Source organism: Heloderma suspectum, chromosome 5, assembly GCF_057233095.1.
Source record: "Heloderma suspectum isolate Gila_16-S chromosome 5, 16-S_ref, whole genome shotgun sequence".
NCBI lineage: Eukaryota > Metazoa > Chordata > Lepidosauria > Squamata > Helodermatidae > Heloderma > Heloderma suspectum.
The window spans coordinates 223,252,683-223,396,861 of record NC_139462.1 but is presented as its reverse complement, the minus strand read 5'-3'; the positions used below and the strand labels follow the sequence as shown (position 1 = coordinate 223,396,861).

The following is a 144,179-nucleotide window of genomic DNA, read 5'->3' as shown; positions in this document are numbered from 1 at the left end:
TCTTTGAAGTTTCTTTGTTCAAGAATAGCCACTACCCCTCTGGAAATTATTTCTTTGCAAAAACTAGTATCGCACATTCCTTCAAGGAAATCAAAGCAACCAACAATAAAATAGCTCAAACACTCAAAACAGTGTAGTGGGTTAGAGAGCAGCCCTTCTCAACCTGCTTCCTTCCAGATGTGCTGGACTTCAGCTCCAATCATCCCCAGCCAGCATAATGCACATCATAATCTAGAGGGCACCAGGTTGATGCAGGCTGTATTAGAATGCATGTCAAAATATTTCTGTAAATATTAGATAAGTGAAGGTGGGTAGTCAAACGACACCTGGAATTATAGGCAAGCATGGTCTGGGAGAACAAAATGAAGCAGGACATAGGCTGATAGAATTTGTCAAGACAACTCACTGTGCATAACAAACACTCTCTTCCAACAACCTAAGAGATGACTTTATACATGGACTTCACCAGACGGTCGACACCGAAATCAGATTGACTACATCCTTTGTAGCCAAAGGTGGCAGACATCTATGCAGTCAGTAAAAACAAGACCTAGGGTTGATTTTAGTTCAGATCACAAACTTCTTATTGCACAATTTAGAATCAGACTAAAGAGAATAGGGAAGACCCACAGATCAGTTAGATATGAGCTCACTAATATTCCTAATGAATATGCAGTGGAGGTGAAGAATAGATTTAAGGGACTAGATTTAGTAGATAGGGTCCTGGAAGAACTACGGACAGAAGTTCGCAACATTGTTCAGGAGGTGGCAACAAAAAACGTCCCAGAGAAAAAGAAAACCAAGAAGGCAAGGTGGCTGTCTGCTGAGACACTGGAAGCAGCCCAAGAAAGAAGGAAAGCAAAAGGCACCAGTGAAAGGGGGAGATATGCCCAATTAAATGCAAAATTCCAGAGGTTAGCCAGAAGAGATCAGGAATTATTGTTAAACAAGCAATGCGCGGCGGAAGTGGAAGAAGATAATAGAATAGGAAGGACAAGAGACCTCTTCCAGAAAATTAGAAACATCAGAGGTAAATTCCAGGCAAAAATGGGTATGATCAAAATCAAAGATGGCAAGGACCTAACAGAAGCAGAAGAGATCAAGGAAAGGTGGCAAGAATATACGGAAGATTTGTATAGGAAGGATAATAATATCGGGGATAGATTTGACGGTGTGGTCAGTGAGCTAGAGCCAGACATCCTGAAGAGTGTGGTTGAATGGGCCTTAAGAAGCATTGCTAATAACAAGGCAGCAGAAGATGACGGTATCCCAGCTGAACTGTTTAAAATCTTGCAAGATGATGCTGTCAAGGTGATGCATGCCATATGCCAGCAAATTTGGAAAACACAAGAATGGCCAACAGATTGGAAAAAATCAACTTATATCCCCATACCAAAAAAGGGAAGCACCAAATAATATTCAAACTATCCAACAGTGGCACTTATTTCACATGCCAGTAAGGTAATGCTCAAGATCTTGCAAGGTAGACCCCAGCAATTCATGGAACAAGAATTGCCAGATGTACAAGCTGGGTTTAGAAAAGGCAGAGGAACTAGAGACCAAATTAACAATAACCACTGGATAATGGAGAAAGCCAGGGAGTTTCAGAAAAACATCTATTTCTGTTTTATTGACTATTCTAACGCCTTTGACTGTGTGGATCATAACAAACTGTGGCAAGTTCTTGGTGGTATGGGGATACCAAGTCATCTTGTCTGCCTCCTGAGGAATCTGTTTAACGACCAAGTAGCAACGGTAAGAACAGACCATGGAACAACGGACTGGTTTAAGATTGGGAAAGGAGTACGGCAGGGTTGTATACTCTCACCCTACCTATTCAACCTGTACGTAGAACACTTCATGCGACGTGCTGGGCTTGATGAAGCCAAGGCTGGAGTTAAAATCGCTGGAAGAAACATTAACAATCTCAGATATGCAGATGATACCACTTTGATGGCTGAAAGCGAGGAGGAGCTGAGGAACTTGATGATGAAGGTGAAAGAAGAAAGTGCAAAAGCTGGGTTGCAGTTAAACCTCAAAAAAACCAAGATTATGGCAACCAGCTTGATTGAGAACTGGCAAATAGAGGGAGAAAACGTGGAGGCAGTGACAGACTTTGTCTTTCTAGGCGCAAAGATTACTGCAGATGCTGACGGCAGCCAGGAAATCAGAAGACGTTTACTTCTTGGGAGGACAGCAATGACAAATCTTGATAAAATAGTGAAGAGCAGAGACATCACACTGACAACAAAGGTCCACATAGTTCAAGGAATGGTATTCCCCGTAGTAACCTATGGCTGCGAGAGCTGGACCATAAGGAAGGCTGAGCGAAGGAAGATAGATGCTTTTGAACTGTGGTGCTGGAGGAAAATTCTGAGAGTGCCTTGGACTGCAAGAAGATCAAACCAGTCCATCCTCCAGGAAATAAAGCCAGACTGCTCACTTGAGGGAATGATATTCAAGGCAAAACTGAAGTACTTTGGCCGCATCATGAGAAGACAGGATACCCTGGAGAAGATGCTGATGCTAGGGAAAGTGGAAGGCAAAAGGAAGAGGGGCCAACCAAGGGCAAGGTGGATGGATGATATTCTGGAGGTGACGGACTCGACCTTGGGGGAGCTGGGGGTGTTGACGGCCGACAGGAAGCTCTGGTGTAGGCTGGTCCATGAAGTCACGAAGAGTCGGAAGCGACTGACCGAATAAACAACAACAAACATTTGAGCCTCACTGATAGCCTTGGAGGGCTGAGAAAATTGTTGGGGTGCTTCCACAGTAGAAAGCTAAAATTTGGTGCCCACCTAATTTCCGGCACACTGAGCATTACAAATGTATTGTGATGTGTGTGAATGGGACTAAGGGTCAAATATTGTTGGGTGAAGTGAAATTTATAATCTGTCCTGGCTCCATGTTTCTGAGGGCCCATAGGCAATACCCCCTCGATGAGTCTGCTTTCTCACCACCATTGTCTCCAGGTGTTCTTGCTTTTTGTCCTCTTCCGCATCATGGCTGCCACTTGCTTGCTTGACAGGCAGAAAGCCAGGGAGAAAGCAGGCCGCGGCATCTCCTGCTCCTCCTTGTCATCCCCACCATTGTCTGGGCCCAGGTGAGAGGCAAGTGAACAAGCAGGTTGCAACGGTGAAAAGGAGGAGCAATTCCAGGGGGCTCTTGTCAGTGGGCCCCTGCTGGGGTGTGGGCTCTTGGCAGGTGCCCAATCATGCCTACCCTTGATGCTGGCCCTGTTTCAAATGACAGCCACGGCTCTAGTACATGGATTGTGAAGTGTTTGCACAAACATAACTGAGGACTCTACTTAATCCAAGCAAGTACATTTCTATTTTACTGACATTCCCATACCTGCTTCATGACAGGTTTGCGCATTCTAGCTCAGACCTAGGCCTGAATTGCCTTAATTTGTGCCTTAACTGGAAGATGTGCTAACAGCAGGCATTTCTGATGTGCATCTCAGATCTCCTTTAAGGATTTCTCCTCCGGTTTTCTCTGCCTGCCCAGGGGGGCCCGGGCTTTGCCAGCTGCATTTGTTATCTGTCACCATTTGTCAAGTTTACAGGGTTCAAGAGAAACAGGAGAGGCTGAGATGGTGATAAGGTGAAGGACCCCAGGGGAAAGTGTGTGAAAGGATTCTCACCTTGTCTGGCGCGTTGTGTTTTCTCAGGTTTCTGAAGAGATGGAATATTCTCACTTGAACATTTAGTGCTTCTGCCAGAGCTGTTCTGCAAAGTGTTCTCTTCTTGGGACAAAAGTTGCAACTTGCCCACAGGTACTGAGGAATTAAATCCCTCTGAGTTGCATTATAAGAAACTTTCCTCCCCTCAACATTGATATTTTAATTTATAGAGTCATAACATGTTCGATCCGTAAGGTTCCTTGGAGGTCATCTAGTCCACCCGCTGCTCAATGTAGGATCTCTGACGCAGGAGGCAACTACAGCATCCCTGACAGATGGCTGTCCAACAGGTACAGCACAATACTTTTCCAAGTCATAGAATCATAGAATAGTAGGGTTGGAAGGGGCCTACAAGACCATCCCCCTGCTCAATGCAGGAATCCAAGTCATCTCAATCCACATGTTGTTGTTCAGTCGTTCAGTCGTGTCCGACTCTTCGTGACCCCATGGACCACAGCACGCCAGGCCTTCCTGTCCTGCGCTCTCTCCCGGAGCGTGCTCAAGTTCATATTCATTGCATCGGTGATGCTATCTAGCCATCTCATCCTCTGTCGTCCCCTTCTCCTTTTGCCTTCAGTCTTTCCCAGCATCAGGGTCTTTTCCAGGGAGTTTTCTCTTCGCATTAGGTGGCCAAAATATTGGAGCTTCAGCTTCAGTATCTGTCCTTCCAATGAGCACTCAGGGTTGATTTCCTTTAGGATGGATTTGACCTCCTTGCAGTCCAGGGGACTCGTAAGAGTCTTCTCTAGCACCACAGTCCAAAAGCATCAATTCTTCAGCGCTCAGCCTTCCTTATAGTCCAGCTCTCACAGCCATACATTACTACTGGGAAAACCATAGCTTTGATTAGATGGACCTTTGTCTGCAAGGTGATGTCTCTGCTTCTTACTATGCTGTCTAGGTTTGCCATAGCTTTCCTCCCAAGGAGCAAGCGTCTTTTAATTTCATGGCTGCAGTCACCGTCTGCAGTGATCTTGGAGCCCAAGAAAGTAAAATCTGTCACTGCTTCCATTTCTTCCCCTTCAATATGCCAGGAAGTGATGGGGCCAGATGCCATGATCTTCGTTTTTTTAATGTTGAGTTTCAAACCAGCTTTTGCACTCTCCTCTTTCACCATCAACAAGAGGCTCTTTAGATCCTCTTCACTTTCTGCCATTAGGGTGGCATCATCTGCATATTGGAGGTTGTTGATAATTCTCCCGGCAATCTTAATTCCGACCTACGATTCATCCAACCCGGCGTTTCTCATGATGTACTCTGCATATAAGTTAAATAAGCAGGGTGACAATATACAGCCTTGTCGTACTCCTTTCCCAATTTTGAACCACTCGGTTGTTCCATGTCTGGTTCTTACTGTTGCTTCTTGACCCTCGTACAGGTTTCTCAGGAGACAGGTAAGGTGGTCTGGTACTCCCATCACTTTAAGAATTTGCCACAGTTTGTTGTGATCCACACAATCAAAGGCTTTAGCATAGTCAATGAAGCAGAAATAGACGTTTTTCTGGAATTCTCTTGCTTTCTCCATGATCCAGCGAACATTGGCGATTTGATCTCTAGTTCCTCTGCCTCTTCGAAACCCAGCTTGTACTTCCGGTAGTTCTCGGTTCGCATACTGCTGAAGCCTAGCTTGTAGGATTTTGAGCATCACCTTGCTGGCATGTGAAATGAGCGCAATGGTGCAGTAGTTTGAACACTCTTTGGCGTTGCCCTTCTTTGGAATTGGAATATAAACTGACCTTTTCCAGTCTTGCGGCCATTGTTGAGTGTTCCAAATTTGTTGGCATATTGAATGCAGCACTTTAACAGCATCATCTTTTAGGATTTTAAGTAGCTCAGCTGGAATACTGTCATCTCCGCTAGCTTTGTTGTTACTAATGCTTCCTAAGGCCCACTTGACTTCACTCTCGAGGATGTCCAGCTCAAGTTCAGTGACCGCACTATCATGGCTATCAGGGACATTAAGATCTTTCCTGTATAGTTCTTCTGTGTATTCTTGCCACCTCTTCTTAATCTCATCTGCTTCTGTTATGTCCCTGCCTTCTTTGTCCTTTATCATGCCCATCTTTGCACAAAATGTTCCCTTGAGATCTCCAATTTTCTTGAAGAGATCTCTAGTCTTTCCCATTCTGTTGTTTTCCTCGATTTCTTTGTATTGTTCATTTAAGAAGGCCTTCTTGTCTCTCCTTGCTATTCTCTGGAACTCTGCATTCAGTTGGATATATCTTCCCCTTTCTCCCTTGCTTTTCGCTTCCCTTCTTTCCTCAGCTACTTGTAAAGCCTTATCAGACAGCCACTTGGCTTTCTTGCATTTCTTTTTCTTGGGGATGGATTTCGTTGCTGCCTCCTGAACAATGTTACGGACCTCTGTCCATAGTTCCTCAGGCACTCTGTCTATCAGGTCTAATCCCTGAAATCTATTCCTCACCTCCACTGTATATTCAGAAGGGATATGATTTAGGTCATACCTGAATGGTTTAGTGGTTTTCCCTACGTTCTTCAATTTAAGCTGAAATTTTGCATCAAGAAGCTCATGATCTGATCCACAGTCAGCTCCAGGTCTTGTTTTTACTGACTGTATAGAGCTTCTCCACCTTTGACTGCAAAGGACATAATCAATCTGATTTCAATATTGACCATCTGGTGATGTCCAAGTGTAGAGTTGCCTCTTGTGCTGTTGGAAAAGAGTGTTTGCTATGATCAGCGTGTTCTCTTGGCAAAACTCTATTAGCTTTTGTCCTGCTTCATTTTGTACACCAAGGCCATGCTTGCCTGTTATCCCGGGGATTTCTTGACTTCCTACTTTAGCATTCCAATCCCCTATGATGAAGAGTACATCTTTTTTTGGTGTTAGTTCTAGAAGGTGTTGTAGGTCTTCATAGAACCGATCAACCTCAGCTTCTTCGGCCTCAGTGGTTGGGGCATAGACTTGAATTACTGTGATGTTGAATGGTTTGCCTTGGATTCGTACTGAGATCATTCTATCGTTTTTGAGATTGTACCCCAGTACTGATTTTCCCACCCTTTTGTTGACTATGAGTGCTACTCCATTTCTTCTAAGGGATTCTTGCCCACAGTAGTAGATATGATGGTCACCTGAATTAAATTCGCTCATGCCTGTCCATTTTAGTTTGCTGATTCCCAAGATGTCGATGTTCAATCTTGCCATCTCATGTTTGACCACCTCCAGCTTACCTTGATTCATTGGTCTGACATTCCAGGTTCCTAAACAATATTGTTCTTTACAGCATTGGATTTTCTTTTCACCACCAGACACATCCACAGCTGAGTGTCCTTTCGGCTTTGGCCCAGCCGCTTCACTCTTTCTGGCGCTACTTGGAAATACTCTCTGCTCTTCCCCATTAGTATATTGGACACCTCCCGACCTGAGGGTCTCATCTTCCGGCGTCATATCTTTTAGCCTTGTGATACGTTCCATGGGGTTTTCTTAGCAAGAATACTGGAGTGGGTTGCCATTTCCTTCTCCAGTGGACCACAGTTTGTCAGAACTCTCTGCCATGACCTGTTCATCTTGGGTGGCCCTGCACGGCATAGCTTATGGCTTCACTGAGTTATGCAAGCCCCTTCGCCACAACAAGGCAGTGATCCATGAAGGGGCAATCCACATGGGAATTCTATATAGTAGGGGTGGGGAACCTCTTTCAACCCAAGGGCCAAATTCAATTTCAGGGACGTTCTTGGGGACCGCATTCCAGTGGTGCGGGGGGCAGGCAAAGGCAAAAGGGCCAAAATACCAAAAATACTGGAATATTTTAACTTAAAGCTCTGACTTCCAGTAACTAAGCTTTCGGAGGGGCATTTCAAACTTTTAGATTGCAGAGGTGGGGAGATGTACAAAAGCTGGAAAATCACCAAATGATCAGAGATCAGGAGAAAGGGGTGTGGACAATCATGGGGAACCCCGGATGGCTGGATTTGGCCCACAGGCCTGCGGTCACCCACCACCCCTGCATGCAGTTTTTGACCCAATGGCTTAGCTTTAAATACTCTAATAGCTAGAGGAGTACTACAACCACCTTGGATATAACAGAAGCAGCAACTGCCAATGTGTCGCAATTCAAGAGCGTATTTATGTTGTAAGCTCCATTTAGAATTACATTGAACATTAAGTCCTAAATACTTAAAGGGCTTCTTCACCTGGAACTTTTATCCTGCTGTTGAGATTGCTCACTCACGGAGGTTTGTGGGCCCTTCAGAGGACGTCGTCAACCTCCAAGGCATCTCCCGCACTAAATGGCCTTTATTCCGTTTTTAAATAGATCGAAGATAATGAGATATTAAATTACCCCGCTTGTGTTACACTTGAGTTCCCTCCATGAAAAAGGAAGAGCCACAAGAAGAGGAGCGAGATCTATGAAACATATGGAAGGGGGAGAAGGAGAGGGAAAGGGGATGGGGGAAAGGAAACACATGTAAAGGGAGCCCGTTGTGATCCTGCATTTAAAACGGAAGCAGAAAGCCCCATTTTAAATGCGGGATTTTAGGCTGCTGTAGAGATGCTCCAGTTCTTCAACCAATTCTAACGGATAATGCAAGACTTCACAGTTGCAAAGCACTTTCAAAAGGTTATGGCGCTTCACATGCACTATCTAGTTGTGACCCGAAGATGATCAGGGGAATGGAAACAAAGCCCTATGTGAAGAGACTTAGAGAACTGAGCATGTTTAGCCTTGAGAAGACTGAGGGGAGATATGATAGCACTCTTCAAGTACTGGAAAGGTTGTCACAGAGAGGAAGGCCAGGATCTCTTCTCCATCATCCCAGAGTGCAGGACACGGAATAATGGGCTCAAGTTAGAGGAAGCCAGATTCTGGCTGAACATCAGGAAAAACTTCCTGACTGTTAGAGCAGTACGACAACGGAACCAGTCATGGAACCATGGCCATTAGAGGCAGCATCATGGTTCCACAAAGTGGCAAGAAGTACCCATCCAGGGGGAAGGAGCCAAGAGGACAAGGTGATGAAGAGGGTGGGGCTAGATCCATGAAAGCGGAAGAAAAGGGGGCAAACATCACCATCATCAGGAAAAACTTCCTGAGTCTTAGAGCAGTACGACAATGGAACCAATTACCTAGGGAGGTAGTGGGCTCTCCCACACAGGAGGTATCCAAGATGAGGCTGGACAGCCATCTGTCGGGGATGCTTTGACTTGGATTCCTGCACTTAACAGGGGGGTGGACTCGATGCTCTTATAGCCTCTTCCAACCCTACTATTCTATTATTCTATGACCCTTACACCAACCCTGTAAGATAGGGCAACATTATTCACTCCCACAGTGCAGATGGCGGGGACTAAGGCAAAGAGAGAGAGAGAGAGGCTTGCCTAAGACCACCTAAGGAGTTTATGGCAGAGGCAAGATTCAAACCAGGGAGTTTGTGATCTGCACCAGCTCTGCCTTTTAGCCACTAGGGCTATACCAGCTCCATAATTTCATGATTGCCACATGGTCTCTGAATGTAGGACAACAGCCTCAGGGCTAAACTTGATGCTACATTCAATGCATAACACATGAAGCGGATCCTAACTTTTTTTTGCATGGGCCCCCAATCCAGATTAGGACTACTGTGCATGGATAGTGGGTGTTAAATCTTCCCAACCAACAGCTCCCCCCCCCCAAATTCGCACACACACACACACACACACACACACAGGCTAAAGAAAGAAAGGGGGAAAAAAAACTCTGTTGGCATCATATATTTGGGCTCAGACTTGATTAACAATGTGGACTGAAGTGTTAAGTCAAAGGCATCATGCAAGAGGGAGGGTTTTAGCGGAGAAGGAAAAGTGGCGGTGACACCACATTGGTGCATATCTTGGGGAGAGAGTTCCAGGAATAAGGGGCAGCAATTGCAGGCCAGGAAACAATACTGTGGACTCAATCTAGATTGGGGTGGCATCACCCCAAAAGTAGATAAACGAGGGCACAGATTTGGATGTCATACTTTATAGGTCTAGATACAAATTTAGAAAGAATTACTATGATTTAAATAGAAATACAATACATCCCACTACAGTGAGGAAGAGTGGGCCCCGGTGTGCCTGCTCAGTCTTGTTGTCCAGGTGCTAACCATGGATGGGCGATCTCAAGGCCCCCGCTTCCCCTTCTACATGTTGAAGCCCAAATGACATAGTAAGTTGAAGCTCCACATATGATGCTCCTGATAAGGGATGGGCGAATCTTTCCTTTCGCTTTCTTCCACCTTTTTTAACTTTCAAGTTCTCCCGAGTATGAAGAACTTTGCAAATGTTTGTTTGTTTGTTTATCTCTTTCTATACTGCCCAATAGCTGAAGCTGTCTGGGTGGTTCACAAACATTATGAAACATAAACAACAACATAAAACAATATCAAACATGAAAGCTTAAAACTATATATAAAAGTACAACCAGAATAAAAACTAGCAGCAATGCAATCTGGCAAACTCTGATCAAAACCAAACTCAGATTAAGTTCTCATCCATCCCTAGTACTCCCCATGTCATTTTATTTTTGGAAAAGCAGCCCTGATGGCCCAATGATTTGGATCACGGGCATTTGGAACGGGGGTGGTAATGTTTTCTCCCTCTACTGCAGACCTGATTGAAATCACCCACCCTCACACTGATAATGGCAAGAGAGAGCTCCAATTCTTTTAAGCCTGTGGGTTTTTCCTACCATGGCTAACAGCAAATTGGGGTGGGTGGGGGGCTTGATCTAGATCAGGGCTGTGGTGCAGGGAGGAAAGGGGCTCCTCCACAGCCCTGATCCAAATCGTCCCTCATGGCTGCCTGTAAGTAGCCACAAGCAGGGTGTGAAACCAGTACTCCTCTTCCCCAATAGTCCTCTTCCCCATTCAGTTCCATATGCCCATTATGCCTGATGGCACTTAAGAGAATTCCCCACCCCCCAAATTTATCTGATCCCCTTCTAAAGCCATCTAAGTTCAGGCCATCGCTATGTAGTTCTTGTGCCAGCAGACTTCGTAAAGCTATTCTGCATTGTCTTTTTGCCTGCCCTGAATCTACAGCGAATCCATGTCCTTGCATGACCCCAGGTTTTAGTAGTATGGGGAGAAGAATCTTCTTTCCATCCCCTTTCTCCACACCATGCACAATTGTATAAACCTGTATCATGTCCCATTGCCCCCTTGGTCATTATCCCTTTCTAAACTAAAACATGCTTTAGCCTTTCCTTATAGGAAAAGTGCTCCAATAAGATGCCCGGATGGTGTTGGCTGCCCTTTTCTGCACCTTTCCTAGCCTTTTTTTTCAAGACACCACTATCATGTGTGGCAGTGGCCATGGGAAATCTGGCCCTCCAAGGTTCCCCAGGGGCCACGCCCTCTTCTCTAGCCCCACCCCCTTTCTCCCAACCACTGATTGTCTGGTGGTTTCCCGTCTTTTGCACAGATTTCCCCCATTCTAAAAGCTTGAAATTCGAACTGTGCACAAACGGCCTTTTGAAATTCTCCACCTTACTTGTGGGCAGAGAAATCTGAGAGACTATTTCACTGAATTTCTCCAGGGGCAGGAGAAATTCTCAACCGTTTCTCCCAGCGAGGGCTCCCCATTGGCAGGGCTTGTAGCACAGCGGCTTTCTTTTTTCCTAAGGGGTCTGGGGGTTTTCATGCTGCAACAGCATCAGCTGTCTTGGCAGGCCAGCCCCCAATTTGCATCCACCGCAATGCAGGCAGGGGCAGCATTGTGTCCAGCTCCAGGGATGAGGCGGAGCTAGTGCTCTGCCAAAACCTGTCCTCCTCCAATTTCCTGAAATTTTTCTCCCCCTATGAAAGAGGCTTCCCTTGTGCTGCCTCATTCAAGATGCTGTATAATGTATTTTTGTGGTGGTTTTGAGCTTACCTCATTACAGCCAGCCTCCCAGGCTGCCTGCACATCCTGATCTGAAAAAGCCCTGTGGAAAGAATTACCTCATGGCACCTTAAACTGGGCTTTAATTGAAGTGTGGGAAGCTGAGGAGGCTACAGGTGGCCAGAGAGATGACTATATGATGAAAAACAGGACATCTGCACTCACTCCTCACCCACCTCCGAAGTAAGGTAAGCCCAAGAAGCCCAAATCCAACCCATGAGAAATTCTCCGAAATGTCTTCACCATTGCATTTCTTTTCGGAAGCCATTTCTCTTCTATCAAATTGAATGAGAATGGTCGAAAAAAATGTGGGAGAAATTTTCGGCACAGCACTACTTGAAATGTCTCTGAAGGCCTAGTTATGGGCAGTAAGAGCTTTAAGCTAAAATACGCTGACATTTTTAGTATTTTGGCCTTGCCCCCTTTTGCCCTCCGCCCCGCCCACTGAGGGAATGTGGTCCTGAGGGCGCCTCCAAAATTGAATTCAGACCTCAAGCCAAGGGAGGTTCGACCACCCTTGGACTGGGCCTTTGTAGCCATATCGTTGCCCAAGACAGCAAAACGTGAATCCAAATTCTTCTGCGGAATTCTCCCTGCTCCTTTCGGGTTTGTCCTTCTTGTTCCCATTCCTCACTGTGGTTGGATTTGGAAGATCTGCCTGTGTTAAATTGAGCAGAGCTACATTTCATCCCCTGATAACTGCACTGATCAGTGCTGGGCTTGTCCAGGAATTAGCGGAGGAGGCCGTGAAAATAAGGCTGCCCGAAAATGTGGGAGTTCTGGTTGAGTTTTGTTCTGGTATGAGTGTGACACTCGCTTGGTATGCACATAAATCAGGAGACTTTGGAGCCAGGAAAGCTTTCCAGATCCCACAGTAGAAAGCCAAGGATGCTTGCCAAAAGAGGTCTCCCCACCCCCAGCTTCCTTTTCCTGTCCCACTGAAGAAAGTCCAGCTTCTCCCTCAGAAAAGGCCAACCAAACCAAGCTTTTGCTTTCTGGTGATATTGCAAGTTGGCGATCCATTCCTAAGACTAGGGGTGGGGGATATATGGCTTTCCAGATGCTGCTGCACTTCAGCTCCCATCAGCCCCAGCCAGAATAGCCAGTGGTGCAGGATGATGGGAGTTGCAGTCCAGCAACATCTGGAGGGGCACAAGTTGCCCACCCCTGCCTGAACCCCTGCCTGATTTCACACAGCACACTAACCCAAACTCAGCAGTTGAGTGTGGGTTGTTGTTGAACTGTGGGTTAGTGTGTTGTCTGAAACCAGGATATTTTCTGCAGGCTGGCTTGTTAATCATGCAGTGCAGCTTATTTTTCTCAAACAAGCCACCTTGAGAACCCATGGTTTGTTGTAGGGTGATTCAGGGTGGTTAACAAGCCATACTGCATGGTTAACAAGCCACCCTGCAGAAAACATCCTGGGTTCAAACAACATGCTAACCCACGGTTCAACAAATAACTCATGGTTCAACAAGAACCCACACTCAACCACTGAGTGTGGGTTAGCATGTTGTGTGAACAGCCCCCATGTGTACTCTGTATTGAGAAAGAGATGATAGATGGATAGATGGAATGTATATGTGTACTCAGGGATAGGCAACCTGGTACTCTCCAGATGTTTTGGACTACAAATCCCATAATTCCTAACCATTAGCCATGCTGGTTGGGGCGTTTGGGAATTGTAGTGCAAAACATCTGGAGGGCACAAGGTTGCTTATCTCTGGGATATATTTCTGTGGACAGATACATAACATGTGCATGTATTCTGTGCCCAGGACAGCTTTATACATTAAGAGCAGAATCCTATGTATATTGAGACAGAAAAACATCCAGCAACTCCCAGCATTCCCCAGTCAGTCATGTTGAGAGTTTTTCTGTCTAAGCATGCATAGGATTGCACCCTAAATCAAGTGCATTTACATCCATATCATCCTAAGTATGTCATTTTGTCGCCACATCATTCAAGCACATGGAAATTCATACTAGATGCCCAGTTCAACAGCCTGAGAATCCCAGCTTTCATTATTTTGAAAAGAGCAACTTTCTAGTCCTTAACAGTGCCAAGATTAGTCCTTCCCTATTTTTAAGGTTTTTCTTTTTAAAAAAGAAAAAGGTGGATCCAAAAACAGACAGACACAGAAAACAGAGAAAAGAGAGAGAGAGAGAGAGAGAGAGAGAGAGAGAGAGATGGACATGTAAGGATGCAAAAGTAAACGTGGGTTCTGTTCTCCAGGTTGAGGTGAAAGATGGGTCTCAGGTTAGGAAATGGTACTAGTAAGAGGCAGCAACGTTTGTCTAGAGACCCAATAACTTCTTCAACTGGTCAGCTGTCTCCTTCCTTGCTTCTATACTGGATGACCCACTCATGCTGGTCATATAGCAGGGACGGTGTCAACACCTTCCATCAGTCAGAGAAGGAACAGCTGCAGAGAACCTATTTCACCCTTCCCTGCCAGAAAGGACACCTATAAGAACTTTTGAAACTAAGAGAACTAGTGCCCGAGTTTTGCTTTCTCTTCCCCCCCCCCCAATCTCTTTTCCTCTTGTGTTGTGTCTTTTAGATTGTAAGCCTAAGGGCAGGGACTGTCTTAATACTGATCTTTGTAAGCCACTTTGGGATCCTTTTTCTGGCTGAAGAGTGGGTTTAAAAATGCTGTAGGTAACCAAGTAAGTAAATAAATGCCTTGCTTCCTTAAGCAGCTGCCAGGGTCCTGGCAGGACCCACTGCTGATGCCTGCCCTCATCCCCCTCCCCATTTTTTTCTGGACTAGTATTCTGAGTAGCACCAAGCAGCTGGATCTTCTAGTCACCCTTTCCATTTCCCACAATGCCCCTGACCAAGAGCATTTCTACACCAGCCTAAAATCCTGCATTTAAAATGGGGCTTTCTGCTTCTGTTTAAATGCAGGATCACAACAGACTCCCGTTACACGCTCTTCCTTCCCCACGCCCCTTTCCTCCCCTTTTTGAGTCTTTGATATGTTTCATTACACAGCCACTAGATGGCGCTGTGGTCTGGCTCCTCCTGTGGATTTTCCTCTTTTCGGGAAGGAACTCAAGCAGAACTCAAGCGCTGTAATTTGATAGCTCATTATCTCCCATCTTTTAAAAAATGGAATAAAGGTCATTCAGTGCGGGAGGCGCCCTGGAGGTTGATGACGTCATCTACAGGACCTGCAAACTTTTGCGAGTAACCTATCTCAATAGCAGGACAAAAGCTCCATGTGGAAAAGCCCGTAGTGTTGTTCTGGGGTATTGTGGTAAATTCAGTGGAGGCTGGTGGCTCCAATATCAGTGGGATGGTGAGCCCACTCCGGATTTCAGTCAGAACCAGTCAGAACTCTAAAGGAGCTATCCAAGGTGCACTTTAGAGTTCTGACTGTTCTGACTGAAACCCAGAGTGGATCCACCAACCCCCTGACATCAGAGCCACCAGCCTCCACTGGGTAAATTAAAAGGGTAGCTAAACCCAGGCACCCATCACTGCTTAGAGTACTGCTGCTACAGCCAGATAACCCCACCAGGACCCACTGCCAAAGAAGGGGCCCTGCCCAGAGAACACTTTGCTCCCAGGGCCCCCTCAAACCTAGAGCCAGCCATGTCAAATGGAGCTGTGTATCCAGGGCCTGTGTCAAAGGTAGGCATGGTTGGGCACCTGCCAAGAGCCCACATCCTAGCAGGGGCCCACTGACAAAAGCCTCCTGGGGTTGCTCCTCCTCTTCTCCACTGCAACCTGCTTGTTTGTTCACCTGCCTCTCGCCCCGGCCCACACAATGGCGGTGGTGAGAAGGAGGAGCAGGACATGCCACGGCCTCTTTGTTCCCTGGCTGTCTGCCTGTCCAGCAAGCAAGTGGCAGCAATGATGGGAAAGAGGATGATGAGCAAAAGCAGCTGGGGACAGTGGTGGTGAGAAGGTAGAGTCATTGAGAGAGGGGCCCATTGAGGGCGTCTTGCCCAAAGGCCCTCAAAAACCTGGAGCTGGCACTGTTTCCCCAGAGGCACTGGTCACCTTCCATCTTTCCACCTTTGCTCTCCTCTCTGGGAAGGCTGCATGTGTGAGGGGTGTTGAAGCAGTGGCCATGTTAGGGCAGTGCCATTGTGGGTGTCAGGAATGAATCTGAGCCTGTGGAGATGTCTCACCGCTCAGAGTCAGAAGGGGAACAGCCAGAACAGGGGGAGGCACCCTGTCTGGTGAGCCCAGATACGGCAAGACTTTCTTCCCAAGACCTTGACACACAGATGGCCCAGCCTGAATGCCCCTCCCCTTTCCTCCACCATGAGAACCCAGGTTTCGGAGGAGGGCACGGGGTGTGACTTGAAGGATGATAGGGTCCATCGCAGAGCAAAGCGGGAAAAGTCAGGGGCAGGGCTCAGACACCCCGCCAGGTTTGGCACTCATGGAAGCCAACGTAGGAGGGAGCCACCCTAAGGGAGGAACATCCCTGCGAAGCAAGTCCGGCCGAGAAGTTCTTCTTGCCCAGACTGCTGGCAACTTCTCTAACTCCCACTTCGTCTCCTCTATTGATATTCATAGATGTGTGGATTGGCTGTTTTATTGCAGTCTGAAAGCTTCTTAGAATCTGCATTCGTGAGGAAGCAAGTCGTTAACTAATAAAGTAGTGTAGCCCGAAGCCTTGTTTCCTGGAGTGTGTTGACTGTGAAGGGAGAGGACGAAGGAACGTGACAGCGGGAGTCAATCGAAGCAGAGCCAGTGTCAAAGCTCTTTCAGCCCTAGGGCCAAATTCAAATGTCAAAGAAGCTCCTGGGGGCCACATAACAGTAGTGGGCAGAGCCAAAGGCAAAGGGGTGGAGCCAAAATATAAGAAGATACCAGTGTATTTTAGCTTAAGCCTCTTACTGTCAGTAACTAGGGGTGTACGAAACACTTACCTGGTTCCGCTGGGGCCATCCGTGGGGGGGGGGGAAGCGCTCCATCGCCCCCCCCCCCGGAATCCTCCCTGGCTGGCTCCGCTCCGCGGCGACTCCGCAGAGCTGCCAGCTGGGGCTGCCTGCAGCTGGACCTCCATCTGCTGCTGGGCTGCGGCTTGCAAATGGTGGCCACCGTAGCGGCTGCCATTTGCGTCCCTGCCATAGCAGGCTACGTACATATTTATGTAGCCTATCATGGCAAAAGGCAGGGATGGCTGTTACGCCATTTGCATCCCTGCCTTTCGCCATGATAGGCTATGTAAATATATACATAGGCTATCATGGCTACCACAGGGACACAAATGGCGGCTGCTACACCATTTGCGTCCCTGTGTTAGCCGTGATAGGCTATGTATATATTTATGTAGCCTATCATGGCAAAAGACAGGGATGCAAATGGTGTCCCTGCGTTAGCTGTGATAGGCTACGTAGATACTTACATAGCCTATCACGGCTTGGCAGGGACGCAAATGGCGGCTGGCGTAGCGGCCGCCATTGGAGGCCGCAGCCCGGCAGTGGCCAGAAGACAACCCGGAGCTGCCGCCGGAGCTGCCGCCGCTGCCAGATAGGCTCCATCCCGGGGAGATTCTGCGGGGTGGCAGGGGGGAGATTGCCCTGTTCCACCACAGACTCCGGGTGGTGGAAAACTTCTAAAGAATCTGGCCTCACTGGAGTCTGTGGCGGAATTCTCCAACATCCCTATCAGTAACTCTGTCATCAGAGAGGCACTTTGTGCTTTTAGAATGAGGAAACCACCAAATGATTGGTAATCGGGGGGAAAGGGCTGGGGGCAAGGGGAAGGTGTGTGGCCTTCCGTGGAACCCCAGAGGGCCAAATTGGGATTCCGGGGAGGGAGGAGATTTGACTCACAAGCCTGAACTTCAACACCCCTGCCATACAATGATTCATATGTGCTTTTACCGAGCATCAGATCAAAAGACTTTTCCTGGCACATCCCTGATAAAGCTGTTGAGTTTCTACAGTCCCACGAACAGTCAGTTGCTTGTGGGGTGACAGGCAAGGATGCAGCCTCAATTAAGCAAGCCGAGCAGGCACGGGAATATCACACCAGGTAGCAGCAGCTTCTCTGGTTTCCTGGGAAGCAGCCAGCATCTCCAAGACAAAAGCTAGGCCGACACGTGTCAGTCACATTACATCCATTCACCTTTCCATGAGGAAGTGGAAACCTCAGCTGACACAATGCAAGGGGGTTGAGGGAGCTGGCAGGAAAATAGGGCAGGCTTTGTGACATAATGTAGGGCGAGCAGAACTAGGATGCCTCTTGCAAGAGCCTGGGCAGAATCTGTAGGAAAGGAGATCCAACTGCTGGGTTTAGGTGGGGGAGGAGAGAGAAAAGAGACAATCTGACCCAAAAAGAGCTGAAAGGGTTAGGAGGCTGAGGAAGACATGTAGGTGAGAGACAGGCCAAGATGTGGATGACCTACATTTCCAACCCATGGCTCCTTTGCCATAATGGTTTGTTAGTCTTGAGTGATAAAAGATACTGTCAGGGTTGAGCTGTGGTTGTGGGCAGGAGAAGGAGCCCTGGAACCAGCCAGTAGTCAGGACTGAAAGACAAACCAGGAGGCAGGATGAGAAAGTAAGCCAAGAATCAGGACCAAAGAACAACCAAGAATATGAGAACATCCCTAGAGCTCAGGAAGCCCTTGTTGTTCAAGTCAGGCTCCGCTGAAACAGGAAGGCCTTTTATACTCCTTCCTGTCTAGGAGTGTCCAATGGCAGCTTGGGTGGGCAGAGTCAGTTGAGAATTTGCCACCTGCAGTTCAGTGGTTCAACTCATGGGGCAGCTGCACACTGAGATTCTCTCATTGAGAATCTGCCACCTGCAGTTCAGTGGTTTACCACACAGGGCAGCCGCACACAGTTTCAGCTCACAGGGATTAGAGGTGTACATTTATTTGGGGACAAATGGAAAATGAAGCTAAGGGGGCCCAGCCAGATGACTTTCCTTTCCATATCATCCAATGGACATGTTGATTTCTAACAAGGTGAATTCTGGGAAGTACTAGTTCCCCTCTACTCAGCACTGGTTAGGCCTCATCTGGAGTACTGTGTCCAGTTCTGGGCACCACACTTTAAGAAGGATGCAGACAAGCTGGAGAGGGTTCAAAGGAGGGCAACAAAGATGATCAGGGGACTGGAAACAAAGCCCTATGAAGAGAGACTGAAAGAACTGGGCATGTTTAGCCTTGAGAAGAGAAGACTGAGGGGAGATATGATAGCACTCTTCAAGTACTTGAAAGGTTGTCACAGAGAAGAAGGCCAGGATCTCTTCTTGATCATCCCAGAGTGCAGGACACGGAATAATGGGCTCAAGTTACAGGAAGCCAGATTCCGGCTGAACATCAGGAAAAACTTCCTGAGTGTCAGAGCAATACGGCAATGGAACCAATTACCTGGGGAGGTGGTGGGCTCTCCCACACTGGAGACCTTTAAGACGAGGCTGGACAGCCATTTGTCAGGGATGCTCTGACTTGGATTCCTGCATTGAGCAGGGGGTTGGACTCGATGGCCTTGTAGGCCCCTTCCAACCCTACTATTCTATGATTCTATTCTATGATTCTATGCATCGTGTGACTTTTGCATGACATTTTCAGTGGGGAAATCTTTCTGAAGTTACACACACCAAGTGGTAAAAGGAAAGATTTACCAACTCTTGCAAGCAAATCGAAAGCTAATGTTTTCCAGTTCCTGGTAGACATCAACCCTTGCCACACGGGGGCATGTGGGGAAGAAGAAAAAAGCTCAATGTTGGAGAAGCAACGGGTAGAAAAGCCACATCGTGGTGACTTTACCATGTTATAATTAATGGGAAACTCGAGGACAAAAAAGAGGAAGCCAAATTACATGCAGTGAGTCATTACTAGAAAACCCCAACAATTCCAAGTTCCAGCATTTCACTGCCGCTTCTGTAATTTTGCCCTCACCAACAGCACCAGGGTAATCCCCTGGAAAAGGCTAAAAGCAGGGCTAGAAGATTACCCATATGAAGTGCATGGTAAACAGGGTAGAGCCAAAACGACTCTTCATTTTCCAAGACCATTTTACACAGCCTTAAAAGTGCACACTTTGGGGGACAATTGCCTTCCAGCCCCCAAATAGAATGCAAAAATGCTATCATGTTTACATTGCCCCCTCTTGGGTGCTCAATGTCTCTACCTCTTTATTGCCTCCATTAGTCTTCAATGATGTTGTCACTTAACCAGATGTAGTCATGTGATCCCACTCACCATATGATTGTTGATTAGCTGGGATCATTTATGTGACTAGTGAATGATCCCAGAGCATTGGATAAGACAGAGGGAGCTGCCCTATACAAGGTCAGACTATCTAGTGGAAAAACTTGTTTGTCAAAGACCACGTTCCCATGTGGGTAATCTGCCTGGGGCTGCATGCTGGCGGTAGGTGGGGCTGAAGCCAGTGGTGGGTGGGGCCACTCCCTTTTCTCTGTCTCTTTCTGCCACCGCCTTCTCTCTCTGTTTCTCTCTCTCCTTCTCTCTCTCTCCGGGGCAATCTGCATTACAACTTTAAACTGGTTTCAAACCGGTTTATCTAAAGGGATCATGCAGTTTCATGAGGGTACTGAGAATTCTTTGCCCTGCCCCCTGCCCAAGTGGCACCTCTTCCTAGAGCTACAATTCCCAGAATTCCTGTATTTGGTAGCCGTAATCGCTAAAAACAGGTTTGAAAACAGTTTAAAGTTGTAATGTAGATTGCGCCCAACTCTCTCTCTGTAACACCCCTCGTCTCTTTCTGACACCCCTTTCTCTCTTCCTTTTCTTCCCCACCCAGCATGCTGGTGGGGGATGGACAGATCACTCTGACCAGAGGTATGAAATGATTGCTTGAAGAGGGCTTTTGAAATGAGTCCAAGGGCAGCATGCATCTCTGGGGCTGCATGTTGCCCATGCCGGATCTAACCCATCAGAGTAGAGAGACAGCACCTCCCCAGGTTTTCAGGCAGTCATCTTTCACATCACCTGCTACCTGATTGTTTTAACTGGGAACTGAATACAAAGCATGTTGCATGCACTCTTCCACCAAGCAAGGATCCAATGGCCACCATGGGTGAGCGGACAGCGGAGTCAACTCATGCATGTGCCTCTCCCTACAGAGCATGGAAGAGGAAGGAGCATAACCAGGGAGGAAAATGTCCCCAAAGCCACAGCATTTAGCAGAAACAGCGCACCAAGCAAGATAGAGAAAGGTGACTATTCGCACAATCAAACTGTGGTTTCAGGAAATACTTTCTAGCTTTCTGCTTGCTGTTTTCAGCCCCAAAATCTAAAGTGGAGAATATTTGCTGCAGCCCTAATAAACAATGGCATTATTTCCTCCACTGGAATGCGTGGTTTAAAATGCACCATGGCCAGGCATTCCGGGGTGTTAGAACTCTTGTACAGGATGTGATTCTGACAGCAGAGTTTCATCATTGGATTTTGAACCCAACTGGATATAGCTGCAAAGGGGACCAGTTCTCGGCCCGTCTCCTTTCAACACTCTCTCCCAGTGGTGAAAAGACCGTCCCTTATCTCTCGATCAGTTACATCTGGACAAGAGCAGGCGGGTGCTTCATCTCATTTGAAAGCTTAAGCAAACAGCCTATCTCCCTAGTGAGGCAATGCTAAGTTGATTTTTCCAGTTACTCAACTGCTCCCACTGTGTGTATAATGCGCTGAACTTTGAAACAAATGCCCCTTTCTGCCAAGGCAGCAATTTGTGTCAAGAAAATCCAAGATGCGTCGGAGAACACAGTGATATTAGCTGACACAGTGCAGGCTTAACACACTCTAGTTTTTGCACACTGAGGCCTGGCGCTGCCAACTGATGCATTCCGGAGCCAAGAGCAAACCACTGGGGCCACATCTGTGCTACTACAGGTGAATGTAGACCCTGTGTTGAAGTGTTGATTCCTACGGTATACAGTGGAGTCCATTCAAAGTAGGAACATTTTGTGATGGGTCCATTGCCATACACACCGGAGGATTTCCCTAGTTCTGTAATTTTGCCACAATTTGCACAGCCATTCTTTTGGCATTATCAATCATGCACAATTTAGGGCTCCGGATCTTTCACTGAATATGTTCGTTTCTACTCTCAGGCCCAACGCATCATGTTTTTTTCATTCTCAAGATCCCAGAAGTGCTTATTCTGTGCACTGCGCCATTGGCTTTGGAGTCTTAATGCCCCATAAATATTGTGCTGTTCCTGCGCATGCATATTTCATTCATCCATTTATTCATAGAATTCGTAACATGCCTTTCACTTTGTATGGTCTCAAGGCACTTTATAATAGAAAATACCATTAAAAAAAGTAAAAACTCAAAAATAAAACAGCAACCAGTAGATAAAAAACAGGAACTAAAACCCATTAGAGTATTACCAATACCATTAAGGGAGCAATCCTATGGCTGCTAGTCAGTGGCTAGACAGCCATAGGATATGTGGGTTTCCAGGAACCGACCTTGGAGCCCGTGCTCTGAGGTCGGTTCCCAGAGAACTGACCTTCCCCCGCTTCTGTGGCCCTGTGCTCCATGCTCAGAAGAGGAGCACGGAGTGGCCAAAATGGGGCGTTCTAGGGGGCATTCCAGGGCTGGGAAGGCAGAAATGCTGCTACGACACATCCTATGTGTTGTCCAGCAGCCTCCTCCCCCTTTCCGTCTTCCCGTGGCTAGACAGCCAAAATTGGCTGTCTAGCTGCAAATGCAGGGCAGGAGAAGTGCGTGTCAGATTCCCTTGGCCCCCTCCTTCCTCATGCACATACACAAGAAGAGAGGCTTCAGTCTCAGGCCTTTAATTCACTATCAGTCAGGTTCATTACAGATGCAAATCCTCAAAGACTGTCAGGCTACAAAGGAATACAGTTGCTTCATACATTTACGAATGGCTACAGGGGATCCAAATGGGAGCTATGACCTTGCCAGCAGTTTGAAACAAGAACTTGCTGGCTAGAATAACTTAGGGAGGGATGCCCCTCCCTTTCAGCGATGCTTCCCTACATCGACCCTCACACACCGCCAACTGGGTTGACTGTCTGACTCCGCCTCTAACTTTTCCTTTTCACTCTGCACCGCAGTCTAGCATCCCTCAGGTCACACCTCAGGTCCCTCAGGTCACACCTCGCACTCTCCTCCTCCTCGTCCTGGGTTCTCATGGAGGAGGGAAAGTGGGGGACTTCAGGCCCAGCCATCTCTGTGTTAGTATCCTGAGAAGCACGCCTATCCATATCTGAATTTGCTCGGGAAGATGCCTCCCCTGGTTCTGGCAGTTCCCCTTCTGAGTCTGAACTGCTAACTATCCCCATATGCTCAGAATCAATCTTAACAGCGCGGAGGGAATGATCCCCTCCATGGTTCTCCTGCCCTGCATTGGATAGGATAGGTTGCCTCCAAGTTCGGAGGCAGACACCTATCCCCATAAGATTGCGCCCTAAAGGTATGAGAGAACTGAAAGGGACCTGACATGTTGCCAGGTGAACATGCCTAGGAATACAGTTCCAGAATTTGGCAGCCATCTAGAAAAGGCACTCTCTCTGCTCATCACTCACTTAGGGGTACCTGTGGAATCCCTTCCATAGGAGATCTTAAAATTGGCGGGCATCTTCATGCAGGACAAGACAATCCATATCCTGCTCTCCGTTGTACCTGATGCTGTGGGATTTCCTGAGATGACAAGAGATAGTTGGAGATGAAAGGGTTAAAGTCTGAATTGCATAGTGACCTCACAAGAAAGTGTCATGCTCGCAGATGCCAGTGTGGCGACAATGAAAACCTTTGGCCAGGTTAAAAAGTGGGGGGGAGTTGTCAATAACCGAATCTCGGAATGGCAACTAGGGATGTCAGAGAATTCCGCCACAGACCCCAATGAGGCCGGAATCCAAGAATCTGGCCCCATTGGAGTCCATGGCGGAACAGAGCACTCACCTCCGTGCCCCTCCAGAATCTGTCCAGGTTGGCTCCTCCGCACAGTGATCCCGCGGAGCCGGCCACTGACTCCGCATCACTGGCGATATGGCCAGCCGCCATTGCCATGCCATATCGCTGTGCTCAGTCCAGACGCAAATGGTGTAGTGGGCGCCATTTGTGGCCATAAAGCTGTTAGATTAGCCTGTTTGTAGTCCCTGTTTTTTCACGCGATAGGCTATGCAAATATATATGTAGATATTTGCGTAGCCTATCACGTGAAAACAGGGATGCAAATGGCGTAGTGGATGCTCTGCAGGATCACTGCAGAGCGGAGCCAGCCTGGACAGATTCCTGGGGGAGGGACAGATCACCTCCCCCCCCCCCACAGACCGCCCCAACCAGAATGGGGTAAGTGATCCGCTCATCCCTAATGGCAACTCGAATTTTGGGAGGAGCATCCAGGAGTTCTGAAGCGGCAACTTTCAACCCAAAGTTCCTGTTTTTCTACCAAAATTTCTGCAGCCATTCTACCTCAGTCTCACTGCCTTTCTTATTCTGTATGACCAGTATGATGTGGGTTTATATGGCTCTTGCTTCTCCAGCTGGGAGATAATTTTGTTTCTGTTTTTTAGAGAATTGACCAACATTTGCAAATTTTCCTTGTATTTGAGATGCATAATGACACCCCATCTCCCAGTTTTGCTTCTGTTTATAAACAGCACTTTCAGTGAGTTTTTTTAGAGCAGAGAAAATGGGGTATTATTTCTCAAAGCAAAAGAAAACACTGTTTCCACTTGTGTATTTGCACTATTCCACTATGACATAGTGCCACCTAGAGGTTATGTAGCAAAAAGCAGGAAAGCAAATGATCTTCATGTAGTGCTTGGATCTCAATTCTGCGACGGAACTAAAAGTAGGTGCAGTGGATTAACAGCCTCATATAGAAAAGCCCTAAGTGCCTCCAAACTACTAATGTTATTGTTGACATCTTTGTTAATTCCAAAGAAACTTGGAAAGTCCCCAACTTCTTCTTAAGCATCCTGTCTCTTTACCCAGTAATTGGCAACTTGTCTAAGAAAGGTATGGATAACTGGCCTGCTTTTGTTGAAACCTGTGTATAATTCCTAGTAAGTTCTATTTTCATATATATGCATTTCATATCTATTTATTGCTATGGATATATATATATAAGTTTGTGTATATATTAAAAATGAACTCAAAGAAAAAGAAAAAATATTTTTAAAAAAAGTCTTGGGCTGGCCATGCAAGGTGGGAAAGCCTTACATCACACACACACACACGCACACGCACACACGCACACACACACTGTGCTGCAGGCCTGGTTCTGCTCCCCCCGCCCCCAATGGCTGTTTAATTAAGCATGGAAGTTAATTGATCGCATGTACATCTAGCTTGGCCCGTGCACATTTGACCTGCTGGGCATTTTTTGCTGGCTCCTCCGGACTCACTGCACCTGATTACGCAGCAATTTCCCCTCCGGACAGCTTTGGATTTTCTACCCATATATGTCCATTTCCCCCTCTCCCTGCCTTCACGGCTGAGTTTCTTGGCAGGGTTCATCCAGAGAATTGGCACCTGTTGATGTTGCCTAGGCCAGGGTATCTTTGCGCTGCCAACAGCGGGACACACTCTTTCCCCTGCGTCATGGTGTCAGAAGCGAGAAACGTCAGCGCCTGTGTGATTCTGACTGACTCCACAGAGTGTGGCTGGCCACTTGCAGTCTGACACTCCCACAGCTCAGTCGCTAACACTTTCCGGTGGTGACAGTTGCCAACAGGAGCCTTCCAGCTGCCCCTTCCCTCTCTCCCAGTGCCTTTTCCTTCTAAGAACAAATTCCTGAGAAGTGGAGAGGAACATGGATTTCAGACGACCTCCCTGCTCCTTGGCAGCCAGGAATTACCACTAGGCCTGCTGCCCCCCTCTGCTCTGATTAAAGACTTTTTACTCAATTGATCCCAAGCTTATTAATGGATGGATGAATAACATTTGCATCTTTTTCCGAACCTTCAAAATATAAGGAGAAATTGGATGACTTAGGAAAGAAGAGACAGGTGCATAAACCACAGCTACTGCTGACTGGTAGAAAGAAAGGTTGCCTTTTAATATTTTCTTTTTCATCTTTTATTACAGCAACACACCGGAACCAAAAATAGCCTCAGAATCAAAACATATATGCTCCAGACCAGGCGTGGAGAACCTCAGCCTCGGGGGCCAAATCTGGCCCGCTGGGGTACCTTCCCAGCTTTGTTCAGCCCCCCCCCCCTTCTTAACGGTTGAATTGTGTCTCCTAAGATTTTACTGGCAATAAGAATTTGAAGCTAAAATGTGCTGGTATGTTTTGTAGTTTTGGCCTCACCCCCTAAAAACGTGGCCCCTGAAAGCTTCAATTCCCAAATGCATTGGGGGTTGGGGAGTTTTAATGGAGCTACCAGGAAAGAGTGGACAGTAGAGTGGGAATCACAGCTGTGCACTTGAGATGCTGGGAACCTGGAGCCGGCTTGCCTTCCTCTGCCTCAACTTCCTGTGCAAGGTCAAGTTGGTTATTCTTAGTGCTGCCACCCGACAGAAACCAAAACAAGTAACAGAGCCCTCTCACAATGAACTTCATCGCAACCCATTTCCATTGAAATCATTTCTAGAGAAGTTGGGAGGGCGGGGCACCCTCAGGGCCACTTAGGACACAGTCCTATGCGTGTTTAGACAGAAAAGAAGTCCTGCAACTCCCAGCATTCCCCAGCCAGCCATGCTGGGAGTTGTGGGACTTTCTCCTGTCTAAACATGCAAAGGATTGCGCCCTTAATGGCCTCTCACTCCACTGGAGGTGGTGCTTCACGGCCCAGCCTTTCTAAGAGGGCAGGATGTATTAGCTGGCTTCTTGTTGTTCTTTGGTTTTCTGTGTTTACCTGTCCTCTCGTCACTTCCTGGTTGGATTTCTTTGCTTTTTCTCTCTTTTTTACTTCTCCCTACATTTTGAGATCTCCCCCACTCCTGCTCGTTCCTCTTTCCTTTGCTTCCCTTTCCTCTCCAGGGGTTGGATCCAGATTTATGCTGGATCAGCTATGCTGATGAAAATCGGCTTCCCCATCCCTCCTCCCCACAGCACCCCCTCCAACCCCCTGAAAATACTATACAGAAAGTCAGAAGGAGCCTGCTTGATGGGGTGAACAGTAGTTGGGGGGGAATCCCCCAAAATCAGGCACCAGGAACTTCCGCAATGGAGCCCTACCTCCCATGGAAGGTGCAGATGTTTTAGCCTAGGGCTGGTAGGAGTTGGAATCCAAAAACAACTGAGGATGTTCAAGTGGTTGGGGAAGTCTGCTCTAGCCACTACACCACACTGCTCTCTTCAATGCCAGTGAATGAGCCAGTGACCTGCTCCTTGTAAAGCACAACACACTAGGGTATAAGCCCTCCTCTGTCTCAACTTTAGGTAGGAACCCTACAGGGTGAGACAAGTGCATGTGGGAGCAGATTGGCTATATGGGACCCCAAAGAGACGCAAGGTAGCTAGCTCAGCAGAGGTATTATTTCTCCAGTAGCCTGTTCCTTCACCGCAAGTGGGCCACTCACTGGTTGCCTAGTTTTCCCCGGCTGGTTCCAGGGGGATTTGTCTCTTTTAATTTAAAAATTAAAATTTTAATTTATTTGCAACACAACAATACCAAAAATAACCAAAAAGTCAAAAAAAGGGGGGGATTCATATCATAAAATATATCGATACATAGTAATCATTAACATCCTTTGGGGTTGGATTAGTCTCTTTTAATGGCACGTGCCAACAGTTCACTGTATTGCAGGATTCCCCAACATCCTGCAGTCCAGATGTGTTGGACTACAACTCCCGGCCTTGCTGGCTGAGGAATGCTGGGAGTTGCAGTCTAACACATCTGGAAGATGCCAAGCTGAGGAACTCTTCTATATGATTATGATTATGAGATTCATATAATGCTTCCATATTTTTAAAAAAACCTCTAAACAGTTTACAAGAAAATTAAACACATTAAAATGCATCATGATGTGTATTAAAATACAATTAAAATAAATACTAAAACATGTATATACAATATTAATAAAAACATTAAAAGCAATTTAAAACCACTACAACACATAATTACAAAAAAACTTGAGCACTGAAGTGGGGTATATGTATGTATTTTTGGTTAAAATGTGGGTCGGATTTTATTATCCCCTTGTTTGTTCAACATAATCGATCTGATGTTTTAAGTTCTGGACTGGCAGTTTGCTGAAAGGTTTATGCTAGTATTTTCTACTGTTAGGTCATTTTATGTATCGTTGTCTTTTGATATTTTATTTGATGCTGTTGTATTCTATATGTTAGCCACTTTGGGCTTCTTTTTGGAGGGTAAAGGGGGATACAAATAAATGGTGAGGCTGATGATGGTTCAGCTGGGCTACAGAGATCCCATGGCAATGCTTCAGTTCCTAAGCCAGTGCTAGAATCTGGAGGACAAGCAGGGTCAGCCCTGGTTAGTGCTTGGATGGGAGACCGCCTGGGAATCAGGCTTCCTGCACTGAGCAGGGGGCTGGACTCGATGGTCTTGTAGGCCCCTTCCAACCCTATGGTTCTATGTCTATGTCTGTGATGTCTCTCTCTCTCTCTTCAGGGTTCACATTTGTCTTTCTGTGTAGGGTCATACCCTTCCCTCTCATGCCATGCTGATTCTTGACTTGTGCAGGGCAGGGGTAGGCTGAAAATAGATCTCCAGATGTTTGGGGGCTTTTCTTTTAGATTTAGAGTACGTTTAAAAGGAGCTAGACCACCTTATAATAACCAATCAGCAAACTTACAACATAATTGTTGCCGGGTATGGTATTAGGTATAATAACTGGCATTTCATTTTCATTTCATTTCATTTCTATACCGCCCAATAGCCAAAGCTCTCTGGGCGGTTCACACAAACCCTGCTGCCGCTCACACATAAAACTGGCAACCAAATTTAGCGTTGTCGAGCACGCTCTGCGGGTGCAGGTAAAAGAGCTCGTCGAGCGTGGGGGGCACCCAGCGTGTGGTGTGGAACAGAGACTCACCGACCTGCCAGCCGGGGATGTCCTTCATGATCTTGGCCTCCTCGTCGAGATTTTGACGCAAGATGCGTAGCATCCTGCGGTCATCCTCAGCCATCAGAAGGGGAAAGATGGCCACTCGCGTCTCCAGGTCCTCGATGTTCAGGCGCTGCCTCTCTCGGTTCCATGTCACAAGGGAATAATAGCCATAGACGAGGGTCCCAATTCCAATGGTGAACAGGCTATAGCCCGAGAGCCCCCGCCGGGGCAAGTTCCTCTTGTAGTCAATGGGCCCGTACCCGCCCGGCAGCGGCATGTCCTGCTTCACCTTCCCGGCTCCGGCCACCATCTTGGGAGCGGGCAGCTCGCTCTATACCCGGCATAGGACTAAAGGTATAAAAGGAGGTTTCACCTTATGGGAGAGGCCCTGCCTTCTATCCTGACCCTAAGCGAACTTCTTCTTGGAGGCAGAGGGGACAGAGCCTCTGTCAACAGATTGGTTGTAAGTCTATTTTTCTGTTTCTGTATTCAGTATAAAAGGTGTGTGTGCATGTTACTTTTTCCTAATAAAAGCATTCTATTCTATTTTAAACCACTGTCGGGGTGTGTGGAAGTCAGTGTATCTCAGTAAAGGTGGCCACAATAACACTTCCTTTTTCCCCATAGGGATGAATGACAACCTTTCACTTCTATGGGAAAAAGGAGAAGGGAACCAATGAAATGGGGTGTCTAAACCTGTCACCCACTTTTGGAAAGCCCAACCATTAAGAACTAAGCACATTCCTATCTATCTTGGACCATAGGGGTTCATCAATCTGGGGCAGAAATCTGCATCAATACCAGGGCTTTCTCCATCTGGGTTTCATCGCAGGATTAGATTGGGCTCCTTTACACAGTTGTTTCTATCTGGTTCTATTCCTTACCCTTTCACAGGGTGGCTACTTTTCCAGAAAAAGCCATTACACGCACTGGGGGCATCGAGAAATTTCCTCCCTGGTTCCTCCCCTTTCCCTCCCCTCACAGATTACTGGTGGTTAGGTTGTGATTGACACGCAATGTGGGTGGACAGCAACCTCCACCAAAACTGCCCGAACCCCACCCCTGCAGGCACCAGTTTCTCAGCGAACTGCTAGCATGCCGGCACACCGGCCACTCTGTGTTGTGGAGTAAGTAACCCAGTTGCAGAGCAAAAGTTGGTACATTGCATTTAGTCATGGCATGGTGGCAAGCTAACATGGCAGCAAGCCAGCAGGTCAGTATACTGACAAGCCCACCACCCTGACATCACTGCCATCATCATCATGACCGCGCACCAACAACCCCAAAGAAAGCTGGTTTTTCACGCTATGGGGGAAGTACACCGGCAGGCCATGGCACTCCTGTTACGCAGGCTGAAAGAAGACTGCATTTTTTCCATTTGGGGATGACACGGGATAGACAGGGGGAAATGGCGGGAAAATCACTGCAGGGTTATGGCATTGTGTAATGGACCCACAACTGTCTGTGAGTGGCCAGTCATGAATGTGCAATAAGTTGCAGATGTACAGATGCCCCCAGTCAACCTTCCTTGCTAGGCAGGGCTGCCACATTTCCAGTGGGTCAGATCCAGCAATACTTCTCCTTGATCGGGCCTATATGTGTGAAACGGAGCAACAGCACACTTGCAAAACCTCTGATGTCCCCAGACATGCATGTGGGGTCAGGCTGTAATGTTTAAATAAGGGCTGTGCATGTAAAATCCATTGCGTGTGAATCCATCTCATGTGGCCAATTTCCTGGATAAGATCTGATCATCAGTGGAGTAATCTGGGTTTATGGGCATTGGTTTTCAGCCTTTCAGTCCCTCATGGACATCTGGGGATGTTAGAAGCAGAATAGATGCACCAGGTGAGCGGTGAGGACAGGTGAACCTGCTGTGCCTCCAGTGTTCCCAGATGTATGGGAGGGGGGATAATATTAAAATCGTGTGCTCCCCTAAACAAACATGGGCAGGATCATGGAGCGGTCCGGTCCCCCCTGACCCAATAGGCCCCTCCAAAATGAAATGGGCTTGCTTGATGAATTATATCACTTTGTCTAGATATAAGGTCCTTTTCAGCAGGGTTGCACATTTGCTCTCTTGCTCTCCCCTTAAAAACCGTATGAGGCGTTAGGTTGTTTCCGTTTTCAAAATATTGCTGCAGTCATTTAGAAACCACAAGGGTTTCACTCTTGAGAGCAGCTGGTGAACCAGGGATTTGTCAAAGCAACTGAAACAGACACCCGGATGCAGCTGTAAGTGCTACCACAACTAACTTCACCTGCAATGCGTTCACCTGTACCACACACACATACTAACACCAGAAAAACCGGAAGATGGGGGAAGATGATTGACTAAGAAAAATGTGGAGGTATGGATGTTAAGATCCATGTGGGGCGGGGGGGGGGAGGCGGAGGAATCAGTTAAAGGTAAGAACTGCTAGGAAACAAGTTGAAAATTCTGGTACACAATATGGTTGGAATATCGATGGCAGGATATCACCAAAAAAGAGTGCAAGCTCAGAGTTTATTTGTCCTTACAATTTTAGAGCAGTTGGTAGGCATAATAACACAGATCACTTGGCCTACAGAGCAAATGTGACAGCTCTGCATCTATCAGGGAGGCTTCCATGCAAATAGGGTTCACAAGAGGGGGTAGGATGGTGCCTAGCAGCCAGGTGGAGTCAAATAACTTTCCTTTTAGCCTGAGTTTCTTGGGTATAAAAAGACTAGCACGTTCACTATGTTCTGTAGTAGTGGTAGTGGTGGTTTCATTCTCTTAGAAGCCTGGCCTGATTTGCTGTGCTGTGTTATACTTCTGGCTGCTTGGCCAGTGGAATATCTGTCTATGACTTAAGTTTGCCAAGCCCTTTACTTTTTGGTGGGATTCAGTCTGCTTTATTCAGCCACTTCTGTGAACAGAAATTGGGGCCAGAACTGCTTCCCTCTATAGTAGGCAATGTGACCTGATGCATATTGATCTAGCAACACGGCTCCATGATTGTCTAGTATGTAGGTCACTTGGACAACAGCATTTCAAAACTAGGGCTTAGACTGTTTCATGTGAGCTAGATGTACTGTCTTTATGTTTCATCAAACAAGCCACATCGGGAGTGATTCATTAACAAAAAGGAATAGATCCTCCTTTGCTAACACAGTTCCATTCATACTAAGGGATAAGTGCGGAGCACGGTGGCAGCTTCATTCACAGCAAGGCCTCAATGAGCCATAGGCCACAAACCATCCCAGAGCTGAGACCACGTCCACCCTCTGACTGCAATTGCACGTTTCAGGCTTTCTTCACATGGAGCTTTTAACCCCCGATTGAGATGGCTCTCTCACGGAAGTTTGTGGGCTCTTTACACGATGCTGTGACCATCCAGGGTGTCTCCTGCACTAAATGCCCTTTGTTCCATTTTAAAATAGATCGCAGATAGTGAGCTATCAAATTACCCCGTTGTGCTCTGCTTGAGTTCCCTCCATGAAAAGAGGAAAAGCGGCAAGAAGAGGAGCGAGATCAATGAAAGATAATGGAAGACTCAGATACGGGGAGAAGGCGAGGGAAAGGGGAGGGGGAAAAGGAAGGGTGTGAAAAGGTCGTCGTTGTGATCCTGCATTTAAAATGTAAGCAGAAAGACCCATTTTAAATGCAGGATTTTAGGGTGGTGTAGACATGCCCCCATTCTGTGCTTGGATGGGCAATTGGTGATGCAGCTCGGTAATTCTAAACACTAGACTGAATGGTGTTGTGGGTCCTGGATCCATCACTGTCACTTGAGGCACAGGTATACCAGCTGCAACACTGTTTGGACAGAGATAAACTGGCAACGGTTACCCATGCTGGATTACTGCAATGCGTTTTACATGGGGCCACTACGGCTCAGAAACTTCAGTTCATTCAAAACAGAGCTGCTAGGCTACTAACTGGGACAGGTTAATATGATCATGTGATGCCAGTGCTTTGCCAGCTACACTGAGCTTCCAGTCCATTTCTGGGCCCAATTCAAAATGTTGGTGTTGACCTTTCAACTTTCAAGCTCTAAATGGCTTGGGCAGAGAGTACCTAAAAGAGTGTCTCCTCCCATATGTACCTGCCTGGATCCTTAGATCATCTTCAGAGGCCCTCCTCCGGGTGGCCCCGCTGAGTCAAGTTAGGCAGGTGGCTGCAAGATAGTGGGCCTTCTCAGTTGTGGCTTAAGGCCACTTAAGGAATAACCACTTAAGTTATTCATCCACTTAAGGAATAGCCTCCCCAAGGAGGCTTGCCTGGCATCCACACTACCAGTGAAGTCCAGTGCCTCCAATGTAAGTGGGGTAGTTAATTCACAGCTCAGATAGTTCCTTTAGAGTTCTGACTGGTTCCAACTGAAACCTGGAGCAGATTCATTGCCCCACTGACATTGGAGCCGCCAGCCTCCACTGCACACTGTTGCCTTTTTGGCACCAGATGATGAGATTCCTTTTCTTCCAGGAATTTTAGATTCTAGATTTTACAGCTTAGATTTGCCCATAGAGTGCTGGAATGGCTTCTTTTATATGTTTTGTCTTATATAAATTTATATTGTTTATAAAATATCTAAGCAATATAAACAAAATATAGCAATATATTATTGTTCTTTTTATTATGTACCGTTTTTATTCTTTTATCATGAAATCCAGCCAGATAAATAAATACATTTTTAAAGCCTCATCTGGAAGTACCATGCTGGCTGGGGATTGCTGGGAACCCTAGGACATTTTTCTGTCTAAACATGCATGGGATTGCGCCCGGAAGAGTACCTGAAAACATCTCAGCAATATGCCATTTCTAAGGCCCTAGCCAAATATGTGCAGTGATGACTTTAAAGGGCATTCTTGATAATAAAAGAGCTTTATAGTTAGAGCCTGGAAATGTATGACTTCGCCTGAACATAGATAAAGAATAAAGATAAGAATCTGCCTTATACCAAGGGTGTACAACCGCTTTGGCCTTGAAGGTCATATTGGGTGTCTGAGGAGGTGAGGGGGCCACCCATGTGTGCACGCTGTATGCCCCGGCCGTGGGCTGCTAAGGTTTGGAGGTGCCAAGATAATGATAAGCCAGATCCAGGTTTGCTTACAAGGAGCCTTTATTGAGTACTTACAGCACACAGGCGTACCCAATGGTTGGATCAGACAGCTTCTCTGAACACAGAGCCATGGGGTAAAATGGGTTTTATACCATTCATGTCAGCAGTGAGGCAGCATGACAGAAGCAAGCATTAATTAGCGTTCATTTGCAACTTTCCCAGCATAGGCTAACAGTACTTGTGCAGAGGGAAAACAATCAGAACTTTCCCAGCACAGCCACCTGTAACTCAGCATAAACAAAGCCTCACTTCTCAGGCACATCCTAGGCCCTGATAAGATACTAGCCTTCGTTAGCATGAAATGTGCTGAGGCCGCGCTATCGACCTTTGACTCATCTCACAAGCTCAGAGGCCCACTAGCAAGGAAATTGCACTTATAATGAATCTAAGCCAAGCATTATGGATCTCTAGGCCCCTCTAAAACTACAGGTAACTTGGTTACGCTCCTGGGGCCATTACACATGCGCATACATTCATGCACATTCACCCAAATCTTGCACACCAGATATAACTCATTCTCACACTCACACAGACCTCTCTTGCATGCACACGCGCACACACCACACTCAAATCCAGCTCCTGCCCAAGAAAGCTCTCAGAGGCTTGATACCTGCTTTGATCAGATAAACAACATGCCAACACACCTCCCAAGAACCTCTGTTCTTAAACCACCCAAGAGCCTTTGAGCTCTGTTTCCTAGGATGTTCCTGGGATGCTTTAGGAAGAAGGTTTCTATGGCAGGAACCATTTTTCCTTTTTTTGTTGTTGTTTGCAGGTTTGGGATTTTGCACCCCTGATTTGCACACATTTTGCACCCCAATTTAAAATGACTGCCGGGGCACTCCAGGGTTTCAGAAAGGGGTCCTTCTCAAACCTGAGATCCTGGGATTGAACCTGGGGCATTTTATTTTATTTATTTATTTATTACACTTCTATACTGACCAATAGCCAAAGCTCTCTGGGCAGTTCGCAATAATTAAAACCATAACATACAACATGATAAAATGTAATATAAAAGTTTAAAACTACAGTATAAAATCAAAATCAGAATAAAGACCGAAATAAAACCTAGCAGCAGTGCAAAGGTTTAAAACAGAGTAACAGATTTAAAACAGCAGAAACTGAAATTTTACATGCAAAGTGTGTACTCCACTGCTGAGCTATGGCCTTCCCTTCTGCAACAGTTGAGTGTCCGCAATCGACAGGTGCCTGCAAGGGATGAATGACACAATTATCTTTGCTAGAACTTGCAGGGAGGGAGTACATAACGTTTTTCAGAAGAAAAACACCAGCGGTTGGATCCAGATTTAGTCATACCCAGAGTAGACCCATTGGAATCAATGGGACTTCAGTTCGCCATGCCTAACTGAGGTCCCAATGGGTCAACTATGAGTATGACCAACTTTGGATCCAACCCCAGAAACACGTGGGGTGAGGGGGAAATTGGTTGTCATATCTGGAATCATTTCATTAAAATTATGATCATCACACACACACACACATCATCTGAACTCTCATTAAATTAACTAGCTATAATATGCTCTCAACTTAATCCACTCATCCAAATATTCCTTTCTCCTCTCCCTCCATTTCTCTCCCCTATTATTCCAGTCTAGCTGCTGCATCTGCTTTCTTCCCTTCAGCTTCCACTTATTGTCAATTAGGTATTAATGTGCATTTCCTTACCTGGAAGCCAGGAGAGGCTGTCCGTGTGCGATTCTTTTCCCTATAATGAAGGGGGGGGGGGAGGTGAGAAAATCAATAAATAGTTAATTAAAAATAAAGTGGTGTGCCAGAAAGTCAGGTTCAAAGTATAGGACAATGTCACCCTGAACACACTATTAAAACACATGCAGCCCCATCCTGCCTTGTACCTTTGGGTGATTTTGCCCCAGTTTTACTGAGATGAGGTGATGCAGCAGTGCAACGTGGAAAAAAGCAGGAAGCCGGTCTGCTTTTATGGCCCCACAGGGCTAGTTCCAAGCTAGAAGGCTTTCCTGCACCAGTACCACCACTATCCCTAGCAGGCAGTGGGTCGGTGCTCTTTGGATAAAAGGAAGTGCTTCTTCACACAGCGCATAGTTAAACTATGGAACTTGCTACCACAGGATGTACCGATGGCCACCAATTTGGATGGCTTTAAAAGGGGGTTGGACAAATTCCTGGAGGAGAAGGCTATCAATGGCTACTAGTCCCGATGGCTCTGTGCTACCTCCAGTACCAGAGGCAGTATGCCTACGTACACCAGTTGCTGGGGAACATAGGTGGGAGGGTGCTGTTGTACTTGTGTCCTGCTTGTGAGATTCCCATCAACAGTGTGGCCACTATGGGAACAGAATGCTGGACTAGATGGACCCTTGGTCTGATCCAGCATGGCTCTTCTTATAGTCTCATGTTCTTATAGCACCAGGCAGCTGCCATATTCATTCCCCACATCGTCCCAATCCTCATATACAGCGACACTTCAAGGCATTGTGGGTAATGAAAAGGGTGGTTGCCTGGCCAGCTGGCACTGAACACCAGAAAAAACAAAAGGGAAAATGAGGGCCAACAGTGGGAGCTGTCACAACATGAGGGCCCCAGCGGTTGCCCATGGATACCAAGTGTTGGTGCCAGGCCTGTAATCACTCCCATGAGTTTTTCTGGTCTTGTCATTTCCTGTGCCGCTGGCTGTAAGCCCACTGCTGGTTGGCCACCTCTGTCTCAGGCTGCGACCCTAAACCCGTTTCCTGGGGAGTAAGCCACACTGAACTTAATTGGTCTATTAATTCCCAAAATCACCAATGCCAAAGTCCAAGGCCTGTCTACGAACTCCAGATGTGTGTGGCATCGCTGTGTTCATTGGTAGTGAAAGAAAGGCACTCTCCACATGCTCACTCTACAGTGTGAAAAAGGCAAACTTCGTGTTAGGCATAATTAGGAAAGGACTTGGGAATAAAACTGCCAAGATCACACTGCCCTTATACAAAGCTATGGTGTGACCACACTTGGAATACTGTGTACAGTTCTGGTCACCACACCTAAAAAAAGATATTGATGAGTTGGGAAAAATGCAGAAAAGGGCAACTGAAATGATCAGGGGCTGGAGAAACTCCCCTTTGAGGAAAGGTTACAACAGCTGGGATTGTTTAGCTTGGAAAAAAGGTGAGTAAGGGAGAGACATGATAGAGGTGTACAAAATTGTGGAGATGGTGGATAGGAAGACATTTTTCTCCCTCTCTCACAATACTAGAACCCAATGGGGTCATCCCATGAAGCTGAGTACTGGGAGATTCAGAAAAGATAAAAGGAAGTATTTCTTCACGCAGCGCATAAACTATGGAATTCACTTCCACAAGATGTAGTGATGGCCACCAACCTGGATGGCTGTAAAAGGGGGTTGGACAAATTCCTGGAGGAGAAGGCTATCAATGGCTACTAGTCCTGATGGCCATATGCTACCTCCAGTATCAGAAGCAGTATGCCTGTGTAGGGCACTTGCTGGAGAAAATGGGTGGGAGGGTGCTGTTGCATTCATTTCCTGCTTGTGGCTTTCGTGTGGGCAGCTGGTTAGCCACTGTGCAAACAAAATGCTGGACTAGATGGACCCTTGGTCTGATCGAGCAGGGCTCTTGTTATGTTCTGATGTTCTCAAAAGTACTACTTTGCATCCGACGGTAGCTTTGTGCACTTCTGCTCATGCACAAGAGGTAGAGTTTATGCCAAGCTTGGAGGGGGGGCAGGTCTGAGGTTCCCTCCACCTCACCCAGCACTATCCTCATCGTCGCCACCCCATATGTTTTCCAGTTGGCGGTGAGCAGAATGGGGAATATATATCCCTTCTTTCTTTTCTTTTCCCTTTCCCCACCCCAAAAGTTGTTATTTTTTTAAACTAGGGTGTAGGCCCATAGCCAGCCTAAAAGTGGGGGGCGGGCTGCCAAAAAAGTAGGGGGGGAACAGTTCATCTTTTAAAGATAGAATTGTAAGCTGTTTTTAAATTATTTGTTTATTAAAAAATGGGGGGAGAGAAAATGAGAGATGCAGGCTCCTTCAGCCCACCCATGGCTGTGGGCCCATTAGGGTGGTGGGCTGGTAGCACTCAAAAGCAAAGTGCCAAGTGAGGCTGTAGCCACCTGTCCTTTTCATTCCCCCAGAATGCCTCTTGTTGAATGTCCGTTCCACAAGAATCAATAGGACAAGGGTGGGCATGGAATGGAATGCCCTCCACCCGCTGCTGCTAAATTTGCTGCTGCCAATTTTCTTGAAAACATGTCTTGAAAGCAAGTCCTGTGGGGAGAATTGTGCTCCCAGAAGCCTCCCAGGAGCATGGAATTGTGCTCCCAGGAGCATGGAATTGTGCTTCCATGCACCTTACTTTGAAGAAAAAAAATGCTGCTTTTTTGCCGCTGCTTCTGTAGCTGTGTGGTGGGATAGCAGCAGGCGATGGGGTGCAATGTGCCCCCCCCACCTCCAGAATTTACCCATCCTGGAAATAGGACATTGCTATATGAGTATTTTCCAGATGGTGCAAGAAGACACCAGCCGCAGCTTGTGCTAACTCCCAGATGGAAGCGGTGGGCAGGGGCGGAGGGGGGTTGAAAGCCAGAAGGAATTGTGGAAGAAATCTCCCCATGGTTCCTGGTGTTGATCATCCTGCTATTCTTCAGCGCTTACACAACCTGTCATTAGATCCCTAAGGAGCAGGAGAAAATAGAAGTTTCAGGGTTCCACTGGGAAATGACTGAGTCCTCGGAATCCGGCCGGACCTGTTTTTGTTTTGTTTCTGGAGCCGAACTGGCAGACGTTGCCACAGCTGCTGTGGCCAAGGTGCTTCGTTCCAGAGATAAGCACCGCTGCTGTTCCTGCAGCCTGGACTGCTGGATTCTACAGCCCAGGAGAAGACGGAGTCAGGCTTAGGGGGGTTGGGGGATGGCGAGGCTCATAGGCCTCTGTTCTCCTTCCCTGCCCCACAGGCTTCACAGCTAAGCAGTGGAGGCCAGTGGCTCCGACGTCCATGGGGCGGTGAGTCTGCTCTGGATTTCAGTCAGAACCAGCCTCCAGCCTCCACTGCAGCTAAGAAAGCAACACGCCGTTTTCCAGGGTGGCCACAACCACCAGTATTTTACCTGCACATTTGGTGCTTTTGCCTCAGGCTTGGTGCCAGGTATTTTTCCTTGAATAAAGCAAGTTAGTGGTTGTTTTTGCCAGGAGTTTAATTCCCCACCCTCTCTGCCTCATCGATCCCATCTTGTAATACACCAGGTTTTTCTTCTGCAACAAAATGTTCCAGGCCCCAGCCACTGAAAGGGTCGAAATTCACGAGGCTCTGACCCTTGGCTGCTAAAACGGCTATGCCCCCCCACCAGACCTACCAAAAAATGCCAGGCTCCACCCCTTAGTTTGTCAAAACCTCACCAGGCTCTACCCCCTGATCAGTCAAAAGTCCTTGACTCCTCCCCATGATCCATCCCAGCTCCACCCACTGGTCATATTTTGTACAAAAATAACCAGTTGGCAATCCTAAACTGCTAGCACATCATCACCATCATCACCATCATTATATTTATATCCCACTTTTTCCCCTCTTGCAAGGAACGCAAGGCGGCTCACATGGTCCCGCTCCTCCTCTCCATTTGGTCCTCACAACACCCCTGTGAGCTAGGTTAGGGTGAGTGTCAGTGACTGGCCCAGAGTCACCCAGTGAGCTTCATAGCGAAGTGGGGACTAGAACCCGGATCTCCTGACTCCCAGTTCAACACTACACCACACTGGCTCTCAATATATGCTGGGTCACTTTTGCTAGCAGTTGTTAATAAATTAAATTACTGGGTGGTCCATTTTATCCCCTGCCACTGATTATTCCACTAAACTGGACAGAACAAGACATTCATAAACTTTCCCTAGAAAAAATAGTTTTTTAAAAAATGTGTAAGGAACGGAAACTGATGTCAGCCTACAAATGACTCAGAGGAACTGTACATTCGAGATTGTTGCTTGTTTGTTTTAATTAAACACAGTTTTAAACACTGAAATTGGATTTTGATACATGGATCCTTACAAGCAGATACAAGGGTATCTGCAGAGATGAGTTAGGATTCCGCCTCCCCCTCTCCCCACGCACAATTTGTTTCAGCCCGAAATCAAATGTTCAGTTCCCTGGGGCAGGCTTTTTATATGTCTGTAAAGCATCAGCTTCTATACACAGCTTCTATAAATAAATAATATGCAGTAATAATAGTTAATAAAACATACTGGAGGGTGGAATTTTCAGGCAGGGAGGCTACGGGATTGTTCCCGACGGCTCAGAGGGGTTGGATCCAGTGGAGGCTGGTGGCTCTGGTGTCAGTGATGCAGTGAATCTGCTCCGGGTCACAGTCAGAAGCAGTCTGAACTGTGACGGACCTATCCAAGGTGCGAAGCCGCCATCTTGTGCAAAGCACCTTGGATAGCCCCTTTAGAGTTCTGACTGAAACCTGGAATGGATTCATCACCCCACTGACATCGGAGCCACTGGCCTACACTGGTTGTATCATATGTGGCAAAACACATCCCTGTCCTGATGCTCAGTTCTCTTGCTTTCCAGAAAAGTTTATTTTTAGAACAACCCCATGGGCATCACCCAAGATGAGGATCCACAATGAACTCTGGAGGGGCCGATGAGATGTTGCAAGCAGGCACATGCAATAGACCCCCATTCCACGGTTTGGTTGTCGTGGTTGCTCTTTTCAAATGAGAGAAAAAGAAAAGAAAAAGCCGCTTGAGTAGACAGAATTTGGAGAAGAGAAGGAGCGGGGGGGGGGGCTTCCTTCACCCATTCCCTTCCTTCCGCTTGCTTCCCCCTTTCTCTCCTATAATTTCTCTGCTCGAAATTGCCCCTCCCAAGCTGCTACTCCCTCCCTCCCCACCCCACCCCCCATGGTTCCAAAACAGTGGTGTAGCAGTAAATGTTGAATCTTTGATGCGTTTTCGCTGGGCTTTAAAACCCTGGCTGTTCAGGCTGGCATTTGGGGTGGGTTAGGGTTTTTTAGGGCAGTGTTGTTTTGTTATGTTTTGTTGTTGTTGTTCAGTTGATTATGTAAATTTGTTATTAGTATTGTATGAATGAATTAATGAATTAATGTTGAAGTGTGGGCGCGCATGATGATGGTGCATATCAACTAACCAGTTCTAGCAGTTTATCTCCTCTGGGAGCAGGTCTTTGGTAAAGCTAATGGGTCTTAATGGCCCATTTAAGACCAAGCCAATAGAGCTGCCCCCAGCTACTGTGAGGATTTCAGCTAAGCTCAGAGGGAACAGGGAATGGGGGGGGGGGGCAGATGACATAAAGTCCCTGCTAAAAAAATTTTTAAAGTGTCAAGGTTACGTCCCTGTGAGCCCTGGCTGGTGGCTCTGATTTTGGTGGGGCTGTGCACCCAATCCAGGCTTCAATCAGAACCAGCCAGAACTCTAAAGGAGCTAACCACAAAAAGGGGCAAGGCAAAAATACCCCAAACACCAGCATCTTTTAGCTTAAAGCTCTTACAGCCAGTAACTCAGCTGAGTGCTCTTAGCTGGACACAAAAATAAATATAGCGGGTGACCCTTTCCTGGCATCATGAGGGGATAAACTTTAACTGCTTCATTTCTGTGTGTTCATAAGGGCACAGGAGCATAGCCCATTTTAAAAATTGGCAACCCCTGGCACAAAACAAGCCCTCCGGATGTTACTTTTTATAGAGGCACAAACTGGAAAAGGGTGAAGCACACAGAACAAAGGTCTCTTTTGCAAGCCCTCTGATATTTTTTTAGAGCTTGTAAACCTCTAGTGATAGGCACGGTGGTCAACTTTTCAAGCAATCTGTGCAGCTATGCCTTTAACAACAGGCTGATGATGATGAATGATGATGATGATTTACATTTCTACACCGCCCAATAGCCAAAGCTCTCTGGGCAGTTTACCAAGAGTAAAAACATTAAGAAATACAGTATGCAGAGATTAAAAGCCATTTACATTGAAAACACATGAACAGACAATATACAGACAATATGCAAAAATTAGCATTAGAAGCTTTTTGGGACAGTGTGGAAGGAGATCAGTGTTATCCCTTGTTAACTTCTGTGTATCATGATGCTCTTAAAGGCACAGCTGCAGAGGCTGTTTGAAAAGCTGGCAACCCTGGGGACAGGGGACAGTTCCTTCTTGAAGCCTGCACAACAGGTAGTGCACTGTGAATGGAGATTTCCACAGCAAGATGCAATTTGGGCACAAGAAACTTGCTTTCTGGGCTTCCTATGCTGGGATGGCAAGGGGCGGAAGATTCTGGTGTCATTGCAGGAGACAACGGCGCTCATTTTCTCCTTTACTAGAGGGAAGGCAGTATTATTCAATGCACCTCCCAAAGCTATTGGGGGAATGAATTTGATTAATGTTTGCCTGACACAGGTTGACAATGTACTACATCCTCAAAGTGCTGAGTATAAGGATTATTAAAGGTTTGGGGTGGGGAGTGGGGAATCGCTCCAGCACAATCTGAGTGAGAAATCAGCTCACAACAATTAGCTGCTAGCAAAACCGACACCAGCAAGACACAGCAGTGCTCGTGAAGAGCACCAAATCCATTCCAGCAAGGGACATGGAGGCAACCTTCTTGTTGGGTTGTGGACTATGTTTGATCAGGGCTGGGGGCCAAATCCACTCCCCAAGCCACTTTTGATTTGCTTATGGGTGGCTGTCGCCTTTCAGAACAACCTTGGTTTCCACTTGATCAAAAAGCATGTCTCTAGTCCTTATGGAGGTGCGAGGGGGGGGGAACGGAGGGGATGTGAATGCAACGTGCACTAAATATTCAGAGCCTTTCAGAAAGTATGACCATGAACCCAAATGTGCTGTGTTTGAATAGAACACAATTTTGGAATAAGATTTAAGAGTGTGTTGTGTAGCACGTGGAACTGGCAATATCAGGTGGCAGAGAAAGGAATGGTTTGACCCTATGAGCAGCTGCACATAGCACTGAGTATTGCAACCATACTACTGGGATTTGGCCCCAGTGGCACACTAGTTCTGCAAGAACAGCAGTCAGTGTTCTCATACTGGCAGCTGCTCCATGTGCCAGCTGTGCCATGCAAAAGCAGAAAGAGGGGAGACAATCGGGCTTTTTCGATGTGGTCAGTGGAGGCTGGTGGCTCCAATGTCAGTGGGGCAGTGAATCTGCTCCAGGTTTCAGTCAGAACCAGTCAGAACTCTAAAAAAGCTATCCAAGGTGTTCTGACTGAAACGCAGAGTGGGTTCACTGCCCCACTGACATCGGAGCCACCAGCCTCCACTGGAGGCGGTACAGCCCTCCCATGGGACTGTACCATCTTCGGAATGCACATGAGGGGGATTGCTCATTCAAAAGCCCCTACCCATTAAAAAATAAAATCAGCACACATGGAAAACCAACACTTCAGGGAGGAGGGTACGCTAAGCTATTTCTTTTTAACATCCTAGCTTTCTACATTTGGGGGGGGGGAATCACGCAAGGGTGTTTTCAAGCAAGCAGCTACACACACACAATGTACACGCTGAAGTGGCACAGGCCCATGTGGCAGCAGGGCCAGCCCAAGACATTTTGCTGCCTGAGGCAGAGGAGCAAATGGCACCCATTGATCAAGGTTCAGAATATCCAAAGCCAGCTAAACAATTTTTGTATGTAAGGCAGAAAATCCCACTAACACCCTCTCCCCATCCCTGGCAGTAGAGATACAATAATAACAAAGAAAATCGCAAACTATTTGCTACCCTTTGATGACACCCCACATCTGCTGCCTCAGCTGACTGCCTCACTCTGCCTCACGGCAGGGCCGGCCGGCCCTGCATGATAGATGGCTTGATGGAAATGTTGAGCCAGTATGCAGCTGCTGTGCAGAAAGCAGATTCTGTGTTGGGGGTCATTAGAATAGGGATCGAAAAGTCAACCGCTAATATCATATTATACAAATGTACGGTGCAACCACACTTGGGGTATGGTTCTGGTCACCACACCTTAAAAAAAGAAGTTGCAGAGCTGGTAAAAGTACAGAAAAGGGCTACCAAAATGACCAGCTGGATCAATCAACTGCCCTTTGAGCAAAGGTTATAATATATGAGGCTGCTTCGTGTAGACAAAGGGTGAGTAAGGGGGGACACGACAGAGGGGTATAAAATTCTTCCTGGTGTGGAGAAGGAGAAAAACCTCCCTGTCTACTTTCTCCATGCCATGCAGTGGAGGCTGGTGGCTTGGATCCTTGGATAGCTTGGACCTGGCACCAAGCCTGAGGCAAAAATACCAAATGGGCAGGTAAAATCCTCCACACCTTGGAGAGTTCCTTTAGAGTTCTGACTGAAACCCAGAGCGGATTCACTACCCCCTGACATCAGAGCCACCAGCCTCCACTGATACCGTGCATAAATCTTCTCCCTCACTCATAGTACTGCAACCCCAGGGTCATCCTATGAAGGTGAGTGGTGGAAGTTTCAGGACAGACAAAAGGAAGGACTTCTTCACACAGCGCATAGTTAATGCAAGGAATTTGCGGCCACAAGATGGAAGCGATGGCCACCCATTTGGATGGCTTTAAAAGGCCATTGTACAAATTCCTGGAGGAGAAGGCTATCCATGGCTACTAGTCTTGATGGCTGTAGGCTACCTCCAGTACCAGAGGCAGGATACCCCATGTACACCAGTTGCTGGGGGACAATGTACTTAATTATGCGCTACCTGTGGGCTTCCCACTGGCAGCTGGTTGACCACTGTGGGAACAGAATGGTGGAGTAGAAAGGCCCTTGGCCTGATCTAGCACAGCTCTTCATATGTTCTTATGAGCAGACAAGATCTTTATGTGTCAGAAATAACATGTTTGACTTTGTGATCACTGATGACAGTTAACCTAAAGCCTTTTCTAAACCACAACTGAAATCAAAGTTAGACAATAGTCAACACTCCCAGACATTTCCATTTTTGTTAGTCAACTTTGGAATGTCAGATGTGAAATTCAGGATTTGAACTCACATTCTGAATGTGAAATTTTAAACTCGGAACTTAAAATTCAAGTGCTGTGGACTTCTGGCCTCTCTTGGTTGGGCAGACATCAGTTACAAAATCGCATAAGCTGCTAGTTATCAAATGCAATTGTATGTAATCTGTCACATGCTACCAGATAGTAACACTATTGCATGTTAATTATCAACACTATCAAATACAAAACACTTTTCCCCACCAGTTCTCAAATGCCATCAAATATCAAGCATCAAATGTCAAATAGAGTGATCAAATATCCAGTCCATATTCAACAAATGGCTAATAATATCTGGAGAATAGTTATCATCAACATTTGCAGAGGAGAATTTCTGGGAGCAAAGTCATTTCACCTCTGTTCCCAATCATCTTCTTATCTCTAATTATACAATTGTCATCTATTTAAAAAATCTCTTAATAAATTATTCAAATACATTTTCATCAATTGATGAGTAGATTAACACTGCAACCCTGTAATTTATTACTCAGAAGCAAGTCCCACTGAGTTCGGTTGGGCTTGCTCCCCAGTAAGTGTATGTAGGAATGTCCACAGGCCTAAAACAATATTGAAGAAGAAAAAACATGGATCCAATTGGATCCCAGTTTAGTCGTGGAGTGGACCCACTGAAATCAATGGGATTTCATTCATTGATTTCAGAGTGAGGCTTCAGAGAACATGGCTGAGTGTGGATTGTTGCTGAACCGTAGGTTAGCGCATTGTCTGGATCCAAGACATTTTCTGCAGGGCGGCTTGTTAACCATGCAGTGTGACCTGTTAACCACTCTGAACAACCCAGCAACAAACCATGGGTTCTCAAGGTGACTTGTTTGAGAAAAATAAGCTACACTGCATGGTTAACAAGCCACCCTGTTGAAAATGTCCTGGGTTCAGACAACACACTAACCCTCGGTTCAACAAACAACTCATAGTTCAACAACAAACCACACTCAGCCACTGAATGTGGGTTAGTGTGTTGTGCAAGCCCAGCCTGTGTCTCCTCTAAATGTGACTGTCATTCATTTCCTCTGGCCACCCCTGATTTGGTCTCTCCCTAGATCAGGAGTGGGCAACATGATGCCTCTTCCACCATCCAACCTGATGCAGGCCCTGCTGTGCACCTCCCCCCGTGGCCCCTCTACCGTGGCCCCAAATTCTATCTATCTATCTATCTATCTATCTATCTATCTATCTACACACAAAATGGCACTCCACAGCAGCTAAAAGGGTCAAATTTGGCTTGCAAACAAGCACTGTGGAGCATAGAATCATAGAATAGTAGGGTTGGAAGGGGCCTATACGACCATCGAGTCCAACCCCCTGCTCAATGCAGGAATCCAAGTTGCTGAATTTTAGTGGCAAACTGATTTTTTTTAAGTAAACATTGTTTTCAAACATTTTCCCAGCATGGCGGGGGAGAGTTCTGGGGGATGAAAATAGCCCCTGGACCTCCTGCAGTTGCCCACTCCAGCCCTAAATGGTATGATAATATAATAAATACTGTTGTGAAGCTAAAGCATTTCTTGGAGGTTGAGTGTATGATCCGTTTCCAACTTTCCCCGCAAACGTCACCATTCCATAAATGATATATTACAGATGAGAGCGCTTTTGCTTTTTAAATTGCACTATTTAGGGATGGTGGAAAAACAGAATTAATGCCATATGTATTCAGGGTTCAGGCAGCATTCATGCAGGATCCTGCCCTCCGAAGTAAGATCCAGTGAGCACAAGGGGTCTTACTCCAAAGTAAACATGCACAAGATTGCAGCCTGAGGGGGTGCATAAGGATTGCACTCAAATAAACATGCCTAGATAGGATGTGAAACTATGAGCTAGAACTGCAATTTCTCGTAGTAATTTCAACCCAGTTACAAATTTACTAGGTCATTTTCAGGTGAACCTCTCCAACTTTCCATTAGAAATATGGGCTTAATACTGGCCTATCTTGCAAGGTCATTGTGTTATAAAAACACAACATTTTGCTATTATTATGAACTGAAATTTACCCCCAAAAGTAGTTTATGAAGCTGTCAGCCAATTAAGGATTTTTCCATTGATTAATTATCTTGCCTGTGTGTAGTCAACTAACTGAAAATTACACAGTTGCCTTTTTCCCCGATATTGGCAGAATTGTGAGATGACACCGGTTGTGGTTTAATAAGCAAAAGCTAATATTCATTGTTAAAATATAACGGCTATGTGGAAATTTTTCCTTTTGATTCCTTAGAGCCAAAATAAACTAAGAACCAAAATAGCTTCAGAAAATAAAGAAGTGTGATCGGAACGTACACCTCAGCAATCAAAATTTGCCCTCACCAATTAAAATTATCTCTGCTGCCAACAAATCCGCTAAAGCTTTGGTTGATCAGTCTCCCAATGAATTGATTAAATCTTTTAGTCCTGATAATGTAAAATGTTATCTAAAATATACGGACGTATCAGCCCCAATGCAAAGAAATGTATGGTGCAGCCCTCCTCTGGTTAACCCAATGGCAAGAACTCTATTTTAATGGAGTAGATGGGCAGTCCAATGCTGCAATCCTATGCAGACTTTCTTGGGTGTAACCCTCATTGAACTCAATGGGACTTACTTCTGAGTAAACATGCATAGGCTTACACTGTAAAATTGCAAGTCTTGTGGACATTTACCTGGAGATATGCTTCCTTGAGTATAATACAGCTTACTTCTGGATTGGGTTTACTTTATAGAGGTGGGCAATTAGTTGTACTGAAGTCCCATTGAAATTATTTAAAGCATTTTTACGCCGCTCATCAGCTGAAAAGGCTCCCAGCGTAGGGTGTGTAGGGATCAACAAAAAAACCCAAGACTGTCTCTATCCTCAGACATGATCTAAAACACAAGACACAAAAGAAAAACAGGATGGGGAGGGAAAAGGAAAAATGCAAACTGAGGCACCAGGTTTTATAAAGTGACAGTACTTAGCTGGTTGGGGAATGCTGGGAATTGTAGGACTTTCTTCAGTCTAAACTCACATAGGACTGCAGCCTAATTGGACATAAGTTAGTTATAACAAACATGTGACTTAAGCATGACTAACTTTTTCTGTATTAGGGCTACTATGTGTACCTGTGAGCTCTGAGAAGTATGCTGACATTACTATTTCATGTATGTCCAGGCAAGTCTTTCTCACGACCGTCCAACAGAATCTCCATTTCATTTAATATAAAAGAAGCCATAACGCTTCCCCCTGCCTGCCCCCCAATAAATGTCAAGAAGTGAGAGGATCGCTGGAAAAGATTTGCTCACGACTGCGACAAAGGATTTCATCCATCTGCAATTGCACAATGCTGTGGAAAAAGAAGATGAAGGGGGGGGGGCACAGAGGCCTGAATGGTAGAGCCTGGCATCAAATAATAAGTCAGATGGACAATCAATCAAGTGAAGTAGCCATGCTGGTTTATTACATGGTTCTTTGTTCCAGGACCACCCTAGTTCACTGTGCCAGACGCGGAGGGAGTCCTTCCCGCAGCATTCATTCTCTGTGTGGCAGAAGGATATCAGGGGGGCAGCAGGGGGGGCATTGTCCGCATTCCAGGACTGAACAGGCCTTTCCCTTCATTACATTCTCTTTTGAGTCTCTTGCGAAGGACGCCTCTCCTTTTCCTCACCCTGTAGCTGCCCCCCTGCTCTCCCCACAGCACATGTCTGCTTTGAAAACAGAGCAGCTCAAGCCATGACTGGCTCGGAGCATCTTCCCAAGGAGGGAAGCCTAAAGGGGGCTGGACTCTGCCAGTCAGAATAAAAAGACAATGAAGTGAGGACATGCTAGAACTAACCCTTGGGTCTGCTTCCCCACCACTCCATCTCGCATGAAAGGCTGTCAAGATGGCGAGTTTTCATGACTTGTTCAGGAGCAGGGAGGTTACTGTTCAAAATTTGTTTGTTTGTTTGTTTGTTTGTTTATAACATTTCTATCCTGCCCTATATCATTAAGATCTCAGGGGCAGCATACAGATAAAATCAATTTAAACAGTATAAAACAATAAATAGTTTAAACACCTAAAAACAGATTAAACTATTAAACAAGCTAATACCAGTTAAAATCTAAAACAATAAAACAGTTAAAACAATGTGCTAGGGAATGCATTTAGCCCTCAAAGGCTTTGGTAAAAAGCCACGTTTTTACTTGGCGCTGAAATGAGACCAATGTCTGCGTCAATCGGGCCTCCAAAGGGAGGGCATTCCACAACCAGGGTGCCACAGCAGAGAAGGCCCTCTCCCACATCCCACCATAGTGTATGTCTTGCACTGGTGGGATGCAGAGGAGGGCTCCTGCAACAGATCTCAGTCCTCAGTCAGCCATATACAGGGAGAGACGCTTCCTCAAATATCGAGGTCTGAAGCCACTTAGGGCTTTAAATGTCATCACCAAAACCTTGAATTCTAACCGGAAGCATATTGGCAGCCAGTGCAATTCCTTTAAAACCAGTGTTATATGGTTTTTATGAGGTGTTCCGGTCAGCAGTCTAGCTGCTGCATTTTGCACATTTTGCACTGCAACTTCCGCGTCGTCTTCAAGGGCAGCCCCACATAAAGTGCATTCCAATAGTCTAATTGGGACTATTAATGGTTTTAAAACATATGGCTTCATCCTGCTCATCTCCAAGTCAAATCAGACATTACATTAAATGTATGTCTAGCACAGGGGTGGCCAACCTGTTGCCCTCCAGATGCTGTTGGACTACAATTCCCAGCAGCCCTAGCTTGCATAGCCAGGGATGATGGGAGTTGAAGTTGAGCAACATCCAGACGTCTACAGGTTGGCCATCCCCTAGTCTAGCAGCTGTGTGTCTTCCCCCCCCCACACACACACTTTTGCTCTACAGGAGGGGCAAGGCCCCAAATCTAGATTGGGACCATAGCGTAGGGAGTAGTAGGGGTTGTAAAATCAGAATTTGGCCCTCTGTGCCTACTCTAGAGTAAAAATGAAAATAAGACTTAAGAGTTTTTCTACATGAGGCTGTTGTTGTTGTTGTTGTTCAGTCGTTCAGTCGTGTCCGACTCTTCGTGACCCCATGGACCATAGCACGCCAGGCCTTCCTGTCCTGCGCTCTCTCCCAGAGCGTGCTCAAGTCCATATTCATTGCATTGGTGATGCTATCTAGCCATCTCATCCTCTGCCGTCCCCTTCTCCTTTTGCCTTCAGTCTTTCCCAGCATCAGGGTCTTTTCCAGAGAGTTTTCCCTTCGCGTTAGGTGGCCAAAATATTTGAGCTTCAGCTTCAGTATTTGTCCTTCCAATGAGCACTCAGGGTTGATTTCCTTTAGGATTGACTGATTTGACCTCCTTGCAGTTCAGGGGACTCGTAAGAGTCTTCTCCAGACTCCAGAGTCTTCGAACACCACAGTTCGAAAGCATCAATTCTTCGGCGCTCAGCCTACCTTATAGTCCAGCTCTCACAGCCATACGTTACTACTGGGAAAACCATAGCTTTGATTAGACGGACCTTTGTCGGCAAGGTGATGTCTCTGCTTCTTACTATGCTGTCTAGGTTGGCCATAGCTTTCCTCCCAAGGAGCAAGCGTCTTTTAATTTCATGGCTACAGTCACCGTCTGCGGTGATCTTGGAGCCCAAGAAAATAAAATCTGTCACTGCTTCCATTTCTTCCCCTTCCATATGCCAGGATGTGATGGGGCCAGATGCCATAATCTTAGTTTTTTGAATGTTGAGTTTCAAACCAGCTTTTGCACTCTCCTCTTTCACCCTCAACAAGAGGCTCTTGAGATCCTCTTTGCTTTCTGCCATTAGGGTGGTATCGTCTGCGTATCTGAGGTTGTTGATAATTCTCCCGGCAATCTTTATTCCGACCTGTGATTCATCCAACCCGGCGTTTCTCATGATGTACTCTGCATATAAGTTAAATAAGCAGGGTGACAATATGCAGCCTTGTCGTACTCCTTTCCCAATTTTGAACCAATCGGTTGTTCCATGTCTGGTTCTTACTGTTGCTTCTTGACCCTCGTACAGGTTTCTCAGGAGACAGGTAAGGTGGTCTGGTACCCCCATCTCTTTAAGAATTTGCCAGAGTTTGTTGTGATCCACACAATCAAAGGCTTTCGCGTAGTCAATGAAGCAGAAATAGACGTTTTTCTGGAATTCTCTTGCTTTCTCCATGATCCAGCGGAAGTTGGCGATTTGATCTCTAGTTCCTCTGCCTCTTCGAAACCCAGCTTTTACTTCCGGTAGTTCTCGGTTCGCATACTGCTGAAGCCTAGCTTGTAGGATTTTGAGCATCACCTTGCTGGCATGTGAAATGAGCGCAATTGTACAGTAGTTTGAACACTCTTTGGCGTTGCCCTTCTTTGGAATTGGAATGTAAACTGACCTTTTCCAGTCTTGTGGCCACTGTTGGGTGTTCCACATTTGTTGGCATATTGAGTGCAGCACTTTAACAGCATCATCTTTTAAGATTTTAAATAGCTCCGCTGGAAGACTGTCATCTCCGTTAGCTTTGTTGTTAGTAATGCTTCCTAAGGCCCACTTGACTTCACTCTCTAGGATGTCCGGCTCAAGTTCAGTGACCGCACTATCATGGCTATCAGGGACATTAAGATCTTTCCTGTATAGTTCTTCTGTGAATTCTTTCCACCTCTTCTTAATCTCATCTGCTTCTGTTAGGTCCCTGCCTTCTTTGTCCTTTATCATGCCCGTCTTTGCACAAAACGAGATCTCCGATTTTCTTGAAAAGATCTCTAGTCTTTCCCATTCTGTTGTTTTCCTCGATTTCTTTGCATTGTTCATTTAAAAAGGCCTTCTTGTCTCTCCTTGCTATTCTCTGGAACTCTGCATTCAGTTGGATATATCTTCCCCTTTCTCCCTTGCTTTTCACTTCCCTTCTTTCCTCAGCTACTTGTAAAGCCTCATCAGACAGCCACTTGGCTTTCTTGCATTTCTTTTTCTTTGGGATGGATTGAGTTGCTGCCTCCTGAACAATGTTACGGACCTCCGTCCATAGTTCCGCAGGTACTCTGTCTATCAGGTCTAATCCCTTAAATCTATTCCTCACCTCCACTGTATATTCAGAAGGGATATGATTTAGGTCATACCTGAATGGTTTAGTGGTTTTCCCTACGTTCTTCAATTTAAGCTGAAATTTTGCAACAAGAAGCTCATGATCTGAGCCACAGTCAGCTCCAGGTCTTGTTTTGACTGACTGTATAGAGCTTCTCCATCTTTGGCTGCAAAGGACATAACCAATCTGATTTCGATATTGACCATCTGGTGATGTCCAAGTGTAGAGTCGCCTCTTGTGCTGTTGGAAAAGAGTGTTTGCTATGATCAGCATGTTCTCTTGGCAAAACTCTATTAGCCTTTGTCCTGCTTCATTTTGTACACCAAGGCCATGCTTGCCTGTTAGGCCGGTGATTTCTTGACTTCCTACTTTAGCATTCCAATCCCCTATGATGAAGAGGACATCTTTTTTGGGTGTTAGTTCTAGAAGGTGTTGTAGGTCTTCATAGAACCGATCAACCTCAGCTTCTTCGGCATCAGTGGTTGGGGCATAGACTTGAATTACTGTGATGTTGAATGGTTTGCCTTGGATTCGTACTGAGATCATTCTATCGTTTTTAAGGTTGTACCCCCGTACTGCTTTTCCCACCCTTTTGTAGACTATGAGTGCTACTCCATTTCTTCTAAGGGATTCTTGCCCACAGTAGTAGATATGATGGTCACCTGAATTAAATTTGCCCATGCTTGTCCATTTTAGTTCGCTGATTCCCAAGATGTCGATGTTCAATCTTGCCATCTCATGTTTGACCACCTCCAGCTTACCTTGATTCATTGATCTTACATTCCAGGTTCCTAAACAATATTGTTCTTTACAGCATCGGATTTTCTTTTCACCACCAGACACATCCACAGCTGAGTGTCCTTTTGGCTTTGGCCCAGCCGCTTCACTCTTTCTGGCGCTACTTGGAAATTCCCTCTGCTCTTCCCCAGTAGTATATTGTACACCTCCCGACCTGAGGGGCTCATCTTCCAGTGTCATATCTTTTAGCCTTGTACGTTCCATGGGGTTTTCTTGGCAAGAATACTGGAGTGGGTTGCCATTTCCTTCTCCAGTGGACCACATTTTGTCAGAACTCTCTGCCATGACCTGTCCGTCTTAGGTGGCCCTGCACAGCATAGCTTATGGCTTCACTGAGTTACGCAAGCCCCTTCGCCACAACAAGGCAGTGATCCATGAAGGGGACATGAGGCTGTTAATCGGCCATTAATCCGCTGTATCTACTTTTAGTTTCATTGCAGAATTGCGATCCAAGCACTAGATGAGGAGCGTTCCTGCTTTTCTGCTACACAGCCTCTAGGTGGCACTGTGGTATAGTGGAATAGCGCAAATGCACAAGGGGAGATTGCATTTTCCTTCACTTTCACAAGTAAATGCTGCATTTTCCCTGCTTTAAAAAAGGCTCGCCCAAAGTGCTCTTTAGACATGGAAATGAAACTGGAAGGTCACAATGTTGTCTAAAGAACCATGAGTAGGGAATGATAAGCACACGATAAATGCCTTATGTAGAAAAACCCATAGCTTCAAGACACAGAGTAATGTCTGCTTTGGCCATTTATTTCCATCCTTGTTAGTATTTGTATTATTCATTTTTACTCTAGAGTGTGCAGGGCCCCTAATCTGGATCAGGACCTAGTGTAGGAGGTAAGGTGGGCTACTAAAATCTGTATTGAATCTCCTGTGCCTACTCTAGAGTAAAAATGAAGAGAAGACATAGCTTCTAGGCAGACACTTAAAGTGAATTTGTAACTGTATTTAGCTGTTTTAAATTATTTTTAAAGTTTGCATGGTAATATTTTTTATATTATGTTTTGTAATTTTTGTGAACCACACAGAGCTTTGATTATTGGGCAGTATAGAAATGAAATAAATGAAATGAAATGTATTTCTATCCTTCTGAGCATTATTATTATTATTATTATTATTATTATTATTAATTGGTGGGCTCTCAAATGAGAGACAGCTGTACTTGGGAGTGTCTGTGGCAGACCTGCAGGAAGACTGCTGTGTTTTTGAGCAGTGTGCCAGTCCCCACGAGCACAGGAGGGAGCTGGCTAATTAGAGCAATTAGTCATCAGGGAGTCTGAATAACAAGAAGATTATTCCAGCCAAGTCAGGTGTAATAACTGGTTGGGGCATTTGTTCAGCCAGGGGGAACTAAGGCAGTTTATTTTTCCAGAGGAGAGATTGCCGAGGTTTAGATCCAGCAAGAAAATCGCATCCCATCATGTGGAGAGTCGTCTCCCGCATTGCACAGGGCAAAACGGGACCTGCTGCTGAATCCTCCTATCCTATCTCCCTGGTGGCCGTTCGACACAGGTGTTTGCTGCGTTTCTGCAGCATTGGGAGGCACAGGCCTAAGAACAGAATGTGCGAAGAGACACAGAAGCTTTTTCATTGACCGCAGATACCGGGGGGAGGGGGGCTAGCTGAGATCCCTCCGTCATGAGAAAAGCAGCACTTTGCTCATGCCACAGAGGCGTTCTACAACCCTGATTTAAATAGAAATACGATACTTCTCACCACAATGGGAAGACTGTGACGGGTGTGACCACGCAGTCTGCTGACCGGGCTGACGGGCAAATGCAGCGGCCCTGCTCAGCCTTCTTAGGGACATGGGAAGCTGCCTTCTGCTGAGTCAGACCCTGGGTCCATCTAGCCCAGTATTGTCGACACTGACTGGCAGCAGCTCTCCAGGCTTTCAGGCAAGGTTCTTTCCTCACCCTACCTGGAGAAGCTGAGAATCGAACCTGGGACATTCTGCATGCAAAGCATGTGCTCTGTCACTCTGAGCTGATCTTAAAATGGGTCTTTATCTTTAGCCAGACTGCCCTTTGAAAAGAGAATGCCTTCAAATGGAACGCAGGAGAGGGCCTTCTCGGTGGCTGCCCCAAGGCTCTGGAACCCCCTTCCCAGGGAGGTGAGAGTGGCACTCTCCTGGGTATGTTTCCGCAGGCAGGCAAAAACTTTTTTGTTCCGGCAGGCTTTTGGGGATAGATAGTCTGGACCTGTGAGAGTATGATGGATTGGTGCAATTGTTTATATTGCTGTTGTCTTTTTAAATTCTGATATTTTATACAATTTTAATATTATTGATGATTTAATTATATCTTTAACATTTGTATATTTCTATGTATATGTTTTAACTGCACAAGTTTTTAATGTTGTAAAGCTGCCTTGAGTCCCATTATGTGGGGGAAAGGCAGGATATAAATAAATAAATGTAATAATAGCAACAACAGCAGCAGCAATAGAGGACTGTCCGCTGTAAATTAGGACACGTGGCCACCCTTTGCCCGGGGCTCCCTCAGATCTGGAGGCGGAACTGTAAGGAATGGTCATATGGTAACAAGCATAACCATTTCCCTCTAGCAGGAATTATACCATCAGTCACTACAACGGTGCCTCCACGTCGTTTCTCCCTTTCCAGACAGTACATGATGTACCACAACAGAGCACATAACAGAGACGCAGCTGACTTCAGCAGCTCCTCGCATGACCTCCTTTTTTTTATCTTCCCTCCTCACAAGCATATTCTGTCTGTGAGACTCTTTGTGGGTTTAACCGGTTTTAGAGCTTCTTTTTTTGATCTTCACAAACAATCACAGTAAGCCTGTCCTACAACAACAACAACAACAACAACAAGATAAGAAGGGCAGAGCGCAAGGGAAGACAAGAGACACGCAGGCCCCCTGGTTTTCTGAACAACTTTTATAGCTGAAAATAGCCCACAAATGATGCAAGGAAGAACTGGGGGAGGGGTGTGGGGGGGCTTTAATGTATTGTCAGTGGAGGCTGGAGGTTCCAATGTCACTGGGGCAATGAGTCCACTCCAGGTTTCAGTCAAAGCCAGTCAGAACCCTAAAGGGGCTCCTTTAGAGTTCTGACTGGTTCTGAGTGAAACCCAGAGTGCATTCACTGCCCCACTGACATCGGAGCCACCGGCCTCCACTGCATATTGCACACATTGCAATGTGAAATCAGCTGCACCCACTCTAAGCGTGCAGCCCCTGATCCTCAAAGACAATCTGCTTAGTGAGACAAGGGTGTTTCAAGCTCTCCGTATGCATTGGGGGGGGCAATAGTTTTATGCGCTCCCCACTTCCCTGACAGTTCAGAAATTACAGGGCCAGCACTGCTGGTTTTAGTTCCCGCTGGATGAGAGAGCGCTGGAGACCCAGCACTCATGGGATAAGAGGAGAGGTCCTCTTATGGATCAGTAACTGGTTAAAGAACAGAAAGCATAGAGTAGGAATTCTCCCAACAGAGGGATGTAAACCGTGGGGTTCTGCAGGGATCTGTATTGAGACTGAGGCTTTTCAGTTTATTCATAAATGATCTGGAATTAGGAGTGAGCCTTGAGGTGGCCAAGTTTGCTGATGACACCAAAATATTTAGGGTGGTTAAAGCAAAAAGGGATGATGGAGAGCTCCCAAAGGATCTCCCCAAACTGGGAGAATGTGCATCAAAATGGCAAATGTGATTCAATGTAAGCAAGTGTAAAGTGATGCATGTTAGGGCAAACAACAACAGCTTCATGTATACACTGATGGGATCTGAGCTAGCAGTGACTGACCAAGACAGAGATCTTGGGGCTGTGGCGGAGAGCGCGATGAAAATGTCAACCCAGTGTGCGGCCACTGTAAAAAAGGCAAACTCTGTGTTAGGCATAATTAGGAAAGGGATTGAAAATAAACTGCCAATATTATGCAGCCCTTATACAAATCTATTGAGCAACCACACTTGTACAGTTCTAGCCACCACACCTAAAAAAAGGATATTGTAGGGTTGTGAAAAGTGCCGAAAGGGGCAAGTAGGGGAGAAATCCTATCGCCCCTAGACAGCATCTGAAGGCCATAGGGTTGCTTCTGGTTGCCTCTGCAAGGTCAGACAGAGACAGAAGGGGAAGACAGAACTCCAACCTCCCCCTCCCCCTCATAGCCAGCACAGGAAGAACCATGCCGGCTGGCCTCCAAATTTGGGAACTCGACCGCGGAGAGGGGGAAAAGGAGGCGTTTCAGTGGGTGGGGAGGGGAGGGGATCAGAGAGGCCAAGATATGAGCTAACACAAGGCCTCCCCAGCCTCTTTTCATCCCCCTCCAAAATGCCTTTGCTAGATGGACAAAGAAGCCAGCCTAGAGAAAAATAGAGGGTGGCAGGATGGGGAGGCAAAGATCACCTCTGCCATTCCTCCCACCCTGCATAGGATGACTGTAAGCCTCTGAGTTCAGAGGCTTATGAGCATTCAGGGCGCAATCAATAGGACTGCACCCTTAAATGATCAAGGGGCTGGAGCAACTCCCCTGTGAGGAAAAGTGACATCTGAGGCTGTTTGGCTTAGAGAAAAAATGAATGAGGGGAGACATGATAGAGGTGTACAAAATTATCCTTGGTGTGGAGAAAGTGGATAGGGAGACATTTTTCTCCCTCTCTCAAAATACTAGAACCCAATGGGGTCATCCGGTAAAGCTGAGTGGTGGGAGATTCAGGACAGATAAAAGGAAGTACCTTTTCACACAGCGCATAGTTAAACTATGGAATTTGCTACCACAAGATGTAGTGACGGCCACCAACTTGGATGGCTTTAAAAGGGGATTAGACAAATTCCTGGAGGAGAAGGCTATCAATGGCTACTACTCCTGATGGTTATGTGCGATCTCCAGTATCGGAGGCAGTACTCCTAGGTACACCAGTTGTTGGGGAACATTGGGGGGGGGTGCTGTTGCACTCATGTCCTACTTGTTTGGTTTTCCTGTGGGCATCTGGTTGGCCACTGTGGGAACAGAATGCTGGGCTAGATGGACCCTTGGTCTGATCCACACGGCTCTTCTGACATTCTTATGTTCTTCCAGGTCAGGCCAGTCTGGGCAAGATTCTATTCTTGCTGTTCTTCGCATTGTCTATAAACCATTTTTGCCATTGCCTTGACAGGAGCTTGGTTTAACATACACGGACCAAACTGTGTTTCAATAATAAAAGTAATTTTTGTTTAATGCTACGGCTTCTTTTCTTCCCCGCCCCTGCCCCCCACATAGCCCACCTACATTTGTGCTTGTTTTGGCCAACAGCAAGACAGTTGAAGGGTAATAAATCATCGCATTCAATGCCTGCTGCCAAATAAAAAAAAATCCACCTGAGATCATAAAATCAACATCAGCTACCAACACTGCATGAGCATCTGTAGCAGGCTTTAAACGGTTCCTCGAATCCACACCTCCATCTTTGATTGACTTAAAACACTTACGGCTTGCTGAACCATAATGCTTTCTTTCCATCACTTCCCACACTAAAGCCCTGCTAACATTTGCAGAACATTTTTAACCTGGGTGTTCTCTGGAGAGGGAGAAGGAAGGTGTTTTGCAGTTGCTCACACTCTGTCTGTGTGCTAAGCTGAGGTATACAGAACCTCTGGAAATCTACAATCCAGCAGCAGAGGAGTTTAATAAACAGCGATATTTGTGAAGATCGTCGTCATCATCGACTTCATTCTTTCCCACATAATGCAGGAAAGGATCTCACAACCCATGTTCACTTTATTTGAAAGAAAGCGACTGCTTAGGACAGACTTTCCCAGTCTGGTGCCCTCCAGTTGTGTTGGACTACAACCTGCTGGGGATGATGGGAGTTGTAGTCTTGGGGCATAGAAATGCCCTTGGGCATAGAAAGCGCCCTCATACCAAGTCAGGCCCTTGATCTGTCTAGCTGAGTACTGCCTAAACTGAGGCAGGTCTTCACCAGGGCTGGTGGAAATCAGATCGCCCCTAGGAAATAGAGCCACTAGAACTGTATGTATGCATCATGCTACAAGAGGTTGCTATCACTGCTGATCTGGGAGTCACGACCAGCACCAGGTCTGATGGGGGCCTTAAGCAAAGTGTCGTCTGATGGCCCCGCTCCTCTGTTTGGTAGGCCCTCTCTGGTTTACCTGGATTTGGCAGCAGCCCCCTCAGCAATGCTACAAGCAGCACGGACTGGCTGGGTCCAGCTGCATTCTGATTTCCCATAGTGCCCCAGATGGTGGTGCTATAACAGGTGGTGCTATAACAGGGCATTGTGGGTAATTCATAAAGCAGGTACACCCAGTCTGCCAGCACTGCACAGAATGCCAGGCCAGAAATGTTTTTTGACGGGGGAGGGGGGACAGGACAGGTGACACCAGTGCAAGATGCCAGGCGCCAGCACCAGGGCTGGCCATTCCTGAATGCTCCATAAAGGACAAGGACTCGAAAACAGGAGCACACTGGAAGGTATGAAATGTTAGTCATGTGGGCTGGAAAGAGCGAATCACAGAACACATGGTAGTACATCAGACTGGGAAATGATGTCAGTGCCGGGTCACATTGTAGAACACACATTTCGAGAGGCTGGGATGGACAAAGCCGGGGAAAGGCCCACCAAGTTTCGCAAATGGCCAATGCTCCTTTGAATCCAAGTGAGCCATTTCAGCTCAGTCTGAATTTGAGGACTCACATCATGCTATGATTTCATTGGGGTATTGGAGGAGCTTTGACATTTTCATATTTTAATTCTGTTTTGCTCTTTAATTCCCAAGCTCCAGCCCTGAATATTCCCCAAGTGTGCAAAGCTTGGGGTAGTCTAGGAATTCAAAGCTGGCATCCACGAGGGCGAACTGGGGCGTTCCTCCTACAGGCTTCTTCTGCTCATCCCAGCGCTGCCTTCTGCTTGTTTGCATTCTGCAGCTAAGCAGCGAAATGCTTGTAATTCAGCTCACCAGATTCTCTTCTAGGCCAGACAGAAGACTTCTCCACCTCTCCTCGGAAAAACGAAATGAAATGCCAGCCACATACATTGAGCTTATCCTGTCTGGCACTAACAGCACATCCAGAGCAGCTCCTCCACCCACCCCACAATTACTTCTATAGGGAATTGCACAAAGGACACTTGGGGTGATATTCAGAAGATGGGGAGCTGCCCCCTTTGGGTTCAGGTGTGGTTATTTCTCAGGACAAGATGGATCTCTGAGCAGCTCGCTGCTTCCACAGACTGACAGTGTGATCCTAGACGTGTCTGCTCCGAAGTAAGCCCTTTGTGGGGTTGGGAAGGTTGCTGTTTTTAAGGGAATACGTCCTTTGCTGATAATCTTGCTGGATTTATTACAGAGCATTTTTTTTAAAAAAGAGTAACCATGCACCATTGTTGTTTTTGGTTTTTAAAATGTACCCTTGAATATATCCAGCCTTGCTGGGGATCCTGATCAGGGCTGGCCCTCCCATGAAGCAGGATGAGGCACAGCATCAGGCAGCAGAGTGGGAGAAGCAGCAAATTGCACCACTCCCTCCCACAGGAGGGGCCGCCACTGTTGCCCTGCCACCCCCAGAGGGTGCTCTACAGAGCCCCACCAGCCACTCTCCCACCATGGCATTAACTGTAGCAAGAGATCAGACAACGGGGCTCTCTAGAGCAGCCACCTGCCCTCTGCTTGCCTTGTCACCTGGAGAGCTGCACAGCCAGAAGAAGCGGCTGCAGGGGTCTCACAAGAGCTCATCCACGTCTTGAGACCCAGGCGAGCTCTCGTGAAAACCTTCACAGCTGCTGCTTCGCTCCAATGAGGCAAACAGAGGGTGGATGGCGGTAAAGGTAAGGGGGATGGGGAACAGAGATGGGATGGGTGTGAGTCAGTTCTTGTGACCCACCTTTTCTCCTGCCTCAGGCGGTGAGAGAGCTTGCCACCAGGACTGAACCCTACTGAAATCTCACAGGGCACCTTTGGGTGTGCCCCCTCCAATATCTCATACATGAAAATAGGAACATGCTTCGCATCATAGAATGGCAAGGGACCTCAAAGGCCATCTAGTCTAACCCCCTGCTGATGCAGGAAACCTGCTGCTAAAACCCACCCCTGGCAACATGTGCAATTCTCATACCACAGATCCATACCCAAACTCTCCCCACCCCCTCTGCCCCATCTACGCTTTGCCGAAGGCTCAACTTTGTCTCTTGCATTCGTTTAACTGTAACGGCCTGCCCAGAGCTATTTTTAAAGCTACACGGGTGTTTGTTCATGGGATCAAAGATATGCCAGAAAAACATATATAGCCTACAATCTGTTATCGATGAGACTCGGCAGTATGTGAAATAGCAGGGCTGTGTACAGTGCAGCACATGGCGTCTCGACGTTCATGCATGGGAAGTGACGGGATGTGCATTCAGAGGCAGGAGGCACCACCTGTGGCATCCTGGTAAATTTTGAAGTGCAGGAAGTCATCATGACACACATGCAGCAGCAGTAGCAGTACACAGCATAACACCCTATTTTTTTGGATCAGCGTGATTGCAACCCTATGCTTATTTACCTGGGAGTACACTCCCTTGAACTCTATGATGCTTACTTTTGATTGCACAGCTTCAGCAAAGGGCTGGATGCACCTGATCTCATCTGATCTTGGAAGCTAAGCAGGGTCAGCCCTGGTTAGTGCTTGGATGGGAGACCGCCTGGGAATCAGGCTTCCTGCTTTAAGCAGGGGGTTGAACTCGATGGTCTTGTAGGCCCCTTCCAACCCCACGATTCTATGATTGTATGAACTTGTAAAACATACAGAGCTTTAACAAAGACTCTTCTTCAGCCAGATGAAAATGCAAACAACCTTTCATAGAAGTGTTGCCATTTAATCTGCTAGAGCATGAAGTAGAAACCTCATCAAAGGAAAGGAAAGAAGTTTCTGGCCTCTGTTTGATTATTTTCCTCATTCTCTGACTTCCTCTATACGCTAATCTGTGCCACAGACAAACGTAAAACTTGAAAGACTCATTATCCCCTCATTCATTTGCTGGAGCAAGGAAAGCCTGTCAACTGCCCTGGTGCTCCAGTAGATTTCGTCATGACTCCTGCTCTGAAAAGGTCCTGGAGCTATGCTCCCCCTCTATTTTCTGTGTTTCCCCTCAGAGGGCTCAAACCTATCGGGATAGGCGGCTGCCTCCAAACTCAGAGGCGACTGCCTATCCAATGCAGGGCAGGAGAAGCCCAGAGGGGATTGTCCCCTCCGCGCCTCAACCACCCTGCACTTACAGCTAGGCAGCCGATTTTGGCTGTCTACCCATGGGACCTCGGAGCGTGGGAAGCGGCAGCCAGACGACACGTAGGATGTGTCGTACCTGTCAGGAGGCCGCCCCTGCTGCCTTCTGAAATCCTCAAGTAGCCAGAATCAACACGCAGACAATAGTGCTTTTTCCAAAGCTTTATTCCCATTCCACCTAATGATGCTTACAGATGCTAACTGCTTGATCCTACGAGTGAGACTTAAGAGAACTGCCTACTCGGGGGTTCTAGCCTTAGGAATCAGTTGATCTCCATTTGGAGGGGAAGGTGGGAAACCTCTGTACTTATGGGCTAGGAGGAGAGAGTCCACTCCTTTCTCGTGGGGCATCGGGGCGCCACTGTTGCTGAGCGCCTCCTCTCAGCGCCCGCCATCTTGTGCTTGACGGTGCGCCAGCGCCTAGCATCCAGAAACTGCTGTTGCTCCTCCCTCTCCCTGCCAGGGTCACTATCACTCTCAGGAATGTGTACCGGGAGGGGCTCTCCTCCTGGCTGCTCCTCTGAAGAGCGCGTGGGTTCGTCTCCCGCGGTTTCTACCTCTGCCTCAGAATCAGAACTGCTTTGGGGCTGTCTGGACTCCGATCCAACCCTGACAGTACCAGCATTTCTGACTTCCCTGCCCCGCCCCCAGGAAGGCCCTGTTTTTGCCACTCCGCGCTCCTCTTCTGAGCGCGGAGCGCAGGGCTGTTCCGCACTGCCTATGAGGCAGCACAGGAAGGGTTGGAGGTCAGTTCTCAGGGAACTGACCTCAGAGCGTGGCCTCTGAGGTCAGTTCCCGGGAACCAACCTATCCTATGGCTGTCTAGCCACTGACTAGCAGCCATAGGATTGCACCCTTAGTCTCTATTTTATTTTTATGTTTTTATTTCATTTCTATGAAATGAAAATAATATTTTCTATAAAAAAATAAAATGTTTTTATTTCATTTCTATATCGCCTAATGGCCAAAGCTCTCTGGGCAGTTCACAAAAATTAAAACCAAAAAGCACAGGACAAAACAATATAAAATATAAAAACAGTAAAGCCACAATATAACAACCAGAATAAAACCTAGCAGCAATGCAGAGATTTAAAACACAGATTTAAAACACCAAAGCTAAAAGACTGGGAAGCTAAAATGCTAAATTGCCTGGGAGAATAAAAAGGTCTTCACCTGGTGCCAGAAGGAATTCACCTGGCCCTATTTTGCCCTAGGGGGAGATTCCTTTTTTTCCCTTTTTTTCAATTCCCCAATTGTAAATAGAGGTGGGGGTGGCTGGAACATATGCTGGGACAGTGAAATAGAAAAGCAAAATCCAATGGGAAGTCATAACCTCAGCTTTGGCATCCTAACCCCAGATGTTTGTGAACAGTGTGTCTTGCTGTTAGAGATGTAATAGCCGAATTCTGATTCCTCCATGCAGGTGTTAGTAACTCAGCTAAAGTGGTCAGATGCCCAAGAGGAGATGGCTTTTGCACCTTTAGTAGCTGTGTCCTGCAAGCTGCCTACACCTGCAGAAAGTCTCCTTCTCCTTCTCCTTCTTCACAGCTATGAAAGGTGGAGCTGCCACATCCTCTTTTCTATCTGGCCACTCTAAACTTCAGCTGGTTTATTACAAGGTGATCTATACCAATTTCCCAGGAGGGCTTCAAACACAGTCAAAACAAAACAGGAAATGTATCCCAACCCTGAACTAAATAATGATAAAACAGTTTGGATAGGCAAACTGGTGAAGATAAAAATGTATTCAGAAATATCTGATAATATTATTTTAAGTATGCAAGCTAAAGAAAACATACATTAAAAGACAACAGAGGAAAATATAATACTGTTGCGCTATTGTAATATCCAACAATAGCAGGAGTAACTGGTACCAAGCAAAACCAAACATGTCTCAACCTAAAGTCTTTGTCAGTGGTCTAGTACATAAAAATGGTCTGGTATGTAAAAAGGTATATAAGAAGATAAAAAAGCTTCTAGATACACACACACCTTATATGGACTGGTTTGAACAGGCCCACATACTGCAAGAAGGTAATCTTTATAAACAATATATTGTCCTTTACAAGAGGTACTTGGACAATATCTGGTTTATTTACAAGGTGATATATACCAATTTCCCGGGGGGGCTTTGAACACTTCCCGCTCTAAGGGAAGAGTGATGTGTGGGTTGTCCTTAAGTGGACAGAGCACAGTTAATTCACCGTACCTGGATTCTACGTGGGCTGGCTGTGGTTATGGAATGGGGTAGAGAAAGATGCTGTCAGGGCCGGCCCAAACACAGCGGCAAAGGAGGTACCTGCCTGTGGATTTCAGGGTCCCTGCCTCAGGGGTGCCTGTAAATAGCTTGCAGAGAGGGCCATTGCCCACCCAGTTGGAGGAGGTGCACAGAGCTTGACTGCTCATCAGCTCTGTGACCACCCCTCCATTTCAGAAGACACGAGTGAGAAGAATCTTCTGATCTCTGTGGACTGCCCTGGGCACAGACACAGTTGTGAAGGGGAGGAACTCAAGTAAAGAAGACAGACTACAGCCAGGGCCGGCCCAAGATATTTTACTGCTTCAGGCAAAGAACAAGACGCCCCCCTCCCATTCCATGTGCTGAAAGCCCACTGGACTGGCCAATGAATCTGCCTTCCACATCTATGGGGGACAGTGCCCCCCATTGCACCTGAAGGTGGCAAGAGCTGCAGAGTAGGCCGCAGGTACACAGCTCTCTCCTCTGACACATTGCTGTTGCTTCCCAGCATCTGTTGCCTGAGGCAACTGCCTCACTTTGCTTAATGGCAGGGCCGGCCCTGACTATGGCAGGGGCGCAGAACCTCAGGCCTGGGGGCCAAAAGCATCCTTCTGAGGTTCTCCAGAAGGCTATGGCCCATTCCCTTGGCTTCACCCCCTTTCCCCAAACCACCCCACATTTGGTGGTTTCCCGGCTTTTCTGCCTTTTCCCGCTCTCTCTAAGGTTGAAATGCCCCTCCTCAGAGTTAATTCTTGGCAGTTAGAGCTTCAAGTTAAACTGTGCCAGTATGGTTAGTACGTTGGATCCACCCCTGTTGCCTTTGGCTCCACCCAGCATGGAATGCAGCCCCTGGGAGATTCTCTGAAATGGATTTCGGCCCTTGGGGTGAAAGAAGTTCTGTACCCCTGGACAATGGTGTAGTGTAGTCTTTCCCAAACTGGTCCCTCCAGATGTGTGGGACTTCGACTCCCACACATCTGGAGGGCACCAGTTGGACAAGACTGGTGTAGTGTTTATCTCGTTGGAGTTTGACTTGGGAGGCTGAAGCTCAGCACACACACACACACACACACGCTCCACCATGAAGCTTCCTGGGTGAACATGGGCCATGAGCAATCTCGCCACCTAACCTACCTTGCAGGTCTGTTGTGAGGCAAGAATGGGAAGACAGCCTTTGAGCTCCTTGAGAAAGGGCAGCATGCAAAATAATGAAGGGACGGGCATTCATACAAATACAAAAACTGTATTCTGCCCAATTCTTGATCAATGAACATGCTGTTAACATGCCACTCGGCAGATGCAAGGAGAGAAAAGCAAAATTTAAATTTGCCCAGGGCAGTAAAAAAAACAGCAGCTATCTGGGCCAGCTCTGCTCTCTGTACATGTTCAGAGGCAGCATCTTCTTTTTTTATTAATAACTATGTCCCAGCCATGACCGGTCACTGGTATTGATGGTAGGTTACCATCTGTTTGAAGGTGTCCTCTGTTTGAAGGGCTGTCCAGTCCAATTCCAGTTTAAAGCAAAAGAACCCTAAGAACTGTTGTCCATCAACAGTTAGCACACTGAACAGGTAGGCCCGCAGGTCACCTGGTCACAGTCTTCCACAGTAGGGTGAGATGAACTGTATTTCTACTTAAATTAGAATAGTTATATATAAAATTGCATCTCTACATGCAAATGTAGGCCCTCTCTTGTGCTCTATTTTGATTATGCATTTCTTCTTTGGGGGCCAATAAGCGGTTACCCTAAGTAGGTTCTAGGAGCAGGCCCAGGTTCCAAAGCCAGCCCAGACTTCAGCGCTTTTGTCACATTTAGCTCTGAAACGCATCCATCGCTCTTCCGCAGAAACAAAATAGCTCCTGTAGAGAAACCTGCACCGTGACGACATGTGTGTAAATACCAGGGCAATGCCAGTGGCATGAGAACGTAAATAAAGCACCGCAGCCTACACCGTACCTTCACGAAGACCACACAAACCGGTTCTGCTCGCTCCTGCAGCCCAGATGCAAATACAAAAAGGACGTGTATAGAACGGAAAGAAACTGGGGAGGGGAGGGAAAGAGAGAGAGAGAGAACATGTAGCAGTGCCAACCTCTTTTTACTCCCCCTGCTCCTGTGTTTTTCAAAGCAGCCTGACACAGTAAAAGTTAAGCAGGTGACCACTTTCTTGGCACAGAGAGATGTGTTGGGTGGTGGGGGGTGGAGGGGAAGGGAATCATCAGATGCACAGTTTCAGATGCACAATTTTCAGATGCACAGTCGGCAGATGCAGAATTTGAAAAGCAGCCTGACACAGTAAAACTTAAGCAGGTGACCACTTTCTTGGCACTGAGGGATATGCTGGGTGAGGGTGGGAGCAGGGGAATCGTCAGATGCGCAATTTCGTCAGATGCACAGTTTCCGTAAGACAGAGCTAGGCTAGCAGTTTGGACTAAAGCAATGCAACTGCCTCTATTCTCTGGCCCTAATAAATATTTTTGGCCTTGTTAAAATATTGCTCTATGCAGGAACAGCGTCCAGGGTCAGAATAGTTGGGCACTTGCCATGGGCCCCACGCCCTGGCAAGAAGCTCCCCGACCAGCTCCTTCCCTCTCCTGTTGCAACCTACGTGCTCGCCCTCTTCTCCCCTTGATGGGGAGGTAAGTACGGCTTTGGCCAAACCTCAAAGTGCAGGCAGGTTGATACAGGTAATGGTGGCCAGGTATTGTCATTCTGCAGGGTTTCACTGCTACCTGAGGATCTCTGGAAGTTAAATCTCAGAGCAGAGGTGGCTGCATCCAGTCTTGCACACGTCCCTCGCCAGAGACCACCACTGTGACTGCTGGGAAAGTGAACGGACCTCGTGGCTGTGCCCCTCCAGCGCGGCTCCTGTGCATTTAGTGACTGTGTGGGAGGCAGAAATTCAGCAGGTTTTGCTTTTCCCAGCATGGTGATAACAGTGATGGAGAAAGCTACGCTGAATGTCTGCTTGGTGGGCAGCTGCTGATAGGGTGAGCATTGAGGCAAAAGAGGCTGGGACTCCCGTGCCTTGAATAGTTATGTAGAAAAGAGAATTTCACCCAGTTCTGCTTTAATCCTGCCTGATAAGCTGCATGAAGAAGACGAAGTTGAAGAAGAAGAAGAAGAAGAAGAAGAAGAAGAAGAAGAAGAAGAAGAAGAAGGCAATTAATATTGCTCCCTGAATGTATGTGGCGCTTTGCAGAACCACATAAGCAAGAAAAAGGAGCAGGTCCCTGCCCCAATGGGCTTACAGTCTAAACTATCATTAACTAGGCAATTAATATTGCTCCATCAATGTATGTGGCGCTTTACAAAGCAACATACACAAGAAAAATGAGCAGGTCTCTGCCCCAACGGGCTTACAATCTAAATTTAGATAACAGAGAAGACAACAGCCATTCTGATTGTCACAGGGGAAGTAGGATATTGATATTTCAAATAAACAAACCAATGGAAGGAGGGGAGGGCATGGAAAAGACCAAGTAACGACAGGTGAAAGTGAGAAGTTATTACATGAACTAAATGAAGCTTCAGTTCAGATGAGGATGAAGGAGAAGCCAAAGGAAAATGGAGAGGAAAGGGCCAGGAGGAAAATGAAGCTGAGGAAATGAGGTATCAAACCCATTTAGATTTTTAACAGGGCGGGCGGGGGGGGGGATTTTCTGGGGAAGCGAAAGATTTTAATGTCTGCTTTCCCCTTTCCTTGGAGGATATAACTGACTGCAAATTTCAGCTTGTTACACCAATTCTTTCCTTGTTCCCAACAGTCGTGTTTGGGGTGCAAACCACACCACAATACCTAAACTGGCCTACTTTTCCATGGGGCACGATTCAAATGGGATGGTTCACCAGCCCGGTCAAGGTGCCTTTTACAACCTGCCCCAAATTAGCACCCGCAAAGACATTTGGGAACTCCTTCTAAATTCCTTTTCTTCTTCTTCCCTTTCTTTAGTCACAGTCTTTCCTATGCGATCTTGTCATGCTCAATTCTCTTATCACGGGTGCAGCCCACTCAGGAATGTTTCTTTGTCCAAGGGAACCAGACAACGGCGCAGCCTTGCAGCTAAATGAAGGCACAGGAGCTGGAGTCAGGAGACGTCGGTTCTGCTTCCACAGTGGGTCACACGCTCCGCATGCGATGTCGAGGGAAAAGGAGAGAGCAGGAAGGAAATCTTTGGACAGGCTGCTCACTATCGAACACCCAGCCACTGCAGTTTTACATACTACTGGGCAGGCGTTCGCACACAATCATGTTTATTTCCGTGCTGTGAAAAGCATAATCTGTTGCTTTCTGCGCATTGAGCTGCAGAGCAGCAGGCTGTGCCATCCTTTTCTGATCAGATGGCAATCCAAAAACCCTCAGGTCAAAATACTCAGAAGGGCATGTGCAAGAGGACCTTCCTCCGATGGCGATTTGCCCGTCAGGAATGAATCTGAGCATGTGGAGATGTCTGGCAGTTCAGATTCAGAGTCAGAAAGGGAACAGACAGAACAGGAGGAGGCACCCTCCCTGGTGAGCCCAGGCACGGCGACACTTTCTTCCCAAGACCTTGACACACAGATGGCCCAGCCTGAATGCCCCCCTCCACTTTCCTCCACCATGAGAACCCAGGTTTCGTAGGAGGAGGAGGGCACGGGGTGTGACTTGAGAGACGCTAGGGTCCGCCGCAGAGCGAAGCAAGAAAAGTTAGGGGCAGGGCTCAGATTGGCCACTACTCATGGAAGCCAACGTGGGGGGGGGGCACCCTAAGGGAGGGGCATCCCTGCAAAGTAAGTCTGGCCAAGAAATTCTTGCCCAGACTGCTGGCAACTTCCCTAACTTCCACTGTGTCTCCGTTATTGATATTCGTTGATGCGTGGATTAGCTGGTTCATTGCAGTCTGAGAGTTTCCTAGAATCTGCACTCATAAAGAAAGTAGTCGCTAACTAATAAGGAAGTGTAGCTCGAAGCCTTGTTTCCTGGAGTGTGTTGACTGCGGAGGGGCAGGACGAAGAAACGTGACATCGCCATTTTAAGCCCCAAAGACACATTTCGATTTCTATGAGAAGGTAGAAACATTACATCACATCAGGGGTCGTGAACCTCTTTCAACCCAAGGGCCAAACTGAATTTTGGAGAAACTCTCAGGGGCTGCAGTCCAGTGGTGGGTGAGGCTAAAGTCAAAAGGGCCAAAAATACGAGAAGTGCCAAAAAATGCCAACTTATTGTAGCTTAAAGCTCTTACTGTCAGTAACTAAGGCTGAGAGGCAGTTCAATCTTTTAGAGGGGGGGGCAGGGGACTGTGCAAAAGCCAGGAAATCACCAAAAGATTGGTGGTTAGCGGGAAGGGGGTGGGGCAGGGCCACCTGGGGAATCCCAAAGGGCCAGATTGGCACCTCAGGTGGGCCCAATTTGGTCTGCAGGCCTGAGATTCAAAAAGCTGCAGGTCAGACTATTTGTCTGTCTCCAAATGTGGCTGGCCAGGTACACTTCGAAGTTCATAAGCAGGGCATGATAAGAGATTAGCCGTCCCTTGTTGTTTCATCCAAACGTCTGGTAATCCAGACAGATACTGCCCCTATATTGAGGTTTCATTTTGTTCTTATTCTAAAATCCATCATCAATATCCTTTCCATCAAGCTGTCCAAAGAGCCATCGCTAATTATTGTCCGTTAGCCATGAAACAAGTTTGACTCCTATCATTGTAATTTAAGCTTTGCAAGACGCTTTTCAGATTTTTCAGCTTTAAGTTCTGACATTCTAAATTTTGGAAAAGAAATCATGAATTTTAGACTTCAGAGGGGGGATGAGAGATACAGCAAGAAGATGGCAAACTGAAGAAGTGATTATGTTTTCCACGTGTTTGTTCAAAATGAATGCACCAGGGACATTTTTTCCTTCTTCTAAAAATATGTTGTGGTTCCAGTTCACCCATCACAGACTTTCTCCTTGGTAACATCATGTTGCTCCAATCCTGGAAACATTTGATCTGTGAAATCGTAGTCTGTCTGGACATATTGCTGCTGCACCTAAAAAGACTGGTGTTCAAGAATTATATAAACCTTTGTCCTCAGAGAAGATCATAGTTGGGGTCCTTCAGGAATTGAGACAAAGAATATGTGATATGATGCACTTTATCAGATCAACCAATTGTTTAAAGATGTTACAGACTTCTGCCTGAGAAAGAATCCTGAAGGTTAAAAGCATCTTATTTGGCCTCATAAAATATTATCTCTCTGATTCTTTCCCTCTGGTGTTTATGCAACACAGAAAAGGGCAAAATGTTTGTAATCTATAGCTGCGCATGTTAATTCTTCATTTGCTGAAGTTTGAGGCATTATAGGTTTTATTTGTTGTTTGTGGAGGGTGTGGTTGACTTTCTCAGTGTAATAGTTATTTACTCTTGAGTTTCTGACATAAGATCCAGCCATCCTAACTTGCTTTCCCCCTGGGCATTGGACCTCCATCCACCTAATCAAAGCAAAATGACATCAGTCAAAAGATTAATTGTCTTTAGACAGCTAAAGATCCCTGATGGTACAGAAATGTCTCCGGGAAATGAGTTGAGCTCCGGTAGTTAGAGAAAGGATGCACAGCTGCACTTTACTTTGCTGTCCACTTCCAGTTTTGTCTTTCAATTATGAGCTTGACCTTTGTTAGGTTGTCAGCTGAGCTGAGTTTTCACTTGCTGAACCTGTGATGCTTGGAAGGATTTCCTTGAAATAAATGTGATTATTTGCCAGAAAGCTGGGTTCGTTCCCCCAACCCCCACTTTCCTGTGCTAAAAAGATGCTGTGATAATCAGTGAAATAAATCACCACCAGTTCGTTACCCACGAACACAGTTCATGGAGAAAAATCAAATCTAACAAAAGGTTTAACTTAACTAAGGGTGCAATCCTATGGGGATAGGCGGCCACCTCCAAACTCAAGAGGCGACCGACTATCCAATGCAGAGGGCTCTGAGGTCAGTTCCTGGAAAACCAGATATCCTATGGCCGTCTAGCCGCTGACGGCTCCCTAACTGCTTTTACTGAAACATTCCAAGTGTTAGATTTCATCTTTACAAAACTTCCTTAAATACAGTATTCTTGGTGTCAATTCCAGCGCGGCCACTGTAACGTCCTTGTTCTGGTCCACTGACAACTTGAATCTTGAGGTTGCACACAACTCAAGGCAATGTAGATCCCGTTATGATTTGTTTACAGGCCGTATGCTATTGGCATATCATTGCACTTTGGCCTGCACCTGTGTTTATAAAGTTGTACAGAGACCTTTATATGTTATGTTGTTACATTTAACAGCTAGAGACTTCCTTTCTGAGGAATAACTAAACTTTGATTGGGTTACTTTTAGCTGTAGGTGTCTCTTAATCCCTTCATGATTTGTTTACAGGCCATATACTACTGGCATATCATTGTACTTTGGCCTGCACCTGTGTTTATAAAGGAGTTCAGAGACTTTTGTGTGTGTTCATATTTCATTTTGCTCCAATTTTCAATTAATTATGTTTGTTTAGTTATACTTGACAATTTTGATATTAAAAATGAAACTTTACAGCACATTGTTATAGAAGATAGCCTAATTCTTAAAAAAATAATAATAATAAGAGAGAGAGAGAGAAAGGTTTATGGACATAAATAAACTCCTGACTTTGAATTATACTGAAAACTGTTGTTATACATGGAATCTACATGTCAAGAGCTTTCCAATGAAGTGAATTTCATGAGAATCGGTCAATAAGAAGGTAGTCAAAAAGGGATGACCAACTAACTCCCAACCTGTGTGTATGTGTGTGTGTGTGTAGATATATATATAAATGATAAGACTGGCAATGATCACACAACTCTCCTATCCCCACTCCTGCCTTTTTATTTAATTGATGATGTAAAGCTCCATCACACAGAAAGACACTGGGGGATCTCATCACTAATAAGAAAAAAAACCTGTGTTCCTGCATGGATGCAATGGTAGCATATGTAAACACTTCAAACTATTGCTGTGCTGAAAATTTCAATTCTTCCATTTTTGGCATTTCATGGGGGGAGGGAATGAAAACTGTGATGAAAAAGGCTGGGAGAGGTGAAAATTTCAGGGAATGTTCTCCTTGGGGAGGGGCAGGGATTCCACATACCTTTTAAAGTGTAGGCGATTCTTGAGGGTCTTCTTTCTATTTCTAAAAAACAAAAAAACACCCCTGCGCTTGCACGAGCCCAGGACTCTTCCCCAGCCCAGCAGTTCTTTCTGAATGCCTATTGGAGAGGAAGAGGTCACATGGTCTCCTTAGAGTTGAGAAAGAACTTCTCTTCAGCTGGAGAAGAATCTTGGGGTCCTGCAAATGCAGGGTGTGTATGTTTTTAATTAAAAAATAGAAAGAGTGCCCCTCAAGGATCACCTACCCCTAAAAAAAAGTATGTGGAAACCCTGTCCCCCTCCCAAGGAGAAAATTCTCCAAAATTCTCCCCAAAACCACGCCTCTTTTGCTGGGAGAGAAAAACGTGCCTGAAAATAGGGGGCAGGATTTGGCAGAGCACTACTTCAAACACTTGGTCAATGAGGTATTTAAAATAACACACTCTTTAAGCTGGAAAGAAAATCCCAGTTTGCCTTTGGGTTATAATGGAGGAGCGACCACAGGTCAATGGTGCAAGCACATGCTTTGCATGCAGAAGTTTCCAGGTTTGGTCCCCAGTGCGTCACTTTCTAGAAGGGGGCTGGCTTGGAACCTCAAGCAGGCCAGATTTGCTCCCCTGGCCTGAGGTTCTACACCCCTGATATAAACAGTATAACAAAGCTGGTTCCTGAACTTGCTATTTTTCTTCTTCCCTCCCAACTCCTTTTTCCTTTTGCATTGCATTTCTTAGGTTACATATGCCACTATTTTCTACAGCAAACAACATTCAGTGCTTTGGTGTGGGGGTGTGGGGAGAGCTGTCTATAAATGCTCTGAATAAAATAAATCTCATTTCTGACATTTCCAAAGCACAGTTTGTGCACCACTGTTGTGCTGCTGGGACTGACTCCTGTGTGGCCCTACATTTCAGACCTCCGGCGTTGGTTTTCCAGACCGCCCTGCTTTCTCCGTCTGCCAGGCTTCCGATGTGAGCAGCTCTGCTCCTCCAACCATGCTGGGCTTCGAGTTATTCCCCGAGCCGGCCGGGAAAGCACTGCTCAATAATGCATGGCTACCGTTCAGCCGCTCTCAGCATCCATCAGGCAAAATGATCCGCTCTCAAGTACATCAGTCACTGGCCTAACACAATTAAAGTAATTGTAAGAGTGCATAGTCATGGGGTCAATGTTATGTTTCCCATTTTGAAAATAAATGTCTCTCTGTTGCCTTGGTATTTATGGAGCAGCAGGAGACCATTATGCTGTGATAATGTCCGACTACATTGGCATTATCTCTTAATTATACATGTTTGGGAGCATGTGACCGGAGCGAGCGCTCCTTCGCAGCCGCTGTGATATGCCCTGGCTGGGCTCCTGCAACCTGGTGTAACCCTTCTATCTGTCTCCCTGTCATTCCACACTCAGCGTGTAACTGCTGGTGGAGAAGGGAGCAGAGGGAGAGACAAACAGCCAACCAACGGAGACAGGTCATTAGAAACTCCAGGTGAAAACAAGCCCAAAGCCATCCCAGAAGCTTCCTCACCCATGGCATGAACCTCCCTTTGCAAGTTGTGTTACTAAGATACAGCCCAGTGAGTCAGATGCACCAGTCTTGCCTCTCCCTTCAGGCACCAAGTCCGCTTTTTAAAAAAGAACCATGCAGGTGTTTATGTCTATGTGTGTCCATCCTTTATCTTACACACACCAATACACACAAAATATCACAAATATTTTAGCAACAGTTGCAACCCTGCCCTGGGGATGGCGGTGGGAGGGTGGGAGTGTATGCATGATGACATAGGCACTAACCAGTAGATGCCCACCACAACTGCCATATTTTCTTCCAGTTCTACGTGCACCATGCCCCAGCATCCAAAAAGAAAAGCTGCAGAACTTTTTTTTTCTTTTTTCTGGAGACAACTTCAGGAGATTTTGCCCACCAGACTAATTGTGTTAGGCCAGTGACTGATGTACTTGATGTACTACCCCCACCCCATGATCTACAGGCTGTGGGGTGCCGTGCAGTCTGCAGGGCACCGGGGGGGGGGAATGAAATTTGGCAGCAAACCACTCCATAGCACTCCATAGTGCTCCATAGTCCTAGAAGAGTTAAATTAGCTTTTTCTCAAGCTAAATTTGACTATTTTAATGCTGCAAAGTGGCTATGGAGTGCTAAAAGGGTCAAATTAAGCTTCAGAACAAACTAAATTTCACCCTTTTAGCGCTCCATGGCGCTAAAAGTGACAATTTTTTTCAATTAAAAAAACACTTATGTATTTACAACAATTTTATACCACCCCTCATCAACTAAATCCACTGGGCAGTTTACACAAGATAAAAATACATACATACATACATACATACATACAAAATCAAACAGAATAGCAGTATCAATACATACAGGATAAAACCTACAGAAGCCAGCATAAAATCAGCACAAGATGAGCAGAAAATCACTATAAAACTATGTCAACAACATCATTTTCTAGTGCATATCTCTGTCTGGATGGTTTTCATAACAACCCAGTTCATCGTTGGGCATATCTGTGCAAGAGGCCTTTTGCTGAACGCATGAGTAGTCCCAAGCAACCCTGAGCATGTATTCCTGTCAATGTAATGTGTGAATCAGCTGGCAGTAATTCCTGGGTTTTAGTAGCCACTGTAGTCACTGGCATGACTGCAGCTGAGCCCTTGGCTGAACTTTAGCAGAAGTAGGGCTCAAAAAGTCTCCCAGAGTGGCTTACAAAAATCTGTGATGAGACGGTCCCTGCCCTCAGGATCTAAAAGGCATGACACAAAAGGAGAAGGGTGGAGAAAGAAAGCAAACTTGGGTGCTAGTTCTTAGATACAGCAAAGTCCACTCTGGATTTTTCAGTCACAACCAGTCAGCACTCTAAAGGAGCTATCCGAGGTGCTGAACCCAATCCTCAAAATGGGTTCAGCACCATGGGCAGCTCCTTTAGAGTGCTGACTGGTTCTGACTGACACCAAGAGCAGATTCAGAGCCCCTCTGAATGTGGTGCCACCAGCCTCCACTGCTCCATCTAGAGCGGGGGTGTTGAACCTGAGGCCCGGGGGCCAAACCTGGCCCATCTGGGAACCCAATGTAGCCCTCCGGGGCTCCCCAGATGACCCTGACCCTTTCCCCCGACCACTGGGCATTTGATACTTTCCCGGCTCTTGTGTAGCTTTCCCCCCGCACTTGAAATGCCTCTGCTAAGGCTTAGTTACTGGCAGTATGGCTTAATACTACAACAGGCTGGCCTGATTGGCATTTCTGGCCCTGCCCCCTTGGCCTCCAGCCCCACTCGCCGATGGAATGCTGCCCCCGAGAGCTTCTCCTCACCTCTCATCTCGAGAGGCAGAGACCCCTGAATCCCAGATGCCAGGGAGTCCGGCCCAACGGCCAGGGAAGGGTGCCGGCACCACAATCCACTTGTGAGTTTCCCAGAGGCATCTTGCTGCCAACGGATGGAAACGGGATGCTGGGCCAGACAGACCTTGGTCTGATCCAGCAAGGCCATCCTTCCGTTCTGGAGCGTTCAAAGAAGAAAACAGTTCTGCAGCGTATTCGATGATCCCTTATATTACGAAGTCAATATTCCCATGCCTCGGTGGGCTCCAGTGCAGGCTGGTGGCTCCGATATCAGTGGGGTGGCGAACATCCGCTGGGTTTCAGTCAGAACCAGTCAGAACTCTACAGGAGCTGTCCAAGGCACTCCGGGTTTCAGTCAGAACTCTAAAGGAGCTGTCCAAGGCGCTCCGGGTTTTAGTCAGAACCAGTCAGAACTCTAAAGGAGCCATCCAAGGCACTCCAGGTTTCAGTCAGAAGCAGTCAGAACTCTAAAGGAGCCGTCCAAGGCACTCCAGGTTTCAGTCAGAACCAGTCAGAACTCTAAAGGAGCCATCCAAGGCACTCCAGGTTTCAGTCAGAACCAGTCAGAACTCTAAAGGAGCTGTCCAAGGCACTCCAGATTTCAGTCAGAACTCTACAGGAGCTGTCCAAGGCACTCCGGGTTTCAGTCAGAACTCTAAAGGAGCTGTCCAAGGTGCTACGGGTTTCATTCAGAACCAGTCGGAACTCGAAAGGAGCTGTCCAAGGCACTCCGGGTTTCATTCAGAACCAGTCAGAACTCTAAAGGAGCTGTCCAAGGCACTCCGGGTTTCAATCACAACCAGTCGGAGCTCTGAAGGAGCTATCCAAGGTCCTCTGTGTTTCAGTCAGAACCAGTCAGAACTCTAAAGGAGCCATCCAAGGCACTCCAGGTTTCAGTCAGAACCTGTCAGAACTCTAAAGGAGCTGTCCAAGGTTCTCCGGGTTTCAGTCAGAACCAGTCGGAGCTCTAAAGGAGCTGTCCAAGGCACTCCGGGTTTCAGTCAGAACCAATTGGAAGTCAAAAGGAGCTGTCCAAGGCACTCCGGGTTTCAGTCAGAACCAGTCGGAACTCTAAAGGAGCTGTGCAAGGCACTCCGGGTTTCAGTCAGAACCAGTCGGAACTCTAAAGGAGCTGTCCAAGGCACTCCGGGTTTCAGTCAGAACCAGTCAGAACTCTAAAGGAGCTGTCCAAGGCACTCCGGGTTTCAGTCAGAACCAGTCGGAACTCTAAAGGAGCTGTCCAAGGCACTCCGGGTTTCAGTCAGAACCAGTCGGAACTCTAAAGGAGCTGTCCAAGGCACTCCGGGTTTCAGTCAGAACCAGTCGGAACTCTAAAGGAGCTGTCCAAGGCACTCCGGGTTTCAGTCAGAACCAGTCGGAACTCTAAAGGAGCTGTCCAAGGCACTCCGGGTTTCAGTCAGAACCAGTCGGAACTCTAAAGGAGCTGTCCAAGGCACTCCGGGTTTCAGTCAGAACCAGTCGGAACTCTAAAGGAGCTGTCCAAGGCACTCCGGGTTTCAGTCAGAACCAGTCAGAACTCTAAAGGAGTTGTCCAAGGCACTCCGGGTTTCAGTCAGAACCAGTCAGAACTCGAAAGGAGCTGTCCAAGGCGCGAAGAGTGAAACCCAGAGCAGATTCACTGCCCCACTGACATCAGAGCCACCAGCTTCCACTGGTGGGCTCCCTGCGCTCTACCTTTGCTCCTCCCTCCCTCCTGCTCCACCCCTGCCCCCCGCCCCACCATTGGGCCTCAACCTCCCTTTCGCCCTACCGAGATGGAGCGAGGGCAGCATCTTCCCGTCTGAACTGCCGCTCGCTAGCCCACTTTGCTCAGGAAGGGGAGGAGACAGGAAGGATGAAGCGCTACCACTGCCACCCGGAGGGGGGGGGCTTCACCACAACCATCGGCGGCAGCTGCTCCTCTTCAGAAGCAGCCCGTCACAGGCCAGTGGTGCTGGCGGCCCCCCTAAGCTCCTGGGGCCTCAGCAGCTTCCCAACAGCATCAGCCTCGGCGCCCACCCTGAACAGGGTCTGCTGAATCCAACCCCTACTAGGGATGTCAGAGAAATCCGCTGTGGATTCAAATGAGGCCGGATTCTTTGGAATCTGGCCTCAGGAATCCGCAGTGGATCAGGACCACTTACCTCCGCTCCAGGAGGACTGGAGGCGGAATGGCACTCGGCTGCTTCTTGCCAGCCAGAGCCGTTCACCTCCTCCTTGTCACTGCCGATTGCCATGTCTTTTCTTAAAAAAAAAAAAAAAAAGGTGATCGGCAGGATATGCCCATAGACTTAGATGCAAATATAGTCATGAATCTTGCATCTAAGTCTATGTGTCCATAGGCTGATATGCAAGATTCATGTCTCTATTTTGCATATAAGTCTATGGGCACATCCTGCCGATCGCCGGCTTGTTTGTTTTTTAAGACATGGCAATCGGCAGGGACAGGGAGGAGGCTAATGACTCTGGCTGGCAGGAGGGAAGGTAAGCAGCCCCCAAGCCAGTTCCCCCCCCCCCCAGAATCCTCGCGGAGCGGAGCCACTCTGGAGGATTCCAGAGGGGGGAGGAATGGATCGCCTCCCCCCCCCCCGGATTTCCCACCGGAACAGACGGTGCAGAATCCGTACACCCCTAACCCCTACTGAAAGCGATGGAGGTTGATTATCCCCAGATCTATGAACTCCTGTCCACCCCAGCTGGGAATGGCATCTCAGCGGCGCATGATTGCTGAAGAAAAAAACTGCCTAAGTGATGTTGTTCCCCTTCTGATTTTTCAGGAGCAGAAGAGCTGCATGAGCATTGAGAACATGGTAAACCCAGCTGAGTTTACCAAGAACGATCAATGTGTTAATCGGCAAAAGATGACAATACTGCCCTTTGTTCCTGAAAGCCCGGGGCAGGTCGGATCCACGCTCCTAGAACAGACATGCTTCCACCAAAGAGTTGGCTGGCCTACAGTGCTGGCACTCGGCCAGCTGAATTAGAAAGCCGTGGCCTTGTTCCCCCCCACCCTGGAGAATCAGGCCTGGCTCTTTGCCACAATGGCCTGACCTTTCATGAGAGATTACCTTCTGGAAGATATTATCTATCTTCTCTTTAGCATGGAAAGAATCAAAGAAAAGCGGGGGTGGGGTGGGGGGAGTTTCATCTTAAATAAATTCTATGCATGCCTGCATCTATCAGTAGAAAATGGCCACTGTGTTACACTAGATGACCTTCAGAACTGGTTGGCCCAACGGAGCATGAACTGATGCAGGCAAACCAGATGTCATCAGTTTGCAATGTGTATTTCAAGGCTGTCATCTAAAAATGTTTACTCCACTGAGGGAAGCTGGAAGGGAGGGACCCACAGAAGACCTGAACCACAAAGTCTCCAATTTATTTTATTTTGGGCGCAATCCTATGTGGATTGCTGGCAGCCTCCAAACTTGGAGGCTGCCGGGTATCCAATGCAGGGCAGGAGGACAGCAATCTTTGCCTCCATGCTCCAGCCACCCTGCATTTCTGCTAGATGGGCGATTTTGGCCATCTAGCAGCAGAGCCTCAGAAGGGGAGGGAAGGAGGCTGGGCTGGCCAGAGGATACATTTATTTATTTACTTATTACATTTATATTCCTCCTCAAGGAACCCAAGGTGGCGTACATAATCCTCCTCTGCATCCCACCAGTACAAGACATACACTATGGTGGGACATGGGAGAGGGCCTTCTCTGCTGTGGCACCCCGGTTGTGGAATGCCCTCCCCTTGAAGGCCCGATTGGCGCAGACATTGGTCTCATTTCGGCACCAAGTAAAAACGTGGCTTTTTACCAAAGCCTTTGAGGGCTAAATGCATTCCCTAGCACATTGTTTTAACTGGTTTTTTTTCCCAATTTTAACTGGTTTTAGCTTGTTCAATAGTTTAACACGTTTTTAGGTGTTTAAATTATTTATTGTTTTATACTGTTTACATTGATTTTATCTGTATGCTGCCCTGAGATCGTAATGATATAGGGTGGGATATAAATGTTTTAAATAAATAAAATAAAATATAATAATCCCCATGCTCTCTATTTTATCCTCACAACAACAACCCTGTGAGGTAGGTTGGGCTGAGAGTCTGTGACTGGCCCAAAGTCACCCAGTGAGCTTCCATGGCCAAGTGGAGACTAGAACCCAGATCTCCCAACTCCCAGTCCAACACTCTAGCCGCTACACCACACTGGCTCTCGTATTGCAGCTGCCCTAGTCTCCTCCCCTCCCTGCTCCCAGGAACACCCCCTTTCCCCCCATCTCCACATCTGTTTTCTGAGTATGGAGAAGTAGCTGGCATGGTTCCCTCAGTGCTGGCTACAAGGGGGAGGGGGGCACAGTTTCCTGGCTCTGAGATCGGAGCCCTGTCTCCAACCTTGGAGCCAGGAAACCAAACTATCCTATGCCCCCCACCCCAGGATGTCTGGGGCGGTGGCATAGGATCACTTTCTCCATTGATTTTTTGGGGGTAGTATTTGTATAACGTTTAGTATAATAAAATCTCAAAGTGGCTGACATACAAAAATTAAAAATCGCTCTTAAAATTCCATGAAACAATTACAACCTACGACAACAAAGATAAAATTAAAAGAAACAAGAAATAAGAAATAAGAGCAGTAACGTGGGACAGCACCTAGGATAAGCCAGGAAAAGCTTGCATAAGCAAGTACGCGTTCAAGAGGCATTTAAAACATACCACATTTTCAGTTCCATCTACAGCAGTAGAACCAAGTGCACCAGTAATGAGGTGACCCGGTGAGGGACAGGTGAGGGTTTCATTTCATCCATTTTTCAATAAACAGGAAAGGACTTAAGCATTAAACATGCAAATGTGGGAGAAACTGACAAGATGCATCAGGCCCAGGGCTTTGAGTGCTTAGCTCTTCAAAATCCCTGTGTGTATCCAACCATGTTTGCAGTGGTGAGTTCCCACCTCTTTTTTTCTGGCAGGCTCCTCACGCTTAATAGCCACATGGCAGGCAGGTATAACATGGTTTCCTCTGTGCTGGGAGAAGCTGTACCTATTGAAACTGGCTAGTGCAGATGGGTGAGACATTTCTTTCCAGCACATTGAAGCTGCAGGGTTGATATTTAGGGGGTACAAAGGACATAATTAGATATTATAGAGGATGTGTTTCCCCAGTAACATTTGAACGCATGGAGGTAGCAGGCTTGCATAGGGGGCTCAGGGCAGGCTGTGTTCGGGATGGGTGGATTCCCTACCTGCTGCTCCAGGGGGAATCCGCCCACAGGGGGAGGCGATCCGTTCCTCCCCCCGGAATCCTGGCCAGCTGGCTCTGCTCCGCGGTGATTCTGCAGAGCTGCCGGCTGGCTCCGAAGCACCAGTGATACGGCCGGCATTGCCGTATCGCTGGCTGAGGGGGACTGTCTCTGGATGCAAATGGTGTCCAATACGCCATTTGTGGCTGCAAAGGTCTTAGTTTAAGGTAAATGCAGCCATAAACTAAGACCTTTACGGCCGCAAATGGCATACGGGACGCCATTTGTGTCCAGAGACAGTCTCCCTCAGCCAGCGATATGGCAATGCCATATTCATCATCGTTGCTGTATCGCTGGTGCTCCGGAGCCGGCCAGCGGCTCCACTGAATCGCTGCAAGGAGGGTCTGGCCAAAGAGGATTCTGGAGGGAGGCGGAGGTAAGTGCTCCATTCCGCCACGGACTCTGGGGGAGTTCTGAAGAATCTGGCCTCATTGGGGTTTGTGGCGGAATTCTCCGCCATCCCTAGGCTGTGTAGCACACAGCTCTCTCCTCCGACACCTTGCTGCCACCTCCCAGCATTTGCTGCCTGAGGAGACTGCCTCATTCCGCCTAATGGCAGGCTGGCCCTGGGTGGCCACCAACTGGGACGGCTTTAAGAAGGGAGAAGGCAAATTCATGGAGGATAAGGAATAGCTGCTTGTCTTGACGGCTATGTGCTCCCTCCAAGATCAGAGGCAGTACACCTTTGTATGCCAATTGCTGGGACGCAGAAGTGGGAGGATGCCATTGCATTCCTGTCCTACTTGAGGGTTTTCCATGGGCATCTGATTGGGCATTGTAGGAACAAAGAGCTGGACTAGACAGGCCTGTGATCTGATCCAGCAGGGCTCTTTTTATGTTCCTACCCTCCCATACCAATTTGTTACTCATGGGACCAGGTTAGGGATGGCTGCTCTGTCTGAAGGCATCCGCTAACTGTGCCCTCTTTTACCCTCTTCTTGGACAAGGTATCTCCCATGGTTTGGTGATGGTGTGTAAGCCTGAAGAGGACCTCCGAGGCCAACTGTAATTCATGCTAGCGAGGGACAGAACTGTGACTTGGGAGATAAGCTCTGCTTCTCGGGTGTTCCCTTGAGAGCCCAAAGTGAGAGGCAGCAACAGGATGCTCCAGCCGGCACCTTGGTTCCACAAAAGGGTGGTTTAGTTAGGAGAAGGGGTTCCTAAGGTTCTTCTGAACTTTCAAGTCCCACAGCTGCAGGGGTGCAGGTAGGCAATTTTAGGAAAGGGAAAGGTTCCTCCTGTGTAGGCACCGGGTCACTGCTGACCCCTAGAGGGATGCCACTTGCGCTGGAGTTTTCATGGCAGACTGTAGCGGGGTGGTTTGCCATTGCCTTCCCCAGTCATGACCACCTTTCCCCCAGCAAGCTTGGTCCTCATTTTAGTGACCTCAGAAGGATGGAGGGCTGAGTCGACCTGAGCCGGCTACCCGAGACCCAGCTTCTGCTGGGATCGAACTCAGGTCGTGGGGAGAGTTTCGGTTGCAATATTGCCGCCTACCACTCTACCACTTGCGCCTACCACTCTGCCTACCACTATGACATCAGGTGATGTCATAGTCCCTGCTAATAAAGAAGTGCTGGGTCCCTGTGAGCCCTGGCTGCACTGCACCACTGCTGTGCAGGGCAGGGGTGGGGGGTGCTGAGGTGACCATGTTTATCCCTTAGTGGAGGATGGTGCCTGTGATGTCAGTGGGGTGGTAAATCTGCTCCAGGTTTCAGTCAGAACCTGTCAGAGCTCTAAAGGGGCTATCCAAGGTGCTCCAGGTTTCACTCAGAACCAGCCAAAGGAGCGATCCAAGGTGCTCTGGGTTTCACTCAGAACCAGCCAGAGCTCTAAAGGAGCAATCCAAGGTGCTCCGGGTTTCACTGAGAACCATCCAGAGCTCTAAAGGAGCGATCCAAGGTGCTCCGGGTTTCACTCAGAACCAGCCCAATGTGCTCCGGGTTTCACTCAGAACCAGCCAGAGCTCTAAAGGAGCTATCCAAGATATTACTTCAGTAATACACACAACTAACTAAAGCACACAAGTAGCATTTCCCCCCCCCCCCCCGCTATTCCATGCTTTAAACCTGCTTCTACACTCCCAATATGATAGAACAAAAACAACCATGTTTGTCGACCCTGGCTTTGAAAGAAAGAAAAAGAAACAACTGTTCGGAGCATGTGCAGCTTTGCATTTTAAACTCCCTTAAATTGTAGCCCCATCGTGAATACAGAAATAAAGAGAGTTTGCTCCTGCACCTGCCGCTCAGTGGGTGGTCATTTGGGGGGGGGGCTGTGGGCCCCTGGACTTTGGCCCCAAAGTCCAGCCCTAGGTGCTACACAGCCCAGCTGGCACCAGGGAGTAGGGGTGTCCCCTGGCATGGGGTTCCTTCGGCCCCGATCTTGTGAACTGTCGCCTGGGCACAGTGGATGGGAGGTCGCGGCGGCCCTCAGAGCGTCACATTACATAACTGTCTCTTTCAGAATCAGTTTCCAAGACTCCTAAGCTACTGATATTCTAAGCACAAGCTACCCCGTGTAAATTTAGAAGCTCATTGATTCCCTCCAGGCAGCAGGAGGGGCGGGGAGCCCCCAGCGGCTATGGGCCTCGCGTCGAAAGAGCAATCCAATTGAGAGAACTGAGCCAGGACCGTCCCCCCCCCCCCCAACACCCTGCTTATTATCAGCCTGGCTTTCCCGCACTCAGGAAGGAAGTGGCAGGGCGGGGCGGGGGGGAGAGAAAAGAAAGAACTTTAAAGGTTTTGAGCTTCCAATTTCATTTCCAAGGATTTATTGCAGGAATGCTGATGCAGTGCCGGCCGACTTGAATATTCGAAGAGGACTGTATTTACTCTTTTTAAAAGTGTAACCTCTTGAACTATAAATCTCTCCTCCCACCCCTGCTCTTCTTTTAAGGGTAGGAAATCCTGCAGAGTATCTCCTTGGCTGAAATGGAATTCCCGAGTTTCTAGGCCTGTGCGGTTCATCAAAGCCAGCTATGCCTTTGCGGCTTACCTGAGGTGACTAGCAAATGCCCATGGCTAAGCATCCAAATGGCCAATTGCCCTGCCGTCCCATCTCCCTTCCTTTGACTTACATCCAGATCCCTGCCTTTATTTAGCTGCTGTCAGAGGGCCGCACAATTGGTCTATAACAGTGGTGCTCAACCTGCCATTCATGGGCCATATGCGGCCCTCAGCTGCAGGCTGTGCAGCCCCCACCCATTTCTCCTGCAGCCCATTTGATGAACAGCTGCAGTGGAAAACTCCCCAGAAAGGAGGACCTCAGAAAGATCACCGAAAGGAGGGCCTCTGAAAGACCAAAGAAAGAAGGCTTTCTTCAGTGATAAGCAGGGCAACCCTGCTCTTATCTCTGACTGGTGATTGGAGATAAGAGCATTTTTCAAAACACTTAAAGTTTCAAAAGCCTTCTTGGGATTTACAGTTTAAATCCCTTTAAATTTTAGAAGTGAACTGTGCCTTGGGTCCTTGAAAGCTGTTGCACTGGAGCTTTCTTCTGCATAGACGTGCATGGAGTTGGGCTGTGCTTTGCATGCCTGAAAGCTGTTGCCCTGGGTGGGGTTTACTTCTGAGTAGTCATGCACAGAATTGAGTGATGCTGTGCATGCTTGGTGGGAAAATGTCCAACTGGGTAAGAACCACGATTGTGTCTCTGTGTGTGCACATGTATGTGCAGCCCCTGGCCCCCCAGCATGCCCCTGTTGTGGCCCTCGGACTCAAGATGTTTGTGTACCCTTGCAAAAGCCATTTCTTCGCTCCCTTCTGGCTTCAAGGAAGGACAGGTAACCACCGTAGCACTGCACCAAGGAAACAAAGCACTATAGCAGCACACCCTCTTTGAAATTGGCTAGCATTAGAGTTGGGAGGAAAAGGGATTAGTATGGCAGGGAATGCACAATTCCCTGCTAACTTAGTCAAGAGCCCACTAATTTGTTTGCATCAGGGAACGTTCATGATCACCCAGAACAGAAAGGCAGGTAAAGTTCTCTCTCTCTCTGTCTGGGGTAGATTAACTTTTTAGGCCAGGGATGAGGGCCTCCCAGATGTTGCTGGTTGGCAACTCTCATTATCCCTCACCCTTGTCTGTGCCAGCTAGGGCTGATGGGAGCTTGAGTCCAACAACATCTGGAGGCTCAAATGTTCCCCACTACTGTGTTAGGCTAATTATGGGGAAGAGGGAAACCTCTGCCAAACTGAGTGCTTCACGCTCAGTACCATGGGTTGTGTCCAGTGTTCAGCCTACCTAGAGTAGATCCATTGACATGAATGGGACTGAAGTTAAAGTTGCATTGGACGCAACCATTGGTGCTGTACATAGTGCCACCTAACCACGTGGAACTTGATTCTCGTGGGGTCTTAGTGCCATTCAGAAGCCGCCCCACTTTTCATGGCCTCTTCTCCATGCTCTTCAGCCTGCCCACGTGGCTCCTAGCTCAGAGGAGCACCGAGCCACCTTGGGGCCTGCAGCAGAAAGACCCAAATTGTGCCCCCACCGCTGCCACTGCTGCCACCACATGCCGGTGAGAATCTAATGCTAAACTAATCTAATAATAAATCTAATGATAAAGTAAATGATTAAGTAATAGAATCAAGGCCTGTAGCTCAGTGGTAGAGCACATGTTTGGTATGGAGAAGGTCCCAGGTTCAATCCTCTGCTTCTCCCGGTAGGGCAGGAAAAACTCCTGCCTGAAACCCTGGAGAGCCGCTGCTGCCAGTCCGTGTTGACAATAGTGGGTTAGATGGACCAAGGTTCTGACTCAGTATAAGGCAGCTTCCGATGTTCCTAAATCATTGCAAAGGTGATGCTTGTGGAAGCCAATTCACCCAGCCTAGTTTTATTGCCAGCCCAGATCAGGGGTAGGCCACCAGTTGCCCTCCAGATGTTTTGGACAGCAAGCCCCATCATCCCTGACCATTGGCTATGCTGCCTGGGGCTGATGTGAGGTGCAGTCAGAATAATCTTGGCTTGGATCCAGGATCTGCCTTCCATGGGAGGAAGGGACCTTTCTCAAGGGGAAGGACCTGACTTGCAGGAGTTCCCTCCCCCGGATTTGGGGGGACCCTGCCTTCCCCCATACCACAGCTCACCCCGTTCAGCAGGGTCTCCTAACTCTGTGTCACATTTTCAGGGGCCTGGAGGGGCTGCCGTGGGAAGGAGGATGTGGGGAAGTCCACTTCCATCAGCACAGTAGATCCAATTTAAATCTGGATCCAACCCCTGGAGGGCATCAAGTTGCCCACCCGTGTCCTAGATACACATGACCAAATCCATGTCGGGCGCAATCCTAGAGTCATAGGGTCATAGAAGAGTAGGGTTGGAAGGGGCCCACAAGGCCATCGAGTCCAACCCCCTGCTCAGTGCAGGAACCCAAGTCAGAACGTCCCTTACAGGTGGCTGTCCAATCACAAAGGGGTGGCTCCCGCACCACTCTGATAACATAAGAATTGGGCCTAGACCAGTGGAGGCTGGTGGCTCCAGTTGCACTGGAGCTGCGAAAGCACTCTGGGTTTCGTTGAGAACCAACCAGAACTCTAAAGGAGCTCTCCAAAGTGCTGAACTGTAGCCCCCAAATAGGTGCAGAACCTTGGAGAGCTCCTTTAGAGTTCCAGTTGGTTCTGACCGAAGCCGAGAATGGATTCAGAGCCCACTGAAATCGGAGCCACCTGCCTCCACTGGCCTGGACTGGTGCTGTCTGTGGTGGTGGGCGGCAAAGTCCCCTTCGGAAAGGGTGAGCCTTTTCCTCCTCCCTCCGTTGTCCTGCCTGCAGGGTCTTCCCCATGAAAGCACTCCCATTTTGTCACCTGCTGGCTGCGGACACAGCAAGCACAAGCTCACTTCACTTTGAAATCATTTACAGCCGTGGTGGAACAAGCCTTCGCCTGCGTGGTGCCAGTCGGGGCGATGCTCGTCGGCTCAGCAGATTTTTATCTGAGCGCCTTGATGCCTTCACCTTTCTAACGCGGAGCTCCTCGCTCTTTGCACGTTCCATCTCTTGCTTTTTCTTCTTGAAAAGCTACATATGTACATGTGTCTGTCTTCGTTTTTACTAATAGAGGATAATCGCGGAGAGAAGGCCACAAAGGAAATACAGAAAGCTGTTGACTCATGGCTTCTGAGCTTTTAATTACTTATTAAGAGACAACATATAGATGAGATTATGGGGAAGATACTCCAAACCATGACTTCGGAACAACAGCCAGAGAGGCAGTGCCTCTCTGTGTTTCTTCCCCCTTTTGGACTGAGAGGTGCTCAGAGAATTAGGGCTGCAACATTAATGGATGATATCAATTGATTTAAAGCCTTTTGTTCAACTATAGAGCCACCCCATGGTTGGCACCCCACGGTTAATTGGGCAGCAGTGTATCTTCTTCTTTTTAAATGAACGTATTATTTTTAAAGCTACGACTCCTAAAATCTGCAGGCAGCAAACGCAACCTTAGAACAAGGTATTCCCTTGCTTCTCACACACAGATCAGAATGCCTCTTCTAAGATGCATGCATCCTCTAAAAAATATAAACCCCAAACAAAGTAAAACGTTAGAAATGAAGTTTGGCTTCAGAACTATTGTTTTTCCTTGCATGCAGATGTATACAAAGCTAATCCATTCATAATCCGTTATTTGATTAAACTCGCATGATTAACCAGCTAAAGTATATAAGTGGCTTATAATTGATTATCATGTCACTGCTTCATTTTACTGCCTATTTTATTGCACCTTGTGCGGAATCCTGCCTTTCCCAAAAGCTCCTGCATATCCCCTCCTACAACTATTTAAAATCAATCCAAGAATGCAGCAGTGAAACCGTGCTGATCGCCAAGTGGTGGCATGCCCTCTCTAGAGAGAAGTCTGCTTGGCACTGACTATGTTGACTTCCTGGTGCCAGGTGAAGAAGACATTAAAATTTTCCCAGCCTTTAAAAAAAATATTTCTTTGAATTGTTTACCTTGCTGCTTGTTTTATTCCTCATGGGCAATTGTTTATTCTCTGCTATGATAATCTCCCCTCCTTCCTGATGCCGCTGCCAGCCAACTTCAAAGAGGATGTGCCACTGCAGTAGCAGCGTACTGTTTTTCCTTGGGGCAGTGCTATGCCAGCAACCTGTCCTGCCTTGAAGCCAGAAGGCCGAGAAGGGATGCATTTTGCAGGGGTGCACACACATTTTGACTGTGAGGATGTCCACATCTGGCGGATGTGCATGCATTGGGCCTATGTGCACGCACAGATATGCAAATGTAATTCTTACCCGTTTGGACATTTTCCCACCAAGCCCACAAAGCGTAGCTTCAGTGCCTGTCTACTCAGAGAGTAAGCCCCACCTTTGTTTTTATTGTGCATGCTGCCCTGAGAGGTTCAGCTAAAGGATGACGCAGAAATGAGATGAAATAATAAATAAATACCATTTTCCCCCAGCTCTTCAGTAAGTCTGGAGAAGCCTGCTGAAACTAATGGGCTAGGTCAGTTTCACCAGGCCTTCTCTGGATGTGCTGAAGAGATGGGAAGGAAGAGAAAGACTGAGAGGGCAGAGAAACCTCTCTATTCACCATGAATGTGAATAGGTTGGAGCCAGCAGTAATATTTGTTTGATTGATTAAGGAATGGATCTTCTCGTTTTTGACATCCAAGGAATTATTTTTTGTGAAGTTTTTCAATCATCCATTCCCTCCCCCAAAGTGGCACAGTTCACCACTTCTTCAGCTAGGCAGGGGTGGGTAACTCGCAGTTCTGGCCTGCAACTAGAGATGGGCGAACAAGCGACGTTCGAGTACTCCAGGATTCTCCAAACATCGTCTCACGGCTTACCTCGTGCCCGGTTCACATTTGTGTCTGTGATCACTGTCTGTCCTCCACGAACGGGAAACTTGCACAACTTGAGCTACGATCGAATGGGAGACCTGCGCAAATCTCCCCAAATTTGCACAAATCTCCCCAAATCTGCACAAATTTCTTCTGTAGACTCAAACGGGGCTGATTCAATCCAACTGAGGAAATTGGCGTGAATTGGGAAATCGGTGCAAATCGAACTGTGAGTCCAGAACAAGGTGAATGCGAGCACGTATTCGACAATTTGCAAATATTCTCAGCAGACACGTGCTCCCGCTCATGATTGGAGCTGTGAACAGGGCATGCCTGCATGTTTCGTGAGCAAACATGGATCTCTTATATGTCCATACCTACAGCTCCCATCAGCTGTTGCCAGCATAGCCAAGGGTGAAGGATGACTGGAGTTGTAGGCCAGAACCTCTGGAGGGCCACAAGTTACTTTCCTCTGGCCTAGAACATCTTCTTCCTCCACAGCACACCCAAGTCCTTTGATCCAGCCATGCCTTGTCAGATGGCATTTCTGTGTGGTTTCCCTGCCTAGGCTAGGAACGCTGCATCAAACCTTCCTAAAGCAGCCCTGTGACCGGCCTCTTGGTGTCCTGCTGGCCAAGAGGGAATTCTCGTTGCCTCCCTGTGATAGATGCTGAAATGCCCCTGCACAGCTGTCTGCTCAGCTTCATTAGCACACTGCATGGCAATGGAGCTGTTAGCCGTTCCCGGGTGATGAACACTCTCCTTGCACACCCCGAGAGCCGTGCCAACCGGCGGGCTGTCACCGCGGACGTAGCGGCTGGTGGGGGATCAGCGTCCTTGACTCTGCCTGATAAGGATAACGAGGAAGCGTTCCTCTCCCATTGCCGTGAATCATGAGCAAGTTAAGTGCAGCCTCCCTTCCCCCCCCCCCCGGCATTCTTAACAAGGCTCATAAATCATTAGGGAGTAATTGTCAAGGCTGAAGGAGTGGGGTGGGGGAGGTTGTCGGCAGCCGCTTCCCACGCAACAAGCCTCGCCTGCGGATAAATGGAGGCTATTTGGACATCGTTCTGGGCACCTTCTGGTATCAAGTGCACTCTTGAAAAAGGAATTGTCGAGGCCAACGGTACAAAGGCATTTCTGCTCAAGAAGCTGCTGTTGGAGGTGGGGGGTTCATCCTGATCTGTTCAAGGGTTGTCTGCTGCTGGGAAATCTGGCCCTTTGGGGGGCTTGCCAGCTTTCTGTGCCACCCCTGACTCAGCCTGCATTTGCAAGCCGAGCCATGGGTTTCTTCCCAAAATCCAGGAACTTTTTGGGGTTTTTTATTTATTTGCACAACAAGCAATTTGCATCCATAATTTGCGCACAATTCTTTTTACGTGATTAAAAATAAAATAAAAATCTGCAAACTGGCCCTACTCGGTGCAGATAGAGTCATGCCAGCTTGCGGGAAAGCGAGCCAAAGTCCAGGAGGCAACCTGATGAAAGCTTCACCCCCCCACCCCCGCGATGGATTCCTCTGACATCTCTAGTCTGTTCCACTTCAGTGCTCCTTTGCAGGTGTTGGTACATTTTGCAAATATTACACTGGTGCAGAACCGACTTAAGCTTCTGGACAGCCTTCAGGGGAGGCACTCCATGTAGAGAGCATTACAGTAGTCTATACTGCCTCTTTCCTCTTCTAAAGCCAACTCTTTGGTTTGGAGGTGCACATGGGGAAGATCGTTACCTTGTCGTGGTGCTGGAGCTTGAGCACCTCAATGGCGTCATGAGCTAAACCGTGAAGGGACACCCAAGACGGGAAGGTCATGGCAGAGAGGTCAGACTAAATACGATCCCTGGGGAAGGAAATGGCAACCCACCCCAGTATTCTTGCCATGAAAACTAAATGGATCAGTATAACCAGAGATATGTCGGTATACCAACGGAAGATGGGACTCCCAGGTCGGAAGATGGTCAAAATGCTGCTGGGGAGGAAAAGAGGATAAGTTCAACTAGCCCCAGATGTGATGACGCAGCTAGCTCAAAGCCGAAAGGACGGCTAGCAGCCGATGGTGTTGGTGGTGAACGACGAATCCGATGTTCTAAAGATCAACACACCATAGGAAACTGGAATGTAAGATCTATGAGCCAGGGCAAATTGGATGTGGTTACTGGGGAGATGTCAAGATTAAATATAGACATTTGGGGTGTCAGTGAACTGAAATGGACTGGAATGGGCCACTTCACATCAGATGACCACCAGATCTACTGTGGACAAGAGGACCACAGAAGAAATGGAGTAGCCTTTATAATTAATAATAAAGTGGCTAAAGCAGTGCTTGGATACAATCCAAAAAATGACAGAATGATCTCAATTTGAATTCAGGGTAAGCCATTTAACATCACAGTGATCCAAATATATGCCCCAACCACAGATGCAGAAGAAGCAGAAGTAGATCAGTTCTATGAGGATCTGCAGCACCTACTGGATAGTACGCCAAACAAAGATGCTATTTTCATTACAGGAGACTGGAATGCTAAGGTGGGTAGTCAAACGACACCTGGAATTACAGGCAAGCATGGTCTGGGATAACAAAATGAAGCAGGACATAGGCTGATAGAATTTTGTCAAGACAACTCACTGTGCATAACAAACACTCTCTTCCAACAACCTAAGAGACGACTTTATACATGGACTTCACTAGATGGTCGACACCGAAATCAGATTGACTACATCCTTTGTAGCCAAAGGTGGCAGACATCTATGCAGTTGGTAAAAACAAGACCTGGAGCTGATTGTAGTTCAGATCACGAACTTCGTATTGCACAATTTAGAATCAGACTAAAGAGAATAGGGAAGACCCACAGATCAGTTAGATATGAGCTCACTATTGAATATGCAGTAGAGGCGAAGAATATGCATAGAGGCAAAGAATAGATTTAAGGGACTAGATTTAGTAGATAGGGTCCTGGAAGAACTATGGACAGAAGTTCGCAACATTGTTCAGGAGGTGGCAACAAAAAACGTCCCAAAGAAAAAGAAAACCAAGAAGGCAAGATGGCTGTCTGCTGAGACACTGGAAGCAGCCCAAGAAAGAAGGAAAGCAAAAGGCAACAGTGATAGGGAGAGATTAAATTAAATGCAAAATTCCAGAGGTTAGCCAGAAGAGATAAGAAATTATTTTTAAACAAGCAATGCGCGGAAGCGGAAGAAGATAATAGAAGAGGAAGGACAAGAGACCTCTTCCAGAAAATTAGAAACATCGGAGGTAAATTCCAGGCAAAAATGGGCATGATCAAAAACAAAGATGGCAAGGACCTAACAGAAGCAGAAGAGATCAAGAAAAGGTGGCAAGAATATATGGAAGATCTGTATAGAAAGGATAATAATATCAGGGATAGATTTGACGGTGTGGTCAGTGAGCTAGAGCCAGACATCCTGAAGAGTGTGGTTGAATGGGCCTTAAGAAGCATTGCCAATAACAAGGCAGCAGGAGATGACAGTATCCCAGCTGAACTGTTTAAACTCTTGCAAGATGATGCTGTCAAGGTGATGCATGCCATATGCCAGCAAATTTGGAAAACACAAGAATGGCCAACAGATTGGAAAAAATCAACCTATATCCCCATACCAAAAAAGGGAAGCACCAAAGAATGTTCAAACTATCGAACAGTGGCACTTATTTCACATGCCACTAAGGTAATGCTCAAGATCTTGCAAGGTAGACTCCAGCAATTCATGAAACGAGAATTGCCAGATGTACAAGCTGGGTTTAGAAAAGGCAGAGGAACTAGAGACCAAATTGCCAATCTCCACTAGATGATGGAGAAAGGCAGGGAGTTTCAGAAAAACATCTATTTCTGTTTTATTGACTATTCTAAAGCCGTTGACTGTGTGGATCATAGCAAATTGTGGCAAGTTCTTGGTAGGATGGGGATACCAAGTCATCTTGTCTGCCTCCTGAGGAATCTGTATAACGACCAAGTAGCAACGGTAAGAACAGACCACGGAACAACGGACTGGTTTAAGATTGGGAAAGGAGTACGGCAGGGTTGTATACTCTCACCCTACCTATTCAACCTGTACGCAGAACACATTATGCGACATGCTGGGCTTGATGAAGCCAAGGCTGGAGTTAAAATCGCTGGAAGAAACATTAACAATCTCAGATATGCAGATGATACCACTTTGATGGCTGAAAGCGAGGAGGAGCTGAGGAACCTTATGATGAAGGTGAAAGAAGAAAGTGCAAGAGCTGGGTTGCAGTTAAAAAAAACCCAAGATTATGGCAACCAGCTTGATTGAGAACTGGCAAATAGAGGGAGAAAACGTGGAGGCAGTGACAGACTTTGTCTTTCTAGGCGCAAAGATTACTGCAGACGCTGACTGCAGCCAGGAAATCAGAAGACGTTTACTTCTTGGGAGGAGAGCAATGACAAATCTTGATAAAATAGTGAAGAGGAGAGACATCACAGTGACAACAAAGGTCCACATAGTTAAAGCAATGGTATTCCCCGTAGTAACCTATGGCTGCGAGAGCTGGACCGTAAGGAAGGCTGAGCGAAGGAAGATAGATGCTTTTGAACTGTGGTGCTGGAGGAAAATTCTGAGAGTGCCTTGGACTGCAAGAAGATCAAACCAGTCCATCCTCCAGGAAATAAAGCCAGACTGTTCACTTGAGGGAATGATATTCAAGGCAAAACTGAAGTACTTTGGCCACATCATGAGAAGACAGGATACCCTGGAGAAGATGCTGATGCTAGGGAAAGTGGAAGGCAAAAGGAAGAGGGGCCGACCAAGGGCAAGATGGATGGATAATATTCTGGAGGTGACGGACTCAACCTTGGGGGAGCTGGGGGTGGCGACGGCCGACAGGAAGCTCTGGCGTGGGCTGGTCCATGAAGTCACGAAGAGTCGGAAGCGACTGACCAAATAAACAACAACAAAACAAATGGGGAAGAAGTGTTGAAAATGGAGTCACCCCTCTTCCGGCAAACCTGGATTGCCTTTAGAAGGACGTGGAGTGATGCAACATACCTCCAATGTATTTCCTCACTCCTTTCCTATCTGAATACAGTTCCTGCTTTTGGGGGGTGGAGGGGAGTTGCCGAAGTGTCAGAAATACATCGATTTTGTCTTCTCCTCCCCAAACCCCTTTCCATCATTCTGTCTCTTTGACATTCCCAGAACATGTGTTACCCTAAAGGGTGACAAAGAGATAAGATGTTGGGAATTATCTATCGGATTAGGCCAACTGATTGATTGAAGTGATTCAGCCAAAGGCCATAGCAGAAAGCAAAAGTAATATAGCAGATAACACAAATCAAAATAGCTACCAGGTAATGTAATAATAAGGGACAATGGCTGACCACACCATTAGACACACAGTTTATTCTTATTCAGGTGACAACCTAGATACACAGAAGCATATTCATGTGTAAATTAAGAGAAAAGGCAACGTTTAGAAAAAAAACCCAAATGGCCTGACGACGACCTGTACCCTTCCAGGACCTATGGGATGTTGAGGGTGCAAGCTGGGGGATATAAATGGGTAAAAGAGTGGGGTGGGGGAGCCGCTTGCTGGAGCCCCTAATAGTTTATATATGTTTGGATCCAGCGCAATCCTATACATGTCTACTCAGAAGTAAGTCCCACCTAATTCAATAGGATTTACTCCCAGGTAATTGTGTATAGGACTGTGGCCTAAGTTGCACTGAGGGCCCATTCAAAGCCATAGGATTTAAGTTAATTGTGATTTAACCCTTCATGTTGATTTCAGTGGGATCTAAGTGCAAGTAACTTAGTCTGGATCCAACCCATCATATCCTGAAGGTGGGGATTAGAGCTGGGAAGGTGCATATTGTGAAATAAAAACCTCCCCTCCCCATGCCATGGGGGGGCGCTTTCAGGATGAGGCTACCCTTTACCATTCTACACACACACACACACACACACACAATGTAACAATAATCATCAGCTTTGGGTCACCAAGCCAGTTTCAAACCTGAGTGCTGATGCATGTGTTTACACATTTATGTGATAGAGATGATAGATAGATAGATAGATAGATAGATAGATAGATAGATAGATAGACAGATGATAGAGTAAGAAATTTCTATTCATTATGACAACTGAAGAGATTAGATGCTCATCTGTGTTTTTTAAAAAACATCCCCGCACATAGAAAATTACTATGTCAGGGAAATGGATTTGAACCTAACCTTCTCCATGATATGCTAATTGTCTATGTGCAGGGATACTTTTTTTTCCTCTGTAGGGGAGCATTTTATCATGCAAAGTGGTACAGCCCAAGATACAAGAGAACTCAGAATGAGACTATGCAGGTGAAGGGATGAGGCTAAGCAGGCAGGCTTGTAAGGATCCCTGGAGTGCTACACCCAGTGGGATCCCATCAGTAAAGGACAGATCACTATATGGAGGATATCAAGGTGTGTCCTCAGGGACACTTGTGCTGTTGGGGTTAACCCCACTTCCTGGCTTTGGGCATCCCAGGCCATCAAGAGCCAAGACTGCTTCTGTCTGTTCCCTGTTCCCTCATCAGCATAGCATTATTCTACGTTTGGGATTTTTAAAAAATTATTTTGGGCCACATTTGGGCATAGTTGTCACCATGGCAGCAAACCTGTATCTGGACTCTATTGCTTCAGGCTTCAGGTGAGAAATCATAGGATAGAATGCTTCCCCCATGCAATAGATAGATAGATAGATAGATAGATAGATAGATAGATAGATAGATAGATAGATAGATAGATAGACAGACAGACAGACAGACAGATAGAATTAAAACTTCGGTACTTAGAAAGCTAGCATATCAGGGAAGAAGGTTCTAGCCTAGCCTTCTTTATGACATGCTAATTTTCTATGACAGAAATTTAGGGCACAATCCTATGCATGTTTAGACAGGAAAAAAAAATCTACAATTCCCAGCATGGTTGGCTGGTGAATGCTGGGAATTATAAGAGTTTTTCCTGTCTAAACATACATAGGGTTGTACCCTTATTTATTCCTGTGTGAAGGAGCAATTCATCATATGAGCTCCTCTCTTCCCCCTGGACTGGCAGAGTCTGAAGTCGTACAGCCCAGATGCAAATTGACCACCTCAGTGAAAACTAGGCCTAGGAGGTGGTAGAACAGTGGAAACTGGTTTTTCAGATGGCGAAAGGGGGACTGATAGATGTGCACACGCATGACTTTATGTTCACTCCCCTGGATCTTCCAGGGATGGAGTTTGGCTGCTTCTGAAACCACAAAGGATTGTCTTTTGTCTGCCACTGCAGAGTCAACCTCTCCAGGTCAACCTGCACAGGTTCAGTATACAACTCTGCTGTTAATTATTCATTTCCCTCTAATTGCCGAGGTGAACGTCAAACCAGTTCCTGCTCATAAACTCCAGTTCAGTCCCTTCGCCCAAAGGGGATGCGATTCCCAAAACGGAATGTTGTCCATGTAGATCCCCAGCTCCCTCTGCATGCCAGCCCACCCTAAGCTATCCTTTGAACCCTGGTTCCACTCTGCCATTCGTCTCCTCTTGGGATAAACGTGCAAACCTGGCCCCAAACACTTCACAAACGCCGCCTGTCATCAGCCTTCCCTGACCTCCCCGCATTCTGGATTTCAACACCCATCTACACCCACCAGCATGGCCAATGGTCAGGAAAGCTGGGAGTTGCAGTCCCAAACATCTGGGGAAGGCCAAGGTAAAGAACTTTAAGCAGGGAGAGCCTTTAAGCACCAGCCTCCACTGAATTATAGAAATTATTTCTAAATTTGCATCTGTACACATAAATTAGCATATGCAAATGGCTGCATGTTTGTCCTCCTTCCTTTTGGGGGGATGCATAAGCAGCCACCCCAGCAGTGGCGCTGTTAGGACAGGATTCAGGGGGCAGGCGTCCAGGGACTCGGCAGAATGACCAGAACCAAACGCAGCTGGGCTGGCTTAACATATTGCGAAGTAAGTGAAGCAAGACACAGTGGTTTGGATCCAGAGATGCAAGGGGCCTCTGCAACAAAATGTTGCAGCGCCAAGTGCTCCCACACCAGATTCCTCCATTTCATCCCACCGCCCCGTATCCCCGGTTTTCCACCCCCCTCCCCTGCAACAGTCAGTCAACCCTCCATGCCCACTGAACACACTCACTCCGCTTTTGACTGTTTTTGCCTCTCCTCCCCCATATTTAGGGGATTTTTCCCCCTCTGAAATTTTTTTGTCCTTCTGTAAAGCACGGTGTTCCTCCAAGCCTGCCCGCTCCTTCCTCTTGCACATGGGTGGTGTCGTTTTGGCTACATAAGGATCCACCCTGAGAGAGTGAGTTCGCTATTACTAAATGGTGTAGTGGTGAGAGTGTTGGACTGGGAGCTGGGAAATCCGGGTTCTAGTCCCCACTCGGCCATGGAAGCTCACTGGGTGACTTTGGGCCAGTCACACACTCTCGGCCCAACCTACCTCACAGGGTTGTTGTTGTGAGGATAAAATGGAGAAGAGGCGGATAATGTAAGTCACCTTGCGTTCCTTGCAAGAGGAAAAAAGGCGGGATATAAATGCAATAATAAATAAATGTGATGCAGAGAGAAGATTTCAGTATAGGAAAAGGTAAAGAACTTTAAGCAGGGAGAACGGGGGGGGGGACCTTGAAATTGCCCATCCAGTTCAGCAGCAGGCACACTGCCCACCTGGCCAGAGTATGGTATTGTGTTCTTGCGCTGTGTTCCTATTTAAATTATAGCAGTGGAGGCTGGTGGCTCCGATTTTGGTGGGGCCATGAATCCGCTCTGGGTTTCAGTCAGAACCACCCAGAACTCTAAAGGAGCTATCCAAGGTGCTGAACCCTATCCCCCAAATGAAGCCTCCACTGCATTATAGCAATGAACTGAATGAACAGAATGCAACTGGGCTGGTGTAACGTATTTTGAAGTAAGTGATGCAAGACACATTGGGCTGGATCCAGATTGAGCGCTACTTACAGTGGACCCACTAAAATCAGGGAGACTTAAATTACTCACACCTAGAACATAAGAAGCACCCTGCTGGATCAGACCAAGGGTCCATCTCATTCAGCATTCTGTCCACACTGTGAAAGGAGGTGCGCCAGTGGGCAGAGAAGGGAGCAGGGAGGCCGGCTTATCCTCTGGCCTGCCCAGCCTCCTTCCCTCCTGTTCCCACGCACCCCAACTGGACTGGCAAAAAAGCCCGTCTAGCCAAAACATGGAGCGGGAGAAGCACGGATGGGAAGATCACCCATCCTGCTCCCCCACTCTGTTTAAGGGCCTTCCTGATAGGATTGTGCCCTTAAACAGCTAGAAACAATTTCAAGAAACAATTTCTCCCACCTGCTGATGTTCCCCAGCAATTGACATGCATAAGGACACTGCCTCTGATACTTCAGTCACATTGCTTTCAATGGTCTACTTGAAGTATGACTCAATCTGGATCCATCCCATTATCATGTAAAGAGCCTCCCCTACACCATAAGGCCGTTGAATCCAGAGTCTAAAATGGCCTAACTTCACCACTGACTTGGTACATTTCTTACATCCTCCACCCCCACCCCACGCCTGCTGTTTTGCTGGTGCTCACAAGACACGTGGGATGCACTGAAGGTTGGGAAAGTGAGCGTGTGGTGTGATCTCACTGGGGGAAGAAGAGATCTCTTGCCAGACAGGGGCCAGGACATATCTCTTGTGGGAGGCTGCATTGTAGGTGTCTTGTCCTGTCCACAGCCCCACAAAAGCCAGGAATCGGCCCCATGGCTGATGAGAAATAGCCATGTGGACACAGCATTTGACTGATTACATGGAGACTTTCTCCATGCAGGAGGTGTGTGTGTGTGTGGTGGGTGGGCGGATTTAATGTGAATAAGCCCCTCCACTGAATCATCGTCAACATGACCCTGTTTCCAAAGTTCAGGGGTGAGTGTTCCTATGTAGCCAAAATGGCACCACCCACACACCAGAGGGAAGAATCAGCTGGCTTGGGGGAATGCCAAGGTTCGTAGGAACACAAAACATCTTTATGGGGTGGGGGGGGCAGGAAGGAGACCTAAGGAGGTGGGGGAATCCCCAAAACAGTCCAATGAGGAATGAACATGCTCCATGGACATAGAATGCCGACTGACTGTTGGGGAGGGGAGGGTTGAAAACTTAGGTGGTGAGTGAAATGGAGTATTCGGAATAAGGGTATGTCTTGCTAGAACCCTGAACAGGAGCAATCCATACTGGGACATTCTGTTGCATGTCCCCTCTGCAGTCATCAACATCATGGACTGTAATAACTAGATGTATTACAGTAATTGCATTAGAAGGGTCAGGGCTGCACCGTCTTATAATCCAAGAAACAAGGGAAGCTATAATTAGGGCACAATCCTATACATGTCTAGACAGAAAAAGACCTTCAACTCCCAACATCCCCCAGCCAGCGTGGCTGGCTGGGGGATGCTGGGAGTTGTAGGACTTTTTCTGTCTAAACAGGCATAAGGTGCACCCTTACTCTGCTTATGCTTGGGATGGGCAAAGAAGCGATTTTTGCAATCGCTGGGTTTCTCCAAACACTGCCTTGAAGATTGGCTCACCTTGTTTCCCATTTTCGATTGTGTTTATTTTCATTTTGTACCAATGGGGAAAGTGCACATTTCAAACAGGGGAGATGCATGTGGTGTTTTTTTAAAAGAGTGCACCAAAATGCACACTTCTCCCCCAAAAGAGGAAAGTGTGAAAATGCCATTTCTGGAAAAATGCACACTTTTTAAAGTGTGCATTTTTTCAGTGCTCATTTTCCAACCATGAACACAAGTTAAGGAACTGCCGAACCTTTTCGGAGAACACCGAAACATTTTTGGAGAACACCTTGGTGTAGTGACTAGAGCGTTGGACTGGGAGTTGGGAGATTCAGGTTCTAGTCCCCACTCAACCATGGAAGCTCACTGGGTGACTTTGGGACAGTCACAGACTCTCAGCCCAACCCACCTCACAGAGTTGTTGTTGTGAGGATAATATGGAGAAGAAGGAGGACTATGTACGCTGCCTTGAGTTCCTTAAGGAGGAAAAAAGGCAGGATATAAATGTAATAAATCAATAAATAAAACACGTGCTCCTGTTCACATTCGGGATTGCAAACACAACATGTTCACAGGATGTGCAATCATAAACAAAACTCTCAGGTGTCCCTAATTTATGCCCTCCATAAATTTAGTCTGTGCCTGATTTACCCCATGGCTGAGCAGACCTACAATGGGGGACATGGTTCAAACCAGGCCTGGGCAGCCTGCAAGCCACCAAGAAAGCTAGGTGCTGGATGCACCTGATTTCGTCTGATCTCGGAAGCTAAGCAGGGTCAGCCCTGGTTAGTACTTGGATGGGAGACCGCCTGGGAATCAGGCTTCCTGCATTGAGCAGGGGTTGGACTTGATGGTCTTGTAGGCCCCTTCCAACCCCATGATTCTATGAGCTGAGCTCAGAGGCTACCACTAGCCATGTGTCATGGTCCCCCAGCTATTTAACCCCGGACACCACCGCTTCTGCAGTACCAGGTGGCAATTTGTACCCAGAGGTGTAGCAAGTCTTTGGCAGGATGCCATACATATATGGCTGGGAGGTTGTCATAAGTCATGAGTTGAGCATGCTAGAGGTGTACAAAATTATGCCTGGTGTGGAGAATGTGGATAGGGAGACATTTTTCTCCCTCTCTCATGATACTAGAACCCAAAGGGGTTCTATAGCCATGTAGCAGTTTGCTGAGAGATTCAGGACAGAGAAAAGGAAGGTCTTCTTCACACCGTGCATAGGTAAATGATGGAATTCGCTAGCACAAGAGGTAGTGATGGCCACGAATTTGGATTGTTTTGAAAGGGGGTTAGACAAATTCCTGGAGGAGAAGGCTATCAATAGCTATGAGTCGTGATGGCTATCTGCTACCTCCACTAGCAAAGGCAGGATGCCTATGTGCACCAGTTGGTGGGGAACATGGGCAGGAGGGTGCTGTTGCACTCGTGTCCTGCTTGTGGGTTTCCTGTGGGCAGCTGGTTGGCCACTGTGTGAACAGAATGCTGGACTAGATGGACCCTTGGACTGATCCAGCTTGGCTCTTCTTACGCTCTTATGTTCTTATGAGCAGGGCTTTCAGGAAGAGATATATTTTAAAAAAAAAATGCATTAGGCATGTCAAGAAATATCTCTGGAGCAAGATAAAAATCTTCTGACTCCATCAGCCAGGGTAAACATTTCATGTACACCCAAAACTGACAAGGTATTTGATTAGCATTATCTATTGATAAGTGCTCTGTCCTCCTTGGTTTCTTTTCCCACAGGCAAGCACAGTTAAGACCAGAGAGATAGTTAAGAATACCTCTTATTTGTTGCATTCCCCTCCGGGGATGTTTAGAGTTTTGCAGGATCCATCTGCAAGCAACTGCCCAGTGAAGTTATCAACCCCCTCTCTTTAGTTATAAATGTTTCAGATAACACCAGCCATCTTGCTGGAGCCGGGTGGGGGGTGGGTGGGGGGGTGTTAGAATGTAACCTTTTGTGATAAAATCTGACATCAGAAATATTTTAGCATTTTAGCTTTCTAAATTTTTATCTTTGCTGTTTTAAATCTGTATTTTAAACTCTTGCACTGCTGCTAGGTTTTATTGTGGTTGTATTGTTATATTGTGGTTTTAATGTTCTATATATTTTAAATTGTTTTATTGTGTGTTGTTTGGTTTTAATTTTTGTGAACCGCCCAGAGAGCTTTGGCTATTGGGCAGTATAGAAATAAATAAATAAATAAATATAAATGGCGATATTCTGAAACTAGGAAGGGAATATTTCAGCCTTGCTGACCTTAAAGTGACCACCTTTGAATAAAGGAGCTTCAAAGAAAGATGTCCACATGAAATTGCTGGAGTACAACTCCTCAAGAGATTCAACTCTTTTTTCTGTGGTTTGAATAAGGAGCAAAGTTTTGTTTTGTTTTTAATCACACTAGGTGTGTTAATTGGCTCACCATTGCAGTGAAGATGGTGTTATCACCTAAGAACATTTTGTCAATGGCAGCTGTTAAGGTAATCATCTGTCTGTCCTGTTTGCATTTCAGTTCGTCATGAAACCACGGTTCACAGCTCCCCCCCGCCCCCCAGCATGTATAAATAGCTCTGCCAATTTGAGGTTAACAGTTCATGCTGTTACGCATGCACCTGATGAAATGGGCAGTATCCACAAATGCTTATGCAAGAATGCATTTGTTAGTTGTTAAGGTGCCGCAAGACTCTGTTGTTTTGGTTTGAGCTTCCAAGGGGAACTCCAGCATGAAAGTGAGGAATGACAACTTAGAAGTTAAGTTCTATTAATTTGGGTCTGAATAGAGACAATGGTTTCTCACTACAGGTGTGAATTTTCTCAGCAATGCTGAGATGATTGCGTTATCAACAAGTGCTGCTGTTGGGAGGGGTCACTGTGCTTACTTTGCATATATTCAAGCTCTAATTGAATTGTCACAGACTGCATTTTCTGTTTTGGTTTGAGCTTCCAAGGGAAACTCCAGCATGAAAGTGAGAAATGACAACTTATTGAGAAGTTAAGTTCTATTCATTTGGGTCTGAATAGAGACAATGGTTTCCCACTACAGGTGTGAATTTTCTCAGAAATGCTGAGATGATTGCGTTATCAACAAGTGCTGCTGTTGGGAGGGGTCACTGTGCTTACTTTGCATATATTCAAGCTCTAATTGAATTGTCACAGACTGCATTTTCTGCTTATCGTTTGCCACTTAACAGTAATATCTTTACATCCATCTGAGGATTACACTCCATGCACCCTTTCTTTACTTTCAGTGACATCAAGGAAAAGGGCATGTTTAAGGTATAGAAGCCATGTGCTCACTCATGTTATTCCTGTCCTAGTACTATAGGGTGCTGTACTAGTGGTTAGAGCACTGAACTGGGCCTGGGGAAAACTGGGTTTGAATTCCTGCCCCACCCCTGCCAGGGTGTGAAGTTCACTTGGTGAGGGAGTCACCATCTCGCAGTCTAGTCTACCTCACAGGGTTGTTGTGGGGATTAAATGCAAGGGCAAGAATTCATGGACAGTGCTTTGAGGTCCTTGGAGGAAGGGCAGGTTAAACTGTGTTTGTGATGTTCTTGTCTCTCTGAAGGCTAATAAGGCCATAGTTTGAGATGCGGTTTCTATACTTTCCACCTCTATTTTCTTTGGGTTGCTCCCCAGGTACAGAATTAAAGACAGGTGTGAAGCACTCATTAGGGATCCACAGCCAGGATCCAGTCATGATGTTAGTTAACCCTGATGGTGTAAATTTCCATTTCTGAGAGGGGTAAACAAAGGGCTGTGGTGCAGTGAATGAAAAATAAATTATTACTTTTCACTTGGATTGGGGGTGTCTATAGCTGGAAAAGGAAATGAGCCCTCCTTCTTTATACCCCCCTTGGCATCACAGGCCTACTTAGAACATTCTGCTAAGTGGAGTATTTAGGGGAAGGTTGGGGGTGGGGTGAGGAAATGTTGCTAGCCTTACAGAAACTCTTTTGGCTTCCGTCAAAATCCCAGTTTCACCTGCCTGGTGGCTCCGATGGCAGTGGGGCGATGAATCCGCTCCAAGTTTCAGTCAGAACCAATCCGAACACTAAAGGAGCTATTCAAGTGCTGATGCTGAATCCATTTTGGGGATTGGCACCTTAGATAACTCCTTTAGGCATGGCTGGCTGGGGCATGCTGGGAGTTGTAGGACTTTTTTCTGTCTAAACATGCATAGGATTGCACCTTTAGAGTTCTGAATGGTTCTGACTGAAACCATTCAGTCAGAAGCGGATTCACCACCCCACTGACATCGAAGCCACTGGCCTCTGAACTGAGAAACAAGCACCTTCTGTTCCACAGAATACTGATAAGACGAGGCTCCTGTGTAGGTAAAGCTCTCCAATTCTTCTTTGTAAAAATAACCCCTCAAGGGATGCTGCTGCACCCCTATTCCCGCCCCCCACCAGCTTCAAGTGACAGGGATATTAGCCTTCCAAACTGTACTTCAGATTCATAGGGTGGCAAAATCCCCTGATTGACAGACGACAGTCCTGTGTTTGAAGGGCTGCCCGGTCCAAGTCTGGTTTAAAGAGAAAGAACCCTAAGAAGCCTCGACATTGACCAACAACAGTGGTAAATTTTGAAATGCAGGCACTCATCATGATGGTCTAAGTCCCTCCTCCGAGTGCCTCCTCCAAGGGAAGGTCGGAAGGCAGCAACGAGGGAGAGGGCCTGCTCGGTGGTTGCCTCCCATCTGTGGAACAAGCTCCCTGATGAGGTCCGCCTGGCAGCAACATTATTATCTTCTCGGTGCCAGGTTAAGGCCTATCTCTTTTCCGAAGCATTTGGCAGCACATGATGAGTTTTAATCGGTCCTAGATGTGTCTTTAGTTATGACTGATAGTTCAGTGTTGTTTTTAGTTATATGTTGTTCGTGATATTGTCTGTGTGCTTTATGTGCTCTTTTGTAAATGGCTTTTAAACTTTTTATATTGTACTCAATGTTTTAACTTCTGTAAACCGCCCAGAGAGCTTCGGCTGTGGGGTGGTATAGAAATGCAATAAATAAATAAATATAGTCCCCATAGCCACACCCCCAAGGAGCATCCCAAAATGCCAGCAGCTGTGTTGATCCTTACCAACTAACCAGTTCCATAACAGTGTTATGTCCATCAGGAGCAGATCTTTCATAAAGCTAAATAGGTCTTAAGGTACAATCCTATACTGGACTAGGTAGACCTTTGGTCTGACCCAGCACCGTTCCTCTTATGTCCTTATTCCTTTCTGGTATCTAATACAGCAGAGGGGTGGAGAGGAAGAACCAGCTTGGTGCTCTAAAAATAAATCCAGGAGCAGGGCTCCAAGGAAGCCATGATGCTTTGGAGTAGATGGGATCCAAACTGGAAGAGGCTCCTTCCACTTGAGAGGACCCTAGCTAAAGTTGCTTTAATGGCTGCACCTACTGGAGCAACTGGGCGGGGGGAGGGGTAACACACAAGGATACCCTCTTCCACTGAAGGAGAATGGAGTCTTTCACTTGCAGCATGTTATGAAATCCTCATTCTATTGAAAAATGACTTCAGGCACAATCCTATGCATGTTTAGACAGAAAAATCTTATGCATGTTTAGCCAGCCTGCTGTCTGGAGCATGGTGGGAGTTCTGGACTTTTTTCTGCTTAACATGCATAGGATTGCACCCTTAATTGCCCATTCAAGACCAAGTCATAAGACTGTGAGAAGAGCCCTGAAGGATCAGACCAAGGGTCCGTCTAGTCCAGCATTCTCTTCACACAGTGGCCAACCAGCTGTCAACTGGGAACCCACAAACAGGACACAACTGCAACAGCACCCTCCCACCCATGTTCCCCAGCAACTGGTGCACATAGGCATACTGCCTCGGGTACTGGAGGTAGCATAGAGCCATCAGGACTAGTAGTCAATATTTTTGGGTTGGAGAAATTCATCCCCCCTCCCCCCCAGCTACTGTAAGGATTGCAGCTAAGCTCAGAGGGAAGTGGGAATCCTGAGGGGGTGGCAGGTGACGGCAGCGTTCCTGCTAACAAAAAAGAGCCAGCGCTGCATCCCGGAGAGCCCTGCCTCCATGACCCCGCTGCCCCTCAACACTTAGCGAAGCAGACTGAGCAAGGGACACAGATCCGCCTGTCACAGCTTCCGCCAGGATGGTGAGATGGACTCTCTATTTACACCGTAGCAATTCTTTCTCAGTTTGCGTCTGCACATACATGAGCAGATGCAAACCTGACGGTACATGTGGCCACTGTAGCTGTGGGGGGAATGAATTTTCCAAGCAGCAATATATTGTTCCATGCTGGAATGCAAAATATTTGGGATAACTTGGTCTGGAATGGGCAATTAAGACCTATTTGCTTTACCAAAGACCTGTTCCTGGTGGAGATGAAAACTCCTAGGACTGGTTTGTTGATATAGATTGACACAGCTGCCTGACATTTTTGGACTGCCCTTGGAGGCTGTCACAGTGAGCTCCTGGATTTCCAAATTCACCACTACACCACTGTGTGTGCGTGTGGTTCAATCCAGCTGGGTGTGTGGACGTTTCTGTTGAAGGGGGAGGGGGAGATATAATGAAGGAGCTTAGGGAAGGCTAATGGGTAATGTTAGGGTGCTAAGGGAGTGTGCAAGGGGGCTGTTTAGATGAGAAAGGATCTATCCAGGAGGGCCGAGTTGAGAGGGTGAAGCTTCCATAGAGTATCATATTTTGAAAACCTAAAATGTTTGTGTTTGAGTGCGTGAAAAAGCTTTTAACACCCCTGCATTCTTTCTCAGATGTCCAATTGAAATACCCCTGCCTTACTCTCAGCTGCACTGTTTTTGGATCCCAGCTGAAGGCTGCATATCTTACAAGGTTGCATAATCTTAGAAGGGGGCATGGCTGTGACTGTCACCAAGGCACTTCTGAATTTGCCACTATGCTACTGCATGTCGGTCCTCTTGTTTTGGTGGCAACACATTCACTAAGCAGCCGCCCCGCTTCATAATAAATGAGACAAAGCGCCAGACACAGCAGGAGTCATGCAGGCATGTGTCACTCATGAGACCGACTTCCTGTGACACGTCTCACAAGGAAATGACCTTCCACACGCCTCGACAGCTTCCCTGCTTGTGAAACGGAGGGCATGACTGCACTACTGTGGTGAAGAAGTGGTTAGAGTGACCTTGCCCAACCTGGCTGGCACCCTCCGGATGTGTTGGGACTACAACTCTCATGCTGGCTGGGGGTGATGGGGGTTGTAGTCCAATACATCTGGAGGGCACCAGGCTGGGGAGGCTGCAATCCTATACACGTTTAGATGGAAAAAAGTCCTGAGGACTGATATAACACTGCAGCTTCTATGCCTGCTGCAGCAGACAAGCTGTAGTAGGTGTTACAAGGGTGCAATCCTATGCATGTTTAGACAGAAAAGCCTCCTGCATGGCTTGCTGGGGAATGCTGGGAATTGTAAGATGATTTCTGTCTAAACATGGATAGGATTGCACACTCAGAGTGCCAGAGACTCTGGTTCAAATCTTCCCTCAGCCACCAAGCATGCTACCGTGGCTCAGTCGCACTCTTTCAGCCTAACCTTCCTCACGTGGTTGTTGTGAGGATAAAATGGGAGGAAGCAAAGAATATAGAAACTGTTTGAAAAGCCACAAAATGGCCTCACACAAAGGATTGCTAAAGAAATCCTCCCCACCCTCCATAGGCTAAGTCAGCTTTCCCTGACCTGGTGCCCTCTGGATGTATTGGACTACAACTCCCATCATCCTGAGCCAGCATGCTGGATGGAGATGATGGGGATGTGGTTCCACACATCTAGAGGGCACCAAGTTGGGAAAGGCTGGGCTAAGCCTTTCACGTTCTTCCTGGCCTTGTGGAAGGGTATTGTTGTTGTTCAGTCGTTCCGTCGTGCCCGACTCTTCGTGACCCCATGGACCATAGCACGCCAGGCCTTCCTGTCCTCTGCTCTCTCCCGGAGTGTGCTCAAGTTCATCGTGGAAGGGTATACCATCGAATAAAATAAATGTTAAGGAACCGTTGTTCCTGTGTGAGAGCCTGGCAGAATTATGGAACTCTCATCTTTCATGCTAAAGGGAATGGCAAAACATCATGTGAAGAGCCATCTCTGTGGAGAGGGATTTGGGCATTCACAGCCCATTACCAGATGCAGGAACAATCTAGGGGGGTGGCGGGGGATTGTTCCTGCATCACTTTCACAAGACGTAATTATGGCCACCAATTTGGGTGGCTTTAAAAGGGGAGTTAAACACATTCCTGGAGGAGAAGATTATCAATGGCTACTAGTCCTGGTGGCTATATGCGACCTCCAGTATCAGAGGCAGTGTGCCTAGGTACGCCAGTTGCTGGGGAACATGGGCGGGAGGGTGCTCTTGCACTCATGTCCTGCTTGTGGGTTCCCAGTTGACAGCTGGTTGGCTGTTGGAAAAGTGTGTGTGTGTGTGTGTGTGTGTGTGTGTGTGTGCGCGCGCGCACAAAAAAGGGGCAAAAGCTAAAAGCAAACCCAATGTTTTCCAGCCATCCCCCCAGTTTTGGTGGCGAATGCAAGGCGGATTGCTGAGGGGTGAAAAAGACATGGCTTAAAGCTAAGGGAGTTCTGTCTGCAAAGAGAAAGTGCTGCTTCATGGATCTGGAGAATTGATGGCCAAGATACACATTTCACAGAATTCCATGTAACTTTCCCCAGATTTAAATTAATGAAAAGCAGCCATTGGAGGCTGAAATCAGGAGTGGAAGAAAGCCATGTGGGCAGGGAGTGCGGCTTAACCCTTTTCCTGCCAGCAGCTTTTCTTTCAAAATCATGCCCTCTGCCTCACACAAGCTTCTTTTCTCTCTTGCCGGAGACAAGAGACATGGACAGAGTATAGTGTGGTAGCTAACAGACTCAGGCCACAATCCTATGCCTGTTCAACCAGAAAAAAGTCCTAGAACTCCCAGCATTCCCCAGACAGGCTGGCAGGGGAGTGCTGGGACTTGTAGGACTTTTTTCTCTCTGGACAAGCATAGGATTGCACCCTTAGCTACGAATGAGGAAACTCCTGTTCAGATCTTACCTCTTCCATGAAGCCACCTGAGGCAAGCCTTTCCCTGAGCCCCCTCTCAAACTCAGGGTATGATTGATGATAATACTCACCTACCTTACTGAGATGTTGTAAGGACTGCAGCAAGATTACATATGTGAAACACTTCCAATATCTTGCAAGGGGAAGAAGACAAAGGAGGGGGGTAATTTGAAAGGAAAGTTGCCAAGAAGGCATTGGGTAAGCCAGCCTCCTCCAACCAAGTTCTCTCTAGATGTGTTGGACTACAACCCCCATCATGCCCACCAGGATGATGGGAGCTGTAGTCCAACACACCTGGGGGACTCTTTAAGCTCTCTCTCTCTCTCTCTCTCTCTCTCTCCCCCTCCCCCTCCTTTCCCTTCTGATTGCAGCCTCCAGCAGCTGTTTTTTATAAGTAAGCAACTAACTAACTAAATAACAAAACTATTTGAAGAAGTTACACAGCACTCTGTGCCACATATGGTTAGCTCACTTTGTACAATGTACATTTTTCCAGAGAGATCAGAGACATTGGCTCTGCTTAATATCCCTTCCTTCCTTGTCATTGGAGACTCTGAACGTTGTTTGAAAAATGGAAGGTGTGTGTAGGTTTTGTGGGGTGGGGGTGGGGAGCATACAAAATCAGGAAGATTAGAAAGGTTGCATACTTGCCTTTAGAACTGAAATTAATTTGGGGAGGGGGACATTTCCTCTGGGTTCAAATTTCCTTGCAAAAAATTAAAATGCTTGTCATCTGAATTGCGTCTTCAACATGTGCAAACCATGGGTACTGTTCCGTTGGGAGGAATGGTGAGAAAAGGGAAGCATAAAAGCACTATATTTAGGAAATGGATAAAGAACTGAATTGATAGAATTAATGTCCTGTTGTTGTTGTTTTACTAAGAAGCCCAAAGTGGCAAACAAATGTTTGTGTGTATATAATGGCACTGAAACAATATCTTATTCAACAAATTAAAAGAATCACCCACTGAGAGCCAGGGCAGCGTGGCAATGAGACTGTTGTACTAGGTGGTGCCATGAGGACAGGACTTTAGGGCAAATGTCCAGGGCCCATTCAGTGGAATGAACAGGAAGGCCTCTAAATGCAGCAGGACTGGCTTACCGCATTTTTTGAAGTTAAGCAAAGTCACATACATCACCACTGAGAGACCCAGACAATGGCAGCTGGTGGCTCCAATGTCAGTCGGGTGGTGAATCTGCTCCAGGTTTCAGCCGGAACCAGTCAGAACTCTATCCAAGGAGCTTTGTGCCTTGAAGAGCTCCTTTAGAGTTCTGACTGGTTCTGACTGCAACCCAGAGCGGATTCACTGCCCCACTGACATTGGAGCCACCAGCCTCCACTGGACCCAGGGTGGCGCTGTGGGGTGGAGAGCACATAAGACCATTCAGTCCGGAGTCTAGCATTTCCTGGTTGTACCTGGAGTGCTTGTACTCGCAGCGAGGAATCCTGGGTTCAACCTCTGGGACAGGTGGACAGCGAACTCTTCCTGCACCCGCCCTTCATGGTGGGTGGACCACAGCAAGGCTGTTGCCATGGCAGTTCCATGAATTCCTCGTTCGAAAGGAAGAGTGATCGTAAAGACATGAAAGAAAATGCCCCGATGAATGGTTTCCATTTTCCTTCCTTTTGGCTGAGGTGGCAAAAATCTTGCCTGCTCCTTAGCAGATTATGACAGGATGTACGTTTTGAAAACGAAAGTCAAAGTCGGAGGTATGTATCACAATCAGAGCATCTTTCTTTCTTTCTTTCTTTCTTTCTTTCTTTCTTTCTCTTCTTCTTTACTGATTTCTGGCACCATAAGCATTTGTTTTCCATTAAGGTTGAATTACATGGGGTGGGGGTCCCGCAAGACACAGATCCCCCCTGTCCCATTCTTCAAAGTGGAGCACAGCACAATCACATCCATTGCCCCCTTCGCTGCATAATATGCTCATCGTCCCTCTGCAGCTGGCATGTTCAACCTCTTTGAGCACACAGACTGAATGCCACTTCAGAGAAGCTCTCGGGGGCTGCCTTCTAGGGGTGGGTGGGGCTGAAGGCAAAAGGGGCAGAGCCAAAACTACCAGCATATTTTAGCTTAAAGCTCTTCTTGTCAGCAACTACGCCTTAAGAGAAGCTTTTTGACTTTTTAGAAGGCAGGGGGGACTACACAAAAGCCAGGAAACCATCAAATAATCAGTGGTCAAAAGAAATGGGCAGGGCTACAGGAAGGGGCGTGGGCATTGGGGGAACATCCCCCCCCCCAGAAGGTCGGCTTGCTCTGCTCTACAGCCATCAACTGGGCCATGTGGGAGGAGCCTATGCTGGGGCTCCGCCCCATGTGAACGCTCCCACATGGGAATGTGTAGGCTCCTCCCATCCGGCTCAGGGTTCCCACATTATCCCAGCCATATGGGAAAGACCAGCACTATAGCAGCTGCCACAGCGCTGGCATAACATAAGAGAAAAAATGAGTCATTTTTCTCCCTCTCTCATCATACTAGAACCCAGTGGGGTCCTCCCATGCAGCGGATTGATGGGAGATTCAGGAGAGATAAAAGGAAGTCCTTCTTCACACAGCACGTAGCTAAACTATGGAATTCGCTACCACGGTATGTAGTGATGGCCACCAGTTTGGATGGATTTAAAAGAGGGTTAGGGCGCAATCCTATGGCCACTACTCAGTGGCTAGACAGCCATAGGATAGGTCGGTTCCTGGGAGCCCACACTCCACAATCGGTTCCCTGAGAACCGACCCCCTCCCGCACCGCCTCATAGGCAGCATGGATCAGCCCTGCGCTCCGCGCTTGTAAGAAGAGCACAGAGCAGTGTTCCTGGAGGCAGGCCAGGGTGGGGAGGGCAGAAGTGCTGTTCCAATGCTTCCTATGCATAGTACGACATCCGCCGCCCCCCCTCCACTCCGACTTCCTGCCGCTAGACAGCCAAAATCGGCTGTCTAGCCACGAATGCAGGGCGGCTGAAGCACAGAGGGGACGATCCCCTTTGCGCTGCTCCTGCCCTGCATTGGATAGGTGGTTGCCTCTGGGTTCGGAGGCAGGCACCTATCCCGATAGGATTGCACCCTTAGATAAATGCCTGGAAGAGAAGGCTATCAATGACTACTAGTCCTGATGGCTATGTGCTACCTCCAGTAGCAGAGGCAGTATGCCTACGTACACCAGTTGCTGGGGAACATGGGTGGGAGGGTGCTCTTGCACTCATGTCCTGCTTGTGGGTTCCTGGTTGAGAGCTGGTTGTCCACTGTGTGAACAGAATGCTGGACTAGATGGACCCTTTGTCTGATCCAGCATGGCTCTTCTTATGGTCTTAAGAAGGGTCCCTTAGAACACAAGTTCTGGGCTCCTCATAGCCTTGACCTCGTTTGGTGACCTTAGGCAAGCTGCCCCTCTCAGTCTCAACTCCACCCCATCTGCAATACGAAGAAGAAGGAGAAGGAGAAGGAGAAGGAGGAGAAGGAGGAGGAGGAGGAGGAGGAGGAGGAGGAGGAGGAGGAGGAGGAGGAGGAGAAGAAGAAGAAGAAGAAGAAGAAGAAGAAGAAGAAGAAGAAGAAGAAGAAGAAGAAGAAGAAGAAGAGGGTTGTTGTAAGGATCATGGAGACAATGCACGTCTGCTTGGAAAGCTCTGCGGTGTTCTATTATTGTTGTTCAGTTGTTAAGTAATGTCCGACTCTTCGTGACCCCATGGATCATAGCACACCAGGCCTTCCTGTCCTCCGCTATCTCCCGGAGCATGCTCAAGTCCATATTCATTGCATCGGTGATGCTATCTAGCCATCTCATCCTCTGCTGTCCCCTTCTCCTTTTGCCTTCCGTCTTTCCCACCATCAGGGTCTTTTCCAGGGAGTTTTCTCTTCGCATCAGGTGGCCAAAATATTTGAGCTTCAGCTTCAGTATCTGTCCTTCCAATGAGCAGTCAGGATTGATTTCCTTTAGGATGGACTGATTTGACCTCCTTGCTGTCCAGGGGACTCGTAAGAGTCTTCTCCAGCACCACAGTTCGAAGGCATCAATTCTTCGGCGCTCAGCCTACCTTATAGTCCAGCTCTCACAGCCATACGTTACTACTGGGAAAACCATAGCTTTGATTAGACGGACCTTTGTCGGCAAGGTGACATCTCTGCTTCTTACTATGCTGTCTAGGTTTGCCATAGCTTTCCTCCCAAGTAGCAAGCGTCTTTTAATTTCATGGCTACAGTCACCGTCTGCGGTGATCTTGGAGCCCAAGAAAATAGAATCTGTCACTGCTTCCATTTCTTCCCCTTCTATATGCCAGGAAGTGATGGGGCCAGATGCCATGATCTTCGTTTTTTTAATGTTGAGTTTCAAACCAGCTTTTGCACTCTCCACTTTCACCCTCAACAAGAGGCTCTTTAGATCTTCTTCGCTTTCTGCCATTAGGGTGGTATTGTCTGTGTATCTGAGGTTGTTGATAATTCTCCTGGCAATCTTAATTCCGACCTGTGATTCATCCAACCCGGCGTTTCTCATGATGTACTCTGCATATAAGTTAAATAAGCAGGGCGACAATATGCAGCCTTGTCGTACTCCTTTCCCAATTTTGAACCAATCGGTTACATGCTACGTATTCACACTAGCTGAAGGTTCTACCCCAGCTGTAGGTACAAAGTAAATTTTAATTCTGCCAAAGCGCTGCCTGTGCAGAGATCCTGGTTTGGACAGGTGCTCAGAGCTATCCCTGCTGCCATGAGTTCAGAATAAGTTCTGCCTTTTATTATTAAACATGCTGTCTACCTCTTACTGACAGCAGATGCAAAGAGAATCATAAATGCATAATAAGGGGTGTGCATGTGTGTGTGTGTGTAGCACACTTCTTTCCCATGAATCACAAAACACAGTTTGGAGGTATAAATAGTTACAAGGCTGAACAATACATCGTGGTGAACAATACCTGATTTCAGATCCTTATTCAACCAGACAGGTTCCTCTTTTCCTGCTAACAAGCTAATATTTTAACCAGCCATTGTAGCCTAGCTGCTAAGTGTACTATTGATGTGGCACAACCTACAATGCAACAGGAACTGACGTGTGTGTGTGTGTGTGTGTGTATATATATATATATATATATTGTAATTGTTCAAAGACAAAGCAGTCTGTGGGGTTTAAAAAAAATCTCTAGCAGTGCTGGTGAAGTAGTGTTGATTTGTGGGAGGGCAGCTTTTAATTCAGCAGCAGGGCAAAACCTAAATCAGCCATCTCTCTATTGTGAGCCTACACAACTTGTGACTTACTGAGCCAAATGCAGCTCACCGGCCATGTATTTTGGCCAGCTTGCATGCTGTCTGACAAGGTTTTTGCAGACAGGCAGGTAGCAAAAACAGGAAGGATCTCTGAGTCTTTCGTGGGCTCCCAGACATGGCTGCTGTGAGCTGCATGGCTCATAAATCAGCTTAATCCTACCCCCACCCCCAATCCAGATCTTTGAGCTAAATTGCACACTTAGAAATTTCACATGGTACAGTCCCTTTCACATGATGGTACGGTCACCTCAGTGACATGAAGTCATGCTCCAAGAAAGCCGGTTTAAAGCCTTCTGAATATATAATATCCTAATCTTTTTTTTCTTTTTGAAGTCTTTGCATTAAAGAACTCCCTGGACACAGAAAGCTAGCACATCAGGAAGAAGCCTCTTCCTGAAATACCAGCTTCCCACAGGCAGAAGGATTTTGAGGAAGGAGAGCATTCATAGACACTCCCCCACTTGCAAGCATAGTATGTTTTGAGCCCTCCGTTTTGCTACTGGAGGCATGGCTTTTCCTCGAGTTTGGTGCGATGTAGTGCTTGATGGGAGACTATCAGCAGCAACAGGCAACCTGGCCGGTCTTGTCTAAAGCCACCGTGGTTCGTCTTGCGACGCTGCCTTAGGCAAAATCAGACTATTGGTATGCCTAGCTTAGCATGATCTACTCTGCCCTGTTGCCCTCCAGATCTGTTGGACTACAACTCCCAGCATCCCACAGCAGACAGTATCTACACTGGCTTGTTGCCCTCTGGATCTATTGGACTACAACTCCCAGCATCCCCCAGCAGGCAGTATCTACACTGGCCTGTTGCCCTCCGGATCTGTTGGACTACAACTCCCAGCATCCCCTGGCAGGAAGTATCTACACTGGCCTGTTGCCCTCTGGATCTGTTGGACTACAACTCCCAGCATTCCCAGCTAGCCATGCAAGTTGTTGATGGAAGATGCTGGGAGCTGTTGTCCAGCAGACATGGAGGGCACCAGGGAGGCAAGGCTGATCTCCTCTAACCGGCCACAGATCCCCAGGTCCTTTCCCAGCGTTGCTCCCTGAGATCCTTTTTGCTGGAGGTCCCGGGAGCCAAACTTGGAACCTTTGGAATGCAAAACATGTGCTCTGCTGCTGAGTGATGCCCTGAGTGATGCTCTGTCCACCTGGTGCCCCCCACACTGGGAGGCGAGCAAGGGGCAACCGCTCCTCCCATTTCTATCAGATGCCCTCCATGATCAGAAGCAGAAGACCGCAGAGAAAGCGGGCCTGCCGCTGCACTTCCCAAGGGGTGTTTTGGACTCTGGGATGTTTGACAAAATCTGGCCACAATCAAAGAACAGTTGGTCAACTGACCCTACTTGGAGGCTGTGCCGCTGCCCTAAGGGGAGGTGCTTTGAAGCACATGCCTTACAAGCCAAGGTCCCAGAGACAATCTCACACATCTTCCATGAAAAGCAGGGGATGGAAAAGACTTCTGCCTGCAAAAAGCTGTTTTGAAACTCCTATTTTATAGGAGAAAACAGGGCTGACGTGTTCCATAGTAATATATGCTTTAAGAAATATCAACAACTCCTGAGGGATGATTTAAGAAATATTAACAGTATTTGAGAACATCTGAGGACCTGCAAGATCTGTTTGAGAGAAACATGACTACACTGATGAGAAGAAAGGGGCTGGCATCACCGCCAACTCCCCCGTACCTCCTGTGTCAAAAGTTTTGAAAACAGAAGATATAGGGGAATTATTTACTCTGATAAAGACTTTATCTTCGCAATTTATGGAGCAAGCCAAAAGGTTGGATTTAATCCAAAATTCCATCACCGCCTTGCAAGGAGCTGTGGATCTAATTAATGCGTCATGGCAAAAAATGGAGACGAAAATTAACGAGCTAGAAGACCGAATGGCTGGGAATGAAACTACGACAAAAGTATGTTTTAAAAATGTCTATCACAGAATTTCTCAACTGGAGGCCTTCACGCGAAGATCCAATGTACGTATTATTGGGATTAAAAATCTGTCTAATGATGTAAAATTGCCTATTTTTGTGGATAAACTTTTGCATGAGATACTCCCTATCCCATCTGATTATTTACTTGATATTGAGCAGGCATTTTGTGTGCCAAATGCTAAAGGGACTGACTATATGTAGTCCAATTTGCAAAAGTCTCCACAAAGAATTATATCCTGCGTTTGGCAAGAGAGGGTGGAAGCCTTTCCTGGAAACAAGATAAAGTTATGTTATTTCCAGATCAAAGAGGTGGCAAATAAAAGAAGGCAATTTATCAAAGCGAAAAATATGGCAAAACAAATGAACTTACAATATTACTTAAAATATTCTGCTACACTTTGTATTGTGTCTGAAGGTCAGATGAAGAAGTTTCTAAATCATGAAATGGCGAAGGCGTGGCTGAATGTGAAAATGCGTGAGATTTCTGTCACAACCCCATGAACTGGAATCTTTAAACAGGCTTTGTTAACTGCTTGTGTTTAGTCTACATGATCCAGGCTAGGTCAGAAGATAAATGATTATACATATATTTGTTTATTCTCTTTCATTTTTCTTTTTTTTCTTGCTTTTCTTTATATTTTTTATTTCAAAATAGATATGGTATGCTGTATTTAAATTTATTGTTTGAGGGTAATTGTGCACATGCATTTATATATAAAATATATTACTGATTGTTGAAGGTGTATTTTAAGTTTGATTATTATATAACACTATTTTTCATCATCATCATTATTATTATTGGCTACTGGGAATGAACTGTAGACCTGTTTCTTTGATATAAGATTGATGATATGATATTGAAATGTAAGGTTGTTTATTAAACTGTAAGATTGTTAAGGTTATATAGTTTCTAAAATAGAATGGCATCAGAGGCCGGGGGATATTGGAGTTTAAACTTAATTCTTTAAAGGGGAGGGAGAGGAAGAGGGGGAGGGAGGGGGGAAAGAATCTTATTTTCTTTTTCTTTACTTCCTTTCCTCCTCTCTTTTCCTTTTTTCCTTTTTCCTTTTCCCTTTTCTTTTTGTTATTGTGGTGTCCTCCTCACCAGAATATTGTATTGCTGGGAAACTGTAGTATTGATCAGGTTGTTGGTATTTTGGGTATTGTTTATTTCATTTATAAAGATAAAATAAATAAAAATATATTCAAAAAAAAGAAAAGACTTCTGCCTGAGATTGCCCCCCCCCCGGGGGGGGGAGGGCTGCTGCCAGTCAGAGTAGAGCAGGAATGGGGAACCACTGCACTGTGGGCCATGTAGCTTCTCTCCCAGGCCCTGCCCCCTTTCCCCCCAGAGAGGGAAATCTCTTATCTCTGATCAGCAGCTGATTGGAACTAAGAGGTTATCCTGCTGCAAATATCTGATACAGCTTCATTGAGCTTATTTTTTTGTTAAAGTCTCCTGGTGCAACGGAGACACTTAAAAAGGATAATTGCAGTGTAGGGCAGGGGGTAGGGGACACCATGAGGAATCATTGCTGGGGAGAGAAGGGCTAATCCTCCCTTCCCCACGCCGTGATCCCATCCCCAAAAATTACCCCTCTCCCTCTGCAATCTGGCTCTTTTAAAGGCTCCGTTGTTGCCAGGGGAGGCTTTTTAAAAGCCTCATCGCAGGGAGGGTGGCCATTTTCAGGAAGTGGGTGTTTTGTGTGAGGATGTGTGTGAGAGAGCATGTATGAGTGGGGCCTGAGCAATAATGTTGGGGCTCCCCTGCTGTGAGGTAGCTCTGCCTCGTACATTGTCAAGCAGAGCACTGTAGCCATAGGGACTAGAAACTTGATTGAAAACGAATTAATGCTTGCAAGTAAGCAATGGAGGTTGGTAATCCCAACTGGCTGGTTGCACCAGCTGATTCTTCTAGCAGTCCCCTGCAGGAGACAATACTGGGCTAGATGAGTAAACAGGCTGCCCAAGGATGAGGCAGCATTGTATGTTTTTACAGTTAAAAAAAAGTTACCGTCTTCCTATGAGCTTCCACTTACTGAAATGAAGCATCTGATCTCCCTCTCCGCCTCCTCTTTTTGCACTTTCCCCACCTTGGCAGAGAGAAGAGCAGTGATTGAGAAAGCAGGCACATTGGAAGATTTGGTGTGTGTGCGTCTCTGTGTGCAAAGCAATAAAAGCAGTGAGTTGCAAAGTTCACATCAATCATAAATTCAGTGGAGCTCAGCACGAACGCAGCATTTGCTGGCACTGGCCCAAACCCAAGGCCTGGAGCTGGAAAGGCTGCCAAAAGAATCAGCTGGTGCAACCAGCCAGTTGAGATTGTCACCTCTCCCAGAGAAAGCAACTGGCCATTGTTTCCTTGCAGGCGTTAATTTGCGCCAGGAGCGCAAGCTCATCGCAATCTGGGCCCTTCGGGCAGTGCTGTGTGTTCGCTGGAATTCACCTGGAGCGTCACACACAAAAAGACACAGAATGCAGTGCTGGCTACAGAGTTTAGCTTCATGAGAACTTCAGCTTTCTATTTGTTTGCTTTCAATTAAGTTTCTAGTCCCTGTGGCTACAAACGCTCTGTTTAACAGTGTGTGGGGCAATGGCCAATGAAACCAGAGGAGTCGCCTGAATAAGATTCCCATTTCTGTGCTCAGGACTTCGGTGTCCTCTGTAGTAACCTAATCTCTCTCTGTCTCTCATGCGCGCGCGCGTGTGCGCGCGCACACACACACACACACACAATGATCAGAAGCAGTAGAAATTATGCAAAACCACTGCAAATACAGCATCCTTTGCGGGGGGGGGGGAGCATCCATGGAAATGTGGATAGTTATTCTATCAAGGGTAGAACATCACTTTTCTCATGACAGGATTTGGTTTCCCTTGCTGTAGAATTCTGGGATCGATGCCAAATGCCCTTAGGTCTGACTTCAGGAGGATAGGAAAGAGGTCAACCATTCAGCCAATATGGAACACTTGGCAGGAGTTAAGGACCCGGTGCGGTGGCCAGGCTTACAGGGCAGAGCGGTTCTGAGGGTGCTTCCCAGGAGAACTTTCAGTGGAGCGTTTAGTGTTGCGGCACCCACCCTCTGGAGCGTTTTACCAGTTGATATTAAACAGGCCCCCATGGTTCAGATGTTTTCTTAAAACTCATCTCTTCACACAGGCTTTCCCTGAAGTGTGACCCAGCCAGCTATGGTGCGTAGCACACAGTAGAGTGTGCGGCTTCCTTGCTGATTCACGTGTATTGTGTTGTTTTTCTCATTATATTTCTTGTTGTTTTGATGACACTGTATTTTACGTTCACCATTTTGATACCTCTGTGGAGAGCAGCGTGTGTCTGTGTGTGTGTATTTGAAAAATAAATAAACTAGAATAAATAAAACCTTGGGAATGGGGGCCATTTCCCTTGGTCATGCTAGCTGGGAATTATGGGACTTGTGCTCCAACATATCTGGAAGGCACCATATTGGGGGAAGCTGGCCTCCACGAAAAGGATTTATGCAGCTAAGTTCAGAAATAGAACTGACGACCAAAGCAGCATGCCTGGTTTCCTGCCAAAGTATATTCTACACTACAAACCCCATATTGGTTTGATACCGCTCTGAATCCCAGGAACGCGCTTGGATGAGTCTGCCGAGGATTCTGTGTCCAAAATGCCTTTCCCCTCTTTGCAGAGGGAGTTCACGTGTTCAGCTGCTGGTCATCAAAATGGACCGGAAGGTACAGGAGACGTGCCCAATGACTTGCAACATCAAATGATGACCTCCAAAGGCCATCACAGTTCAAACTCCTCCAGGAGAAAACTTTCATTGCAACTCAAGCTGAATGGTGGGAGATGCAGGAAGGATAAAAGGAGGTACTTCTTCGCATGGCGCACAGAACGATGGAATTCACTACCACAAGATGTAGCGATGGCCACCAACTTGGATGGCTTAAAAAGGGGATTAGACAAAGACATGGAGGAGAAAGCTATCAATGGCTACTAGTCCTGATGGCTATGTGCCACCTCCAGTATCAGAGGCAGTGAGCCTAGGTATGCCAGTTGCTTGGGCACGTGGGCGGGAGGGTGCTGTTGCACTCATGACCTGCTTGTGGGCTTCTGATAGGCCTCTGGTTGGCCACTGTCATGTTGGCCATCCCCAACTTGGCACCCTCCAGATGTGTTGGACTTCAACTCCCATCACCCTCTGTTAGCATGAGCCAGTGGTTGAGGATTATGGGAGCTATAGTCCCAACACATCTGGAAGGAGCTGAATCGGGGACGGCTGCCTTAAGAAAAGACCAGAGAACCACCACCTCAGGTCCCATCCATGGCTGTGAACATGACATATCATGCCCCTATGAGCAACTTCTGGGGGTTGGGGACTGCGTTCCTCCCCAGAGTCCACCGAGGGGCGAGCCCCTGCTGCATCTGGCCCACTCCTCAAAAAGGCCCATGCCTGCTCATATGAAGCAGAGAGTGTACAGTTTGGAAACAGAAGCTTTCCATCAAGTGCGTGACGCTGGGCCAGACACACAATTGGAGCCTTCAGGAAACCCAGACGGTTATCACGAAATGCTGGCATCTACCAGCCACTCCCTCTGCTCCTGGAATTCTTGCTTTCTGCTCCTACGTGTCTCTACCAGTGGAGAATCTCCAGAGCTTTGCCTTTGCTGCAAGGCAAGTCAGCCCTCCAGCTCAATGCGCACTGGATTAGTTGGGCAATCCGCCACCGCCGGAGAGCCACAGCCCATCCCAGGGCTACCCTGTCTCATGTTCCCTCGTACATCACACGACAGGCATGTGGAGCCCTGGATGGAGTCAGGAAGCCAGAACAAGGAGGTCCTGTAAGATCCAAGTCGGGTTTTCAATTATGTGACTAAGGGCGCAATCTTACCCATGTTTAGACATGAAAAGTCCTACAATTCCCAGCATTCCCCAGCCAGCCATGGAATGCTGGAAGTTGTAGGACTTTTTTTATCTAAACATGCATAGGATTGCACTCTTAGTAAGATGGCAGCCTGTGCCACTGGGGTCTCCAGCGTGGTGCCCGTGGGTGCCAGCGTGCAAGCAGACACCTCTCTTCATACCCACCAGGCTCCCTACCACTCCTGGTTTTTTTTAATTTTATTTCTGAACATTTAATTTAAATCACACTTAAAAACAAAACAAAACTAGGAGGCTGCAAAGAGAAGTGCCGCCCTCCAGCCCCATCTTTATTTTGGATTAAAAGAGTTGGCTTTGCGTTTTGAAGCTCAGGCCACACCTCTGCCTTCTGTTTAGGTTCTTGGACAAGTCAGTTTTCTTCTAGTCTCACCAGTTTGCCTTCTGGAAAATGAGCCTTTTGTGTCCAGCCTTGCCCACCCTGGCAGCTATTTTATGAATGGACAAGTCCCGCCCCCTTGGCAGCCATTTTGTGGGAGTGCCCACAACACTCTCTCAACATTCCACATAAGCCAACCGACCCAAAAAGTTGGGGTCCTTTCCAGCCCCTCTTTCAATTTCCCACAATTCCTCAGAGCAGCATTAAGTCAGGGATGCTGTGGGAAAATAAAAGGGTGGTGAGGTCTAGCTGCCTGGAGTGCTTAGAGTGCTGGGCCAGGTAAAAAAAAAATTAAGGGGAGGGCCTAGGGCAGGCATCAGCAGTGGGCTCTACCTGGGCACTGGGGTCTTGGCGGTTGCCCATGGATTCCTGGCACTGACGCCAGCCTTGTTTTAGTCTGTCAAATGTTGGTGGGCTTTGCTATATGTGACTGGAGAAGCACTACCTCTGGAACATAGCTCACAAGACAGCAGGTGGGAAATACTGAACATGCTGGGTGTGGGTGATGGGAGTTGTAGTGCACCAGATCTGGAAGGCACCAGATTGGAGAAGGCAGGTCTATTTTGTATTCTCCCCCCCATCACTTGTCATCTCTTCTTTCCTGACTGCCCCCCCCCACACACACAAACCCCACCACAACTGGCCAATGCTTTATGCAGCGCAGCCTTCCCCAGCCCAGCTCCCTTCAGATGTGTTGGATTGCAATGCCCACTGTCCCCAGCCAGTCTGGCTACCAGCCATGCCCGCCAAGTAGAATGGAAGCTGCTGTCCAGCACATTGGGGAAGACTGATAGCGCATTACAGCTTCCCTGCCCGCTGCAGCAGACAAGATGCAGGAGGGGCTATGTGTGCTTAGACCGAAAAACGTCCTACAACTCCCAGCATGCCCCAACCAGCTGGCTGGGGAACGCTGGAAGTTGTAGGACATTTTTTGGTCTAAGCATGCATCAGATCGCACCCTAAAGGAACAAATAAAGAGGGTATGCAGGAATGTCTGAAAACAGGCAGCAGACAAAATGCCAGACCTAGCTCATTGAGGGCTTTCATCGTTCCCTTTTTGGAAGGAGCCAGTTGTTGGGGGCGGGGGTTAGTAATAGCAACATTCCAGTTTTCTTAGTCTAGCCACCCCTGGCCTGCAAGGAGTGCTTTTGAAACATATCCCCCCCCGCCCCCCCCACTCCCTTTACAATCCTTCCTTGCCTCCACTTTCTCCTTAATGTGAGTAGTCTGGTTTTTCTCAGACGGATGGCTCTGAAAGGGAGTCACCACAGTTCCAGCTGCCGGGATGCCAAGTGGAATTACGTCCCTCCGAGCGGATGTTGGGAGGCTGAATGTGAATTCCCCGGAAAACAAGTTTTGTCTGGGGTGCCAAACTTCTCCAGGCTCTTCCCGGGAACAAGCAGCACTGAGATGTTCGGAATGCACAAGGCGTGATGTCAACATTCTTTTGAAGCCGTCCCTCAGGCCTGGCAATCTGTTTTGTGGAGGAATGTGACTTGTGACTTTTCCCTTTTTTGTGCAAGGGGGAAAAAATACGAGGAGTTCTTGAAGGCTTGCTAACTTGGCGTGCAGCAGATGCATATTCCTGACTTGACAACAGCATCATTCCGGGATGATTTGCCCGTGTGAACGGCCGTCGCACAGGTAGAAGGCCACACAGAAATGGCACATTGCAAAAGGCACGCTGCTTTGACGCGAGGTTCTTCACACTTCGGGGACTGGTTCACACATACCTGTGGCTATTGATGTTGTGCTGGTAGGTTAGGCTGAGAGTCGGCAACTGGCCCAAAGTCACCTGGTGAACCGCACGTCCAAGTGGGGACTTGAAACTGCGTCCCCCCAGTCCAACACTCTAACCACTACACCACACTGACTGTGTCTCACTTCAGACACATTGCTGCCAGTCACCCAGTACACAGCAATCGAGGGTACAGCAATGAGTAACCTGCCGCAGGAGTGGACAGAAGGTAGACCAGAATCTACTGATAGATTCCGGGGTAGTTTGCAGTCGACTGGTATGGATTTCTGACTTAATTATTTAACAATAGCAGCAACAAAATGTCCCCTCTTTCCTAAATTATACTATGGAGATGAAGAAAACTTGGGGTAATTGGGAGTGGATTTGTATGTGTGTGGGGGGTACTCCATTCACGTCTGGTACTCCAAACAGATTCCTGGGCTCCAAACACTTCAATTCTAAGGGATCAATCTTATGGCCCCTAGACATTGTCTGAGGGGCCATAGGATACTGGGGATTCCCCGATCGCTCTGACCTCAGAAGGGGGAGTTAGAGTTCTGAACATCTCCACAGCCCCCTCACAGCTAGGGTGGAAAGAATGCACGGGCTACACTTGGAGGTCGAAAAAATGACCGGGGTGGGGGGAACATTTCAGTGGGCGGGGAGGGGAGGAGATTGGAGAGGCTAGGATACAAGTGAAAAATGCAGGTCAGGAGGGCAGGGAAGCGAAGACTGTCTCCACTGCTCCTCCTACCCTGCATTGGATGATCGGAAGCCTCTAAGTTTGGGGGTTTCCGATCATCAAGGGTGCAATCGATAGGATTGTGCCCTAAGTGTATGTCTTTTGCAGCAGGCTCTGGTTGCTGGAACTCGGGGTTCTAGTAAAAACACAAAGTAGATCCCAGAAGCCTGCAGTCGGCTCACTCCTAACCTACAAGCATATGTGAATCAGCCCCCAAAGTGGTGCAAACAAGACATGTGATGTTCACAGACCTAAGTCTGAATATTGGCCACAGCTGAATTATTTTGACTGGAGTCAGCTAATACACATGCATATTATTTATTACTTTTTATTCTTCCCATCCTCGGGGGGCATAAGGCACGAGGGTGCTGTGCCATGGACAGAGGAGGGGTCGGCAACCCTTTGGGCCCGTGGGCACATTTGGAAATTTGAGGAACTGTCCTGGGCACTACCACAGAATGATGGGCATGGGTGGGCACGGAGAGTCAGAAAGGACAAGAACCCTGCCGAGAGGAATTCATGGGAAATGAAGCTGGCAGCAGCTAGAGGCCCCCACTTCACTTTGAAGCAATCCCAGCTGCCAGTGAGAAATACACAAATACTTTCTAAATAAAAATTGGGAGTAGGGTTTCTCGGTAGGCATCATGTTGCCGACCCCTGGGTTAGAGTGTCAGATGCAAACCAGGGAGACCTACGTTCCAGTCCACACCCAGCTATGAAGCTAACTGGCTGACCTTGGGTCGGCTGTTCCCTCTCAACCTAACCTACCTGACAGGGTTGTGGAAAGGAGTGGAGAGCTGTGTACAACTGCCTCAGCCTCCTTGGAGGAGAGCAGTGGTGTCGTGGAGGCAGAGCTCGCAGGGACACAGCCCCAGCACTTTTTCATTAGCAGGGACTCTGATGTCATCTGCCACCCCCCTCAGAATTCCCTGTTCCCTCTGAGCTTAGCTGCGATCCTCACTGTAGCTGTGGGGAGAATGAATTTTCCAAGCAACAATATATTGTTCCATGTTGGAATGCAAAGTATTTGGGGATGGGCAATTAAGACCTATTTGCTTTACCAAAGACGTGCTCCTGGTGGAGATGAAAACTGCTAGAACTGGTTTGTTGATACGGATCGACACAGCTGCCTGAAATTTTTGAACTGCCCTTGGAGACTGTCACAATGAGCTCCTGCATTTCCAAATTTACCACTACACCACTGGAGGAGGAGGAGGATGTAAAGTAGCAGTAAAATCCATTCTACCACATTCTGCTGCAGAGATAGACCAGGCTTTAGTTCAGGGGTGGGAACCATTGGCCCTCTAGGTGTATGGACTACAACTCCCATAATCATGCTAACTGGGGCACCTGGGAATTGAAGTCCAAAACAGCTGGAGGACCAAAGCTCCCCCCATCTCTGCTCTAGTTTCTGTTCCCCAACTTGACAAGAAGGGCTGGTGGGGGTTCTCTCCACTTAGAAGGACAAACGGATATGTGGGGCTGGGAAAGCAGGCTTCAGCCATAGGTACACTGAGCCTTGACACAGAGCGGTTGCTGTTTTTATATTGCCAGACATTCCCAAGAGGCAGAAATTCTGCCGGCATGGCTTTTCCCAGCAAAGAAAAGCTATGCCTGTTGAGTTGCGACTGCCATGCTTGACTGGCAGAAATCAGCAGGGGCATCATCCCCTAGCATGGAGATGGGCAAGCTTCAGCGGTTGAATTTCTTCCTGTCAAGCTCATGTAAAAAAGCACAAGAGGACAGGGGTGACCTCTGTGGCGTCACCACTTTGGTGCCTTTGCTGGGCCTTGCGGGACGTACAAAGGGGCAGTGTGAGCCCGGACTGTCCGTTCTCGGAAAGCCTCAAAACACACACACACCCCTCCAGTCTTTGTGCCGCTGCTGGGTCTGGCCAGTGCCTTGTGTGTTCAGCTCCATTACCTCAGCCTGCCTCTGTGCGCTGCTCCGTGACACCACGTTCCCAGAGACAGCACGTGCTCTGCGTTTCCCTGGTGTATTTATTATTTTCTCCACGGAGAAAGGAGACTCGTTGACGAGGCAAGAGCAGCGGCTAGCGTGTGGTGATGTAGTGATCTGAAGTCGGCTTGCGGAGTGCTCCATAGCCTGCCAGGGATTCACACGCACCACTTGGCTACCATGGCTGGACAGACTGAAGGCAGGCAGGCAGGCAGGCAGGCAGGCAACTGACAGTCTTTCTTCTGACTCTGGGTTGACCACTTTGCCAGCATATCATTCTCATTTTTTTCCACACAGAGGGACGCCAACTCCTGTCATGTTGAGCTGTGTATACTGCAAGGCAGGACTTAATTGGGGGCAAAATCCCAGGACCTATTTTAAATGGCTTGGGGCATGTGATGCCCTAACTGTCCCTCTGAGGAGGTGCAGAGTGCCTTTCTCTCACCTATACATATCTCACAATTAATCCCCATCAAGGCAGCAGACATGGGTAGAGAGACCACAACAGTGTAATGCAGGAGCGGAGAAAGGATAGCCTTCTCTGGGTAAGATGGTTCTGAATTAGCCCTGAATAATTACTACCCTATGAAAAGTAGTTGAACTACTTGTAATTTTGCTACTGCCCATAACTGCCTTCCTCTCCCCACTCCCCCCGCTCCACCTTTGCTTATGCTATTGTATAATGCGCCGTTTTGGCGCTAATAGTAATAATAGATATTATTATTCCAATTAATAATAGGTCCATATGTATCACGCAAGAGTAGGGTGGCCACTTATTGTTGTTGTTCAGTCGTTAAGTCATGTCCAACTCTTCGTAACCCCATGGACCATAGCACACCAGGCCTTCCTGTCCTCCGCTATCTCCCGGAGCATGCTCAAGTCCATATTCATTGCATCGGTGATGCTATCTAGCCATCTCATCCTCTGCTGTCCCCTTCTCCTTTTGCCTTCAGTCTTTCCCAGCATCAGGGTCTTTTCCAGGAAGTTTTCTCTTCGCATTAGGTGGCCAAAATATTTGAGCTTCAGCATCAGGATCTGTCCTTCCAATGAGCACTCAGGGTTGATTTCCTTTAGGATGGACTGATTTGACCTCCTTGCAGTCCAGGGGACTCGTAAGAGTCTTCTCCAGCACCACAGTTCGAAAGCATCGATTCTTCGGCGCTCAGCCTTCCTTATAGTCCAGCTCTCACAGCCATACATTACTACTGGGAAAACCATAGCTTTGATTAGATGGACCTTTGTCGGCAAGGTGACGTCTCTGCTTCTTACTATGCTGTCTAGGTTTGCCATAGCTTTCCTCCCAAGGAGCAAGCGTCTTTTAATTTCATGGCTACAGTCACCGTCTGCGGTGATCCTGGAACCCCAAGAAAATAGAATCTGTCACTGCTTTCATTTCTTCCCCTTCTATATGCCAGGAAGTGATGGGGCCAGATGCCATGATCTTAGTTTTTTTAATGTTGAGTTTCAAACCAGCTTTTGCACTCTCCTCTTTCACCCTCAACAAGAGGCTCTTGAGATCCTCTTCACTTTCTGCCATTAGGGTGGTATCGTCTGCGTATCGGAGGTTGTTGATAATTCTCCCAGCAATCTTAATTCCGACCTGTGTTTCATCCAACCCGGCGTTTCTCATGATGTACTCTGCATATAAGTTAAATAAGCAGGGCGACAATATGCAGCCTTGTCGTACACGCCTTTCCCAATCTTGAACCAATAGGTTGTTCCATGTCTGGTTCTTACTGTTGCTTCTTGGCCCCCGTACAGGTTTCTCAGGAGACAGGTAAGGTGGTCTGGTACTCCCATCTCTTTAAGAATTTGCCAGAGTTTGTTGTGATCCACTCAATCAAAGGCTTTAGTGTAGTCAATGAAGCAGAAATAGATGTTTTTCTGGAATTCTCTTGCTTTCTCCATGATCCAGCAAACGTTGGCGATTTGATCTCTAGTTCCTCTGCCTCTTCGAAACCCAGCTTTTACTTCCGGTAGTTCTCAGCTCACATACTGCTGAAGCCTAGCTTGTAGGATTTGAGCATAACCTTGCTGGCATGTGAAATGAGCGCAATTGTATGGTAGTTTGAACACTCTTTGGCATTGCCCTTCTTTGGAATTGGAATGTAAACTGACCTTTTCCAGTCTTGTGGCCACTGTCAAGTGTTCCAAATTTGTTGGCATATTGAGTGCAGCACTTTAACAGCATCATCTTTTAGGACTTTAAATAGCTCAGCTGGAATACTGTCATCTCCGCTAGCTTTGTTGTTACTAATACTTCCTAAGGCCCACTTGACTTCACTCTCGAGGATGTCCAGCTCAAGTTCAGTGACCGCACTATCATGGCTATCAGGGACATTAAGATCTTTCCTGTATAGTTCTTCTGTGTATTCTTTCCACCTCTTCTTAATCTCATCTGCTTCTGTTAGGTCCCTGCCTTCTTTGTAGGGATGTACGAAAGGTACTTACCTTTCCGGGATTATGCTGATGGTGGGGGGGGAGGCGTTCCGTCCCTCCCCCCGGAATCCTCGCCGGGGGGGGAGGCGTTCCATTCCTCCCCCCCCCCCGGAATCCTGGCCGGCTGGCTGTGCTCCACAGGGATTCTGTGGAGCCGCTGGCCGGCTCCACCAGCAGCCGGACATCCGGCCGCTGGCTAGCAGGGACACAAATGGCAGCAGCCGTAGCCGCCGCCGTTTGCGTCCCTGCAGTCAGCCGTGATAGGCTACGTAAATGTTTACGTAGCCTATCACGGCTGACTAAAAAAAAACATGTGCGCACGCAAATAGCGGCAGCCATGGCCGCCGCCATTTGCGTTCCTTATTTTGGCACGTCTTAGTCTACGTAAACATTTACGTAGACTAAGACGGCGAAAATAAGGGGAACGCAAATAGCGTAGACACTACGCTATTTGTGTTCCCCTTATTTTCGCCGTCTTAGTCTACATAAATGTTTACATAGACTAAGACATGCCAAAATAAGGAACGCAAATGGCGGCGGCCATGGCCGCCGCCATTTGCGTACGCGCGTTTGTTTGTTTTTTAAAAAAATGTCAGCCGTGATAGGCTACTTAAACATTTACGTAGCCTATCACGTGTTTTTTTTTTTAAACCTACCCGTGATAGGCTACGTAAATCTTTATGTAGCCTATCATGTTTTTTTTTTTTTTTTTAACTGGAAATGGCGGTGGCAGCAGCCAGTCGGAAGACCGGCCACTGCCGAAGCGCCACCGGAGCTGCCGCCACCGCCGCCAGGAAGATCCCCCCAAGGTAAGTCTCGTCCCGGGGGGGGAACGGGGGGGCAGGCCGTTCCACCACTGATTTTGGGGGGGCGAATGCGCTGGCATTCGGCCTCCCCGAGATCCATGGCGGAATTTTCGTACTTCCCTACAAGTTATTTGTCCTTTATCATGCCCGTCTTTGCACAAAACGTTCCCTTGAGATCTCCGATTTTCTTGAAGAGATCTCTAGTCTTTCCCATTCTGTTGTTTTCCTCGATTTTTTTGCATTGTTCATTGAAGAAGGCCTTCTTGTCTCTCCTTGCTATTCTCTGGAAATCTGCATTCAGTTGTATATACCTTCCCCTTTCTCCCTTGCTTTTCGCTTCCCTTCTTTCCTCAGCTACTTGTAAAGCCTCATCAGACAGCCACTTTGCTTTCTTGCATTTCTTTTTCTTTGGGATGGATTGAGTTGCTGCCTCCTGAACAATGTTATGGACCTCCATCCATGGCCACTTGTGCTTTGCCCCAAAAGAGGTCGAAAGAGGACACCTATTTGTATGAAATTTGCATATGCTAATGTATATGATGGAAAGTTAGGAACAATTACTGTAAGTTACACAGAAATACAGTGTGCCTCACTGTGGTGTGGAAGACTGTGACCCGTGTGTCTACTCCGTCTGCTACCCAGGCCCTTTAGCTCTTCCTTCTGGTGGTTCTTTATCTTTAAACTGGGCTTGGGCAGGACTCAGCCCTTCAAACAGAGGACTCGTTCAAAGTAGAGGATGGTCCTCTGGCAGCCCTTCAAATAGAGGAGTGTCCCTACACATCCTACAAAATGCGAGAACACAGAAAAAGAGCAGTAAATGTCAACTTCTATTTTTTAAAAAAGATTGCAAGTTCCTAGCCCTTATGTCCACTAAGATCTAACTGTGCTACATTGCAGAAAATGCATGCAGCGTCGATTTGCCAAACTCCTTGCAAGCGTTTTGTATTTTGACCATCTGCTCTTTGAGCTGCTGCCAAATCATACATGCAATCCTATATTTACACTACAGTGGGCTCACCTGTGCCAAAACAGATGTCCCCGGGGCTTTGTCAGCATTATTTTCTTCCTCCTATCTCAGTGGCAAGGATTCTGCCTGCCAGCCGCTCTCATACCATTGGTATGTGTCAGGGATTCAGGTGTGGGAGATGCAGGCTAAAACCCACAAATCTCACTGGGTGGTCTTGGGCGACGACCTCTGTGGCTTGCCAATCAGCCAGAAAGTATTTTGTTAGTCCAACGAGTAAGCCAATATTCTGTCAGTAACAGGCACTGCAACCTGAAAAGCCCAAACTGCAGATTCCATCCTGGCTCCTCCCTGATTGGCCATACCCCTCCAAGCTCCACCCTGACCCACCTGGTTTTTCCTTGGCTCCACCCCTGACACACCAGATTCCATACTGGCTCCTCCCTGATTGGCCATACCCCTCCAAGCCCCACCCATGACTCACACAGTTCTGCCTCAGCTCAGCTCCTGAGTGCATGGATGGGGTGGGGGCACCATTCCCCCCCCTCAAATATAAAGTTGTAGGGTTCTGGGTGGCTTGTTACCCATGTCAACAAGCCACCCTGGCTAGATTTGCACAACATGACAAGCCCCTTTGCTGAGGGTAAGTATGCCAATCCCCCCGGCATGCAACCAGTATGTGCAGGGTGGTTAATGAGCCACCGTGGCTTATTAGCCCCCCTGCAATCATGCAAACTGGGCTGAAAACTGCTAGAACTGGCTTGTTGATGTGAATTACCACAGCTGCCTGCAATTTTGGACTCTCCTTGCAGGCATGGCGATGGGGACCGTCATGATGAGCGCCCGCACTTCCACACTTATACCGCTTGTAAGTGTAACCACGGCCAATATCATTGCTGTGTAAATGGCGAATGCAAGTAGAAAATCGGGGAGAAATAGAATAGCTGTTGTGTAAGAGAGTTTTCAAGTGACAGTAAAAAGCACTTTTAAAATCCTTCTTGTGCTTAAAATGCATTTTTAAACTTCAGGAATGTGGGGGGGGGTTAAATCAGAGTTGCTATTTAAATTTGGAAGCGGGGGAGTAATTGACAGGCCTTTTGTTTTCAGGATAGTTCTCAGCAAAGGTTGGGGATAAGGGACTTTCCCCCTTCCTCTTAACCACTTTTTAATTTTGTTTCAGTTCACTGTATTCCTTGGATGACTCTTTTCTTACTGGGGTCAACCCCCAAGCCCACCAAAAATGGTGGCGCTCTCCTCCCAGACTTTCCCAGACTGATTGGCCTCTGTCGCCCTCAGGGCTTGGCCCTCAGCAAAGGAGACTGGAGCAAAGGAACCTCAAAGGGAGAGTAGAGTAAGAGATGGCAGAGCTAGAACTCATCAACAGGGTCGCTTCTATCCCCAGAGGCTTGAATCAGGATAAAGGATTTTTAAACTCACGCTCCATGTGTTAATTGGCTTACAGGCATGCTTGTGTTATCAGCAACAACTGCACTGTGAATGACCACGGTTGATGGCGTGATTGTCACTCTCAGGACTTAATGGGTTAGATCCAGATTTATACTGAATCAAAAGAAATGGACTTCCCCACCCCTGCCTCCTCCTTTCCACTGCAGCCCCTCCAGTCCCCTGAAAATGCTACACAGAGATCCAGGGGGCGCTGCTGAATGGGGGGAGCTGTGGTGTGTGGGGGAGTACTGTATATAAACCTGAAATTCTCCATAATACTCATGCATCTGATGAAGTCACAAATGCTGATGATACCAGGATGTTTTCATCTTTAAGGTGCTACGAGATACTTCATTGTTCTTGCTGCAATAGACTAACACGGCTACCCCTCTGGAAAGTCTAGCAAGGTAGGGACCCAGAAGCAAGCTGGAAAAGAGAGACAAAATGCTGTCCTACATATGCTCTTTGAAGGTGTAGGAAACCCTTTCAGTGTGAACTCTATGTGAGCCTCCGGACATGATGTATTCCAAATGGAAAGAAGGAAGGAAGGAAGGAAGGAAGGAAGAAGGGTGGAAGTCGGAGGTTGACCCAAGGGATTGTTCCAAGCTTCTAATAAGGGTAAGTGATTTGACAAGCACATGGGGCTCTGAGTAAGACCACTTCCAAATCGAAGAGCTTATGAAAACTCCAAGCGCTCCATGGGCATTAAATCTTTCTTGAAGGATCAGCTATCTAAACGATCGGTGTATTTTCCTTTTCCTTTCTCTCTCTCTCCCCCCCTCCCCCCCTTCCATTTTTTAAATAACACTTCAGGTTGGAATCGCGTCAAACACTTTTGGTGGTTGGAGCCATATTGAACTGATTTAGAAATATGTTGGGTGGGGGGGAAGGGGAGGGAACAGTAAATTATATTTTAAAACTCTTTGTTTGGGGGTTGAGGGGGAGTCTAAGAAGCCAAGAGAACAGTTTAGACCTGGAATCTATTAGTGGCGCCTGGGAGATGAGTCCAGAGCAACAACCTTCGCTTGGTTTCTAGGAGTGTGTGCAGTGCGGTGTCCACGGGTGAATCGCTGTATGTGTTTTGGAGACGAACATGAGCAGCTGCTGATTCACACAACCAGGTAAGGACTGATCCAGCCAGGGGTATGGCTAGGCACTTAAAAGATCTGGGGCCCAAGCCCATAGGAAACCCGTCTTCATAAACTTTGCATATGCTCATGGATATCTCTATATGCACATTTAGAAAGAATTGCTAGGATTTATTTAAATTTCACAGGAGGCAATGCCAGCCAATTCATTTCTCATCCAAAACGTCTCCAATATAATAAATTCTTCAAATAATTTGCAAACCTTACCCAGGTCATCCCAAACCAATGGGAAAAGATTTTTTCTCAGCTTAATTGCCATGCAGGGGAAGATTTTGTGTGTTGGGGGACAGGGAATTGTTGGAGTATGTGGAAAGGGGAGAGTTAACGCTTTCTTCCCCAGCAGCAATACCCCTTGAAAATTGCTGTTGACAAGACATACATATGCTTATTCCTTTCATAGGGCACCTAAATTAGTGGCCATCAACCATATCTTGTGGCCCTGAATACCTCAAGCAATGATAGCTTAGCCCTGTTGGTCCTTCTGCCACCTTTTTTTTTTATTTCCTCTCCCCACCCCCGCCCTGCCTTGTGGTCTTTGTACCATCCAATCTGATGAAGAGTTCTGGAGAACTCGAAAGTGTGCGACTTACATGATGTGCTGCCTGGTGCACTTTTATCTGCCCGGAATCTCCTGCCAGTCACAGGCATGGGACAGCTTGCTGACGCATGTTCTGAGCATGTTGTCAAGAGTTCCTTAAACAGACATTTCCCCGCATCACTGTTAACGGAAATGTTACAACGGGAGTGTTTAGAGCCACGGGAAGATGAAAGTGAAACTTCCAAAATCTTCATTGCTGAAGCAAAATGAGCAGGGAAGGGGGAGAGGCCTGGGAAGGGAGAAAACAGAAATGTGTGTCGCCTTTTGTGCTACACTGCAACATCACCGAGTATACATTCATTGACCTTAAACACACTTTTCACTACTATTTCTTTTCTTTTTATAAATGTTGTTAATTTTCCAAATGCAAAGACAACCAACCAAGCAAAAATACATCAAATTTAAATCTTGTTACTAACAGAGGGTAGCACATTGAACGGTTTCCCCCCGCTTTACTTACGGGCAAAAATATAGGTGGGATACTTTGGCTGCTGGGAGGTTTTCTTCATAGCAGCAAATTATATTTAGGGCGCAATCCTGTGAAGATAGTTGGCAGCCTCTGAACGGAAGCCTGCCGAGTATCCAGGGCAGGATGGCTGGAGCATGGAGGCAATCTTCACCTCTGCTCTCCAGACGCCCTGCATTTTTGCTAGACAGGCGATTTCGCCCATCTAGCAGCAGCACTTCAGAGGCGAAGGGAAGTAGACTGGGACAGTGTAGGAAATGTCATATGGCCACCACCCCAGTCTCCTCCCCTCCCTGCCCCCAGGAATGCCCCCTTTCCTGTCTCTGTGCTCCGTTTCTGAGCGAACCACGCTGGCTATGAGGGGGAGGGGGTGGGGAGCATGGTTTCTGCGCTCCGAAGCTGGAGCCGTGTCTGACCTCGGAGCCCAGAAACCAATCCTGTGTTCCCCAACATGCTGTCTGGGGGACATAGGATTGCTCCCTTAGTCTCTTTTCCATAATCTGAGGAAAGGGTTTGACAAATATTGCTCTGTATGTCCCTGATTTGTATCTACAATGAAATCATGCCATATTTTTCAGCTGGTACATCCATTTTTCTGCCATGGCTATTTGCCATAGCTCCATGTACCAAGACTTCAATGTTAGAAGTAAGGCAGTTTTCCAACTGTTACCCTGCAATTTTGACTACCCTTTTATATTTGCCAATGGGGATGGGACAGTTAAACAACAGCCAAAGTTTGTATGTATTTTCCACCGCAGTTTCAGTGCAAACTTCTGGGTGAACTTTCTCCAGGTTTTTAGACCAAAAACATACAGTTTATTTTTACCCTTTTGGTATATGCAGTCCAGATGTCTCGACTCTTAATCAAGTCGTTGAGATAGCAGGCAGGACTTCAGATCAAAAACAAAGAGCCATAAATTGCAGCTCAATCCTTCACACATTTGCTCAGAAGGAGGGTTTCAGCATTTAAGCTGCAATCTTATACCCACTTCCCTGAGAGTAAGCCTGATTGAACACAGTGGCACTTCCTTCTGAGTAGACATGTAGGCATTGCACCAGTAGCTGATTCATCAACTGAAAATCTTTTGATCACTTCAAATGGTATCTTTGATTAATCATGCAGTGTCATCAAATGGTATCTTTGATTAATCATGCAGTGTTGTGTTATTTTAAACCCTTAAGTACTTCGACTATTACGCTGATTTTTAAAAATATGAGCGGATGGTTTTAATAAACTGTTTATTACGAAAGAACTTAACAAATCCAGCCAACCTGCTTTTTGTAACATCTTGCCTGATGAAGAGATCTAGAGATCTAAAGCTCGCACATTTTTGATGATCTTCGAGTTGGCCTAATAAAAGGTATTACACTATATGGATTTTGGCATTTTTTTTGATGGCCAGAAAAATGGCTGCTTTTATTTTTTGTACAACTTAGCGTGCAGGAACGAAACTCCTTTTCCGAGGCCCAATCTATAGGTTATGTTAAATGCCTTTGGCACCATTAACAAGTAGCAGTTAGGGGGGTGATTTGGGGGGTGGGATAGCACTGGTGCGGGGGGGTTAACGCTCCTCCCCATGGCCCCAATCCTAAACAGGCCACTCAGCAGTTGCCGTTTACAGTTAAAACAGATTCACATAAGGCCAGCCTACATCAGCCTTCTCCACCCTGATGCACCCCAGATGTGTTGGACTTCAACTCCCAGCATCCCCCACCAGTCCTCCTGGCTCAGTGATGCTGGAAATCATAGTCCAACACATCTGGAGGGCACCCAGTTGGGGAAGGCTGGACTACACCATGTATCACATACTATGTCCCTGAGAGTGTGACTGCTTTGATATAGGTGAACATCAATTTTTTTCTCTTCTATGTGAGTGTTCTGTCTGTAGGCAGCATATGCAATTGATTTCATTGATCCAAACATGTGATTAAACAGGGGCGATGAATGTGGGGCCCTCCAGATGTTGCACTTCACCTCCCATCAGCCCTGGCCAGCATGGCCAATTGTCAGATGTGATGGGAGTTGTACTCCAACATTTGGAGGATTCCCACCATCACTGATACTTTTTTTAATTGAGTGCCAACCCTGTTTGGAAGTGAGTCCCACTGACTAAGCAGGGGTGTCGAACCTGAGGCTGGCAAGGCAAAATCCAGCCTGACTGGGGCCCTGATTCAGCCCTCCAGGGCTCCCCGGATGACCACGCCCCTTCCCCTACCCCACCTCTCTCCCCCTGGTTGCCAATCTTCTGCGATTTCCTGGCTTTTGTACGTTTCCCCCCCTATTCTAAAAGGGGGGGATGTATTTGTTTATTACATTTATACCCTGCCTTTCTTCCATCATGGAACTCAAGGTGGCTACGTGCGGCTCCCAGGGGGTCTCCCCTCCAAGCACTGCCCAGACCCAGACCTGCTTAGCTTCAGCAAGGTGGCTGCCTCATGTGCCTTCAGACCATGCCCTGGGACCTGTGAAATGCCTCTCCTACGGCTCCATTACTGGCAGGAAGAACGTTACACTCCAAGATGCTGCTGTGTTTGGTGTTTCTTGTATGTTTGGCCCTGCCAACCACTGGAATGTGCCCCCCTCCCAAGAGCTTCTCTGACACTGAGTTTGGCCCTCAGATTGAAAGAGCTTCAACGCCCCTGGACAAAGGGGACGTGCCTCCTAGGAAGCCTGCATCTTTGGGATCACAGCAGCCTGCCTCCCTCCCTCCCCCCCCCCCAATGCTGAATGTTCAAAAGTGTCAAGAACATGCAACAGGGCTTGTGGGCCTCGTGCAACGCAGAAGAAGCCGCGCCCCCCTCCATTGCACTGGCAGAACTTTCATCGTATTCTTCTGAATGTTGCACTGTTCCTTAGTAGAGAGAGAGTAGTTTCCGTGTGCGCGTGTCTTTAACCGTCATCTGACAGCAGCAGGAACACGCTTCGCAGCAGCAGGAACTATTTTTAGAGTGGGAGGCTGAACTAATACGCTTACCTTGCGTGCACTCACTGTCTTTGCTCAGCAGGGCAGCTTACGAGGGAAAGTCAGGCCTGGCAGAGGAGTGATTTCAGGTTTTTCTAAAGAACAGAAAGGAGCCGCGGAGTTCAACTAGAAACTGGGGAGGGGGAAGGGGGAGCATGAGAGATGTGTATAAAATTATGCATAATATGGAGAAGGTGGATGGAGAGACATTTTTCTCCCCCTCTGATTATACTGAACCCGAGGTCATCTCCAGTGAACCTGGATGGTGGGAGGTACTAGATCAGAGGTGGGCAACTTGTGGCTGTCCAGATGTTTTGACCTACAACTCCCATCAGCCTGCAGATCCAGTGGTGAGGGATGGTGGGAGTTGTAGGCCTAAATGTTTTTCAGACAGCAAGCAGTTAAACTATGGAACTCTCTGCCACAAGAAGCAGTGTTGGCCACAAATTTGGGGGGCTTTAAAGTGAGATTAGACACATTGGGGGAGCATAAAGCTATCAATGGCTACTAGTCATCATGCTGGCTATATACTATATATAGAGCCAGTGTGCTGTAGTGGCAAGAGTGCTGGACTAGGAGCCGGGAGATCCGGGTTCTAGTCCCCGCTCGGCCATGGAAGCTCACTGGGTGACTTTGGGCCAGTCACAGACTCTCAGCCCAACCCACCTCACAGGGTTGTTGTTGTGAGGATGAAATGGAGAGGAGGAGGATAATGTAAGCCGCCTTGGGTTCCTTGCAAGAGGAAAAAAAGGCGGGGTATAAATGCAATACATACATACATACATACATACATAAATACTACCTCCAAGATCAGAGGTGAAGGGTCCAGGTGCTGTGGAACAACAGCGGGAGAGAGCTATTTCCCTCATGACCTGGTTTCCCTGAGGCATGTGGTTGACCTCTGTGGGAAACAGGATGCTGGACAAGTCAGACCCAGCAGGGCTCTTCTTATTTTCTTGGGTGGTAGGAATTATGGCTAGGCATTCCTACTCTGGCAGATCTTTGGGGTGGTAGAAGTGTTGCCTTTATTTATTTAATTATTGAGGGTGCAATCCTATGCATGTTTAGGCAGAAAAAAGTCCTACAACTTTCAGCATCCCCCAGCCAGCTGTGAGTTGTAGGACTTTTTTCTGTCTAAACATGCATAGGATTACACCCTTATTTATTTTATTTCTATCCCACTTTTCCACTGCAAATGGTACTCAAAGCAGTTACATTACCCTTTGTACGCTGTGTGTCTCTGTGTGGGTTGTTCCTAGCAAATTGGACAGATGCATGTTGTACATTCCCCCCCCACACACACACACACACGTTAGTGATTTCACAGTGGAAACGTATCGTTTCCGTTGCCCTTCACTGTTGTAAGGCACCATCTGAGGACAGCTGGAAAAATGGATCCGTCAATAATCAGTCATAATCAATCATCAATAAATCAGAAGTGTGAGAATCACCTCAGGGGCATAAACCTTCCCACTCCCCCCCCCCCCAAGAATATGAAATTATTTCCGTTAAAAGCACTGGGGCCTAGGACTGAAGGGTTATGCTGAAGGATCCAGATGGAAGGTGGGTTTTAAGGAGGTATTTGGAGGAAGTGAGGCGCTTCTCTGCTTTTCTTCAGTTAATACCTGAGCAGATTTGCACCACAGATTTTAAGCTGGTTTAACCGGCCTTCCATCTCCAGAGCTGACTGCGGAAGCTTGAAGTACTTGAAAGGTTGTCACAGAGGGGAAGGCCAGGATCTCTTCTCGATCATCCCAGAATGCAGGACACGGAATAATGGGCGCAAGTGACAGGAAGCCAGATTCCGGCTGAACATCAGGAAAAACGTCCTGTTAGAGCAGTAGGACAATGGAACCAATTACCTAGGGAGGTGGTGGGCTCTCCCACACTGGAGGCATTCAAGGTGATGCTTGGACAGCCATCTGTCAGGGATGCTCTGACTTAGATTCCTCCATTGAGCAGGGGGTTGGACTTGATGGTCTTATAGGCCCCTTCCAACCCTACTATTCTATGATTCTATAATTCTAACTGTAGTTCTGTGAAGGGGGCTTGGGTTTTTCTCTGACAGAAAATTCTCAGCACTAGCACCAAACTACGTTTCTGGGGTTTAAAGATAAAGGACCCTAAGATGGGAGAGCAAAGGCTGGGTTTGAAGTTGCTCTTCAAGAGCATCTGGAGAGCAGACAGAGCAGACACAAAAATAATCTGGTAACAGTCTTCTCTGCCAGGGTGAGATGTATTTCTGTTTAAATAATTGTCATAAATGTGTATCTATACATAAAATTCAGCATATGCAATTTTTATGCAAATTGGTGCCTTGTCCTCTTTTGGGGTGATGCATTTCCTCTTTTTGGGCCATGTGTAAATGGTATGCCTCCATATGTGAGGTGATCCCATTAGCAAAGGGCTGGACATGCCTGATCTCGTCTGATCTCAGAAGCTAAGCAGGGTCAGCCCTGGTTAGTGCTTGGATGGGAGACCGCCTGGGAATCAGGCTTCCTGCATTGAGCAGGGGGTTGGACTCAATGGTCTTGTAGGCCCCTTCCAACCCTATGGTTCTATGATTCTTTGAGGGCCATGCCAGTCAAACCATGGATTGCCGGAGCACCTACTTTGCAAGCAGGAGGTACCAGGTTCAATTCTTGACATCTCCAAGTAGGGCTGAGAAACACACCCATCTGAACTCACATAGAGCTGCTGCCAGTCAGTGTTGTATTGATATGGACCAATGGTCTTACTTGGAATAAGTTAGCTTCCTACGTTCCTATACATTAGTGTTGTATACAGCTCTTGAGTTAACCGTAAGGACTGGTATGCTGAGCTTTGAGCTGGAGAGTACATGAAGTAAACCTGATTTACAGGTTTTTAAAGAACCACAGAGCTGAATGCCACTTGGATGTTAAAAAAAACCCTCGAAGCAGCCCTTTGAACTTGGTGCTCTTCAGATGTTTTGGACTGAAACGCCAATAAGCCTGTACCATTGGCCACGTTGGCTGAGGCTAATGGGAGTTGTAGTCCAACACATCTGGAGGGCATCAGGCTGCTACACACACTACACACACACTAAAATGAGCATCTGCACAAATGTTGTGGGATTGGCAGGACTTCAACAGGTGAAGATTTTCCAAGCAACGACATGAAATGAGAGGAGTTTTCACATGTTGAATGTTTACCCACTGTGCAGTTCTTCAAGATCCTGGAACTCTGCCAGGAGAGAGAGAGAGAGAGAGAGAGAGAAGGTAGGAACTCTAATTGGGCTTCTAGTTCTCCTTTCTTTCAAGAGTCAAATTTCTAGTGTTGTTAGCTTCCGTTCTCTGGTCCAGTTCACATGCAAGAGCGGCAAATTGTGCTAAATATTAATTGTACGTTAACTGTGGGTTAACCCATGATTAACCTATAATGCCTGGGTTCGGATGTCACACAGCAACCACTGTTCAGGGGTTGACTATTCCAAAAGGCCATGGAACACGCCCCACATGCGCCAGGACCTACGAAGTGCAAACAATCCGAATGACTTCAACTTGAGTGGGGGATGTATAGACACAGTCCCTGCCCCCGCCCCAACTGTGTGCAGATTAAAAAAGAAGACTGGAGTCACACTTTTAAAGAAGGCATCGGAGCCTGCTTCATTCTGCCCTCAGCCTCTTAACTGAGAACATCTTTGGACAGCACTTACTCTTCTTCTGAAGGTCCACAGCAGAGTGGCTCTTTCCCCTTCCAATTTGCCTCCTCGACGTGTGGGTACACGTAACGCTTTTCTTTCTCTTCCTGTCCTTCCAGGAAGTAATAGTGTGCCTTCCAAGAACAACAGGATGCGGCGTGTGGTATTATAATTCCCAAAGGCACAATGCTGATCGTCAAGGAAGAAACTGAAAATAAAATCTGCACCAAGAAGAACGCTGGTAGACTCAAGGCCATGCTGAACAGAACAGTGGTGTGTGCGTGTGCGAACGCGATGTTGGCTCCAGGTTTTCGAAGGCCCTTGGGCAAGACCCCCTCCATGGGCCCCCTCCCTCAGGAGTCCACCTTCTCACCGCCATTGTCACCAGCTGCTCATTGGCTCCTCCTCCTCTTCTCACATCATTGCACCGTTTGGCAAGCAGAGAGCCAGGGAGCAAGGAGGCCGTGGCATCTCCTCCTCCTCACCACCACCACCACTGTTGTCTCGGCCAGAGCGAAAGGAGGGGAAACACCCAGGTTGCAATGGCGGGGAGGAGAGAAACTCCAGAGGGCTCTTGTCAGAGGGCCCCTGCTGGGGTATGGGCCCTTGGCAGGTGCCCAACCATACCTACCCTTGACGCCGGCCCTGTGTGTGCGCGCAGGGCAATAGGCAATACTGTAGGTCAGCCTTCCCCGCCTCAGTACCTTCCAGATGGGATGGGCTATAACTTCCACCATGACTGGGGATGATAGGATATATAGTCCCCACACATCTGGAAGGTGCCAGACTGGAGAAGGCTGCTGTAGGTTGTTCTGCTCTGGTAAGCAGAGCTTCAATGCCAAACAGGCTCATGGCCAGAAATAGTGTGGGACAATCTTCCCGTTGTCTGAACCAGGGGTGGGCAACTTGTAGCCCTAGGGTGGCTGCTTATGGATCATCAGAAAAGAGGAAATGCTTCAGCCAAAAAGAGGACAAAAGAGGATAAAGCTTTGTCGGGGTAAGACTGGAAGAGACCCTCTGAGAGTTCCAGTGCTCTCTCCAAGAAAGGGAAAAGTTCTAACAGTTGATAAGGAAAGGCAAGCCAGAAAAGCTCAGATGCCTTAAAAAAATAAATAAAAAAAATTGCACAGAAATCAAAAAATGCGAAAGGCTGTTTTTAAAGAGGGAACAAAATGTCAGTGAGGGCGGATCTACACCTCGCATCATATCAATACGATCCCACCATGGTGACTCCATATCCCTCTCGGGCATTTATACCTCGTAGCACACACAGTGACATCTGTTGCAGTGTTCTAGATAATGCAGAATAAAAAGTGGGAAATAATGCTAGAAAAGCAGCATACGGAATGCGTAATGTGCCCCAACAGCTATCAGTGCACTTCAATACCGATTAAAAGCACTCGTGTAGATCTAGCTGAAGTCTCCAGCAACTTCATTGAAAAACAAGCCAACACTCAGAGAACTGGCGTGTGCGTGACAAGATTATCCTTCTGCACTGCCATCTGAAGTTCTTCCTTGTGTGTCTCCTGAATCTACTGTCAGTTAATAGTGCAACATAATATAAAAACCATTTACATACAAACATGTAAGCACACACACATATACACAGTTTTTACTAAGCAACAATAAGAAATCCCAGGACCCATTAAAAACCCTATCATACATAAAACGTAATAAAGACACAACATAAAATCTTTAACACAGAAAATGTTAAAAGATATTAAACAGCTGGAAAATAGTTACAATAAGATACGTGGACCTGATAAAACAACTGACATTAAAAGCCCCATCATATGCTATCAAATGCCTGGGAGTAGAGGAAGGCCTTAACCTGGCGCAGAAAAGATGGCAATGTTAGCGCCAGGCAGGCCTCACTGGGGAGAGCTTTCTAGAATCAGAGGGCCACCACTGGGAAGGCCCTCCTCCTTCTTGCCAGCCTCCGAACCTCCCTCAGAGGAGGCATCTGCAGGAGGGCCTCAGATGACGATTGTGGTGTATGGGTAAGTTTTCCAGATGTGTTGGATTACAACCAGGGGTGTTGCTACACCTGGACCCCTGGGGCACCAGCCCCAAATCTGTTTCCCATTGATCTATTCCACCAAGCCTTAAGTGTCCATTAGTGCCAATGGAAGGTTGTTGTTTTTTTGCAGCTTAACTGCCGTGCAGGGAGCAATTTTAAAGGGGAATTGCAGCTAGTGGGGAGAAGGGTTAGCCCCACATGCTACAACGCCTCCAACATGAAAATTAAGCTTAGAAATAAATCTTTCCATTGGTGCCAATGGGAGTGTTTCTCTCAGCTGGCTGCCACTCAAGGGGGAATCTCCAGGGGGATCACAATTGGGGAAGGAAAGGTTCATTTCAGAGAAGAAGAAAAAACCTTCCATTGATGACAATTGAAAGACTGGGCGGAAAATCTTTTAAGAGCCTAGCAACATCCCTGACTACTGGGAATTATGGGAATTGTAGTCAGACATGGAGGGTACCAGGTTGGGCAAGACTGGGATAGTCTCTCTCTCTCTCTCTCTTTCTTTTTATAAGTTGCCGGAGTCATTTTGTTCATTTTACAAGGGGTCAGTTTTATGACTTGAAGTTGGAGAAGTATTTACTTGTCCTTGAGAGCTCACAGGAGCCGCGAGGAAAACTGTAGCCTGCGTGCAAGATGTGGCTGAACTCTGCATGCCATTGGGCTCAGAACGAAAGTCAAGAGTTCAAGAGTTAATTCATGTAGGGAAGGGAGTAAAAAAAACCACCTACACCCACCAAGGTCAGGAACTCATGACCTGCAGATGTGTTTATAACGCTATCAGAAAGGCCTTGTAACAGATAGGTATGTGAGCGACTGCAAAGATACCAGTGGTGTGTTGCATTTTGCAGCCTTTTTCTTACAGCTGTGTCTTCAGTGTGCATTCATCCCGCAGCACCCCTGTGGACGTAAGCCTTTGCACGTGTAATGGTTGATGCAGAACTGACGACTGGAAGTTATGATGTCGGGGAGTATTTGTACCTTTCTCATGTGCAGTTTCTGAGATTCAAGCCTCCTTCAAAATGACACCGGCTGGACTGGAAAACATTTCCCAAACTCAACATATTGTGAGCAGGTGTGGGGTAGCAGTGAGCATGTCCGGCTAGGATTGGGGAGACCCGGGTTCAAATCTGCACTCAGCCGTTAGGGCAGTCATTATTTCTTAGCCTAACCTACCTCACTGGGTTTTTGTGAAGGTAAAATGGCAGTGGGATGGGAGAGAGAACCATGTAATCCACTTTGAGCTCACTGGAGGAAAGGTGAGGTATTCATATTAAAATAATAATCATAGTAATAATATTATTATCAATGAATAATATTATAATATTAGGAAGGATGGTGTGGTTAATTACTGAGTCAAGGTGCTTCTGCATGGAATAAAAAACATGCTGTCCTGTGTTCTTTCTTAGGGTTGCCCAACTGGGGCAACGATGCATGCCTTTCTATCTCCTGAAGCAGCAGAGAAGAAGGCAAGAGAGAGCTTTTTCTTCCCCCCCCTGCGGGACCCCCGTCCTCTGCCCCCCTCTCAGTGCTGACTCCAGGTTTGGAGGGCTCTTGGGCAAGAGACCCTCAGTGCCCCCCTCCCTCAGGGACTCTCCGTCTCACCGCCATTGGCACCAGCTGCCTTTGCCCCTCCTCCCCTTTCTCCTCACTGCTCCCACTTGCTTGTTTGGCAGGCAGAGAGCCAGGGAGCCAGCAGGCTGCGGCCCTTCCTGCTCTTCCTCTTTGGCTGGACCGGAGTGAGAAGCAGATGAATAAGCCTCTTCAGGAGCAATCCTATGCGGAGAGGCGGCTGCCTCCAAACTTGGGGGCGACAGCTTCTCCAATGCTCTGCGGGAAGAGTGCGGAGGGGATCATCTAGATTCATGGCTAGAAGCCGATTGTGGCCATCTAGCTGCGGGACATCGGAGCGGGGGGATGGGGAGGCCGGACGATGCATAGGAAGCATCCTACCGGCACTTCCGCACTCCCCACCATGCCCTGGGGACCGCCCCCTTTAGCCCTGCTCTGCGCTGCTCTTACGCGCCTGGGGATGATCCGCACTGGCAGAGGAGGAGGGGCGGAGAGGCGGTTCTCCAGGAACCGACCGATCCTATGGCCATCTAGCTGCTGTCTAGCGGCCATAGGATTGCGCGCTTATTAAATAATTTATTGAATTCAAGCTTATTGGAATTTGCCCTTTTATGAAATGGTTTAACTGTTTTAATCGGGTGTTTCATTCTTTTATCTTTGTTGTTCACTGCTCCAAAATCTTCTGATGTGGAGCGGTATATAAATATTATAAACAAACAAAACAGGTTGCAATGGTGATGGGAAGGAGCAAGTCCAGAGGGCTTTTGTCAGTGGGCCACTGCGGGGTGCCCAACCATGCCTACCCGTGACACCAGCCCTGCCTCTTCTACCACCTCGTGTGAGGCACACCTAGCAGCCGCAACAGGTGAAGGACTGACCTGTTGCCCTGGAAACACTTCTCAGAGACCAGCTGTGGTAGCGCATATTCCATGTGGCCATGGTTGCTCCAGGCAACTGTGCATCGTTTGGGATTTCCAGGGGCAGCCTTTTGTAGAAATAAGAGAGCGGGTCCTTGGAGAGGTAGGGTAGGTTTTGCTCTTGTTTGTTCACAAATGCATAGGGTGAGGAGGTGGAGAGTGAGCAAGCTGCATGCGTGCTTATGGTGCATTT

The 144,179-nt window shown here is 47.2% G+C and overlaps 1 protein-coding gene and 1 pseudogene across 3 annotated transcripts; both read right to left on the bottom strand.

Moving 5' to 3' along the window:
- Window positions 1-28,361: 28,361 nt before the first annotated feature.
- Window positions 28,362-28,808, bottom strand: LOC146345205 (NADH dehydrogenase [ubiquinone] 1 alpha subcomplex subunit 13 pseudogene; annotated as a pseudogene).
- Window positions 28,809-33,564: 4,756 nt separating this feature from the next.
- Window positions 33,565-139,578, bottom strand: LOC146345204 (uncharacterized). 3 transcript variants are annotated; one of them, XM_084855095.1, is made up of 4 exons: window positions 132,845-133,083; window positions 132,377-132,613; window positions 35,266-35,305; window positions 33,565-34,788 (listed from the first exon to the last, which is right to left on the bottom strand). In XM_084855095.1, the coding sequence occupies exons 1-4, from the start codon at window positions 132,891-132,893 to the stop codon at window positions 34,740-34,742; spliced, it is 375 nt and encodes a 124-aa protein (XP_084711221.1). In that variant the 5' UTR covers window positions 132,894-133,083; the 3' UTR covers window positions 33,565-34,739. The 3 variants fall into 3 exon arrangements, 1 of the variants encoding a protein (XP_084711221.1); XR_014791893.1 differs by lacking the exons at window positions 33,565-34,788; window positions 35,266-35,305; window positions 132,845-133,083 and adding exons at window positions 135,826-135,908; window positions 137,439-137,642; window positions 139,490-139,578 and having other exon boundaries at window positions 131,874-132,613; XR_014791894.1 differs by lacking the exons at window positions 132,377-132,613; window positions 132,845-133,083 and adding an exon at window positions 88,441-89,208.
- Between the last annotated feature and the right edge of the window lie 4,601 nt (window positions 139,579-144,179).

Excerpts from the sequence above, each read along its gene's own strand:
- LOC146345204 (XM_084855095.1), bottom strand. The coding sequence starts at position 132,893 with ATGAAGAAAACCTCCCAGCAGCCAAAGTATCCCACCTATATTTTTGCC. Across the intron at positions 132,614-132,844 it reads TCCCACCTATATTTTTGCCC|GCCTCTCCCCCTTCCCTGCT; the intron begins GTAAGTAAAGCG and ends CTCCCTTCCCAG. Across the intron at positions 34,789-35,265 it reads CAGCCTCTCCTGGCTTCCAG|GCACCTGTCGATTGCGGACA; the intron begins GTAAGGAAATGC and ends CATCCCTTGCAG.